Source organism: Schistocerca americana, chromosome 5 (genome assembly GCF_021461395.2).
Source record: "Schistocerca americana isolate TAMUIC-IGC-003095 chromosome 5, iqSchAmer2.1, whole genome shotgun sequence".
In the NCBI taxonomy this organism is placed as follows: Eukaryota; Metazoa; Arthropoda; class Insecta; order Orthoptera; family Acrididae; genus Schistocerca; species Schistocerca americana.
In genome coordinates, this window is record NC_060123.1 from 98,121,660 (window position 1) to 98,265,838 (window position 144,179).

The 144,179-nt window shown below is 40.5% G+C and overlaps 1 protein-coding gene across 2 annotated transcripts; it reads left to right on the top strand.

The window, feature by feature from the left end:
- Positions 1 to 2,197: 2,197 nt before the first annotated feature.
- On the top strand, positions 2,198 to 87,208 carry LOC124615608 (adenosine deaminase-like protein). 2 transcript variants are annotated; one of them, XM_047143603.1, is made up of 7 exons: positions 2,537 to 2,783; positions 2,863 to 3,008; positions 44,570 to 44,761; positions 59,787 to 60,027; positions 78,581 to 78,716; positions 82,675 to 82,775; positions 86,760 to 87,208. In XM_047143603.1, exons 1-7 carry the CDS (start codon positions 2,745 to 2,747, stop codon positions 86,952 to 86,954), a joined length of 1,050 nt encoding a protein of 349 aa, XP_046999559.1. In that variant the 5' UTR covers positions 2,537 to 2,744; the 3' UTR covers positions 86,955 to 87,208. The 2 variants fall into 2 exon arrangements, with proteins under 2 accessions (XP_046999560.1, XP_046999559.1); XM_047143604.1 differs by lacking the exons at positions 2,537 to 2,783; positions 2,863 to 3,008 and adding an exon at positions 2,198 to 2,313.
- Positions 87,209 to 144,179: the final 56,971 nt, after the last annotated feature.

The window sequence follows — 144,179 nt, forward strand, 5'->3', positions numbered from 1 at the left end:
GTGTAATAAAAATCGTTTGTGGTATCAATTCAAGAACATCATGTAGGAACCTGTTCAAGGAACTTTGTATTCTAACCACTGCTTCCTAGTATATTTATTCCTTAATGAAATTTGTTACAAGTATTTCCAACCAATAGCTTAATACATAATATCAGTACTAGAAATGGGAACAGCAATCTACATAAAGACCTAAAATTACTTACCTTGGTCCAAAAGGGGTTCAATATTGAGGAACATGCATTTTCAATAAGCTGCCAGCAAGTCAGCAACCATTAAAAACTTGGTTTCAGATAAGGCACGGTTTACAGTGTGTTTGAATGACTATTTGATACATAAGTGCCTGATTCCACCCATCATCAATATGCCGGAAATGTCTATTTTAATTGTGTCTATGACGTCACTACATACACATGGCAACAAACACGAAGATACATATAAATAATACAATAACATTTCCCACCAAAAATACAATCAAACCAATGAGACAGCTGCGGGAAGTTGGGGGTTTTAGGGTGAGGACAAGCTAGTAAAAAAAACCACACCATGATCCCAAAACACAAAATGAAGAACAAAAAGAAAAAAATACAGCATTCTGCTACACCAACAAAAATCTGCAGGAATCGGACACTTCCCTTGAACAATATAGGTCAACTATAGGTGACCATACCAAAACACCAATACCCACAACTAAAAGTACGAAAATTGGAATCAGACATTTCCCTTGATCTACATAGGTCAACCTCAGATGACGATACTAAAACATCAACACACACAATTATGAAAATGGGAATCGGTCATTATCCGGTGACCTATATAGGTCCACCACAGCTACTGATGCCAAAAAACCAACACCTGCAACTGCGAAAAATAAAACCACAATCCCAAAAGTCCACAAATCAATCATCCCTACATAAATTAAATCACATTCAATACTTCATAAATACACAAAACATCACAGCTAGAAAAAAAAAAAAAAATTAATTACCACCTGCAAATTCCGGCACTGCAACCTAGATCGACAGCCCCCCCCCCCCCACACACACACACACACAAAAACCAACTCATAAACACCGTGCCGTAATGACATTCACACACCACAACACCTTTACGTCGAAGCAGACGGGTGGAATCAGACGCTTCCAGTGACCCCTCCTTCTACTCTGTAGATGAATATCGTAACAGAGACTGATAGACCAGCTTAGGTAAAAATTCTGCTATATTTCAGTTTTGACAGCACTTGGTTGCAACAGTCAAGATCGGGTATTCTGTGTACGATAAATTTATTAAAAGTACGTAACTGTGTTTTATTCTGTCAGTGTACCAATTCTGTAAATATTAGCAGTTACTGTGATATATTCACGTATTTTGACAATCTCCTGACAAATGATGAGGATAATAATTATTATATTCCACTGTATTATGTTACACTTTCTGACATGTTATTTGTCATTCGTGATGGCCAGCGGCTATTTCCGTAGCAGTACGAAAATATTTGTTCGCTCCAGTTACTATCCTCTCTGGAAATATCACCTGGAACTACGACCTTTAACTGGAGTCACCGAGTCAGGAACGTCTAGACACACAGTTATTCCGTTACCAGCTTCCAGGTTATCTGTGGTGGTAGCCCGATAACTACCAGAGAGCTAGAACTACGAGCCAATAACGATAACTGCCAGAGGAGAATACCGGCTCTGACAGTTATTTCCATAGTCGCTCGAATTCCTTAGTAACTTTCCTTGTACTACCCGTCCAAGCTAAATTAACACGTAAGGCGGTGGCTTAAGGGAACGACCGTACTTGTTAATGCCTGTACTGCAGCTCCTATCAGCCACGGTTCGGACATTAACTTTATTTAATTGTTTATGCTAAAAATAACGAAGACCCACGAAATAGTACACAGTTCTTATCAACAGATGGCGCGCAGTCTCACAGTTATTCCCATGGTCTATAGAACGCCTCCAAATGCGCAGTACGATCTTCGGTCAACAGATGGCGCGAGGCACTGTTGACACTAAACAGTTATTGAAATAACTGCCAGAATCAGAGGAACGGTTATCGCAGTAACCGTTACTTCTCAATAACCGGTTATTTCTATCAGTTACGTTATTTTTTGCCACCTCTACTTGAAAGGATAACATATTTGCGGTTGAGGACGAATAGTGCCGTACTGTTTTCGTTATGAGGAATTCAATGAAAGTAAAGCGCTATGTTGTGCCCTGCCCTCGTGGAGTACCGATGAAATGGAAATGGCTGTAAACTATTTAAAAATCTGCCTCATCAGTTGATGTTTAGCGACGTACAAAACTTTTATCGTTACCATTACTTCGTTACGTTCTGTCTTAAACCTAAAATTTCCAGAAATTGAAGCATAAAATACTACATGACCTTTACAAAACACCAATAGAACTTCGGGCTTGTATTATGCTGATGGAATACTACTATTGTATGTTGGGTTTTGAGCAGGAAAACCTAGATTAAATTTTAAAGTTAGTATGGCTACCTTCACAATGCAGTTCATAGTAACCTCCCTCGCGTTCTGTTCCTTTCTTTCCGGTCTTGAAACATTCGTTTACAATAACTCAAGGAGCACCGGTATTTCATTATATCCGCCTTAACTTGTCTTAATGATATGTCTATGCTATCTTTTGCGTAAATTTGGCATAACTACTTGCATCCTGTACTAATGTTTACATTTTTGTGGCCGTTTGTGTTTCTGAGCGCGGGAATCGCTGCAACTCAAAGCAATGGATGTAGCAACGTTTTGCAGGGAACTTCCCAAATTGGTATTTCTTTCATCTGTAGCAGCCAATTTTAAATGACAGTTATATGTTTTGAAATTATACTCAAATATGTATTTCACAGGAACTTCATGCTCACTTAAATGGATCGTTAAGTAGTAGAACCCTGAATGCCCTTCGTCAACTACAGAACAGTTCAGACGCTAGCGGTGATTCATGGAAGAAATGTGAAGCTATCATCAGCCATGGGAAAGAACGAACTTTAGATGAGTAAGATTTCACGACGGCGGACTTTTGTTTTCCGTCACATGATCGATAAGTTTGATATCAAAGCAGTAATATAATGAAACCTTATCAAATATTGGGTAGTTTCTAGGACGAACAAATGCCCTTTCAGTTCTATAGAAGTAATTGAAGATATCAGTTCTTACATTTCAAATTCAATTTTGTTCTTCACTTTTAAATTGCACTATAGGGCCGTAACAACAGAGTATTATTTCGTTTAACCCTACATGTTGTAAAATTTAAGTAGGAACTGTTTGACGTTCAACGCAAAAATTGCGAACCCCAGTGTTGTACCATTCATTGTTCTTACATTATAAAACCTCTTCAAAATTATACATTTCTTATGCAGACACTAAGTATTTAGATTCAGGAAAGATTGTAATGTGGTAGCTTAAATGGAACGTAGAAGGTAAAGGCACTGATAGCGGACACCCTAAGGAATGAAACTACGTTTATTTGATGTTTAGGAATACAATATAAATGAATACTGGGTGCAGACTTAATCTTCAGGTTCTTTAGTCATTTGAGATCTATATAATAGTATACTTAACAGTGCTATGGAACATTAAATAGTAAATAGAAAGGATAGTAAATAGAAAGGTAAAAAAAAATTGTCAGTGCAGACATCAGCCGTTTACAATAGTGGAATTCAAAATTTTCAGTAGTAAAGATGCAAAATATTCCTTAGTTGATACTAAACAAAACCAGAGTTACTCGGAAAATAAGTGGAACTTTATGCATCATAGTGGTTTGGAATTCATATTTCAAAAGTTCATTAATGGTATTTGATAGTTGTAAAGGAGGCGTGTCAATAATCTGTGATGGTCTAATAATACTAAGATCGTGTTTATCAACCTGAAAAAGATTTTTTTTTTAATTTTACTGTTACAAGATTTTAGAACCATTGTGTCTATTTCACCATCCTCAAACATACATTGAGCAATACAGACATGTTTGAAATATTCTTTGCAGGAAAAGAAACTAGAAGAAATTTACCATTCTTATATAATTTCTTCATGTTATTTGTTTTTTATCGTTTTCAGTTATTGTTTTATCGACTTTTTCTTCTTCATCATTAGATGTGTGTGAATTACTATTGGGGACCATACTATTGCCACCCATACTACTGTGTGACTCAATCCATTCTTCCTCACCTTCGGGGTCTGAAATTCGACTTTTTCTTCTTCATCATTAGATGTCTGTGAATTATTATTGGGGACCATACTATTGCCACCCATACTACTGTGTGACTCAATCCATTCTTCCTCACCTTCGGGATCTGAAATTGTTCTTTTCTTGTGCACCTTTGGCTTTCTGTAATTCTCTATTTAGGTTGCTGTTTGAGTTTATTAGCAGTCTCAGACTGTTCTTTCTTTAATTTTCATGCTTGTGATCACTCAATTTTTAGTCATCCTCTTTATGATATTCCTGCCATTGATTGGACATCACAACACTTAGAATTTTTTCTATTGATTTTATTTCCCTTGGCTTTTCTGTATTCTGTGCCTAAAATAATGCACTTTTAAATGGTAAGGATTAGTATATTATCTGACTTGCTTGTGGTATTTCCACCTGATGCATACTGGGGAATATCAGATTTTTTCATTGAATTCTTGAGTGTAAAATGATATGTTGGTTCCCTTCTCTTTCTTTATTTCAATTTTGGTGTGCCATTCAAATTACATTTTCCAGTTTTCTATTTTCAGTTCCTTTATTTCCTTTGTTTTTCATTTGGAATGCCAATTCTTTCTTCCACTTCATTACTTATTTTCATCAGTGTGTTACATGTGACCAACAGATTGGGAAAAAATTGAGTTATCACAATCACTTTTAATTTTCGTCCAAAGCAAAACAAAGACTTTTGATTGGCATTTCCTTCCCACAGATCATTAGAAGATTCTAAGCTAGAAAGTTTATCTTTTCCAATCTATTTTTTCAAGAGCCTCTGATCTGGATTTTATCACTGAACTGGCTGGGTGCAACTGCACATAGAAGAATTGTGTGCCTGGGGGACTCACAGCACCCGTTTACTGAACATGCCGTACAGCTTGACCCATGGTTCCTGAGTGCTTGATATAACACACAGGCTGTTAGGAGTCTCCCACTTTATACGGTTTCTCACAACTCCAGAGATGGGAACTTGCCCTCAAACACATCCTTGTATTCAAACAAACTCTCGAACTTAATTCCCATTAACATATCCCCCCCCCCCCCTTTTTCTCTTTTTATACTGCAATCTATGAGGTTTGCCAAGAAAGGAATGCCCCATTTTTTTCCTCGGCTGACAACAATGTAGTGAATGAGAAACATTAGGTATGAATTCTTTGAAGTTTCCCAAGTGCACAGGCAAAAATTTCCATTTCCTCTGATAGTGCAGCTGCAGGTATGTTTCAAAATTTATTTTACTTTACAGGCAGTGTGTTGTCATCAAATATGTCAATGCAGGGAGAGAAACATTCACAAATATGTGTGTGAATCTGTGAAGCATGTGCAGTCAACAGGAGTACAATTGGTCATGACACAGAAGGGATGAGGTCATTAGAAGGCAGTTCAGTGGAGCTCCACGATTTTCAGCGGTAATGAGACCCACAGCTGTCATATTTCACACATAGCAGGGCGCCGATGTTCTTGTTCGCAAGGATCACACGTTACAACTCGGCAGTCAGCGGTGCAGCTACCAGTCGGCAAAGAAAGTGAGGTTGCAATTCACCCCACAAACGCTCAGCCTCACACAAATTTAAGTACTTCTGAATACATCATGAAACAGGATTGGTACCCCATTGACCTTACAGCCCTAACCTAGTTCCCTCAGACTTCTACTTGTTTGGCTCATTAAAGGACAGCATTTTGAGAACAATGAGGAGGTGATTCGTACAGTGAAGAAATGGATTCATTATCAGAATAAGGACTGGTACCGATAGGGCATTCACATCCTTGTCTGACTGGAGGAAGACTGTAGAACTGGAAAGAGATTATGTGAGAAAATAGGATTGTAAATATTGTGTGTAATTTTTGCAGTGTGGAATAAATAATTGTTAAAGATAAAGAAAGGGTCGTATTACATTCTGAGCAACCTTTGTATCTTCACTTCTCACTCACCCACAACATTTCATGATCTCTTTTGAGCCACGAAAGGAACCAGTAACAAATAATAACAGCCAGTATAATGCAAATACATTAGACCTAGAGCAAAAGTCACAGTACATGACATCGACAGGGATGTCAAATATTCCAGTCATAAAGATATTACAAAAAAATGTATGGTCCTATTCATTTACTCATTCATTCATCACATTTAGCAGGAGAGCCTTAAGGGATGTAGGCAAGTTAAGCTATACATTAACAGAGAGAAGTGAATGTCATAAATTGAGTGTAATCAGTCTGCTGTAAACTGTGTGCTTTCTCAGGTTATGTTTCACACATTACCGTTAGCAAGAGAGTTGCTACTTCGAAGCAGCTGAGTGCTTTTTTCAGTTTATTAAATAGCCACTGTTTGTCTCCTGCTGTTAACATCTGCATGGCCTCATTGATTCTTTGTTATAGAACCAAAGTTATATAGGCTACATTTTAAACAGTAGTATGCAGTTTGCAGTCAGTATTGTTATTTGTCATGCAACACCTTGAATGTAGATGATTTAGAGGAACAGTTAATCTAGAATCTTTTGAATTTTCTGTCAAGTTTTTTGGGTTTCCGTATTCCATCCTTTCGGTCTGATGTGAGTTTGTCAACATGTTGACAGCTGTGAGGCCACCAGTGGACACGACAGAGGTTTATGTCTGACCCACTGTGCCTACCAGTGGCCCCACACTCCACTCTGTTTAGTAATATTGTACCCGATTTCCAATACACTGGCGTCAACGTGTTAAAGACTTTTGCAGCAAATTACAAAACCCTGCTGTAAACCCTAGAAAAGGACACAAAATCTACATGAAAATAATTTTTGCATCTTTTATTGTGATTGTGTATATCACAATTGAATGAAACCCTCCATTTTTGCTAGAAAAAAAACACCCCAAAGGATCAAATACAGTGAAAAACAAGTAACAGAATTCCAAGCTCGTAGGAAAGGCCTGTGCTAGATTTGCAGTTATCTATTTGACACAATATTCTGTGTTAAAAAAATATACAAAAGCTTAATAAATTTATTAAATTCACGAAGAGACAGATGGTCGGGAAGGATATATCTTCAGGAGGTACAACTATTTAAAGAAGGTGTAGAGGTTCCTACTCCTTACTAACTAGCCAGTTAACTAGCAAATAAGGGCCAAAGAAGGAATCTTCCTTCCGTGACACATTATTGTGTCAGGCATGCTTACAGCAGAAGTTGTTCTTTGCTAATTGTTGCATCTGCAGGGCTACATTGACCAAATCGTAATGAAGAGATCCAGCAGTTTTCCCCTGTTTCTTCCCTAGCTTACCAGGTGAAGGTTTCCTTACCTCATATCTTCTAAAGCTGTCTCATTGTCCCCATTGGCTTTCTTCTCTGTTGGTCACATCTCCAAAAATGTATTCAATTAATGGTGAATATTGGAATGACTAGTGGGAAAATCTTAACATCACTACAATGAAAACCAAAACAAAGTGATGTCACCTGAGTTTTATTGCTCTCAATCTCAAAATCAGGAAAATAAACCTTCATAAAAAGAAACTATTTGAAAGCCAGTCTCTCAGCAATGTTTGCATCAAAGGTCACGGATTCTAATTATCACTTATCAAGCAACAGGAAAGTTCATGACACTTTCTTCACACAATTTTGGTGTCATTATGATATCGTACATAAAGATTTTCTGAGTCAAATTCAAACATTAATTCACTTTTACACTCGTGCATTGCAGACTCGTATTGCCTGTTGGAATACTTGTCGAAGACCGGCAAGTGAGCTAGCCTAACAGTCTCATGCCTGTCCATTCTGGGTGTGCTTATGATTTGTTGGTTCAGTCCCCCAATGGTTTAGAACATTTACTGAAATCTTTTAATTATTCTTTGAATATCAGTTAAGACTGACTGACATTTTGGTTAGAAAGCCATCAGTGTGGATAATATCTTCAGTACTATTAGATCACTGTACAGACAACTAAACAGTAAATACAGATAATCAAAGTTATGCATCTCGGCACCAAACCTAGTGAGTGAAGCACTGACCTTTCTGTACACTCCAGCACACTTGGAACATATTCACAGCGCAGATAGCACACTTTATGACTGTATATCACTTAGTGGGGTGGGTTGTTCCATCCTTCTTGCCTGCCCACTAACTTACAGGAGTGTTAGCCTTCATATACTATTTGATAGAATGTGGGTTGAAATGTGGCATTTTAAGTTAGGTGTCTGCAGCCAAACAATGGAAAATCCAGCTAGAAATATCAAGAATGCAGGAAAAGATGACTTCTTACTCACCACAAAGAAGACATGTCAAGTTGCAGGCAGGCCAGATTAAAAGACCCTCACATGTAGCTTTCGGCCACAGCCTACGTCAGTGGCTGGGATGCAAGCAGCAATCTGGAGGGGTGGGGAACAGGAAGGGATAGCAGTGTATGGGTGTGGAGATGGGAGGAGAGACGAATGCTGTCTGGTGGAGTCTTGAGGGACTAGACTGCCAACAGGCACAGCATCAGGTTGTTGTTGTGCAGGGAGGTGGGGAAAAAAGGAAATGCGTTGGCATAGGTCTGCAAAAAAACAGGGTGGGTTATGATAATGGGGAGGAGACAATAGGAGAGAGGTGGTGGAAACTATTGCTTGGAGGAAACGGAAACTCTTGGGTGGAGGGTGTGGGGACAGTATGTTACATAGGTTGAGGCCAGGATAATTATGGGAGCAGAGAATGTTTTGTAAGGATAATTCCCATCTGCACAGTTCAGAAAAGCTGGTAGTGAATGGGAGGATCCATGTGGCTCAGATAGTGAAGCAGCCATTGAAATGAAGTGTGTGATGTTCAGCTGCATGTTGTGCCACAGGAAGGTCACTTTGTTCTTGCTCACAGCTTGGTGGTGGCTGTTCATCCTGGTAGACAACTGGTTGGTAGCCATACCAATATAAAAAGCTGTGCAATGATTGCAGCAGAACTGGTAAATGACATGGCTGCTTTCACAGGTGGCCTGGACCCTGATGGGATAGGATAAACCTGTGACAAGACTGGAATAGGAAGCGCTGGGTGGGTGTATTGGGCAACTTAGGTCTTCCACAGGGATATGATCCTTGTAGCAAGGGGTAAGGATTGGGAGTGGCATAGGGATGGACAAGGATGTTGCAGATATTGTGTGGGTGATGGAACATTACTTTAGGACAGGTGGAAAGTATATCATGTAGCATGTCCCTCATTTCAGGGCATGATGATAGGTAATCAAAGAGCTAGTGAAGGATGTGGGTCAGTTGTTTCAGTCTGGGGGGGGGGGGGGGGGTAATTGGGTGACGAAGGGGCTCGTTTCTGGGGTTGGTGGGAGGATTGGGGTTGTGACGGGAAATGACATGGGAGACCTGTTTGCAGACTAGGTCTGGGGGTAATGCTTGTCTGTGAAGGCCTTGGTGAGACCCTGTCATTTACCAGCTCTGCTGCAATCAGTGCACAGCTTTTTATATTGGTATGACTACCAACCAGATGACCACCAGGATGAACGGCCACTGCCAAACTGTGGTAAAGAGCAAAGTAGATCGCACTGTGGCACAACATGCAGCTAAACATTACATCCTTAATTTCAATGCCTGCTTCACCACCTGAGCCATTTTGATCCTTCCCTCCACCACTAGCTTTTCTAAATTGCACAGATGGGAGTTATCCTTAAAACACATTCTCCACTCCTATAATTATCCCGGCTTCAGCCTTTGGTAACATACTATCCCCACACCCTCCACCCAACAGTTTCCACCCCCTCTGTCCTATCATCTCCTTCACATTCTTGTAACACACCCTGTTTATTTGCAGCCCTATGCCAATGCATCTGTTTACATTTTCCTGCACCTCTCCTTTCATGCTGTTTTTTTTTTTTTTTTTTTTTTTTTTTTCCCCACATCCTTGCCCCACAACCTCATGACACTGCACCTGTTGGCAGTCTAGTCCATGCACACACCACCAGACAGCATTAGTTTCCACCCCTACCCGTAAACTGCTATCCCTGCCCTTTCCCACCCCCTCCAGATTGTTGCTTGCATCCCATGTGATGCTGCATTCCGGTCCGAGAAGCTGGAGTTTGCAGTCATGTGTGCATGAGTTGTGCTTGCTTTGAGTGTGTGTGTGTGTGTGTGTGTGTGTGTGTGTGTGTGGAGAGAGTGAGAGTGAGTGAGTGTGAGAGTGAGAGTATCTCTGTTTACTGATGAAGGCTGTGGCCAAAAGCTATACGGTATGTGGGTGTCTTTTAATCAGGCCTGTCTGCAACTTGGCTGGTCTTCTTTAGGGTAAGTAACAATCGATCTTTTCCTACATGATCGGTGTCTTCTTTTATTTTTTGTGTGTTCGTCAGCTACATTGGCAGGTGCAACTCCTAGAGTAAATATTGGTCAGTCCATCTGTCTCTTTTGCATTAAGGAATCTTTTTGTTGGTCATTCTTGCTGAAAGCTATAAATAATTTATTTTACTCATATGGCTATCAGAAGACAATTCTATGACAACAGGAAGAGGAGGAATGCACAGTGAGCTAATATTCTGCCCTTGAAGTCAGAACAATGGGAAATATTTCTGAGTGGAAAACGGATACAAGCTAGAGTCACATTACTCTAGACAGAAAGAAGGAAAAGGGGTAGTGGCTATACACACAAGAAATTAAATAAAGTATCTGGCCATAGATCTAAACAAATGCTGTATCAAACAGCTCTTCATGTACTTTAGTATCAATAACAGACCTGAAAAATAAAAATAGCAGCTGTCGGCCTCCAATGGGAAATATTTTAAACTTCATCAGGCAATTAGAAAGAGAGGGAGGGGAGGGGGGGGGGGGGGGGGGGAGAGAGAGAGAGAGAGAGAGAGAGAGAGAGAGAGAGAGAGAGAGAGAGTACCAATAAAATGTAATAAAAATGGTTGTCAGGTCATTATATGTGATATGATGTAAACTTGGGCAGTATTGATCTAGGACTTGTAGAAATACTGAGGTCCAGCTTTGGTGTGTTCTCTACAATAACAGTAGCACCAAGAACAGATGGATATAATGCAACAGCAATTGATAATTTTTTTCTACATCCAACTCTCGTCTATGACATGAGCACCCTTTTAAATGGTTTATCTACCATAAGAATAAAATAGCAGCAACAGAATTAAGCAAAACTTGCTATTTTCTTTGCTCACTAAAATCCTCCTGTAGTTAGAAAACAGCAAAGAATGTGTATCAAGCCTGCTTGCCTTCTCACCGTAAATAAGAGCCCATGTATTGGAGAAACTCAAAATGAATTATTAGCATGTTTGGAGTGCAAAAACGGGGCATTAGAATTATGTTTGGACGCAAACAAATAAACTCACGAAAAACCACTGTTTGAGCTCTGTGGTATCTGGCCTTTAACATGTGTCTACATTATGGAAACTTAAATTTCTTAAAGTAAATGTAATGGGTAAGGATAGTAATTTTTTTTAAAAAAAAGTTGTGCTATTTATAATCACTAAACCAGTCACAAGTGTAATGTACATCTGACCTGTATCTACAGTTTCCTCCCACAGAAATGCAATATCCATATAGAAGTGAAACTTTGTAACAAGCTTCCTGAACACATAAAAGCAAATAGTGAGGTCAAAACATTTGGAAAATCTTTAAAAGTCATATATACAGCATCAATGCTTTTACTTGATTAAATAATATTTAAATATATGAAGTGTATTATGTAAAGTGGTACTATTTGTAAATTATTGTATATTGTATTTTATATTTGTCATTTAGGTTTAGTTAAGAAGGAAAATATGCAGCCGGCCGTGGTGGTCTAGTGGTTCTAGGCGCGCAGTCCGGAACCGCGGGACTGCTACGGTCGCAGGTTTGAATCCTGCCTCAGGCATGGATGTGTGTGATGTCCTTAGGTTAGTTAGGTTTAAGTAGTTCTAAGTTCTAGGGGACTGATGACCACAGAAGTTAAGTCCCATAGTGCTCAGAGCCATTTGAACCATTTTTTTTTTGAAAATATACAGTTTCACAGAATGATAAATGCCGACACTGACTCACTATTCATAGAGAATTTACAGTACAAATATTGACAAGAAATTTACCAGATAAGAATTTTAATTCTTTTCTGTAGCTCCACTTTTCATTCAAACAGATTTGGGACAGTTACAGTGGAACCTGAGAGAATGTTGGCTAAAATTTGGAATCAAAATATTTTATATCATAGAGAGAGGGTGTTACATAATAGAGAGAAATAGCTCCAGTGAAAACTTCAAAGTACATTTCAAGCAGTACTGAAAGTTCTTCACTGTTTCATAAACAATGAAACTCATTGTATGAAATTCCTTGGCCTCTAGATGAATAACAAATTGATTTGGCATGGACATAAGAATAAGTTAACTAAAACACATCTGTACACTTGTGCTTAGAAATGCCTCTCACCGTATTAATGTGCAGCAGGATTGCTAGTGTTCTTTGCTGATTTCCAGTCAATACTGCCCTCTAGCATAATCTCCTGGAGCAATGCAGCTGAGATTAAAGATGTGTATATTCTACAGAAGTGTCAAGTAAGAGATTGTGTAAGGGGGCAACTAAACTATTTGCAGAAGCCTCTTCATGGACTGGACCTTGGAATTCTTACACTCACATGCGCCAATGTATTCTCCAACAACCATGGTCTGTGCCATGGTAGGGTGGTGGCTTGTATGCCTCATTGACACAGACAGAAGTCCATCATGGCCTCCAGCAGCTCCTCAAGATCTTAGGTCCATCCAAAACCTCACACTTGAATCCACCTTCCTCCTCACACCAGCAACTCCCCCCCCCCCCCCCCCCCCCCTTAACCTTTTACCTATTTCTTAAACTTCACAAACCCAACCCAACCTCACTGACCTCTCTCCTGGTGACTCCTTTGTGGCTGCTCATAATACTCCCACAGAATGAACCTTTGCTTTTGTTGACCAACACTTCAAACTATTGTCCATAACCTCCCATCTTACATACAAGACACTGCTCACTTTCTTCACCAGCTTTTCACATTTCTTGTCCTGTTAACCATTACTAGCAACTCGCTGTGGATGTGACATCCCCATGGAACACTACATTTCCCATCATCGCCCTGATAACAGACCCACCACTCTTTCCTAATCCTAATTATCAATCACCTCCTGATCCACAATTATTTCACTTTTGAAGGCTGAATCCATAAACAGATCCAAGGTACTAAACAGATCCATGGTACTGCCATGGCACTAACCTATACCAACATATTTATGGACCATCTGGAGGAGCCGTTGCTGCCCAGCTAACACATAAAACCCTTTGTCTGTTTCACATTTATTAATGACATTTTCATGATCTGGAATCATGACAAGAACATCATGTGCTCTTTCCTCGTCAATCTCAACAGCTATGTCAAAATCCAATAATACTAAACTCATTGTGGCATATGTTAATCTCCACCTTTCAGATGGCTCCATAAATACATTTGTTTATTGCAAGTTGTGGTTTATTGGTGGAATACTGGGGAAGTGCATTCAACCTACAAAGGAGATTGCTTACAAATCACTCATGCAACCAGTTCTATAATACTGCTCAAGTTTGTGGAAGACATACCAGACAGGACTAACAGCAGATATTGAACCTATACAGAGATGGGCAGCATGAATGGTCACAGGTTTGTTTAGTCTGTGGGAGAGTGTCACAGAGATACTGAAGGAACTGAACTGGAAGACTCTTGAAGGCAGACATAAACTATCCTGAGAAAGTCTATTAACAAAGTTACAAGAACCGGCTTTAAATGATTACTCTAAGAATATACTACAACCCTTTAAGTATTGCTCACATAGGGATTATGGGGATAAGGTTAGAATAATTACTGCATGCACAGAGGCATTAAAACAATCAGTCTTCTCGAGCTCCATATGTAAATGTAACAAGAAGGAACCCTAATAACTGGTACAATGGGACATATCTTGTGCCATTCACCTCACGGTGCTTTACAGTGTGTAGATGTAGATATAGATGCAGAAGTGAACCAACCACCAATAGTACCTCCACTTTGACAGCTGTCACCCGTTCCTCGTCAAAAAGTCTTCTCCTTACAGTCTTACCATGAATGCTGCATTTGCAGTGGAAAGCATGAGCTGATGGAAGGGGTCTTGGGAAACTACTGGAAGGGTGTCAGTCTAAAACGGTGCAGGGCAAACAGAGGATGGTAGACCTAGCAACAATTGGTATTGCAATTGTAAATTGTAGTTGTGTTGGGAAAGAATCAGAGCTCCAAGCACTAATAGAAATCACTAAAACTCAAATCGTTATGGATATGGAAAGCTAGCTAAAGTTGGGAACGTGTTCAGCCACAATTTGTACAAAGGACCTAACCAATTTCAGGAAGGATAGATTAAATGCAGTTGGTAGTGAGTGTTTATTGCTGTCAGAAATGTTTTACCTTGTAGTGAGATTGTAGTAGATAGTTCCGGTGAGTTAGTATAGGTAGAGATTATACTTGACAACCAGAATAAATTGGTAATTGTTTCCTTTTACTGACCCCATACTCAGGTAATACAGTTGCTAAACAATTCAAAGAAAGCTTGAGTCTTTTTTTTTCAAATAGATAAGTCACTCATACAGATAAACTTGTTGGTGACTTTACAATGTTCCCTCAATATGTTGGCAAAAATACATGTTTAACGCTGGCGGTAAATGGTTTCTCAGAAAATTATTTTGAACAATTAGTTCAGAAGTCCACTTGAAGTGGAAATGAGACCAGTGATCACAAAACTGTTGTAGCGAGACAAAGTACTGTAATATCCAAACTCACCAAAAATAAACACAAAGTATATCTATTTAAAAAAAGCAGAGAAAAATTACTAAATGCCTCTGTAAGAGACCATCTCCACTCCTGATCTGACTACGTAAGCATAGATCAGATGTGGTTTGAACTCAAAGAAATAGTATTGAGCACAATTGAGAGATGCTTACCAAATAAATTAATAAGAGATGGCACTGATCCCCCCGTAGTACACAAAATGGGTCAAAAAACTGTTGCAGAAGCAATGAAAAAAGCACGCGAAATTTAAAAGGATGCAAAATGCAAGACTGGTGAAGTTTTACTAAAGCTCAGAATCTAGCATGAACTCCTGTGTGAGGTGCTTTTAATAGTTGCCACAACAAAACTGTCTTGAAATCTGGCAATAAGCTCAGAGAGGTTCTGGTCATATGTAAAGTACACCAGTGGCAAGGTGCAATCAATAACTTCAATGTGCAATAACAATGCTGATGACATTCGATGTAAAGAGTGATGTTGATAGGGGATGTCAAATTGATTCCATATTTTTAGATTTCCAGAAGGCTTTTGACACCGATCCTCACAAGCAACTTCTAATCAAATCGCATGCCAATGGAATATTGCCTCAGTTGTGCAACTTGATTCGTGAGTTTCTCTCAGGAAAGTCACAGTTTGTAGTAATTGATGGAAAGTCATCCAGTAAAACAGAGGTAATATATGGCATTCCCCAAGGAAGTGTTATAGGCCCTCTGCCATTCCTGATCTATGTGAACAACATAGGAGACAATCTGAGCAGCTCTTTTAGAATTTCTGCAGCTGATGCTGTCATTTACCATCTTGTAAAGTCATCAGATGATCAAAACCAGTTGTAAAATGATTTGTACAAGATGTCTGTATGATGTGAAAAATGGCAATTTAATTTCAATAATGAAGAGTGTGAAGTCATCCACATGAGTACTGAAAGAAATCTGCTAAATTTCAGTACATAATGAGTCACGTAAATATAAAGGCTGTAAATTCAAATAAATACATAGGGATTACAATTATGAATTACTTAACTTGGAACGATTACATAGATAATGTGTGATGAAAACAAATCAAAAACTGTGATTTTTTGACAGAACATTTAGAAAGTGCAACATATCCACTAAACAGAGAGCTTACACCACACCTGCCTACCCTCTTCTGGAGTATTGCTGTGTGGTGTGGGATCCGCATCAGATGGGACTGACAGAAGACATCAAAAAAGTTCAAAGGAGGGCAGCTTATTTTGTGTTATTGCAAAATAGGAGAGAGAGTGTCTTGAACTTGATACGTGAATTGATGTGGCATTAATTAAAACAGAGGCATTTTTTGTTGCATAAGGATCTTCTCGTGAAATTTCAATCACCAGCTTTTTCGTGAGAGTGCGAAAATATTTTGTTGGCACCCACCCACATAGGGAGAAATGATAATCATCATAAAATAAGAGAAACCAAAGCTCATTTTTCCCACACAGTGTTTTGAGGGCGGAATGGTAGACAAACAGCTTGAAGGTGGTTTGATAAACCTCTGCCAGGCACTTAATTGTAAATTGCAGATTGATCATGTAGATGTAAAACAATAACTTTACCAGAGCCTTTATTAACAGGCAATACCCTATCCTGCTAATACATGGCAAGATCTCCTGTGCCATCTCCTCCTCTGACACAAGTAAACCGGTTAACCAGCCACGGACTATCACTGCTTCAATGCACCCAGTATCACCGTGGGCTTCAAAAGCTCAACCACACTCTTCAACAGGGCTCTGACTACCTCTCGCCATGCCCAGAGATGAGGAACATCCTATCCAACGCCCTACTCACATCACCCAAAGCAGTGTTCTGCCATCCACCCAAGCTACAGAATATCCTTGCCCATCCCTTTCCAATCCTGCACCCATGGGTCATTCCATTGCCTAAACCCAGGTGCCAGACTGATTTCATAACCACTCATTACCTCTTATTATAGTCCATTCAAGCATTTCCTGTCCTATAAAAGGCAGGGCCGTGTTGAAAACAGCCATGTTATATATCAATTATGTTGCAATTACTGTGCAGCATTCTCTGTGCAGATGGCACATAACCAATATACCAGCTGTGCTAAAATTACTGTGCAGCATTCTGTGTGTGAATGATATGTAACCAACTATGTACTTGCACGAATGGCCAAACTGTAGCCAACGGAATACTTGACCATCCAGTTGCTGGACATGCTGTACACTACAACACAAATGACTTTAACAGCTTCTGCAGTACGTTTTCCACTTGGATACTCCCTTCGAGCACAAGTTTCTCTGAATTAACGGTTAGGAATTGTCTCTCCAACATATCCTGCATTCTCTCAGTCCCCTGGGCCTAAACCTCTACTATCCTGTTTCCTACTATCTTACCTTACCTTACCTTTCTCTTCTGCCAATATCCACACCACTCCTTCCCCAGCCAGATCATGTACTACCTATGGACATTATCTCTCTCTCTCTCTCTCTCTCTCTCTCTCTCTCTCTCTCTCTCTCACCCCCCTCTCTTCCCATTCCCTCTCCCTCCTCTCCCATCCCCCCTCTCTTCCCATTCCCTCTCCCTCCTCTCCCTTCCCCCCTCTCTTCTCTCTCTCTTTCTCTTTCTTTCGTCCCCTCCCCTCTTTCCACCCCTCTCCCCTTCTCATTACCCTCTCTTCCTCTGTCTCCAACTTTCTTTCGTTTCTCCCGTCTCCCTACCCCTCTCCCTCTTTCTACATATCTTATATGATCTGCCCTCTTAGACTTCCTTTCATCTTGTACAGCTGCTTATCATTTATCTTTCTGGCTTCGGCCTCAGACTTCAGTGCATTCCCATCTCGAAAGAAAGCCAATTTACACTCGGTATGCCTGCCAGGTAGCCTTGTCCAAGATGTGGAGTTGGCCTTGCCTGTGGCTATCAGGTGTGTAGGGTGTAGTCATCTGCAAATTGTGGCTCACATCAGCACCAACGACGCCTGTTGCATGGGTTCTGAGGTCCTCCTCAGTTCATACAGTTGACTGGCGGAGGTGGTGAAGGCTAATGGCCTTTTGCAAAAGGTGCAAGCAGAGCTCAAAATATGCAGCATTGTTCTCAGAGCTGATCAGAGTGCTTTGGTTTGGAGCTGAGTGGAGTGTTGCAACCAAAGGCTTCGTCGATGCTGTGAGTCTTGGCTGCAGATTTCTAGACCTGTGTTATCGGGGGGTAGGGATGGGGGGAGAAGAAGAGGAATTTGTGGGACTCCCTTTGAAAGGCGAGGGGGGCCAGGGCTGCAGCTACTCGGATAGCAGAGTACTTGTAGAGTGCACATGGGGTCTTTTTAGGATAGGTGATAGTTTGAGGTACTCTGATGAACACTCGCCAGTTGACACACAGAAAGGGAAGGCAGACCACATTCAGAGTAAAGGCACTGTGACTGTCAAAATTTTATTAGTAACCTGTCAAAGTGTTCGTAATGAAATTCCTGAATTTACTGTCTCCTGAAAGTTCTCATTCTCATATTATTCTTGGGGCCAAGAGCTGGCTGAAACCTGAAGCAGAAGGCTTTGAGATATTTAACATGTCATGGAACGTATATCGGAAAGACAGATTAGACACCATAGGAGGAGGAGTGTTCATTGCAGTCGACAAAAATATTGTCTGTTGAGGTTGAAGTTGAGGGGTGACAGTCAAGTTATCTGATTGTATATAACAAGTCTAGGTGGAACCAAGTTAATTGCTGGATGTTTTTACTGGCCAACAGATTCCACTGTGACAGTGTAGAGCCAGCTGAAGAAAGTCTAGGTCAGTAGCTCATAAATACCAAGATCATGTAATACTCATTGAAGGAGACTTTAACCTACTGAGTATAGATTGTGACATGTATGGATTGATTGTGGAGGTACAGACAGACAGTCTTGCGAAGTATTTCTGAACACAAGTTTTTGAAAACTGTCTTAAGCATCTAGTCTGGGAACTCATACATGATTGAAATATCTTAAATCTTGTAGCTACAAACAGTCTGGACCTTATTAACAGTATAAGTACATAGATGGTGATTAGTGATAACGGTATCATCATGGTGACTATGGTCATGAAAGTTAATGAATTAGTCAAGAAGGCCAGGAGATTGTTTCTGTAAAAAGAGCAGATAAGCTGTTGTTAAGACCTCACATAAACGGTGAACTGACATCACTTCCAGGTAGATGGACATAGAGAAATTATGGGCACAGCTTAAACAGGCTGTAAATCATGGTCTGGAGAACTAAGTGCCCAGTGGGTGGATTAAGGACAGAAAAGACCAAACACGGTTTAACAAATAAGTTTGGAAAATGCAAAGAAAGCAAAGGCTGTTGTTCTCTTGGTTCAAAAGAGGACGAGCAAATGACGACAGGCAAAGGTTAGTAGAGCTTCATGTGTATGTGGAAAGATCTATGTGTGAAGCATACAACAACTACCACTATCATACCGTAGCAAAAGATTTGGCTGAGAACCCAATAAAATTCTGATCCTGTGTATAATCGCTAAGCAGGTCTAAGGTTTCCATCTAATCGCTCATTGACCAGTTTCATGTGGCATGTGAAGACAGAAAAATGAAAACCGAACTTTTAAGTTTTGCTTTTAAGAAATCATTCATGCCAGAGAATCATACAAACATACCATCATTGGACTATCGCACAGACTCCCATATGGATGACACATTAAATAAGCATCCCAGGCATTAGAGAAATAACTGAAGAAGTTGAAAACAAATAAGTCGCCATGTCTAGATGGAATCACAGTTTGGTTTTTCGAAAAGTACTCTATGGCGCTGGCTTCTTACTTAGCTTGCATGTATCACGAATCTCTCACCCAGTGCAAAGTCCCAAGAGACTGGAAAAAAGTGCAGCTGACTCTTGATTATAAGAAGGGTAAAAGGATGAACCCGCAAAATTACAGACCAGTATCTCACACATCAGTTTGCTGCAGAATACTTGAACATATTCTCAGTTTAGTTACAATAAATTTTCTTGAGACCAAGAAGCTTATATTCACAAATCAGCATGCTTTTAGAAAGCATCACTTGTGCAAAATTCAGCTTTCCCTTTTCTCACATGATGTACTGCGTACTGTGGATGATGGGTGACAGGCAGATTCCATATTTCTAGAGGTCCAGAAAGCATCTGACTTGGTGCCCCACTGCAGACCATTTACAAAGGTATGAGCATATGGAATAGGTTCACATATATGTGAGTGGCTCGATGACTTTTAAGTAATAGAACCCAGTACATTTTCTTCATTGGCGAGTGTTCATCAGAGACAAGGGGATCATCAGGAGTGCCCCAGGGAAGTGTGATATGATTGATACTATTTTCTAAATATATCTGATATTTCAGATAGGATGGGCAGCAATCTGCAGTTGTTTGGTGATGATACTGTGGTGTATGAAAGGCCTCAAAGTTGAGTGACTGTTGGCAGATACAAGATGACAGACAAAATTTCTAGTTGGTGTGTTGAATGACAGCTAGCTGTAAATGTAGAAAAATGGAAGTGTATGCGAATGGGTAGGAATAAAAACCAGTAATGTTTGGATGCAGCATCAGTAATGCCCTGCTTGACATGGTCACATCATTTAAATACCTAAATGTAACGTTGAAAGTGATATGAAGTGGAATGAGTATGTGAGGATTGTGGTAGCGGAGGCAAATGGTAGACTTCATTATTGGGAGAATTTTGGAAAAGTGCAGTTCATCTGTAAAGGAGACTACATATAGCTGGTGTAACCTTATTCTTGAGTGCTGCTTGAGTGTTTGTGATCCATACTAGCTCAGATTAAAGGAAGACATAAAAGCAATTTAAAGGCAGGCTGCTAGATTTGTTACTGGTAGGTTCAAACAACACGTAGGTGTTACAGAGATGCTTCAGTAGCTCAAATGGGAATCCATGGAGAGAAGATAACTTTCTTTTTGAGGAACACCATTGAGAAAATTTAGGGAATCAGCATTTGAAGCTAAGTGTATAGCCGTACCACTACTATTGTAATTTAGTGTGCTTTTACCTAAATAACAGAAAACCCTGTCTCTTTGTTGCCACATATAACCCTCTTACTAAAATTTAGTTTAGTTTCCAAGTAAAGTATATTATATGGGGATAGTCCTGTTAATAGGAAAAGCTAATCACTAGAGTTACCCGTTTTACTGGATTTGTCCATGTGTTGTGTCTGTTTGATAAGTAAATCAAACAATGGAAAATCCAGGATGGAATGTAACAATACCAGAGTAGGAACGTTGCTACTCACCATATAGCGGAGATGCTGAGTCACGATAGATTCACACAATTATAGCTTTAAGCGATTAAGGCCTTTGTCAGCAGTAAATACACATAACACACACGTGCACACAGACACACTCACGCAAACGCAACTTGCACACATGTCTGTAGTCTGAGAGAGCTGAAACTACGAGCAGCAGCACCAGTGCACGATCGGAGTGGCGACTGGGTGGGGTAAAGAGGAGGCCCCAGGCCTCTTTAAACTAACTTGAACAAACAGATATTCATTTAAATAGAGTTTAGTAATTTTGCTTCACTCTGACTGAATTTTATGTAAGCAAACTTTTACTATAACACTTTGCAGTAGTTAAGAAAACTTTTTCATTGCTTACACAACAACAATTTAAATGGAATAGAGGGAAACATTCCACGTGGGAAAAATATATCTAAAAACAAAGATGATGTAACTTACCAAACGAAAGCGTTGGCATGTTGATAGACACACAAACAAACACAAACACACACACAAAATTCAAGCTTTCGCAACCAATGGTTGCTTCATCAGGAAAGAGGGAAGGGGAGGGAAAGATGAAAGGATGTGGGTTTTAAGGGAACGGGTAAGGAGTCATTCCAATCCCGGGAGCGGAAAGACTTACCTTAGGGGGAAAAAAGGACAGGTACACACACACACACACACACACACACACACACACACACACACACACATCCATCCGCACATATACAGACACTAGCAGACATTTGTAAAGGCAAAGAGTTTGGGCAGAGATATCAGTCGAGGCAGAAGTACAGAGGCAAAGATGTTGTTGAACGACAGGTGAGGTATGAGCGGCAGCAACTTGAAATTAGCGGAGGTTGAGGCCTGGTGGGTAACGGGAAGAGACGATACACTGAAGGGCAAGTTCCCATCTCCGGAGTTCTGACAGGTTGGTGTCAGTGGGAAATATCCAGATAACTCGGACGGTGTAACACTGTGCTAAGATATGCTGGCCGTGCACCAAGGCCTGGTTATCCACAGGGTGATCCGCATTACCAACAAACACTGTCTGCCAGTCCCATTCATGCGAATGGACAGTTTGTTGCTGGTCATTCCCACATAGAAAGCTTCACAGTGTAGGCAGGTCAGTTGGTAAATCACGTGGGTGCTTTCACACTTGGCTCTGCCTTTGATTGTGTACACCTTCTGGGTTACAGGACTGGAATAGGTGGTGGTGGGAGGGTGCATGGGACAGATTTTACACCGGGGGTGGTTACAAGGGTAGGAGCCAGAGGGTAGGGAAGGTGGTTTGGCGATTTCATAGGGATGAACCAAGAGGTTACCAAGGTTAGGTGGACGGCGGAAAGACACTCTTGGTGGAGTGGGGAGGATTTCATGAAGGATGGATCTCATTTCAGGGCAGGATTTGAGGAAGTCATATCCCTGCTGGAGAGCCACATTCAGAGTCTGATCCAATCCCGGAAAGTATCCTGTCACAAGTGGGGCACTTTTGGGGTTCTTCTGTGGGAGGTTCTGGGTTTGGGGGGGTGAGGAAGTGGCTCTGGTAATTTGCTTCTGTACCAGGTCGGGAGGGTAGTTGCGGGATGCGAAAGTTGTTTTCAGGTTGTTGGTGTAATGGTTCAGGGATTCCGGACTGGAGCAGATTTGTTTGCCACGAAGACCTAGGCTGTAGGGAAGGGACCGTTTGATGTGGAATGGGTGGCAGCTGTCATAATGGAGGTACTGTTGTTTGTTGGTGGTTTGATGTGGACGGATGTGTGAAGCTGCCCATTGGACAGATGGAGATCAACGTCAAGGAAAGTGGCATGGGATTTGGAGTAGGACCAGGTGAATCTGATGGAACCAAAGGAGTTGAGGTTGGAGAGGAAATTCTGGAGTTCTTCTTCACTGTGAGTCCAGATCATGAAGATGTCATAAATAAATCTGTACCAAACTTTGGGTTGGCAGGCCTGGGTAACCAAGAAGGCTTCCTCTAAGCGACCCATAAATAGGTTGGCGTACAAGGGGGCCATCCTGGTACCCATAGCTGTTCCCTTTAATTGTTGGTATGTCTGGCCTTCGAAAGTGAAGAAGTTGTGAGTCAGGATGAATCTGGCTAAGGTAATGAGGAAAGAGGTTTTAGGTAGGGTGGCAGGTGATCGGCGTGAAAGGAAGTGCTCCATCGCAGCGAGGCCCTGGACATGCGGAATATTTGTGTATAAGGAAGTGGCATCAATGGTTACAAGGATGGTACAAGGGGTACAAGGGGTAACAGATTGGGTAAGGATTCCAGATGTTCGAGAAAGTGGTTAGTGTCTTTGATGAAGGATGGGAGACTGCATGTAATGGGTTGAAGGTGTTGATCTGCGTAGGCAGAGATACATTCTGTGGGGGCTTGGTAACCAGCTACAATGGGGCGGCCGGGATGATTGGGTTTGTGAATTTTAGGAAGAAGGTAGAAGGTAGGGGTGCGGGGTGTCGGTGGGGTCAGGAGGTTGATGGAGTCAGGTGAAAGGTTTTGTAGGGGGCCTAAGGTTCTGAGGATTCCTTGAAGCTCCACCTGGACATTAGGAATGGGATTACCTTGGCAAACTTTGTATGTAGTGTTGTCTGAAAGCTGACGCAGTACCTCAGCCACATACTCCCAACGATCAAGTACCATGGTCGTGGAACCCTTGTCCGCCGGAAGAATGACGATGGATCTGTCAGCCTTCAGATCACGGATAGCCTGGGCTTCAGCAGTGGTGATGTTGGAGTAGGATTAAGGTTTTTTAAGAAGGATTGAGAGGCAAGGCTGGAAGTGGGAAATTCCTGGAAGGTTTGAAGAGGGTGATTTTGAGGAAGAAGAGGTGGAATCCTTACCCAATCTGTTACCCCCGAAAACCATCCTTGTAACCATTGATGCCACTTCCTTATACACAAATATTCCGCATGTCCAGGGCCTCGCTGCGATGGAGCACTTCCTTTCATGCCGATCACCTGCCACCCTACCTAAAACCTCTTTCCTCATTACCTTAGCCAACTTCATCCTGACTCACTTCTTCACTTTCGAAGGCCAGACATACCAACAATTAAAGGGGACAGCTATGGTTACCAGGATGGCCCCCTTGTACGCCAACCTATTTATAGGTCGCTTAGAGGAAGCCTTCTTGGTTACCCAGGCCTGCCAACCCAAAGTTTGGTACAGATTTATTGATGACATCTTCATGATCTGGACTCACAGTGAAGAACTCCAGAATTTCCTCTCCAACCTCAACTCCTTTGGTTCCAGCAGATTTACCTGGTCCTACTCCAAATCCCATGCCACTTTCCTTGATGTTGATCACCATCTGTCCAATGGCCAGCTTCACACATCTGTCCACATCAAACCCACCAACAAGCAACAGTGCCTCCATTATGACAGCTGCCACCCATTCCACATCAAACGGTCCCTTCCCTACAGCCTAGGTCTTCGTGGCAAATGAATCTGCTCCAGTCCGGAATCCCTGAACCATTACACCAACAACCTGAAAACAGCTTTCACATCCCGCAACTACCCTCCCGACCTGGTACAGAAGCAAATAACCAGAGCGACTTCCTCATCCCCTCAAACCCAGAACCTCCCACAGAAGAACTCCAAAAGTGCCCCGCTTGTGACAGGATACTTTCCGGGACTGGATCAGACTCTGAATGTGGCTCTCCAGCAGGGATACGACTTCCTCAAATCCTGCCCTGAAATGAGATCCATCCTTCATGAAATCCTCCCCACTCCACCAAGAGTGTCTTTCCGCCGTCCACCTAACCTTGGTAACCTCTTGGTTCATACCTATGAAATCCTCAAACCATCTTCCCTACCCTCTGGCTCCTACCCTTGTAACCGCCCCCAGTGTAAAACCTGTCCCATGCACCCTCCCACCACCACCTACTCCAGTCCTGTAACCCGGAAGGTGTACACGATGAAAGGTAGAGCCACGTATGAAAGCACCCACGTGATTTACCAACTTACCTGCCTACACTGTGAAGCTATGTGGGAATGACCAGCAACAAACTGTCCATTCGCATGAATGGACACAGGCAGACAGTGTTTGTTGGTAATGAGGATCACCCTGTGGCTAAACATGCCCTGGTGCACGGCCAGCACATCTTGGCACAGTGTTACACCGTCCGGGTTATCTGGATACTTCCCACTAACACCGACCTGTGAGGACTCCGGAGATGGGAACTTGCCCTTCAGTATATCGTCTCTTCCTGTTACCCACCAGGCCTCAACCTCCGCTAATTTCAAGTTGCCGCCGCTCATACCTCACCTGTCATTCAACAACATCTTTGCCTCTGTACTTCCGCCTTGACTGATATCTCTGCCCAAACTCTTTGCCTTTACAAATGTCTGCTTGTGTCTGTATATGTGCGGATGGATATGTGTGTATGTGCAAGTGTATACCTGTCCTTTTTCCTCCTTAAGGTAAGTCTTTCCGCTCCCGGGACTGGAATGACTTCTTACCCTCTCCCTTAAAACCCACATTCTTTCGTCTTTCCCTCTCCTTCCCTCTTTCCTGATGAAACAACTGTTGGTTGCGAAAGCTTGAATTTTGTGTGTGTGTTTGACACACACACACACACACACACACACAGGGTGTTACAAAAAGATACGGCCAAACTTTCAGGAAACAGTTCTCACACGCAAATAAAGAAAAGATGTTATGTGGACATGTGTCAGGAAACGCTTAATTTCCACGTTAGAGCTCATTTTAGTTTCGTCAGTATGTACTGTACTTCCTCGATTCACTGCCAGTTGGCCCAATTGAAGGAAGGTATGTTGACTTCGGTGCTTGTGTTGACATGCGACTCATTGCACTACAGTACTAGCATCAAGCACATCAGTACATAGCATCAACAGGTTAGTGTTCATCACGAACGTGGTTTTGCAGTCAGTGCAGTGTTTACAAATGCGGAGTTGGCAGACGCCCATTTGATGTATGGATTAGCACGGGCGCAGTATGTTTGTATCAAGACAGATTTCCAGAATGAATGTGTCCTGAGAGGAAGACGTTCGAAGCAATTGATTGGCGTCTTAGGGAGCGCGGAACATTCCAGCCTATGACTCGCGACTGGGGAAGACTTAGTACGACGAGGACACCTGCAATGGACGAGGCAATTCTTTGTGCAGTTGACGATAACCCTAATGTCAGCGTCAGAGAAGTTGCTGCTGTACAAGGTAATGTTGACCACGTCACTGTATGGAGAGTGCTACGGGAGAACCAGTTGTTTCCGTACCATGTACAGCGTGTGCAGGCACTATCAGCAGCTGATTGGCCTCCACGGGTACACTTCTGCGAATGGTTCATCCAACAATGTGTCAATCATTATTTCAGTGCAAATGTTCTCTTTACGGATGAGGCTTCATTCCAACGTGATCAAATTGTAAATTTTCACAATCACCATGTGTGGGCTGACGAGAATCTGCACGCAATTGTGCAATCACGTCATCAACACAGATTTTCTGTGAACATTTGGGCAGGCATTGTTGGTGATGTCTTGATTGGGCCCCATGTTCTTGCACTTACGCTCAATGGAGCACGTTATCATGATTTCATACGGCATACCCTACCTGTGCTGCTAGAACATGTGCCTTTACAAGTACGACACAACATGTGGTTCATGCACGATGGAGCTCCTGCACATTTCAGTCGAAGTGTTCGTACGCTTCTCAACAACAGATTCGGTGACCGTTGGATTGGTGGAGGCGGACCAATTCCATGGCCTCCAAGCTCTCCTGACCTCAACCCTCTTGACTTTCATTTATGGGGGCATTTGAAAGCTCTTGTCTACGCACCCTCGGTACCAAATGTAGAGACTCTTCGTGCTCGTATTGTGGATGGCTGTGATACAATACGCCATTCTCCAGGGCTGCATCAGTGCATCAGGAATTCCATGCGACAGAGGGTGGATGCATGTATCCTCGCTAACGGAGGACATTTTGAACATTTCCTGTAACAAAGTGTTTGAAGTCACACTGGTATGTTCTGTTGCTGTGTGTTTCCATTCCATGATTAATGTGATTTGAGGAGAAGTAATAGAATGAGCTCTAACGTGGAAAGTAAGCGTTTCCGGACACATGTCCACATAACATATTTTCTTTCTTTGTGTGTGAGGAGTGTTTCCTGAAAGTTTGGCCGTACCTTTTTGTAACACCCTGTATATGTTGGCTGTAGGATTGAGTGTGGCGAACAATTATGATGGCTACACCACTCACAGTATGGCCTGCAAATATCTTGCTGGGTGGGCTCAGTTTCTCTTCTTGGCATCGTTCAATTTTACATACAGTAGCCCAACAACTCGCAGCTATGCCGTAAGCCATTTGCAGTCCTCATCTGAGGTATTTTTGTGCAAATTTGCTGGCAAAGCTTCTCCTGCTCTACAAGGGTGTTGCCTCAATCACTGCTGCCTACAGACTGTGTGACTTACTTCCCCGTGCTTGTTCTAGTTAACATGTCAATTCGCCCTTGCCACCTTTTCCACTCCCCAGAGCCACTTCTGTTTCAAACAAAAGCACACTGGCTTTTACATAACACCTATTTCTTACATTGTTCCTAAGTGTGACCATTTCTTACAATTGTCAAATTTACATCACTATGAACAGTTTATACACACAAATATTTTTAAATACAAAATGTCATCAAAAAATTAAAGTGATAAGCAATTTACATAGTATTTTACAGACCTTACTCACATACAATGCAAAGAACTTCAAACTCCAGTAGAGCACACTTTACTTTACACATACAGAAAATATAGCACCAGTATGCGAAAATTTTAAAGCAAAAAATTATGAAACTTCCTGGCAGATTAAAACTATGTGCCGTACCGAGACTCAAACTCAGGATCTTTGCCTTTTGCTGGCAAGTGCTCTACCATGTGAGCTTCCCAAGAACGACTCAATTTTGTTTTCTACATCTACTCTCTGCAAGCCACCTTACAGTGTGTGGTGGAGTATGCTTTGTGTACCACTATCACTTCCTCCTTTTCCTGTTCCAGTCGCAAATAGTTTGCAGGAAGGACAATTTATGGAAAGCCTGCGTGTGAGCCAAATCTCTAATTCTATCTTCATGGTGTTTTCATGAGGCATACATAGGAGGAAGCGATATATTAGTTGACTCTTATAGGAACGTCCACTCTAAGAACTTTAACAGTGAACCACATCGTTATGCAGAATGCTTCTGTTGCAGCATTTCCATGATGTTTCATGTTAACTAAATGAGCTTGTAATGAAACATGCTCATTTTCTTTGGAACTTTTCTATTTAGTCTAACAGTTTTATCTGGTACCGAACCCATACTGATAAGCAATATTCAGGTATTGGTCGAATGAGGGTTTTGTAAGCTACCTCCTTTGATGATGGGCTACTTTTCTTGAGGATTCTTCCAAAGAATGTCAATCTGGCATCTGCCTTAACCTGTGATTAGTTCTATATGGTGGTTCCACTTAAAATCACTCTGTACCCATACACCTGCATATTTCAAGAAAGCAACTGCTTCTAGTGATTGTCCTGCAGTCATGTAATCAAACAATAATGGGTTTTTCTGTCTATGTACATGCAGTACATTACATTTGCTTATGTTGTGGGTCAACGTGGCAACATCCAGCACCAAAAGTCGATTCTCTGCAGGAGTTCCTTATTTCACTATGATTTTCTAGCATTGTGACTCTTCTGTGTATGTAGCATCATCCATGAAAAATGTTGTGGATCATCCAATGTTGTCTGCTAAGCCATTTACATATATTGTGGAAAGAGAGGAGGAGGGGGGGGGGGGGGTTGAAAAGAGAGAGAGAGAGAGAGAGAGAGAGAGAGAGAGAGAGAGAGAGTCCCTTGCAGAACGCCCAAGTTACTTTTATGCCTGAAGACTTTTCTCCATTGAGAATAACATGCTGTGTTCTGTAGGCTAGAAGTTCTTCAATCTAGTAACACAGTTGACCAGATATTCTGTACACTCACATTTTGCTCATTAGACAGCAGTACGGAACTGTATCGAGTGCCATCCAGAAATCAAAAAACCATGACATCTCCTGTTTGACTGTATCTATTAATTTCTTTGTCTTATTGAAAAGGCAGAGTGAGCTGCATATCACAGGATTGGAACTCACTTTAATTCCTCCAGAGAAAATTTGCAGTCTCCAGAAACATCAAATCAAATCCTTTTATTTGTCTGAAGACAACATTGCTATTGCATGAGACATTGTGTGGTACAAGTTATTTCTTTACAGAATATAATTTTACTGCAGAATATGGGGTTAAACAATGGGAACTCCAGGTTAAAATGTCAACAGTTTTAGGAGAACAGTAGATTGCTACTCATTGAAAAGATGACCCATTGAGTTGCAGACAGGCTCAATGAAAAGACTGTTACACGTTAATAGCTTCTGGCCAAAGCCTTCTTCAGCAAAGAAAAAAAAACACACACACATATATATTCATGCAAGTAAGCTTGCTGAAGGAAGCTTGCCCCTGTGTGCAGAATATAGTATTACATATTTAATTTACATAACTGCCAATTTACACTTCTATATTACACAGCTTGTAATACACACCATTTAGTTATACCTAAAAACAAAGATGATGTGACTTACCGAACGAAAGCGCTGGCAGGTCGATAGACACACAAACAAACACAAACATACACACAAAATTCTAGCTTTCGCAACAAACGGTTGCTTCGTCAGGAAAGAGGGAAGGAGCGGGAAAGACGAAAGGAAGTGGGTTTTAATGTTTTAATGTTATAATTAAATTGTTAAAACATTTACACTGCACCGGCTGGAGTGGCCGAGTGGTTCTAGGTGCTACAGTCTGGAACCACGCGACCGCTACGGTCCCAGGTTCGAATCCTGCCTCGGGCATAGGTGTGTGTGATGTCCTTAGGTTAGTTAGGTTTAAGTAGTTCTAAGTTATAGGGGACTGATGACCTCAGAAGTTAAGTCCCATAGTGCTCAGAGCCATTTGAACCACTGAACCATTTACACTGCCGTCTATGAATTTCTCCATAATTTGGAAGGCCTTTCTGTTAGCCAAGATTCCATAACCATTTTAAATTTATTGTGTGGCAGTTCCTTAACACTTTGTGGTATCTTGTTCAGAAAAACAATGCCAGTGGGTTCAAAATTATTTTGAATCTTGGATAGTCTAGTTCAGGGGATGTTTATCAGGTCTCTGTTCCTGGTTTTGTATGTATGGACATTAGACCTAGTGTGCATAAAACATCTTCCAATAGCCCATTGTCAAAGATACAGGCCTATAGTTTTGTGTGTCTGTTTGACAATCCTTATTGAAAACAAGAATTATCTGTGCTTTTCTCCAATTACTAGAAATTCTTCACTCCTCCAGAGACCCACAGTACACTGCTGCTAGAAGGGAGTACTTTCTTTCACATACTTCATGTATAATCATATTGGTACAGGTCCAGTAGCTGTTCCTCTGCTCAGTGACTTCAGTTGATTTTCTATCTCATGGTCACTTACTTTGATATGTCACTTTGTTGTTTGTCTGACAGTTTAAGGAGGTACTACAGTGCAGTCTTCCCTGTGAAACAGTTTTGGAAAAAGACATTTAGCATTTCAGCCTTTTCTGCGTAATCCTCCATTTCAGTGCCATTATGGTCACAAACTGTGTGGGCAGAGGGCCTCAGTCCATTTACTGATTTGGGGTAAGACTAAAACTTCTTAGGATTTTCTGTCACATCAGTGAAGAGAATTCTGCATCTGAAATGGCTTCATTTTAGTTTAGTTTGTAAGGCTTTGGCCAACAGGTTTCAAATGCTGCTATTGAACCATGATGGGTCTTTTCCATCCCTCGCAGCTTTTCTCAACATATACCTAACTAAGCATATTGAACAATTTTCTCGAATTTTGTCTATTGCTGCTCAACATTGTTAATGCTGGAGATGAAATTTTCATGCTGACTTCTGAGGTAATCTAAAATCTGTTTCTTGTCAATCTTGCTAAGGAGAAAGATCTTACTGGCTTTCTTTGTATTACTATTTACAGCCATATTCAGTAATGCTGTAATGACATTATCCTCACTGAGTCTACATCTACATCTACATCTTACGGCTTGGCTTAGGTAACCAGACACCACTACTGCTCATTTCCTTTCCCGTTCCACTTGCAAATAGAATGAGCAAAAAACAGCTGCCTCTATGACTCTGTATGAGCCCTAATTTCTGGTATCTTACATTCCTGATCCTTACACACAGTGTACAGTGGAGGCAACAAATAATTCAGCAGTCAGCTTCAAATGCCAGTTCTCTAAATTTTCTCAAAAGTGTTCCTCAAAAAGAATGTCACCGTGCCTCCAAGGGATTCCCATTTGAGTTCCCAAAGCATATCCATAACACTTTCTTGTTGTTCAGACCTACCAGTAAAAAATCTAATCATCCACGTCTGAATTGCTTCGATGCCTCCCTTTAATCCAATCTGGTATGCATTCCAAACACCCAAGCAGTACTCAAGAATAGGTCACATTGCCATATTGTATGCAATGTCCTTTACAGATGAATCACACTTAACTAGAGTTCTCCCAGTAAAGTAAAGTCAACCATTCATCTATCCTACTACAATCCTCACATGCTAGTTCCATTTCATATCGCTTTGCAATGTCACGGCCCGATATTTAACCAACATACTGCAGGGCACTACTAATGCTGTATCCAAGCGTTATGGGTTTGTTCTTCTTATTCATTCACATTAACTGACTTTTTCTACATTTAGAGCTAGCTGTCATTCATCACACCACCTAGAAAGTCATCTTGTATCCTAGTCACTCAACTATGACACCTTACCGTAGACCACAGCATCATCAGCAAACAACTGCAGATTGCTGCCCACCCTGTCCACCAAATCGTTCATGTATATAGGGAATAACAGTGGTCCTTCCACAATTTCCTAGAGCACTTCTGATGATATCTTCGTCTCTGATGAACATTCACCATTGAGGACAACATGCAAAGTCTTCGAACAATGTATATGTGAACCTGTTCCATACTCTCGTATCTTCTGTAACAGCTTGCAATGGGGCACCATGTCAAATGCTTTTGGAAATCTAGAAATATGGAATCTATCTGTTACCCTTCATCCATAGTTCGCGGTACATAATGAGAGGAAAGGGCAAGCTGGGTGTTGCACGAATAATGCTTTCTAAGACCATGCTGATTTGTGGACATAAGCTTCTCGGTCTCAGAAAATTTATCATATTGGAACTGAAAATTTGTTCAAGGATTCTGCAGTAAACTGATGTAAGGGATATTGGTCTGTAATTTTGTAGGTCCGTTGTTTTGCCCTTCTTATGCACAGGAGTCACTTGTGTGATTTTTTTCAGGCACTTGGGAGATATTCAGGATAAATGCAAGCTAAGCAAGGGGCCAGTGCCATAGAATACCCTTTGAAAAACAAAATTTGGAAGCCATCTGGGATGGGGTCTTACTTGTTTTCAACTTTCTCAGTTTCTCTATGCCTGGGATGCTTATTACTGCGTCATCTGTATGGGAGTCTGTTCAATGCTCAAAAAACAGTATTATTTTCTAGTCTCCTGTGTGAATGACTTCTTGAATGTGAAATTTAAAAATTTGCCTTTCATCTTTGCTATCTTCAAATACCACACTAGACTCATCAACAAGTTACTGGATGGAAGCCTTAGACCTGTTCAGCAAGTTTATATAGGACCAGAATTTTCTCGGGTTCTCTGTCAGATCATCTCCTAAGATATGATGGTGGCAGTAGTTGTATGATTCATGCATAGAAATTTTCACAGATGCATGAATCTATACTAACCTTTTCTGTTCGTCATTTGTCCATTCTCTTTTGAACCAAGTGTGCAACCGCCTCTGCTTCATCAGCAGTTTCGAAACTCGTTACTAAACCATGTTGGGTATTTTCTGTCCTTGACCCAATTTCTGGGCACATAATTCTCTAGACCTGTAGTAGCTGGTTCACCTCTTACTTTAGCAACAGACAGCAAAAGGTCATTATTCACAATGTTGAGAATGGCTGTGATGTGGGGTCTGAGTGTGGTACAGTCAAGTGGGGGGTGCCCCAGGGATCAGTGTTGGGGCCACTCCTGTTCCTTATTTATATAAATGCCCTCTAATATTATGGGTAACTCTAAAATATTTCTGTTTGCTGATGACATGAGCTTGGTAGTAAAGGATGTTGTGTACAACATTGACCCAGTTTCAAATATTGCACTTCATGACCTAAGTTCATGGCTTGTAGAAAATAAACTAACACTAAATCACAGTAAGACTCAGTTTTTACAGTTTCTAACACACAATTCAACAAAACATGACGTTTTAATTTCATTAGTGAAACTGAACAGTTCAAATTTCTAGGTGTTCAGATAGATAGTAAACTGTCATGCCAAGTCTACCTTTAGGATCTTGTTCAAAGACTATGTGAACAGTATCTGAAGTGAGTGATTGTTTGACATGAAAATTAGTCTACTTTGCTTATTTTCATTTGCTTATGTCATATGGTATTATATTTTGGGGTAACTCATCCCATTCTAAAAGGATATTTTTGGCTCAGAAACGGGCGGTTCAGGCAATAAGTCGACTCGTGTTCATGAATCTGGTTATTTTGATATCGGCCTCTCAATATATAGCTTATTTCCAAGAATAAGCAGCTTTCACTCAGTTGATACTCAGCAGAAATCAAACCTGCATTTGGATCAGGTTTCCTTAACTCTTGTGCAGAAAGGTGTGCAGTGTACTGCTGCATCCATTTTCAATAAGCTACTGCTCGAATTCAAAAATCTTTGCAGTAGTCCATGTGCTTTCAAATCGAAACTGAATAGTTTCTTCATGGGTCACTCCTCCTATTCTGTTGAGGAGTTCCTTGAAAAATGAAGTTGATTCTTGTTGTATTGTTGACTGTGTTTACTTAAACTTATGGATTGACTTTTTTTGGGTTCATAAACATTTTATTTTTATCTGTTATTACTTTTATGTTGTAATTTCATGTACTGACATGTTCCATGACCTAGGAGACTTGCTCCTCAATTTGGTCCTATGGAACTTGATGTGTAAATAAATAAAAAACCATTATTTACAGTCTCCTTAAACTTTACCCATAATTCCTCTATGTTCATCTTACTGGAACTAAGTGATGTCAGTTCACTGCCTAAGTGAGATGCTAACAACTGCTTATCTGCTCTTTCTGCCAGAAATATTCTCCTAGGCTTCTTGACAGATTTATTAACTTTTGTAATCATACTTGCTTTAATGATATCATAACTGCTAATCCCCATTTCTATACTGACATTGTTGATAAGGTCCAACCTATTTGTAGCTACAAGGTCCAAGATATTTCCATTGCAAGTAGGGTACCGGAGTAACTGCTCAAGACAGTTTTCAGAAAATGTATTCAAAAGCACTTCATACCCTCCAGTGAATCCATAGACATCCCTGCCTATATTCACTGGGTTAAAGTCACCTACAACTAGCAATACTTGATCTGTGTATTTAGGTGCTACTGACCGTAGACAGTCTTTGAATGACTCTAGGACCGTCACAGCAGAATCGGGTGGGTGATAAAAACATCCAACAATTAACTTGGTTTCATCTGGACCTGATATATGTCACAAGATAACTTCACTGTCACACTCAACTACGACCTCAGTAGAGACAATATTTTTGTCACCTTCAATGAACACTTTCCCTCCTGTGGCCTCTAATCTGTCTTCCCGATGTATGTTCCTTGACTCACTAAATATCTGAGAGCTTTCCACATTGGGTTTCAGCCAGCTGTTGGGCCCGAGACTAATTTGAGCACGAGAACTTTCCTGGAGGGCAGTAAATTCAGGACAGTATATAAGATTTTCTCTGGAATGCTGAATGAAAGAATTAAGAAGTGCGCCGAGAAGATACTCGGAGAATACCACTGTAGATTCCGACGAAACAGAGGTACATCTGACCATTTGTTTGTTGTTAGACAAATAATGGAAAAAGTTTATGAATATGGTATAAATCTCCACTTCCTGTTCATTGACTTCAAACAAGCTTTTGATAGTATTAATAGACCAGCGTTGTATAAAGAGCTGAAAGAATTGGGCATCTGTGATAAACTGAGAAGGTTAATTGAGTTAACAATGAAGGATACAAAAGCAAAAGTAAAAGTGAATAACAGAATGAGCAGGCAGTTTGACTTTGAGAATGGAGTGAAACAAGGTGATGGCCTCTCTGCAGTCCTGATTAACTTAACAGTGCTTAGTATCATACAAAAAGTAGATAAAAGAGGAACAATAATGATGAAGTCCAGCCAGATAAGCGCATATGCAGATGATATTGCCATCATGACAAAGGATGTAACATTGCTTAAAGAAATATGTGGACAAATGGAAACAGAAGGAACAAGAATTCGACTTAATGTAAATGAAAGCAAGACAAAATATGTGCTTATGTCCAATTCTGAAGCTAGACGAACACCACAGGACCTGAAGATTTCTGATAAATGCTTCAAAGCTGATAGAAGCTTCCATTATTTAAGTGTCCTCCTAACCAATGATAATAGTATGAGAAAATGTATTAAAGAAAGGATACAAGCAGGAAACAAAGCCTGTTATGCAAACCTAAAGATACTCAAGAACTCTCTAATTACAAGAACAGCTAAATTGAAAGTATACTATTCCCTTGTGTGACCTGTTGCTACATATGGGTCAGAAATGTGGACAGTGACAGAAGCAGATAGTAACAGCATAAGGACATTTGAAAGGAAAATCTTACAAAAAATGTATGGGCCTGTGAGAAAGGTGGAATGTCAGAGAGTGAGATACAACCATGAAATATAGGAGCTTATATAAGGAAAAGATATAGTGAAATTTATCAAATCTCAAAGAATACATTGGTTAGGGCATGTGGAGAGGATGACAGAAGACAGGATGCCCAAACGAATAATGAATGCCAGACTTTATTCCACCAGAAGGAAGGGCGACCAAGAGCTAGATGGATCGACAATGTGCTGGCTGACCTTGCCAAGATGGGGATCCGTGGATGGAAAAAAAAGATGAGAACAGAGAGATATGGAGGAAGATCGTTGAGGAGGCCAAGGCCCACGAAGGGCTGTAGTGCCGAAGAAGAAGAAGAAGAAGAAGAAGTAAATTCGGGAACTTCGTTATGAATACTTCAACAATTTACTGATAAAATTTTGACAGTCAAAGTGTCTTTACTCTGGATATGGTCTGACTTCCCTTTCTGCGTATCAACTGGCGAGTGTTCATCAGGGTACCTCAAACTACTGCCTAGCCTAAAAAGCCTTCATGTGCACTCCACAAGTACTGTGCCGCCTGGGTAGCTGCTTCTTTGTGTAATGCACATCTGACCTATCAGGGGGTGTCCTACCAATCCCCAACCCGTAAAACAGGTCTAGAAATCTGCAGCCAGCACCATCACAGAGTCAACGAATCCTTTGGTTGAGACCCTCCACTCGACTCCAAACTAAAGGACCCCGATTAACTCTGGGAACAATGCTGCAAATTATGAGCTCCGCTTGCACCTCATGTGGAAGGCCAGCAGTCTTCACCACTTCTGCCAGCCAACTGTATGAACTGAGGATGGCCTCAGAACTCGTGTAACAGACATCGTTGGTGCCGACGTGAGCCACAAGTTGCACCCTGCACACTCTACAGCTGCAGGCAAGGCTGCATCCACATCTCGAATGAGGCCCCCAGCAGATATACAGAGTGACCACTGGCCTTCTTTCCTGCTCTGAATGCTTTATGCCTAAGGGCTCAATAACTTGCCTAATGTGGGAGCTCCCAACAACAGTAACTAGTAAACCTCTCCCTCCATGTGCCTGTTCAGACCCTACTCTAGGAGCGGCCACCAGTCCACTCACAGGGTAAATATGTGAGGCCAGACAATCAGTTTCCACATTAGCCCTCTGCCTCAAGTGAGGCAAATGCGCTACCACTCACCACTCAGTCTGATATGAAGGTGGATCCACCACCTCGGGTACACTTGGGAGGTGCCTCAGTAGCAAAGCCCATGGCGAAACAAGCGACACCTGAGGTGTCCCAAGTGACATGCCAGATTCTCTGCCACTACTACACCCCGAGGCAGCACTCTGAAGATGACTGACCGTAGCAAAAACCGCATTCAACTGTTTGTAAACTGCGGCCAGCTCCTGCTGTACAGCATGCACACATCCCACTCATCCTAGCTAGACTGAAAATGTGAACTAACTGAAAATAAACTATAAACGCAGACAACTCCTAGATACACAACTTGCTATCCTCCTGATGAGTCACAAATGGATGCTGCTGCCTCAATGAGCTATGTAGCTGTCTGTTCAGAAGCAATGAAAACTGTGCTACAGACTACCCAAATTTACACTTACAATATGTGTGCTTACACCTCTTAAATGGAAACATGCATGAAATTTTAGAAATAGACTAGGAGGAAAATACAGGAAAAGATAAACACTTATCACTCTGTAGATATGTATCTCCCGAGAGCTGGACCTGACTGGCTTGCTAACTAAACGAATTCTGTGCGGAGTCAAAAAGTTCAGGTCTATTTGTCACAAGCAGATCTAAGACGTTACCTTCACAGTTTCTCCAATTCACCGCTCAAAGTAATTTTCAGAAAAGGCATTTAAAGCAATTCCCTATCACTGCTATCTGCCCCCGTCATTTGAATCTTTCAGCCTATAGCTATTAAGTTGTATTCTCCGTGTAATACTATAATACAACCAGGAAATTTACTTGAAATATTGTCCAAATTTCTCCTCAAGTGTTCCAGCACTATCGTTCCTGAGGCAAGGGACTGCACTTGTCTGCACCTAAATTATTTTGCACTTGGAATCTGTACTAATTTCAGTAGATATTGTTGTATTTTTTACAGCTATAAAGACACCTCCACCACCAGCATTCAACCTATGTTTGCGATATACATTTTAGTCAGAATTTAGAATTTCATTGCTGTTAACATCTGGTTTCAACTGGCATTTTGTCCCTAGCACTATGGGAGCATTGTTACCGTTAAAAGTGAGGCTAGATGCTGGACGTCTCTACAGATGCTCCTGCGGTTAACTAATACTGTATTGACAGTTTCTTTCTCTGATCTACTCTGATGAATGATTCCCTCTCTGGAATCAGAATCCATCTTATCTAGCCTGTGGCGGGATTCCTCTATCCTAAAAAACACAAATGTGCAAGGCACACATACTCAGCTACCCTAGTAGCCACTTCATCTGCATGGTGCATGCCTGATCTGTTAAGTGGGGTCCTACCATTCTCCACTTGATAATGGAGTTCGAGAAATACTCATACGACTTACACATTAAGACATGCTTATGTGTTCTTAGATAACTGCGTGAACAGTTTCTTTTAATACATCTACATCCACATCCACATCTATGCTCTGCAGATCACTGAAGATCATGGCAGAGGGTACGTCCCATTGTGTCAGTTATTAGTGCTTCTTCCTGTTCCATTCACACATGTCTATGTGGTATACTATAAACAAAATATAAGATGTGCCTTTCACAGCTTTTCATCGTCCTCTATAAGAGCAGCAACAGTGATGGAATACCTGGTTAAAATGATGAACAATAGTACATCTACATCTACATCTACATTGATACTCCGCAAGCCACCCAACGGTGTGTGGCAGAGGGCACTTTACGTGCCACTGTCATTACCTCCCTTTCCTGTTCCAGTCGCGTATGGTTCGCGGGAAGAACGACTGTCTGAAAGCCTCCATGCGCGCTCTAATCTCTCTAATTTTACATTCGTGATCTCCTCGGGAAGTATAAGTAGGGGGAAGCAATATATTCGATACCTCATCCAGAAACGCACCCTCTCGAAACCTGGCGAGCAAGCTACACCGCGATGCAGAGCGCCTCTCTTGCAGAGTCTGCCACTTGAGTTTATTAAACATCTCCGTAACGCTATCACGGTTACCAAATAACCCAGTGACGAAACGCGCCGCTCTTCTTTGGATCTTCTCTATCTCCTCCGTCAACCCGACCTGGTACGGATCCCACACTGATGAGCAATACTCAAGTATAGGTCGAACGAGTGTTTTGTAAGCCACCTCCTTTGTTGATGGACTACATTTTCTAAGCACTCTCCCAATGAATCTCAACCTGGTACCCCGCCTTACCAACAATTAGTTTTATATGATCATTCCACTTCAAATCGTTCCGTACGCATACTCCCAGATATTTTACAGAAGTAACTGCTACCAGTGTTTGTTCCACTATCATATAATCATACAATAAAGGATACTTCTTTCTATGTATTCGCAATACATTACATTTGTCTATGTTAAAGGTCAGTTGCCACTCCCTGCACCAAGTGCCTATCCGCTGCAGATCTTCCTGTATTTCGCTACAATTTTCTAATGCAGCAACTTCTCTGTATACTACAGCATCATCCGCGAAAAGCCGCATGGAACTTCCGACACTATCTACTAAGTCATTTATATATATTGTGAAAAGCAATGGTCCCATAACACTCCCCTGTGGCACGCCAGAGGTTACTTTAACGTCTGTAGATGTCTCTCCATTGATGACAACATGCTGTGTTCTGTTTGCTAAAAACTCTTCAATCCAGCCACACAGCTGGTCTGATATTCCGTAGGCTCTTACTTTGTTTATCAGGCGACAGTGCGGAACTGTATCGAACGCCTTCCGGAAGTCAAGAAAAATAGCATCTACCTGGGAGCCTGTATCTAATATTTTCTGGGTCTCATGAACAAATAAGGCGAGTTGGGTCTCACACGATCGCTGTTTCCGGAATCCATGTTGATTCCTACATAGTAGATTCTGGGTTTCCAGAAATGACATGACACGCGAGCAAAAAACATGTTCTAAAATTCTACAAGAGATCGACGTAAGAGATATAGGTCTATAGTTTTGCGCATCTGCTCGACGACCCTTCTTGAAGACTGGGACTATCTGTGCTCTTTTCCAATCATTTGGAACCCTCCGTTCCTCTAGAGACTTGCGGTACACGGCTGTTAGAAGGGGGGCAAGTTCTTTCGCGTACTCTGTGTAGAATCGAATTGGTATCCCGTCAGGTCCAGTGGGCTTTCCTCTATTGAGTGATTCCAGTTGCTTTTCTATTCCTTGGACACTTATTTCGATGTCAGCCATTTTTTCGTTTGTGCGAGGAACATGTGATAATATTTTCATGGCAATTTTTGTTTTACTTGGTAAGCTTTTATACATACAAGACAAGTTACACACAGTCTTCTATTTTCCTCTTCAACAAGAATGTCTATGAAAGAATCACCATATAAAAGTATGAATAGATAAAAAGTTGGGGGCCTATTTGTAACTGATTAATTTCTTCTTGGTGAGCATTACAGCCTTGATAAATTCAAAGGAAGGTGCCATGGTTTCCACCTGCCTATCTGGTTAAAATAAGTTCTCTATTCAGCACTGTTGGCCATAATTCTTGAAATGCTACATCCAGTTTCAAGGCAGAGACTTTTATATTTTTTGCTTTTGTTCTATTTTGATGTGTTGTTATGTTGTAGGCGTACTTGAAGCTGAGCTGAATGTTGAAACTGGCCAGTTGTGCTGAGTGAAATACTCATTTAACCAGACAGACTAGTGGAAATGATATTTTTAACTGAATTGATCAAGACTGTGGTGCACATCTAGAAATGGCAGCTATACCCAGTGTCAAGCTGCCCCCTCCCCCTCCACCCCACCCCCACAACCCCCTAGAAAAGGGAAAATATAGTTGGGTGTTTTTCTTTCAAGAAAATGATTTAAAAGTTGGTATTACACAGGCTTTTAACAGGATCAGAACTTTTTAATGGTTATAAGTTGCTATCCGTCTTCCAGAATATTAAAAATACTTCATATCCACAGGTTTAGTGCCCCCCCCCCCCCCCCCCCCCTCCCATCCAGTGAACAATCGTATGGGTGTCCTTGCCATCTGGAATGTTGTTGTTGTTGTGGTCTTCAGTCCTGAGACTGGTTTGATGCAGCTCTCCATGCTACTCTATCCTGTGCAAACTTCTTCATCTCCCAGTACCTACTGCAACCTACATCCTTCTGAATCTGTTAAGTGTATTCATCTCTTGGTCTCCCTCTACGATTTTTACTCTCCACGCTGCCCTCCAATACTAAATTGGTGATCCCTTGATGCCTCAGAACATGTCCTACCAACCGATCCCTTCTTCTAGTCAAGTTGTGCCACAAACTTCTCTTCTCCCCAATCCTATTCAATACCTCCTCATTAGTTATGTGATCTACCCATCTAATCTTCAGCATTCTTCTGTAGCACCACATTTCGAAAGCTTCTATTCTCTTCTTGTCCAAACTAGTTATCATCCATGTTTCATTCCATACATGGCTACACTCCATACAAATACTTTCAGAAACGACTTCCTGCCACTTAAATCAATACTCAATGTTAACAAATTTCTCTTCTTCAGAAAGCTTTCCTTGCTATTGCCAGTCTACATTTGATACCCTCTCTATTTCGACCATCATCAGTTATTTTGCTCCCCAAATAGCAAAACTCCTTTACTACTTTAAGTGTCTCATTTCCTAATCTAATTCCCTCAGCATCACCCGACTTAATTCGGCTACATTCCATTATCCTTGTTTTGATTTTGTTGATGTTCATCTTATACCCTCCTTTCATGACACTCCGTTCAACTGCTCTTCCAAGTCCTTTGGTGTCTCTGAGACAAATACAATGTCATCAGCGAACCTCAAAGTTTTTATTTCTTCTCCATGGACTTTAATACCTACTCCGAATTTTTCTTTTGTTTCCTTCACTGCTTGCTCAATATACAGATTGAATAACATCGGGGATAGGCTACAACCCTGTCTCACTCTCTTCCCAACCACTGCTTCTCTTTCATGCCCCTTGACTCTTATAACTGCCATCTGGTTTCTATACAAATGGTAAATAGCCTTTCCCTCCCTGTATTTTACCCCCGCCACCTTCAGAATTTGAAAGAGAGTATTCCAGTCAATGTTGTCAAAAGCTTTCTCTAAGTCTACAAATGCTAGAAACATAGGTTTGCCTTTCCTTAATCTAGCTTCTAAGATAAGTCGTAGGGTCAGTATTGCCTCATGTGTTCCAATATTTCTATGGAATCCAAACTGATCTTCCCCAAGGTCGGCTTCTACCAGTTTTTCCATTCGTCTGTAGAGAATTCGCATTAGTATTTTGCATCCGTGACTTATTAAACTGATTGTTCGGTAATTTTCACATCTGTCAGCATCTGCTTTCTTTGGGATTGGAATTATTTCATTCTTCTTGAAGTCTGAGGGTATTTCGCCTGTCTCATACAACTTGCTCACCAGATGGTAGAGTTTTGTCAGGACTGGCTCTCCCAAGGCCGTCAGTAGTTTTAATGGAACGTTGTCTACTCCCGGTGCCTTGTTTCGACGCAGGTCTTTCAGTGCTCTGTCAAACTCTTCATGTAGTATCGTATCTCCCATTTCATCTTCATCTACATCCTCTTCCATTTCCATAATATTGTCCTCAAGTACATTGCCCTTGTATAGACCCTCTATATACTCCCTCCACCTTTCTGCTTTCCCTTCTTTGCTTAGAACTGGGTTTCCATCTGAGCTCTTGATATTCATACAAGTGGTTCTCTTTTCTCCAAAGGTCTCTTTAATTTTCCTGTCGGCAGTATCTATCTTACCCCTAGTGAGATAAGCCTCTACATCCTTACATTTGTCCTCTAGCCATCCCTGCTTAGCCAGTTTGCACTTCCTGTCAATTTCATTTTGAATTGTTTGTATTCCTTTTTGCCTGCTTCATTTACTGCATTTTTATATTTTCTCCTTCCATCAATTAAATTCAATATTTCTTCTGTTACCCAAGGATTTCTACTAGCCCTCGTCTTTTTACCTACTAGGTCCTCTGCTGCCTTCACTACTTCATCTCTCAAAGCTACCCATTCTTCTTCTACTGTATTTCTTTCCCCCATTCTTGTCAATTGTTCCCTTATGCTCTCCCTGAAACTATGTCCAACCTCTGGTTCTTTCAGTTTATCCAGGTCCTATCTCATTAAATTCCCACCTTTTTTCAGTTTCTTCAGTTTTAATCTACAGTTCATAAACAGAAGATTGTGATCAGAGTCCACATCTGCCCCTGGAAATGTCTTACAATTTAAAACCTGGTTCCTAAATCTCTGTCTTACCGTTATGTAATCTATCTGAAACCTGTCAGTATCTCCAGGGTTCTTCCATGTATACAACCTTCTTTTATGATTCTTGAACCACGTTTTAGCTATGAGTAAATTGTGCTCTGTGCAAAATTCTATCAGGCGGCTTCCTCTTTCATTTCTTAGCATCCATATTCACCTACTACGTTTCCTTCTCTCCCTTTTCCTATTACCAAATTCCAGTCCCCCATGACTATTAAATTTTCGTCTCCCTTCACTATCTGAATAATTTCTTTTATTTCATCATACATTTCTTCAATTTCTTCGTCATCTGCAGAGCTAGTTGGCATATAAACATGTGCTACTGTAGTAGCCGTGGGCTTCGTGTCTATCTTGGCCACAATAATGCGTTCACTATGCTGTTTTTAGTAGCTTACCCACACTCCTATTTTTTTTATTCATTAATAAACCGACTCCTGCATTACCCCTATTTGATTTTGTATTTATAACCCTGTATTCACCTGACCAAAAGTCTTGTTCCTCCTGCCAGTGAGTTCCTACTATATCTAACTTTAACCTATCCATTTCCCTTTTTAATTTTTCTAACGTACGTGCTCGATAAGGGATCTGACATTCCACGCTCCGATCCGTAGAACGCCAGTTTTCTTTCTCCTGATAACGATGTCCTCTTGAGTAGTCCCTGCCCGGAGATCCGAATGGGGGACTATTTTACCTCTGGAATATTTTACCCGAGAGAACACCATCATCATTAAACCATACAGTAAAGCTGCATGCCCTCGGGAAAAATTACGGCTGTAGTTTCCCCTTGCTTTCAGCTGTTCGCAGTACCAGCACAGCAAGGCCGTTTTGGTTAGTGTTACAAGGTCAGATCAGTCAATCATCCAGACTGTTGCCCCTGCAACTACTGAAAAGGCTGCTGCTCCTCTTCAGGTTCCACATATTTGTCTGGCCTCTCAACAGATACCCCTCCACATATTTGTCTGGCCTCTCAACAGATACCCCTCCGTTGTGGTTGCACCTACGGTACGGCTATCTGTATCGCTGAGGCATGCAAACCTCCCCACCAATGGCAAGGTCCATGGTTCTGGAATAAATGTCCAAATTCTTCTGGAATGGATTAATGGATTACATCAGATATTTTCTGAAGTCTCTTTTTATGCCTGGTATTTTTGTAACTTTACTGCATTAAAAAGAATGGTAACACCACCTGCACAATTGTGTACATATTTTAATAGTGTTCCTCACCTATAAAAACCTCAAATATATCCTTATCAGCAATATGTGCACTTTATTCTAATGTCCACTTTTCTGTTTTGAGATGTTTTCAGCTGTTCTCTGTTGTGCATTCTCTCACTTCAACTCCCACTGCTGTGAGTAAAGCAACAGATGATGTAATTGAAGAATTTGAAGAGGATGGTGTTATATATCTGGAGCTGAGGAGTACTCCCAGATGTATTGATGGCATCATGACCAAAGAGCAGTATGTGGAAGCAATTGTAAAATCGATAAGGTAATCTTTATGAAGCAGTTTGAGGACTGTAGTAATAATATTATTTATTCTGATAGCAGCAGTAGTAAAAGTTCAGATGAGCTATGGGGTCCCTATTCAGTGATTTGTTGTCATATTTTATTTCCATTTAATATAAAAAGTTTATGTATAATAACATTTTATTTTACTAATTTAAGTGTCAACATTTGCCATATAGTTTGATTTTTGATCAGTTATCTGACAAACGTAATAAACATTAGTGAAGATACTAAAACTAACTGTCATGGTTGTTTTTATTAGCTCTGTTCATTTAGCAAGGAAAAACTACTGCTGAAACAAGTCAATAAGAAAATACTTGACATGCTTAAATGTTTAAACTCCAACATACCAAGACTGTCAGATTGTGGAGGCAAATACTGTCACCGTTCAACCCCAGTTCATTCTGAGTCAGTTTTGCAGGCAGTCTGCCAAAATGCAGTTACCTACACTCGAGTGCCTGGATGAGCAGTTCTACTTAAGTTATAGTGTATAAAAACAGGGAGACTGAAATAACAAATCTACATTAGCACACTAATAGTATCAGAAGGAAAATTCACTTGAGAAAACACTAAAATTACAAGGAGACCTTCAGAGAATGAGTTCCCAGTACTGCTGATAGACACATTAAAAATTAGCTTTTGTAACGGTTATGATTTGTATCAGGTAGGAAATAGGTATAGATTTGATAAGTTAGGGAAGAGGGGCAGGACACACAGACCACAGCTTGAGAGGGACTACCTGCTGCAGCTGAGAGCATGAGTGGACACAGAACAGTCTGCCTATGGGACACTAAGTACCCAGTTGCTGAGCATGCTCTACAGTACGATTCAAGGGACCTGAAGGTTGGCTATACCACATGGGCCATTTGAATCCTTCCATCCACACTCAGTTAATCTGAACTCCAGAGTTGGGAACTTGCTTTCTAACCTATTCACACGTGCATCTCACCCACTCTCCGGAACTTGAATGTTGTTAACAAACCTCCTACTCCAGTCATTTATTTATTTATAATTTATATAAATATGTATTTCCATTGAAGGTTGGCTATACCACATGGGCCATTTGAATCCTTCCATCCACACTCAGTTAATCTGAACTCCAGAGTTGGGAACTTGCTTTCTAACCTATTCACACGTGCATCTCACCCACTCTCCGGAACTTGAATGTTGTTAACAAACCTCCTACTCCAGTCATTTATTTATTTATAATTTATATAAATATGTATTTCCATTGGTAGTATTTCCTTACTTACTCAATTTTGTACTTTATTTCTCCCACTATTATCCCTTTTCCCCCTTTTCTTCTTTTTTTGCCTTTCTTGTTCTGATCTTCTCTGTTTTAGTTTTATATCTTCAGCCCCCCCTCCTACTCTCCCCCCCCCCCCCCCCCCACACTTCTCTCTCTCTCTCTCTCTCTCTCTCTCTCTCTCGAGTTCTGCATTTTCATTAAGGCTTTTGACTGCATCTGCTGTGACTTCTTGCTAGCCAAACTACAATAGTATGGAATAAATAATATGGCATTAGAAATAATTAATTCATATCTAAATAACAGAAGACAGTATTTGTGTCAGTTCAGAATAGGCATTCTTCCCTGCAGAAAGTCACTTCTGTTGTGCCCCAGGGCTCTGTCCTTGGACCTTTCTTCTTCATTGTTGCAATAAATGATTTGCCACATTGTATTGGCCCTAAGTTAGTTATTTGCTATGTGGATGACACACCTTTATTTATTTATTTTATTTATATATATACTTGTTCCATAGATCTGTACATGTGAGCAAGTCACTCAGATGTGGAACGTGTCAATGTACATAATAAAATACATAGAATAAAGACATTGTTATAGTATTAATAACAGTGCACAAAAGTCATACTTATTAGCTTAAAAACTAGTCAACATAAATGTGAAGATAGCAGTTTCATATTTAGGGCATTATTGCATCTATTTTAACCTTGAACAGTAATCAAAACTTCCCACTTTGGGTTTAAAAGTGACCCAAAAATGGAAATGAGAAAAACAGGAATTTTTACATTAGGGCATTATTACATTAGTTTCACAGTAAACAGTGTCAAAAAATTTAAAAACATCTTTCCAATCTGGGTTTTACTTATTTCTCTGGAAGAATTCCTCTAGTGAATAAAGTGAGTCTCAAGTAAATAATTTTTCAAGCTACGTTTAAATACTGATGTACTACTCCTTATACTTTTGATGCTGTTGGGTAGGGAATTGAAAATTTTCGTTCCAGCGTACTTTACCCCTTTCTGAATAAGTGTCAAGTTCTTTAACTCACAGTGGAAATCCTCTTTTCTTCTGGTGTTATGTTCATGATGTAGGCAATTCGTTTAATACAGAGTGGGGTTATTTATTATGAAGCACATCAGTGAATATATGTACTGAGATGTTGCTGTCAGTATTTCAAGTCGTTTAAAAAGATTTCGACATGAGGTTCGTGGGGGTACACCACAAATGATTCTTATTGCTCTTTTTTGTGCTGTGAGGATTTTCTTTGCGGCAGGTGTATTGCCCCAGAAGATGATGCCATAACACATGACTGAATGAAAATAGCCAAAGTAAGCTGACTTTGAGATGGTAATGTCATTGAAGCGTGACAAAAGTCGTAAAGCAAATGTTGCCGAAGTCAGCCGTTTTAGTGTTTGTAGAACGTGATGTTCCCAGTTCAGCCTACTGTCCACGTATACGCCTAGGAATTTTGATAAGTACACTTGCTTTATCATCTGATCATTCTGTGTGATAACTATTTCTTTTGGGTTTTTGTGGGTTGTCTGGAACTGGATAAAATTGGTTTTTTTCGGGTTTATTGAAAGGGAGTTAATACTAAACCAACCCAGAACTTCTTTAAGGATATCATTGACCTCGGATTCTAATCAGTAGTTGACACATTATCCACCACAATGCTCGTATCATCAGCGAACATTGTAAATTTACACTGCTTATTGATGTATAAAGGCAGGTCATTAACATATATGAGGAACAGCAAGGGCCCAAGCTCTGATCCCTGTGGCACTCCATGCTGCACAATTCCCCACTCAGAGTCCACTATATATTGTGATACACTATCTGAAACATCTAGAATAATCTTCTGCTTCCTATTTTCGAGGTACGATTTTAGCCAGTTCCCTACAGGTCCTGTAATTCCATAATCACAGGCCTTCTTGAAGAGTATCTGGTGATCTACACAGTCGAACGCCTTTGATAGGTTGCATAAGACATCAATTGGCAGCCTCTTGCTGTTTATAGACTCTAGAATATCATTTGTGAATGAGAAAATTGCGTTATCTATTGAAACTCCCTTTTGAAAACCAAACTGCTGACTGTTAATGATGTTCAGGTCACCAAGGTGTGCCACAATCCTGTTGTACAGAGCTTTTTCTAGGACTTTTGAAAATGTTGTTAATAGAGAGATAGGGCAATAGTTTGACACATTTGTAGCATCCCCTGCTTTGTACAGGGGCCTGACAACAGAGTATTCCATTCTGTCTGGAAACACTCCTTGTTGCATGGATGTGTTGCAGATGTGAGACAAAACTTTGGTCACTTCACTACAGCAAGCCTTCAACAGCTTGCTTGAAATATTGTCGATACCAGCAGAATGTTTATTTTTCAAAGACTGTATGATTTTTTTGATTTCATTGGCAGTAATGGGAACCACACTTATTTGACTGAAAGGTTCTGGAAAATTATTTTTCATTATACAGGCAGCTTTATCTACAGAACCATGGCAACCTATCTGTGTTGGGACAGTTAAAAAATGTTGGTTAAAGATTTCAGCAATTTCCTCACTATTAGTTATCTCTGAGTTGTCAACAGTTAAAACAATATTTTTGTCTTTGGTGTAGTTTACAGTCCCTGTTTCTCTCTTTATCACATTCCAGATTGTTTTAATTTTATTTTCAGAATTAGTAATTTCAGATGCTATACACATACTTTTAGAGTTTTTAATTACTTTGGCAAGAATTTTACAGTAGAGTTTATAATGTTTTAGCTGAGCAGGGTTGTTAGAAGTCTTTGATGCTATGTAGAGTTGTCTTTTTCTCTGACAGGAAGCTATGATGCCCTTAGTGAGCCATGGTTTTTTTGCAGACCTAGCAGGTTGGACTCTGTATGACTTTTTTAATTGCTACAGATTGAGATATGTTAAGGTTACACCAGAAATCAAAGGACTCTCTCTCCTTAATGCTAAACTGTTTCTCATCTCTCAAACCACTATGCAATCCAGAGAAAACTCGACATCTGCTGCTGGGACTAGCTAATGACATAGATGGAAAATCTGTAAAACTGCTTGGAGTACGTTTGATTCCAAACTAAACTGATATTAATCATGTCTGCAGAAAGAATCAACCACATCCTATTTCATATGGATATTATCTGATGTAGTGAGAAATCAGTATCTTGAGAGAGCTTACTTTGGACTTTTTCAGTCTTTCAAATCTTATGGGTTGTTATTATGGGGTCACTCATGTCATGTCAGTGATGTATTACTGATTCAGGAAAAGATGCTATGAATAATATGTAAGTAATTGGATAGATAAAAAATCTACTCACCAAGCAGCAGTAGGAGAACATGCGAAACAAAAGGTTTTTCATATGCAAGCTTTTGGATCCAGTGGATCCTTCTTCCGGCAGAAGGACTGAAGGGGAAGACAGAGGAATGAAAAAAAAAGGACTGTAGAGGTTAGAAAATGGGGTAAAGTCCAGAAAAGTTACCCAGAACCCCCTGTCAGGGGAGACTTACTGGACAGGATGAGAAGGAAAGACTGATTGTTAGGGACTGCCAATGCGTAAAGTCGGTCGAAGTGAATGCTGTCATCCTTTATTCACTAAGACCAAAATAATGACTGTGATAAATCTTTGTGTCTATGCATAATTGTACATGCTAAAAACAACATAACAGAGTTTGACACCAGAGAGAACACTGTGACTGGTAAATATATTGCAAGTACTTTGAATAATTAACGTACAAAAATACTACAGATCCACTAATGAATTGTTTTACTTATCAACACTTTCACCAAAATAGGAAGAGTAGAAACATTTCAGTAGCTCAGAAACGATGTCAGAAGTGATGTTCCACACTTCGGTGCAGAGGAAGCACTTGTTAATGGACCACTGGGCTGAATGTAGCAGATGGTGTGCTCCTCAGTCTTTGGATACAGGTGAACATTAATCTGAAAGCAAGCTCCAAAAGGGAGCTCCATTTTCGGGGTCTAAGGATGGTCAGCACTCAGCTACAGAGCGACTCCATATGAGATTCTGCTGTGCTCGGCACTGGGAGTTCCGTATGTGGGTACCAGATGATCGGTGCTTGGCCACAGAGTGACTACCAGTGTGCAATTGGCGTAGATCGACCAAGTGACGACCTATGTAGCCAAGCCATGGAAGAATATGAGGATCAGCTCTGGGGAGGCATAGTGTAGTGCCAGCGCTGGTAGCACTCCGTGTGGTGGGCCTCGTGCTTCCGGGAAACGCAGTGACTGCTGGAGACAGAGGGAAAACAATCACTCACATTTATTTGTACATTGGGTCTGTGTAGTGAGCAGCCACTTGCAACATGCAGCAGTAAGGAGGGTAGTTAGATCTTAGACATCTGCCATACAATACCAAACATTCGTGCCAAAACAAAAATCTTGCTTGTAGCTTTAATTTCTGTCTCAAGGGGTGTAAGTTTCTTGTCTGCTATGACAAGTACACTATATCCATTTCTCATTATCCTATACACTGAGACTTACCCCCAAAGTGTCATTGCTGTCAATTTCAAGTTTTAGCAAAGCTTCCTGTGCTAGGATTATGTGATCTCCACTACTTTTTAAGAATGCTTCAAACTCTGCCACTTTATTGCAAATGATTTGGCTATTGCTCACTAGGTTTTGAATATTCTCACGTGTGGGGGACATTTCTGTGGATCTTTCACTGCTACATCACTGAGTGTCCTGCATCTTTCACTATGTGGACTGGATACAGTCTCAACTGTATGGTGCAAGTCTAGGAAGTCACAGCATAGCTTTTCAGTCTGTTGTTTTAATTTGTGATATTAATAATCAGCTCTTTAACATGAGCTGCTTATTGATATTAGTTTATTTTACCAGACTAGCTTTGGGTGTTGACCGTCGTCAGTGGTACTTGCATTACCAAAGACATATATTTCTTATAAGACATTACTTACAGTGTGTAAGGATAGTAGTGTTTTATGTGTACATGATTATTGTAATGTGACTAACCTTATACCTTTCTAGCAAATGCCAATAATGATATTTTGTTATAATCTTGTAATTGGAGACACATTTTTTATTGAAACATATGTCTTCAATGTTTCTTGTTATCTTCGATCATATCTTCTGCTGTGAGACATAAAAGCTGTTGTTCTCTTATACTGAGACCTGGAGGCCACAATCAGTTCTAGGAAGAATGCTGTGGTTGTGAGCTTCACTTAAATTCTACGTGCAAGGCAGTTTTTCTCAACTTTCTCTGCCAGTCACTGGAATGATCCATCACTTGTTTGAATATAAACACAATCTGCAATTGGCTACGTCCTGTCCCCTTAATGGTTTCCAAAACAGTTCTTTGACACACTGAATGAGGCTGCTGGGCATACACGCTGAACGTATGAGGTGATCCTTCCCATCGCTTGCTGCTGTTTCCCGAAGGGATACCATTATTTCTCGTGTGTTTGAACTGCCAGTGATTAATAGACCCTATCATTTTATGTTTGACTCCTCTTGACACAGGACGAAGCGTGTTTGCCAATGAGTGAAGTGAGTCCAATTGGCTCTGTTTCAGTGAAAGATGGCACATCGAACTTGTCAGTTAGTGGCAGATCCAGAGCACTCCCTGTTCTGTGTTTCCCCTGTGCAGGGCCTCTTAGACCTACCACTAACATGCCACTCACAGCGAAGAGGAGGAGTGTTGGTAGACCATGTACTTTCTTTAGAGAAGACAGCTTCCTTAGGAAAGGACAGAACTTGAGGTACCTATGATATCTCTGGTACATGTAGAAAGCTAGCCCTCCTAAGCCCTGCACGTATCTGCAGCAGCTTCAAACTGCTTGGCAACAGTTATAAATATTCCCAGTAGCTTAAGATCCCTCAAGGACAACAGTCACAGTGTGGCTGCATTGTGTCTGGAGCAGTGTTTTTTCAGAACAAACAAAAAACTGGAGAGAGAACTTTCTTGAATCTCTGTAATTAATACACATCAAGTGCACTTGATCTTATTTCCTGTTACTTTTATGCCCAACATGTACAAAATCCTGTTGCTTCCTACTATTTTCTCTTTTTGTTGTTGCATGAAGAATCACAGGTTATAAAAATTATTGTGCCTGTCAACTTTCATATATATTGTGTCTCTTCAATTTTCTATTAAGTAGTCATTTTTTTCTATTTTTATTTCTGTGTATCTTCATTTTTAGTTTCCATCTCCTCCTACATATTCTTAGCACCTTGCCATTGGAGTGGGGTTCACCTTTTGGATCAATAACTCCATTTCTTATGGTCTAACCCTTCCTGTGGGTGTAGTCTCCTTGATCTTAGATCTGCGTTTGTAGTGTCCAGCCACCGTAATTTAGGTCTTCCATGTTGCTTCTGGCCTTTGAAAGTGAGACAATAAGCTGAGTGATGACTGGAGTAGGTGATGGCCGTATGATGTGTCCATACTACTGAACACTCTGTTCTTGCATCTTCTCATTGATTGGAACCACACCAGCTAGTTGTCAGGTCATTGTATTTTGATATGCTCAAGCAGGGAAATACCTAATGATCTTCTCAGTATCTGCATTTCCGTGACTTGTAGGAAGTGCTCAGCACTTCTGTGTGTGTGCCAACACTTGGCTCCATGTAATGCAACTGATCTACCGTATTTACCCGAATCTAAGCCGCACTTTTTTCCGGTTTTGTAATACAAAAAAACCGCCTGTGGCTTAGAATCGAGTGCAAAGTAAGCGGAAGTTGTGAAAAATGTTCGTAGATTCCGCCACAACTAACTTCTGCCGTCGAATATATGTAACGCTACACAGGCATGCTTTGCAGGCACAAAGATAAATACTGGCGCCAAAACTTCTGCGTCAGTAAATAAATTTTAAAATTAGTTAGAAGACGAGATTTTTTCTCCGCCCCGAGTTTCGACCACTGCATTTTCATACATTATCCAATGAAGTAAATACAGATTTCGTATTGTTCATCTTCGAATGTAGCAGCATTTCAATGTACTACGGAAATCCGATTGGCAAGACTTATGGATGTTTGTCAACATGGGAAACTCTACGTTCTGAATTTTTTCCTACCTGTGAGAAGAGTTGGCTGCTAATAGAAACTCTTATGAATTGTGAATCACATGCAGTATTCTCTTCACCATAAGAATATTACGAATATAAACATTTTGTCATGTATTCTTTCGTGTTTGCAGCTATCTCATTTAAATCCTGTCTGCCTAATAAACTACGAAACTAGAGTGAGACAGCAGCAAACGCGGAAGAATACGTGTCATGTTTATATTTGTATTATTCTTATGCCTAATAGTGATGTTCAGAAATGAAGCACGGCAATTGACTAGATTTTTAAATCTAAGATGACTCTAATTTCTGTGCAGAATGTAATGTACTAAAGAGGCGTCTGCAAAGATTTTCAAACGGAGAAAAATTTTCGCTAAACTCTCGTTCAGAACATCTTCTATCATACGCAGTCTATTATTGGGTTCTTGTTTATCATTATCAAAGAAAGCAGCAGTTTAAGTAACAACAACTAACAGTCTCTTGCCATTGCTTCACTAATGAGACGATTACTCTTTTTTTGTAAGCGGCGGTACCGTGCACAAAAGCAAGCCATGCGGCGAGCGGCGACAGGCTGTAAACACTCATTGTCAGCAAGCGACAAACAATGCATGACACAGTACAATAATGCATTTTCAGCTTAGAGTGACGTAAACACCTATAACAAAGAGAACGGCACGTATGAGATCAAAGAAAAATAAGGAATCAATTCAAACCAGACGAAGCACGTGAAAAAGGAAGGATACCCGTATAAATACGGACGGAGCGCCTGACGCATAGCAATGGCTACCTGGTAAAGCTTAACTGCTAAGCTTACGACTCAAACCAACCTACTGTAGCTGCATCGTCATTCATTCTACCTAAATTGTCTCATATTATAATGGAACAACTTTGTTTCGATTTGGAGGTGTGGCCTAAAACTTTTCTCTCCCATTGAATTTCGAGTCTCAAATTTCAGGTGTGGTTTAGATTCGGGTAATTTTTTTTTTTTTTTCTTTGATTTCGAGATTCATTTTTCAGATGCGGCTTAGATTCGAGTAAATACGGTAACCATTGTGCAGTATATCTTTAATTTTAGGTGGATAGGCAGCTTCTTATCACAAATAATACTAGTGACATCTCTAAATTGGATCCAGGTGTCTTTGATTCTTACTCAAACCTCCCTCATTTATGTAGCCATCTCACTGTAGTCGAAAACATATCGTAATGTGTCCACCCTGGTAAGAGGAGTTCCATTAATTTCTATAGTTCCAGGAGGTGGAATCATTTTGAGATCCTTAGTCTTATGGATGTTTAAATAGAGGCAAAATCTTTGTAGGCAGTCACACCATCTTTGGTCTTTAGTTTCAAGATTCCCCCTGGTTTTCATTTGATAATGTCCTTCCTCGGCTGTGTATTTTGTATTCATCTAACTTGTTCAACCTATTGCCTCCTTCACTTATCATGTTGATCTGATTTTTTTTCTTTCTGTGTCCTTTGTTTCCCCTCTCGAATTCTACAACACACATTCTCTAATTATCCCATCTGCTCTCATGCAAATCTGACCTCTTTAATTTTCTTCACCATCCTCTGTCAACACCTATGCACTTCAGATGTTAAACTATTCAGAACCAGAAGGCCACCAACATTACAGTGTCAAGAAATTCTCATCACAGTCCATTCTCCTAATTAATTATCCATACTAACCAAAAACTATATCTTAAAACCATACATAAATTTATTACTTTCATATTAAGGGTCGTCGTCTTCTTTTTCTTATGGTCTAAAACAGAAATTTTACTTTTCTCTTGTCAGTACCATCCTCATACTAAACGTCTCATTCAACCTAGTATGGAATACTTGTGTCTAGAATCTCACCTTGGTGAATTATCAGTTCCACATAATAATTTTGCATAGACATTGCCTTTTCCACCTGATTTCAGTTGATTCCACTGTATTTTCAACATGACCACTGATGACTGCAGGTCTTTTATTTGCTCAGAGCTGGTTGTTCCACCATGCTTAGAGCAGACTAGTTTACTACCAGTGCTTGATTGATCATTGAATGCAAAGGGAGGGATTAATACCTTCACTTACAATGTCTGCCATCTGGATCTCATCACCAATATTAAAACTAATTTGTCAAAGCTCTTGGAAACTTTAATTTTCATCATAAAACCTCATACATAAATATATTGTGGTTTCTGTTTCTCCTAAATCACACATCCAGAACTGACTGTATAATATTAGCTCTTTTGATAACTGTTTTGTTGGCAGCTTCAATTTTATCTTAAAGCTGTACTTTTGCTGATAAATATCATCAATCTTTCACTCAAAAGTATTACTAATTAATGTTAAGTGCACAAGCTAAACATCTGTAGCTTCTTACTTAGCAATCATATAAAACTGCTTACTCAGTGAAAGATCCATGCCTAAAGACTGGAAAGTGGCACAAGTCACACCATTATTCAAGAAAGGAAATAGAAGTAATCTGATGAATTACAGATCCATATCAATGATGTCAATTTGCAGTAAGATTTTATAATGTATACTGTTTTCGAGCATTATGAGTTACCTCGAACAAAACAACCTGTTGCCACATACTCAGCACAGGTTCAGAAAATATTGTTTTTGTGCAACAAAACTGGCTCTTTCTTCTCATGAAGTAATGAGTGCTTTTCACAGCTGATCTCAAATTGATCCCATGTTTCTAGATTTCCAGAAGGGCTTTAATTCTGTTCCTCACAACCAGCTTCTAATCAAGTTACATGCCTATGAGTATTGTCTCAGTTGTTCAAATGGATTCTTGATTACCTACCAGAAAGGTTACAGTTCATAGTAATTGATAGAAAACAGAAATGATATCTGGCTTTTGGCAAGGATGTGTTACTGGTCCTCTGCTGTTCCTAAACTGTATAAGTGATTTAGGAGACAATCTGAGCAGCCCAATTACATTGTTTGCAGATGATGTTGTTATTTACCATCTATAAAGTCATCACAAGACCAAAAACAATTAAAGACTGATTTAGATAAGATGTGTATATGGTGCAAAAGGTGCCAGTTGACCCTAAATAATGTAAACTGTGAGGTCATCCACATGAGCACTAAAAGGAATCTGTTAAGGTTTGGTTACATGATAAATTGCACAAATTTAAAGGCTGTCAATTCAGCTAAATACCTAGGTATTACAATTATGGACAGCTTAAATTGGAATAACCAGGTAGATAATGTTGTGAGTAAGGTGAACCAAAGGCTGTGTTTCATTGGTAGATCAATTATAAGATGCAATAAATCCACTAAAGAGACTGCCTGTAGTACACTTGTCAGTCCCTTGCCAGAATATTTCTCTGTGCTATGGGATCCTTAGCAGATAGGACTGACAGAATGTGACGATGCTCGCCTGCTTTATTTGTTCGTTGATTGTCCATGGTGTCGACGTACTGGGTGAAAAATTAGGGAGTGTAAGTGCAATTACAGTCTACTGTAAATGATGTAGCTGACAGAGGCACAGTTGCGTTTCACAGCAGTTTACTTTCACTTTTCACAACCCCCCATATACACATTTAATATGGCCAGTGCACTATTGTTCTAACTTCCCATAAGCCTCATTAATAATTAGCAGCCAAACATCCACATACTGCTACAGTAGTTTACTGTTGAACATCTATGAGCAATAAAAGACTAACCACACAGTTCACAGTCTTTCAAATAAACTGAACAGATGCTGTCATTGATTTAACACACAGCCTATTGGTTTAACACTTATTTCGCTGTTAAGTTGATGCATTGTTGTTGTTCTAACCAACATTGGTTCCTTGTCTGAAACTCGGCTGTGGACTGACGGTCTTGTGACCAAAAATAAGGCCCTTATATATCATCACAATAATAGGCCCTGAAACTACACATTGTTCGATGTTTAATTTACAGAAATTACAATTAAAACTTAACTCATTATATTAACTGAATACATCGAAAAATGGGTTGTTTTTAACAGTTTCTACAAACAATACATTGGACAAAACTGTCATTTACTTTGGAATTAATTATGGGCTAGTTTTGCTAACATTTTTTTTGAATAGATCCAAATAAACACTTTAAGATTACTAGTATTTTGTCTTCCAAATGATTATAATTAGTAAAGAATTTATATTTGTTTATACGTCAACAATAGAATTTAAGTGACGAAACAATTACTCATTTTGCTGTATAAAGATACTAACTAGAAATAGTCAAAATAAATTCAAAAATTAAATACATACATAAAACAAGCACAAAATTAGATCTGGTGCTAAAACTGAGGGCCAGCCTTTCTCTTTTATGAAAATGCAGATTACACTCATATATGTTAATGGTAATTAAAGGTGGAAACAAACTAAAGGAGGCAGAAGACAAAACAAGATGGGAAGTAAAAATTATCCCAGCTTGCTTCATCACAAGAGGACATGAAAAGGTTCGAAGAAGGTCGCCCATTTTGTGTTATCACGAAATGGGGAGAGAGTGTCACACATATGATAAATGATTTCAGGTGGCAGTCATTGAAACAAAGGCTTTTTGTTTGTGGCAAGGAGCTTTTTGTGAAATTTCAGTCCCCAGCTTTCTCCTTGGAATGCAAAAATATTCTGTTAACAGCCACCTATAGTGAGATAAATTATAATTGCAATAAAATAAGAGAAATTAGTGCTTGCACAAGAAGATTGAAGTTTTCATTTTTCCCTTGCATTGCTTGTGAGTGGAATGATGGAAAGAGAGTGTGAAAGTGGTATGGTGAACACACTGCCAGGAATTTAAGTGTGAATTGTAAATTTGCCATGTAGATGTAGACTGAGTAGAGTGATTCATTCATTCACACATTCATTCATTTGCTGATTATTCTATAGACTTCATCAGATGAACTGAGTGGAGTTTGGATTGATAAGTTTACTGCTTTATGAAAATAAAAACTAGAGAATAGGATTAGGTAGAAAACTATTTTGAAGCACAGCTAAAGAACTGTACTGTTGCAGTGCCTAATATGTGGGCGGGCACAATGTTGTGGTGCAAGATAACTTTTTGCATGGCCACCTCAGCTCACTATGTAAATGGTTTGATAACAATGAATAATAAGAATGTCTCCAAAATAATCAGTCATAATGGGAGCCTGTGAATCCCAAAAAAATTACCAGATTTTTTCTGCTTGCATCATTGTGTACTCATCTTCTTCATAAGCAGAACTCAACACAGCGTATTATGTGCTGCTGCTATGTGAAGCTGACCAGCTCAGCAATCTCACAAATCATACACTAACATGTTTCTGTTACAGTTATGTTAATTATATCGAACATTTTTTCAAAAGAAATCTCATTACTCATGGGGGGCAGCCATAAAGTTTTAATTGTCACATAAAAAAATTAACACAACTAATTTTTTGTTTGTCTGCAGTCATAGTACACTTTGAAAACCCTATGCAGCAGTACTGCAGCATGTTGCTTGAGAAGCCAAAACAAAAACAAAATGGCACAGCCTATGGGTAAAGTGGAGTACTGTGCTGCAATACATTTTCAGCTGCAATGGAAATGTTTGCAGCTGCGTCAGGCCAAACCAGATAGTGACAGAACTTATTTGGATTGAACTGCCGTGGTGTCCAACATTTCCACTGCAGCTAAAAATGAATTACTCCACAGTACTCCAGTTTACCCATGAGCTGTGCCATTTTGTTTTTGTTTTGGCATCTCTAGCAATGTGCTATGGTACTGCTTCATGGGGATTTCAATGTGTACTATGACTGCAAACATGTACCAAACAAACAAAAAATTAGTTGTGTGACTTTATTTTCAAACAATGGAAAATCCAGGATGGAATGTAACAATATTATGAAAAGGATAGTTATTACTTACCCTATGACGATACTGAGTCACAGATAGGCTCAACAAAAAGTCTGTCACAAAATAAGCTTTCTGTCAACAAGGATCTCGTCAAAAGTAGACAAAACAAACACACACACACACACACACACACACACACACACACACACACACATGACCAAAGTCTGTGCAACTGAAGCCACTTTTCAGTTGCCACAGACTGTAGTCATGTGCGTGTGGTTTGTGTGTGTGTGTGTGGGGGGGGGGGGGGGGGGGTGAGTGAGTGAGTGAGTGGGTGTGGTCTATTTTTGACAAAGGCTTTGTTGGCCAAAAGCTTATTTTGTGGCAGTCTTGTTGTGCCTATCAATGACTCAGCATCTCTGCTATATGGTGAATAGCAACTATCATTTCATAATATCGTAACTTTATTTGTATATGGTCTTGATTATGTACATTTGTCTGTGTGTGTGTGTGTGTGTGTGTGTGTGTGAGAGAGAGAGAGAGAGAGAGAGAGAGAGAGAGAGAGAGAGAGAGAGAGACCAACTTCATATTAGTACTAGAAAAAGAGCAAAAGCTTAAATGCTAATGTGATTGTCTAATCTTTTAAGTGTGTCTTTATGCCAACCACGATTTCATGTACAAATGAGTGGTTTCGTGCCCTCTTTCATTTCCATCATGATTGTCATATTTTTTCCCCCTATGTTTAGTTTGTTGAAGTTCATTCTGGACTATTTTTTCCTTTTATAAATACTTGATGTGATCATTAAGAATCTGTTCGTCCTCTCTGCTTCTCTTTCCATTTCATGCTAATTCTGGTTTTTCTTTACCTACAAATATTATCCTCTGTTGTTTATTGCTGTGGTCCTTTATGTGAGTAATGGTAAATTAGTACTGCTCACTGTATTATTTTCAGAAAGGCAAATATGTCAAGAAACATATTAACAAAGCTTATAGTGTCAGTAGATCGCCAGAGAGGATTAACAGAAGCAGAAGAAAATGTTCTGTTAGCAGTGGATATGCACTTTAAGTATCCAGACATTGTGGTGGGAATTGACCTCAGTGGCCATCCATGCAAAGGACGTATTGAAGACTTTTTGCCTCTGTTAGAGAAGGCTAGATCATCTGGGTTGAAGTTGTCCCTTCATTGTGCAGAGGTAATGATGCAGCAGTCAGACAGTATGTATCTTTTGTTATGTTCTGTTATTTTGTGATTGTTACTTGTTGCAAACCTCTTTCCAGATTACAACCAATTTTGAATTACACACACAGCAGAAAAAATAAAATTGTATGAATATTATGATGATGTAGTTTACATGATGGAAAGGCAACCAGTCACCTGCAGCTGATTGATGCATAGCGTGTGTACATATGTAAAAATTTTGAAAAGTTTCCTGTCTCTGTCTCTCTAGCTTTACACCTCAGCTTTGTGGTTCTTATGTTATTAAGTCCCTGTCATCTGCTGCCACTGACTGTCAACTATCTGCTCTTTTACCTCCCATTACCTCATCATTCTGCCCCTTGCTCCATATCTTTCCCACCCCCAGTTCCTGCAGTTCTTTCCCCTCCCTCCATAACCACTAGCCTGGGAAGATTCATTCATTCATTAAATTCTGTAGATCCCATAAAAAAGGAGAAATTTCATGGATGGTGAATGAGTTACAGAGTTCATTAACATAAGACAAAGACCTCAAAGAAACTTCATCTGTATACTGTAATAACAATAAACTATCACTGTACTTCTTAGTGCTGTTCACTCTTATGCCTTCTAAATTTAATTTTGAGTAGCTTAGTAAGAACGCTGCTATTCTGAGGAAAGATACTGCCTCCTCAGTTTTTCTGTGGAGCTGTTGCTTATCTGCTGTTAATAGTTAACTGGTAACCCCCTGATTGTTTAAAGAATCAGCCTCCCACGTAGAAACAGTTTCAGATGTCTGAGTACTTTACAAATGAGTTAATGTGTCAAATGTTTGCTTTTAAGCATGTAAGTGAGAAAAAGTTTAGGAAAGGTTTGAATTTATGCTTAAAGTTTGTTGCAAGTCACTAAGTGCTCTCATTATGAAAACTGAATGAATATAAACTGGTTAATTTGTGCTCCATTTCAAACAAAACCTAGTTTTTTATATCTAAAAGCAAAGATGATGTGACTTACCAAACGAAAGCGCTGGCAGGTCGATAGACACACAAACAAACACAAGTTTTTCACGCATATATATGTTTATGACAACATATCTTCTGACCTATGTGTCATAGAATGATATAATGTTGCAGATACATTCAGTGATATGCGTATATACTCTCTGCAAAGTGTGTTGAAAATTGAATAAGTAGTAAAGAAGTAATAAATTAAAATGCCAAGCCTGTTGTTGAAGCATTACTGCATGCCATTGTTAGTTTTTCACGCAGCAAAATGTTTATCACTTGATACCCTGTGAACTATGTGTCGTACGCTGATATAATACTGCAAGTACATTAATGGTATATGTGGATACTGTCTGCAAACTGTGTTGCATATACAATTAACAGTAAATAAGTAATAAATGAAAATGCCATACCTGATGCTGCCATGAACAGTGAACATGTAGGAAACAATGAATTATTTTTCTTTCCCGTTTAGTGGGAGGTGCCAGTGAGAAAATGGTTCAAAATAGTTTGAAACTGTGTGTGTAAAAAAAAAAAAAAAAAAAAAAAAAAAAAAAAAAAAAAAAAAAAGGTCAGTTGGACGTTGCTAAATGCTCTCGTTCTCAAATAACATCACACACACACACACACACACACACACAACACAGTTTCTAACTGTAATACCCACTTTATGGTGTTAACTATTTAATATAAGATTATACCTCTTAATGAGTGGATTATGACAGAATTTCAAGTATTTTAAATTCCATCAATAATTACGCAAAATATTGAAAATCATATTTTTGTTGCCCCCATGGAAGCTGTCAGATGGCAGCCTGCAAATTGGTCTGGGTGCTATGCTTCAGGTTCTGGGATGATCGTTCAGCATAAATAGTTACTTAATTTCAGTAGTGTTTTTCAAATGAATTACCTATAAATATTGAGTCCCACTTACAAAGGGTGGTGCAAAAGTCACTACACACTTACTTAACTTACGTTAATTTTTAATAATCTGAACGTGGTACAAGCCTACCAACAAATTACAGTATACATCTCCTCTTTTTATATTCAAATTGTCTTCCTTGTTGTTGATACACCACTGAAATGTGCCTGGCACACTCTGACCCACAAGCATACACAACTCAGTGTTGTTGTGTAGATTGTGGAAGGCATCCGTGAGCTCTTCAAGAGTTCATGGTTTTACATTCCAGTGGTGTTCCACACGCCCACCAGCACCTCCTGCTGCAGTCCAGTCACAGGGATTTCCCGCCCAATAAAAGGCAGAGACAAATGTGAAAGCAACCAAGTTATACATCAGCTATGCTGCAATTACTGTGCAATGTTCTGTGTGTGCATGACAAGAAACCAATTACATACTTGCATGGATGGCCACCACCAGACTGGCAAACCAGAAACTTGACTATCCAGTTGCCGAGTATGCTGCACACCAGAACATATATGACTTCAACATCTGGTCTGCAACTTGTGGTCTCGCGGTCGCGTTCTTGCTTCCCGAGCACGGGGTCCTGGGTTTGATACCCGGCGGGGTCAGGGATTTTCACCTGCTTCGAGATGACTGGGTGTTTGTGTTGTCCTCATCATTTCATCATCGTTCATAAAAAGTGGCAAGATTGGGCTGAGCAAAGGTTGGGAATCTGTATGGGCGCTGATAACTGCGCAGTTGAGTGCCCCACAAACCAAACATCATCATCATCTTCAACATCTGCTCCATCACATGAGCCATTCAGATACTCCCTTCCAGCACATGCTTATTTAAACTACACAGATGGTCATTGTGTCTCCAACATGTCCTGTGCTCTCGCATTCCCTCTGGCCTAAACTTGTGTTAAGCTGTTCCCGTTACCTCACCTTAGTTTTTCTCTTCTCTCTTTTGTTCACATCGCTTCCACTCCATGCACATTGTGCACTGCCTTGTCCTATTACAGGGTTTCCCTAAAGGAATGACCCAATTTTAAATAGAATTATTTATTAGGAAGAAGGGCTTAACACCAACAAATTGCATACTAAATTACTCAGAAAAGACAGAAGTTTATAAAAATCCATCATAAATGTTCAATATGTCCTCCATTGGCTGCACGGATGACATCTAGCCGATAGCCGAATTCATCCCAAACTGAGCGTAAGGTGTCTTCTGTCACTGAAGCTACAGCAGCTGATATTCTGGTTTTTAGTTCATCAATGTCATGAGATAAGGGAGGAATGTAAACACATTGTTTAACATATCCCCACAGGAAGAAATCACATGGTGTTAAGTCAGGGGACCTAGGAGGCCAAGAGTGTAAAGCCTGGTCATGCATTCCTGTACGCCCTATCCAACGTTGAGGCATATTGGCATTGAGGAAACTGCACACGTTGTGCCAGTGCGGTGGTACTCCATCTTGCTGATAGATGAAATTGTCAGAGTCAAGTTGTGGGAATAACCAGTTCCGTAGCATTGCAAGATATGATTCAAGTTACAGTTTCTTCCTAAAAAAAAGTAGGGTCAATAAATCTTGCTTTGCGAAACAGCACAAAAAACATTCACTTTTGGTGAATCACATTTGTGTTCAATTGTTTCATGAGGATTTTCGAGCCCCCATATATGCACATTATGACGGTGAACCTTACCGCTAGTATGGAAAGTTGCCTCATCGTTGAATATCAACCATAACATAAAAGTGTCATCTTCCATGTCTTCTAGAATAGCATTGCTAAAGTCCATGCATTTCACTTTGTCAGTATCTTGAAGAGCTTGTATCAGTTGTAATCAGTATGGTTTTAAGGGCTAAACGACACTGTAACATACGCCACACTGTCACGTGCGGTAACGCAAGTTCTCGGCTAGCATGACGTATAGACTTGCGGGGGCTCCACTCCAATGCTCATTGGATTTGTTCCACTGTTTGCTCAGGAATGCATGGCTGGCCAGGAGTTTTAGCTTTATAGAGGCACGCTGTTTCTTCAAACTGTTTATACCACCGTTGAATGTTCTTTGGTGATGGTGGTTCAGCACGAAATTGAATATGAAATGCACGCTGAACTGCAATCACTGATTGAGTACGACTAAATTCAATAACACAATACACCTTGTGTTGCGCAGATGCCATATTTCACGAGACTGGCTGCACTCTCCAGGTCAGCGCTCATAGTGACATCTAGCGGATTTTTTTCTGAAACTCTAGACCATGCCCATTACATCTAGTGCTGTTTCAGTTACCTAGTGACATTTGCCTCAATGTTATTACAAGTTAAAATCAGGTCATTCTTTTTGGGACACGCTGTACTTATCTCTCTCTCTCTCTCTCTCTCTCTCTCTCTCTCTCTCTCTCTCTCTCTCTCTCTCTCTCTCCCCCCCCACCCTCCCACCCAAGTGGCCATCCCCCCTCCCTCTTTCTCCCCCCCTCTCTCCATCCATCCCCCTACTGACTCTCCTCCTCCTCCTCCTCCTCCTCCCCCCCCCCCTCCCTTTCCCTTCCCCTCCCCTTTCAACCTTCTCCATCTTCATCTTTCTTTCCTTTTTCTCCCCTTTCTTTTTCTCCCTCCCTATCCCCCCATGTCTACCTCCCACTTCCTAAATCTCTTTTTGCTTTGTCCTCTGTACTCTTTCCATCTTGTTGTGCAGCTGTGGAGTCATCTGTCCAAAGACCTGCCTCTTTTCTGCTACACCCTCCTTTCGTCCTTCCCTGTTTCCTACCCGCCTCCATCAGCTCAAGCAAATGCTTTCAATAGTCAAGCATCAGTAATTAGTAAATTAGTATTGCTGTGGCCATGTGTGTGTGTGTGTGTGTGGGGGGGGGGGGAGGGGGGGGGTGTAGTGTAGTGTATTTCAGTGCACGATGCGCCAGCCTCACGGCAAACGGCGGACGAAGGCTGGCCGGTGCATTATGCAGGTGACACAGTTTTGCAACGAGCATAGGTATGTTTGTACATGCGCGGCAGCCATCAGAACGCAGCGTTAGCAGAATTACGCAGGTGCGGGCCGCATGTGGCGCGGTTGTGTTAGCCAACTCATCGAGAACCTTCTAATAAACACGCCGCCGCGTAACCGGCGGATTCAGCAGCGATCTGCACTATTTAAGGGCATGAGAGGTGGGCATCGGCATTCGGTTCGACCGACTGGGCATTCGGTCGCTGTCACGTCATCACCCGTGACGCTGTCTCCGAGGACCGGTCAGCGTGGGGCGTTGCCCGCTGCTGCATCGGCGACTCCCGGTGTCGTCACGAGCTGCCGCATCTGCAAGCTGGGCTGCGCCTCGTGCTGCTAACATCCTACCGCCTGCTCAGCCACTGACCGAGCGCGGCACCACGTTCCCCGGACAGCATGCATCAGCACGTCTCCACCATGACATGAGCAGTGGGGCTGAGCTACCAGAAAATGACTTGGGAGAACCAACAATAAAGAGGAAGATTGCTGAAAACAGCCACCTTCTTCTACCCAGCCACACCTTACAACCCCGACCACGTCACCCACTCCGGCCATCCTATTACAAGTGGTGTCAGTCGGGCAACCTGCGCATCACACACTCCTGTTACAATTGGTGACAATAGTGGTCTTCTCCCTGGATTTGGAGGAAATTGTGCCTGGTAATCGACGAGGATATGTGGCTTCCTTCCTGTTCTTCTTTCTGGGCTTACTGTAGTCTTGATTCGATAGTTGGTAGTGATGGAGCAGTCTGTGTCAGCCGAGGTGGCTATTCAGCAGCTACTTGAGCGAGTGTTGGAATTAGAGATAGAGCTTGCTCGGTCTAAAGAAGCAAGCAAAGAATGGTTTCCTGTTAATGCAGTAATTCTTGACACTAATGCTGCGTCTTTGGTCACCTCTTTCTTGGGAAAAGCTGGGGAGGATGTTATGATTTTTTTTTTTATTTTTTTATTTTTTTTAATTTTATTTATTTATTTATTTATTTTTTTTTTTTTTTTTTGAGAACCTTGGCACGGCCGCTAAATTGGGAAATTGGGGTGCAGAAACACTTTTGCATGTGGCTAAGTTGAAAGTAACTGATGATGCCAGAGCGTAAGTTACATACCATGAAGAATTAAGGGATGCTCGGACATTTGAAGTATTCAAAAGAGGGTTGCTGGAAAGATATCGGAGGAAAAATGCGTCTAGATATTAGCGGGAACAATTGAATAGAATGTATCAAAGGAATGGGCAATCAATAGAAGCTTTTGTAGATCGAATTCGAAAAATTAATGTTAATACCTATGAGCTAACGGATTCCGATAGGGTTAATGAAGCCATTCTGCAGGAAGCTGAGCAGAGGGCACTAGACGCATTTTTGTGGGGAATACAACCCGAAACCTCCCACTAGATTAGGATGGAATTCCATAAGACTCTCAATGAGGCAGTTGGAATCGCTGTGGCGTTAGAGGAAGTTGAAGCAGTAACAAAGACGCGGGACAGGAAAGCAGTATTTAATGCAGAAATAAAATGTTTCAGATGTGGTCGGATGGGACACATTAGACGTGATTGCAAGGAAGTGCAGTGCAGGAAATGCAGACGTTGGAGTCATATGGAGCTTAATTGCAATGGATCCTGGCAAAAACATGATAGGAACCTGCAAGGTGGGCCTCACCCCCCTCAGTTAAATGGGGCAGGGGGTGGTGTGTCCACTGTGCAACACCCCTGGTAAGGATTAATGCTAGTGCAGAATCAGTGGCAGACTATTTTCTGACCAGCTTGGTGAGGGGCAGACCGTGCAAATTTTTATTGGATACTGGGTCTCAGATATCTGTGGCGAGTAGAAATGTACACAGTAAAGTAGAATTAAAACCACCACGCTGGGCGTTAAGTGGCGTGGGTGGGGACAGGTGAAGTCACTTGGTTCAGCGGTGTTAAACTTCCGAGTGGAAATGAGGAACTTCCAGGTGAAGGTAGAAGTTCTTCCAGTTGTTGGCAGCAGCTATGATGTCATACTCGGACTGGATTTCTTGGTTGCGCATCACGCAAAAGTTAACCTGGAACGGCATACAGTAGAACTGGACGGAATACAATTTCACCTAGGTTCTGCGGCCAGAAAACCATTACTGTCGCAAGGAAATGCCCAGATGTCGGGTGGGCCACCTAAATTGCGTACAAGGTCCCTTAGGGCTCACTCGCAGGATACTATACTGAAGGGTACAGGGAAAATAATCTGGGCAGATGTTGGAGCTAGCGTGCCGGTAAATTCGTTGTGTGTCGTTGAACCTTTGTCTGAGAATGAGCCACTGGATTAAATGAAGTGTTTTACGTGCCATAGCATGTCCTACGTGTGGGAGATAGAAGGAAAAAAGTTTCTGCCTGTCAGTAATGATAATTTTGGCCTTGAAGAGGTGCAGTTAGCATGGGGTACCGTGATAGCAAATCTGGAGATAATAGGGGAAGATGAACTGGATAAGGATTTCACAGCAGATTACACAATGCCGGGAGAGTCTGTCAGCTGGTCTGCACTGAAGGGTAAAGTTGCACATTTAGAAGGGCAAGACAGAGAAGTCATGGAGAACCTTTTGACGGAATATAAAGAGTTATTTAATTCTCATGGTCCACTGCCCGCCACACCGTTAGTTCAGCATTACATCCCCACTGGGAATGAAGCACCGGTGTATAAACGTTCGTATCGTGTTCCAAAAATTTTACAGCCTGTCGTGGAAGAATTTATTAATCAACAGCTTAGGGATGGGATAACAGAAACCAGTAGTAGTCCCTGTTCCGCTCCTGTTGTAATAGTGGGTAGAAAATCACCTGATGGGGGCAAGACATATCGTTTTTGTTGTGATTATCGTTTCCTGAATTAAAAAACTGTATCGGATGCATACCCAATGCCTAATATCACTGAAACTCTGGATAATTTGGGTCAGTTTCGGTACTTCACGACGTTGGATCTTCGAAATGGGTACCACCAGTTGGAGATCCCCCCGGAAGACCGACTGAAGACAGCTTTTTCAACACCTACAGGTCATTTTCAGTATCAGCGAATGCCTTTTGTACTCAAAAATGCTCCGGCAACCTTCCAACGGTTACTAGATAGCATGTTACGAGGGCTGAAACCTAATCAGTGTATGGTATATTTGGACGACATAATTGTTTTCTCAAAGGACGTGCAAGGACATGTGCGTCGTTTGCACGAAGTTTTCGATAGTCTGAAAGCAGTGCGGTTAACTCTTCTTATGGAAAAATGTCATTTTATGTTGCAAGAAGTCCGTTATTTAGGTCATATTATAGGACAGGAGGGTGTCGTCACGGATCCAAAACTTGTAGAGGCGGTAATGAATTTTTCAACACCTACAAAAGTAAAAGAGTTGCAGTCTTATTTAGCTCTCGCCAATTTTTGCAGGAGGTATACTCCAAAATTTGCGGAAATTGCAAGGCCCATCACACAGTTGTTGAAGAAGGGAGCAAAATTTCACTGGTCAGCAGAATGCGAAGAGGCTTTTCAAAAGTTAAAAAATTTGTTAACATCTAGTCCGGTTTTGGCTTCTCCAGATTTTAGTAAGCAGTTTATATTATCTTGTGACTCTAGCAATTTTGCTTTGGGCAATGTATTATCTCAGGAAATAGATGGGCAGGAACACCCAATAGCATATGCTTCCAGACAGCTAAACAATGCAGAAAAAAATTACTCAGCAACCGAGGAGGATCTATTGGCATTAATTTTCGGAATAACCTCTTTCCGGTGTTATTTGTATGGATGACGTTTCAAGGTGATTACTGACCATGCAGCACTTAAGTGGTTGTTAGGGCTTAAAGACCCAATGAGTAGATTAAGTAAGTGGGCTTTGCGTCTTAGTGAGTACAATTTTGAAGTGATTCATTGACCAGGTAAATCGCACGGAAACGCGGATGATCTGAGTCGTAAAATATGCGCCATGGAATGCACAGGAATAAATGAGAATGAATGGGTGGAGGCACAAACAGCTGACACAGATTGTCAATGATTTACCTCGCAGCAAAAGTTTGTTATGGAAGACGGGATATTGTACCATAAAACTAGGAACAGTCCACGCATAGTCGTACCAGAAAAATTGCGAAGTGAAATTTTAAGGCAAGCACATGATTCAATGTTTTCTGGTCATTCAGATCGAAGAGCAATGGAAAGGAGGGTAGCACTGAGTTATTGGTGATCAACGCATAGGCAAGATGTCGATTAGTACGTAAAAAATTGCATTCTGTGTGCTCAACGGGCGGAATTGAATCATCAGAAAATTGTGTTGCAACAACTACCGGAAGTGGGTAGACCTCTCCAATTACTTGGCGTAGACGTCTTAGGACCGTTTGTGCAAACACCAGCAGGTAATCACTGTGTTTTAACAATAATAGATCATTTTTTGCGCTGTGTGTCTATGACAGCTATTCCAGACCAGCGAGCCAAAACAGTGGCTCACGCCATGGTACATCAATGGATATTGAAATTCGGAACACCTGAAACCATAATTACAGATCAAAGTTCAAACTTTATGTCCGATTTGATGAAACAGTAATGCAATTTGTTGCATGTAAAGAAATTGAGAACAAGTGCATTACACCCGCAGGCTAGTGGTCGTAAGGAGAGAGTTCATCATACAATAGCTAAGATGTTAAGTTATTATGTAAATTCTCAACACAGCAATAGGGGTACCCTATTGGCATTTGTAACCACGGCGTATAACTCAAAAGTGCATGAAAGTACAGGATTGTCTCCGTATGAAGTACTGTTCGGTCGTAAGATGCCATCTCCATTTGAATTGCTCAAGACCCCACCAGGAACCGATATTTTGGCTGTTAAGGATTTATCCACAAAGTTGAAAACAATCTGGCAGCAGGTGAAAAAAATGAACACTAAAGTGTTAGAGAGACAGGACAAAGTTCACAATAGAAAGGTGGCTTTACGCAAATATCATGTAGGACAATGGGTGATGATGACTAATCCGTATGTGCCAAAAGGCAAAATGAAAAAATTTGTATCCCATTATCAAGGTCCTTTCCAGGTGATCGAGATGACATCCCCAGTGAATGTAAAATTACAGCTTCCAACTTGCCCTACTATTGTGCGTGTAAGCTGAATTAGGCCTTTCAAGGGGAATTTTGAGGAACTTCCTTCATTTTCTGCAGTAACTTCTCGTGGAGAGAAAAATGAATCTAAGAAAAAGAATAAGAAAGGAGTAGATGAACAAGAGAACCAAGTTAATTGTGGAAGTGATCAGACATGATATTATGCTCTTAGGCCATGCGTAAAAAGGAAGAGCTAATGTGAGTTGTTTTTCTTTTGTTTCTGAGAAGGTGTGACGTTCTGGTAAGACCAGCAGTTCCAGCATCATGGGTTGCGCTGAAGAGGGAAGAGGGAAGGTGTACACTATCTCTCAGTATAGTTATTCTGTTTTGCTGTTGCAACTTAGCTGAAGCCTTGAAGGTACATCCTATATCAAGTGGTATTTTGTTCTCACGACAAGCGGACGTAATTATGTCCGGACATCAATGGACCTTAAGGGTGGACTGTAATATTTGGGCGGTTGAAGACGAAACCTGTAAATTAGAGGATACATTTAATGAACTTCATTCCATGGTGGCTAATCATTCAAGGTTTAATGACACACAGGGGTAATAGCGGCTACCACAATCAGCTTTTGCACGCAATGCGGGCACCTAACCCTGGTACTGTTACTTATGGAACAACTTCGGGAAGGATTACGGAAAGTTCAATCGGAATTGCCCACATCCTTGGAGCTACTGATGACATTAACAGACGAACACTTATCTCTGTACTACAAAATGGCCACTGTTACCAGTGTGCGGACAGGCACCCTGCTGAGAATTCATATCATAATACCATTAACATGTAAGGATTGTAAATTTGAATGTTACACCTTGCATACGTATCCAGTGAAGTGGGAAATTTTGCAGAAATTCGTACAATTAACCGTATGTGAAATACTGTTAGTGGCACGTAACAGACAAGCTCATGCGTTCCTCACTGCACAAGACTTGCTGCGTTGTCGAACAGGTCCAGTTACCATCTGCCCCGTGAAATTGTTACACACTGTTCCCAAATCTTGTGAGTATTTTCTATTCCGCTCTCAAGAACCAGTTGCGGAGTGCCCTAAGGAAATTATAGAAGGCACGGAGCAGTTCTTTCAGCAAGTGGGTCCACATTGGGTATATTCAGTAATGGAAAATACAGTTGTTATTTGCGTTTGTTACGAGGAGGGTAAGCAAGGGAGTATGCAAAGAATAGAACTGCAGGGGCAGGGACTGTTAATTAATGGCACACAGTGTGACATTTCAGGGCCAACTTTCCGTTTACCAGCCGTGATTACTGGAGCTACAATCATGAACATAACACGCTCATTGATCTATGTACCCGACCAACCGGTGCAATTCATCATGAAAGAAAATCTCACTGTTTTGAATAGCACATTAGACCCGACTTTGCTCGCCTCTTTGGACTGGATGCTATCAGCTCAGGATGGACGTGTAACTATGGAACATCTTTTTCAACGAGTGCATGAGTACCGTAATGAGCATAAGCAACGCTTACTAGTTACTGAATCATCAACCACCGCCACCTGTATTTTTATCTTTGTCGTAGGATTAGTGTACTATCGGCTCAAGAGGAAGGTAGCCCAAATCCCACCCCCTTCCAACCTTTAACGTAAGGGTCCAGACAAAATCACTGAACAGTTGTGAGGCACTGCAGCAGAACACTGAGTAATGTTTATGGGCAAAGATTAGACTGAGGATTGAAGTGAATGAACACAGTGTAAATAGTAAATCAATCACATTTTGTGGTGTTTGTGAAGTGAACTGTAGTTGTTTTGACTTTTTGGTTGAATTCAGGGATGAATTCTTTTCGTACAAGGGAGGAATTGTAGAGGACAAGGGGTTATCTTTAGGAAATACAGTGCGAAATTGAGATTTAGTGTGTTCCAGTGCATGATGCGCCAGCCTCACGGCAAACGGCGGACGAAGGCTGGCCAGCACGTTATGCAGGTGACACAGTTTTTCAACGAGCATCGGTATATGTGTACGTGCGCGGCAGCCATCAGAACGCAGCGTTAGCAGAATTACGCAGGTGCGGGCCACGTGTGGCGCGGTTGTGTTAGCCAACTCATCGAGAACTTTCTAATAAAAACACCGCTGCGTAACCGGCGGATTCAGCAGAGATCTGCACTATTTAAGGGCATGAGAGGTGGGCATCGGCATTCGGTTCAACAAACTGGGCGTTTGGTCGCTGTTACGTCGTCATCACCCGTGACGCATGTCTCCGAGGACCGGTCGGCGGGGGGCGTTGCCCTCTGCTGCATCGGCGACTCCCGGTGTCATCACGAGCTGCCGCGTCTGCAAGATGGGCCGCGCCTCGTGCTGCTAACATCCTACCGCCTGCGCAGCCACTGACCGAGTGCGGCACTGCGTTCCCCGGACAGCGTGCATCAGCACGTCTCCACCATGACACGAGCAGTGGGGCTGAGCTACCAGAAAATGCCTTGGGAGAATCAACAATAAAGAGGAAGATTGCTAAGAACAGCCACCTTCTTGTACCCAGCCATGCCCTACAACCCCGACCACGTCACCCACTCCGGCCATCCTACTACAGTGTGTGCTGTTTCCTGTCTTACGTCTGGGTTTCATGTGTTAATCTGCTATAGGTGAGAGGTTGTCTTTCCCTTATTTTAGGTAATGTGAGTATGTAGATGTGTAGGTCTTCCGTGCGGGAAGTGTACTGAATGAATTCTTAATACTGTAGGATACAGTTATATGTGCTTTGCTTTATTAGTATCATAACTAACTCCATGGGGAGTACACTTGCCCTTGGACCTTGTAGAAGAACAAAGATGTTGGTAGTGTCAGAGATTGTAGTTTATGACATATTCCACATCTCCTACAGGTTAAGTCACCATGTAGCATCCCCACTCATAGTGTCGAGCATCAGGGGGAGGAGGCATATCATTTTCTTATAGTCAAGGGTGTAATCGTCGAGGTGAGGTGCTGGTCGACAGGATTGCGAAGTGGCGTCCAGAGGGATGTGAGAAGAATGGGCCAAAGGTGTCATTGCAGCAACTTTGGTTGGTGCAGATGTCAATTTGCTGCCATGTGTCAGCAATAGATGATGAAGTGTGAGTGTCCTGAGCGTAGGTAGCATCGTGTAGGACCCGGGCGGGTTTGAGTATGTGCAATGTTGTGGGTTTTTTGCGAGGAAGTATGTCAAAGGTGGTTTCTCCTCTCCGCAGGACCTCGAGGGGCTGGTGGGATGCCCTTGCAGTGTCATTGTGAAGCACGATGAACTCAAAATTCACTAGGGCCTCACATGCGAAGATCTCGGCACGTCCGTGAGGCTGTCGCGATTGTATTCTAATGCGCAAGATGTGACTTTTCAGTCACTCAGTGTGGTGCCATCACTCTACCAGTTTGCTTCTCTGTGGGAGGTAGGCAGTGGTGTGGTAATGTTTAACACCACATAGGTTGTGAAGCTCCACGGATGAGGCCGACTAGCAACACTGGTCTAAGGTGATGGCAGCCTGACATGTGTATTGCGAAATCCGTATTGCACGAATATCCTTGCTGTGATCTTTAGAGTAATAGCCAGTGGGGACAGGGCCTTGACCTACTTGATAATGTGGTCAGTCGCATAAAACTAGTATCTGTCGCCAATGGCCACCGGCAGCAGACCGACTGTGTCCTTATTTTTGCAGCATTGGCATGCTTTGCAAGCCTGTGTCCACTGTCTGCAATTTTGTTTCACATCTGCCCAGACAAAACATTTGGTGACTAGCTCGGTAGAAGGTTGTACCGCCAGGAGTGACAAGCGGTGGAGGCTGTTGAAGGCACATTTCTGCACCAGAAGTGGAACTGTAGGGTGGATTCTACCTTACAACACATTGCACCAGATTTGTTTGTCAGAACCGGGAAGAGTGGGGCTTTCAAATTTCAGGCCAGCCAGTTCATCCCTCAGAAGCTTGCAGATTTGTGGATCTGCCAAGGCAAGCTCTTTGTAGTTAATGCTCATAGGTAGCATATTGATATGTTACAGGTAGTCCACCACTATGTTGTCAGTACTCTTGGTGTGTTGGACATTGGCAGTAAACTGACCGACATAGCCGATGTGGTGGAAACGTCTCAGAGGGCAATCTGTACCCAGGTTATGTATAGCTTTTGCGAGGTGTTGACGGTCAGTATAAATTGTGCCCTGCCTTCTACATGTGCTTTGAAATGCCACAACTGCCTTTTACATGCCTAGCAGGTTGCGGTTGAAGGTGGACTATTTGCATTATGAAAGAGTAATTCGTAAAAGGATACACAGTAGTTGCTGTTCCCCATTGTCAAGTTGTTGGGGAGTGCCCCAATTGCTATCTCACTGGCATCAACTGTGGCAGACAAGAGGGTGTTTGTGAAGGGGTGAGCCAGTGTGAAGGCCTGTTTGGGGAGAGTTTGATACTTTCAAACGCCTGTTGCATTTCCTTTGTCCATGTCAGAGGCTGCTTGTCACATTTGTTTTTACCTGCAAGCATATCTGTGAGCGGGACCTGCATTGCCACAGCTTGTGGCAGAGGACTTCTATAGAAATTTATTGCTCTGAGAAACCTCTGTAATTTCTTATAGTTGGTCAGTCAAGCAAGTGATTGTATTAGTTCAGTTCATTCTGGCATATGTCAAACCATGGATTGGCTGATGAAGTGGCTGAGGAATTAATTATGCTTGGCCAAGTTGACATTCCTCATCATTTGTCACTACACCATAGTGTTTGAGTGTTTCAAAAATGATGCAGAGGTGCTACTCATGTTTTTGTTGTGAAGGTGGAAAAACCAAAATGTCATCTAAATGTGAAAAACAGAAAGAGAATCTTAACATTATTTTGTCAGTAAAATGACTGCATTTTTAAGCTGTATGGCACAAATAAAAAATCACACGACCGGAACAGTGTTATTACTACAGTTTTTGGTACATTGTCACTCACCGTAGGGATCTGGAGATACACTTTTTGCAGTCTATGACGCTGAAAATAGAAAATCAGCTAAGCCACGCATAAAATACTGGATGTTTGGACTGGGGTATCGATCAGTTATTGCATGTGCATTTGAGGAATGGTAATCGCCACACAGTTTGTATGATCAGTCTTGTTTGGGCACCAAGTGATTGGTGGCCAAAAATTCTCTGATCATATTTCTCTCTGAGTATATCTGCCCGTAACAATTCTTCTGTGATATTTTTGGTTGCACGCAGTCCGTTGCATGCCAGGTGCCGCACTTTAAATTGGATCCATGGTCCTGGCATGGTTCTTATTTGGTTGCGTTTCACTCTCCACTGTGTAATTTGTGTGCAGTGAGGGTGGGGCTATGGGAGCATATGTGGGGGTAGTGTACACACTGTGAAGGTTGTTCACCATACTGACCTGTGAATATGGTGTGGTGTGTGTTGGTCAGTTGGTGCTTGTTGTCCCGTGTTGTTGTTCTTGTCATAGGGGTGCGAGGTAAGATTGCATGTTGTCCAGCTCCGTTTGTAACAAATGTAATTAAAGTTTCAGGTCAGAGTTTTCTTTCAGCATTCCTACCCTTTCCTGTTTAGTCTCTTCTTATATCTAGGTCATTGTGTGGAGGTCATGTTCCCTGGGTGTTCAAGGGTGACTGTCCTGAAGGGAGCACCCGGTTTTTGTTCTAGATGGAGCAGGGGTCGATGCCTTAGTTCTGACTCCCCTGTAATAGTCTGGCATGATAACCCTGCTGCTAGGTCTGACAGGGAGTGAGAAGTGGAATTTGCAGTGGGAGTCTGCCCCCAACATTGGTTCATACAAGTCAGTGATGACAAAGTGCCAAGTGCATATGCTTCTAGCCCGAGGTCCGCTGTCTACTCAGCTGTTATCAGTTGCCTGATGGGGCTGTCATTGATGGCAAACAGATGTGTCTCTGACATCTTGCCTGTTGTCGTAGATGACTGTCCAGGTATAGTGCCCACTGCAGAGCCAGTGACTACAAGAAAGCATCAGTTAGAGGCATAGTCCAAACAGTCTCGCATCCACTCCTGTAGGCATGGCCAAACTAGTTTTGACTGCTCGTCCCCTCTTCTGCAATTCAGGTGGTTGTATGATTGCAAGCAGTTGTGTGCTTTCTTGCCAAAGCAAGTGTGTGAGCAGCATGTTTGTGGTCATGCCTCCTTGCCGGTGCACGGACTGTCGTTTACCACAGGCACGGTTACTGCAGCAGGCTGCAGGTCAGCACACCCGGGTCATGTGCTGCTGGGTGTGTCTGTGAACGCTCGGGACTCGGCATCCTTGAACAGTTGCTGTGGCCCGAATATGGCGGTTGATTCGAAGTGGAGTGCATAGTTGTACCATGCTTCTGATCCCCGTTGTAGCTGAGGAACTACATACAGCTTGTCACCCAAACAAATAATTGAGCCTCCATCGAATTGTGCTCCTACAAAATCAAAGCAGACTGAATTAGAGGATGTAGTTTGAGCAACCAGATGGAACAAAGTGTACTGTCTGCAATAATGGTAGAACAAACAGCCTCTTAGATACTGCCATAGATGCAAAGGTATTCTGCTACCAGTCTGTTTTTCATAAATGACCTGACACTACTGCTGTTCTGATGTCTTGGCAGGGTGTTGTAGTAGTGCTGTCTTTGTGGTATCAAATTTTCCTGTAGTCTGTGGTACATGGATGATTTCACTCATTATGTAAGCGCAGTTAGCTGTGTTACACAGTAAAGCCGGAAAATTAGGTGTATCTTTCAAAGTGCTGTGATTTTGTAATATGAGCTCAGCAACCTGAAACCAGGTGGCTGGATATTCTGGTTAAAATGCCGACAGCTTGGATATGGAGCCGGGTCTTAACAGAACTCCACTTAAGTCTTGTTCGTACTATGATGGTGTAATCAGTCCGAGATTGGCAGGCAAGCACTCTAAGTACAATTACAATGTGGGTGGAAAACCAGAACACACCTTGCAAAGCCGAGCGGGCTGGACTGTATATTGCACAGCGAATGTATTTGACTGGCATGGTTGTACCACAAACACATACAAGTGGCCATTATACAGACTTGTTGTTTGAGTGAGATCCTGATGATATGTAGCTCTGTGTTCATTGAATGTGAAATCAGCAAGTAGGTCCTGTTGTTGTAAGTATTGTCCATGTCCACCATTACTGGCGTTGGCCGCATGATGTGTCGGAACACAAGTTTCACATTTCACTTCCATTGTATGTTGATTAGAGGATGTAAATATGTTGTGCAGTTCACTGTGGGAGTCACTGTTCTGAAGAATTTGCCTGAAAAAATCATGTTCTTGTAGATGTTCCATTGTTGGTATTAGTGCTGTGTTGCATAGTACACTTCTAAATTGGAGACAAAATTAGCTGCACTTTTTGGCGTCACCATTGTAGGTCTTTCATGCAGGAAGTGTACCGAATGTAACCCTAATGCTGCAGGATACAGGTATACATACTTCATTAATATCACAAGTACAATGGAAACATATTCACGCAACATGGAAGTCATCAACAGACTAACAAACTCCAGAGGGAATACACTTGCCCTCACACCATGCAGAACAGAGATGCTAGTCATGTCAAAGGTTGTAATTTATGGTGTATTCCATACCTCCAATGGGTGAAGTCCCCACAGATATTTTTCACAACAGTAGTATGCAGAAGAAATCAAAATTTCTTGAAAACTTACACCTTCAGAGTCACTACAAGAACTGTGAAAACGCTGTTGCAACTTCCTAGTATCAGAAATGTGACTCTATGAGGCATGTCTAGCTGCACTTGCCCACAAAAGGCAAAGATCCCATTTTCGAGTCCTGGTCCAGCACACAGTTTTAATCTACTGGGAAGTTTCAAATCAGTGCACACTCCGCTACAAAGGGAACATTCATTCTGGAAACAATCCGCAGGCAGTGGCTAAGCCATGTTTCCACTATGTCGATTCTTCCAGGAGTGCTAGTCCCAGTAGGTATCCAGCTGAACTTCTGTGAAGTTCCAAAGGTAGGAGGGGATGTATGTTGAAAAAGAGGCTGTGAAGACAGGTCATGAGTTGTGCTTGGATATCACAGCCAGCAGAGCACTTGCCCATGACAGACAAAGGTCCCAGGTTTCTAGTCATGATCCGGCACACAGTTTTAATCTGCCAGGAAGTTTCAAAGGTGTCTTGGTTGCCACAGTGAAATGATTTGAAAGTCAAGGTGTTGATGCAACAAAAATCCTAAAGAAATGTTCATTTACAGATATAAATATTTGACTTGAAGATAGGCAGTGTATGCTTTCCTATAAAACCGAGTTAGTGATACCACACTGAAAATGTAATATATAGCTATTCAAGCTCTATGATGACTTACATAAAAATTGCTCATGTTTTTGTTTATAGTTTCTTCATGTGAACTATGAGTGTTTTACTGCTGTTGCTGAATTAGCTGCTTATTATTTTCCCCCTGATTTTACGTAATCTGTTCTCCCTAGAGAGAGAGAGAGAGAGAGAGAGAGAGAGTGTGTGTGTGTGTGTGTGTGTGTGTGTGTGTGTGTGTGTGGGCGCGCGCGCGCATATGTGTGTGTGTGTGTGTGTGTGTGTGTGTGTGTGTGTGTGTGTGTGTGTCTGCATTTCCAAAGAATTTAGAAGTCGTTTCATTTATGTATTTATTTATTATGCAAGGTACCTAATGTGGATGAAGTTGAAAAAATTCTAAAATTTAAACCACATCGCATTGGCCATGGAACATGCATTCATCCAAATTTTGGTGGATCTGAGAAGTTATGGAATATGTTAAGCAAATCTGGTATCCCTGTTGGTAAGTATGAGTGCTTTAAGCAGTTTGGCTAGTACATTTCTGTTATGCTGCTGTTTCATCATTTAAAAATGTTCGTAATTTTAGGAGTATAACAAATCAAGAACAAAGAGGAGTTGGAATAAAAGAATTAAAGTGGTTCTAGTAATAATCATGTGATTGTGATATGAGCAGTAGAATCTCACAATAGGGGAAAATGCCTGAAAAAATAAAGGAACTACTTAACTGAAGCCTTTGGAGCTGTTAGATATAGGCAGAGGGTATGATGCCAAACTTACCAGTGTCTATTAGAACAATTGTGTACTTCAATAACTGATTAAGCTAGGTAAACACTATGAGTGACTCTTCCACTACTTCACTGAGTGAGGTACCACAGCCATAAGACATTGAACTTACATTCAGCTGAGTGAGGTACCACAGCCGTAAGACATTGGACTTGCATTCAGATTGGTTGCAGTTCATATGTCATCCACCATCCAGATTTAGTTTTTCCATGGTTCTCCTAAATTTCTTCAGGCAAATACAGGAGATGGTTTCTTTGAATTATCCAAAGCTGATTTCCCTGCTTATCCTTCCTTAATCTGAATTTGTGTTTTGTCTGTAATAACCTCATCATCAACAGGATGTTTCTTCCTTCTTCCCTCGCTTCCCCTGTGACTCTGCTACTTCATGGACTGGTGGATTAGTGTACTCGGTATCACAATTGTGTCTGAACCCAATCCACTAAGATACTTTGACGTGACTGGCCACTTAGAATTACCAACTCTAAATTCAGAAATGTCGTATAAAATTTAGTTGCTACTCACTATATAGTGGATATGCTGAGTCGTAGATAGGCACAACAAAAAGACTGTCACAAATAAGCTTTCAACCAACAAGGCTTTTGTTAAAAATTGATGCCTGTCTGCGACTTAGCATCTCCATTATTTTTTATATTAATGTAGCACTTGGTGTTTAATAATAATCTCAAACAACTTAACGTTTTTTTCTGCACTCACTTCCTCAGCACTTGTGTCCAGGGGATCTGATCTGTCTTGAAATCCTCACTTATCCAAATTCTCTTCTGTAATCGGAATCGGAACCAACATGAGAGTTCTCATGTTCATAATAATAAAAGATCATGAGTTACCTTCATCCAGCTGTGTCACAACAGGATGATCAACTTTTGGATATATTGTTTCTTCATAGATCTCCATCACATTGAGGTTTTCAAATAAATTATTACAGTCCCTAAGAAAATTTATCCAGTAAATAAACACACATAAATAAAGTACACAGTAAATCTGCATAACTAGTACCAGACAGTTAAGAGCAGAACACGCAGAAACATCATTGTTCATTCATTTAGGGACACTTAAAATATTATAATAAGAAAAACACAATACACAAAGTAGATTATTGGATAGAAATATTTAGTTCTGGCTAGTTGGATCATCACACAATCTGCAGTACTTTGATGCTGGCACTGACATAGTTTGAATATATCGTGCTTCAAATGTAATTTTCTCTTCTAGTGATCACAGTTTGTAATTTTGTGACTGACATTGTGTCCTAAAAATAAATATTGTACTTAAATATAATTTCCCATCTGCAGACATGCAGCAACAAATAATCAAATGACTGTCCATTGCAGTTATTTTCCATGTTAAAACCTCATTGCATTCACACATTCTCATGGCTAAACGAGGAATACCCATCCTTTCGTCAACAATTACACACTGAAGGTGGCAGTCTTGCCCATACAGAACTTAATTATACTTGGGTATTAAGCAACTTGTATGATACTTACTCATGATCATTTTACAAATAAACACCATTTAGTCTTCATAGTAAATATCATAATATATCATTATTATCCATACATGTTACTCTACTATAATCAATTAAGTTTTAAAATGCTTCTACAATCTCATTTAGTTACACCAACACCTGCTCTAGTCCACTACATACAGTGATAATTACTGATGTTATACCTGTATTGCCAAAATTGTTCTCTAGTGGAAGGAATCCACAGTTTCTGAAACTACTGTTTGAAAATGTAAGCCCTGATTATACTAAAAAAAGATAAGATTATTAGTTCCTCATAAAGTGCCTGGGACTTATCATTGTACAGAAGGAAAATTTGCTGACACAGGTGACAGTAATAAAACAAATAAATAAAAAATACATTATTAAGTAAAAAAGCCGGCCGGGGTGGCCGAGCGGTTCTAGGCACTACAGTCTGGAACTGCATGGCCGCTGCGGTCGCAGGTTCGAATCCTGCCTCGGGTATGGATGTGTGTGATGTCCTTAGGTTAGTTAGGTTTAAATAGTTCTCAGTTCTAGGAGACTGATGACCTCAGATGTTAAGTCCCATAGTGCTCAGAGCCATTTGAACCATTTTTAAGTAAAAAACGGAAAGAAATTCACTAAATTTTGCTGGCTTTTTTTCCCATAAAAATTCATCTCTGGCATCAAATTGTTGTAAATAATTAGTTTTTCTTGTTAATGGTTCCAGGTGTATGACTCAGTGACCCATGGTCCTATACCAGTAGTGAAAAGTCTTAAACATACTTACAGATGATGATTGACATAAAACCATCCAAAGCTTATGTTTTGTGCACTTTACACTGGTTGAATTTTGAATTGGCATCATAACAGCATTTTCCATTAGAGTTTCCTGTAAGGTACACATCCATTCATGTTGAGAAAAGCTTAATTTTTCTCCTCTTATCAGTTAGTAGTAGCAGTTGTACAGCAGTATTTCATTATTCAAGCGCAAGAAAAAACGTGAATTGACACTTAAGAATTTTTTCTCCTTGCTTGAATGTGCTTCTTTGATTAACGATGAATATAAAATTCATTTCAACTTTCTTTATCAGAAACATTTACAAATAAAAAAATAGTCTTAACTGAAATAAAGTTTTTTAATGAGAATATCTTTAGCAGGTGTGGATGTAAGGTTGGCAATTTTTATTTGTATGTATTATATCCATAAAAAATAATTATATTCCTGCTAGTAGAGATAAAAAAAACACTGTTCTTTGTGTTGATGAACAGTGGTTAAGTGAGATACAGCATCTCCATGTGACATTAGAATGTTCTGTAGTAGCAAGCATTTGTACATGTTCTAACACTTATAAAGGTTCCTCCATGTAAATCAGTAATAATTTTACAATAAAATCTACTGTCCTTGACATTAATAATTTATGCTATGAAAATTCATATTTGAAGTAGTTCCTACAATGTGCCAGGCTTCATACTCAGAGTTGCTTGTCTGCTATACAGTTACCAGAAGATTTGAATGTTTCAAGATACCAATATTACTATTATGCTTATGGAGGTAGCCGGAAAATGCTGGAAGGTTTGCAACATTTCTGCCTCACAGTGTTCAGTCGGAGTGCTCTCTGAGTTGTATTGATAGGAAATCTAAAGTCAAATTACAGAAATAAAACCACTATAGCTAAAGTATCTAGCACAACTAAAATTCATAGGTATAAAAGAAAATATTGCTTGAATGAGTCCACTTATGAATGAAATTTGATTCTGTTACACTTTAGTCTGTAATCAGAATTCCTAGTACACCAGTAAATGATGCAAGCTGGCACTTTTTATCAAAATTAACGTGGCGGATGTTGGCTTCGAGTTTGTGACATCGTGACAACTCCCCTTATTATTCCTCCATGATTAGGCTTGCATCGACAAAGTATGTAAATAATAAGCCAATGGAACAGTTATCATCTCTAGACAAGGTTATAAATAATGTAGAAAGAAATTTGTATGAAATCGGGTTATAATTTTAAATATCTTTCAGATCATGAAAGAAAATGTTCAGATTAATAAAAGTAATAAAATCCTACAGACAAACATGAATGAGACATATGTGCTTATTTACTTACTGTGAATGTATTGTGCATGTATAAATTTAAAGTATTCATTATGAATCATCTGTATCTTAGGAGCTCTTTTACTTATTTCACAGAAGTTTGTCTTACTTCAAACCTGAAAACTAAAACCATTGAAGGTTATGAGAAAAGTCATTTGGGACCCTTGTTGGAACAGAATATTCCAGTTGTTCTGTCGGTAGGTATTGTGAAATTTAACAAAATTTATTACAATCTTGGAAATTCCTGGCTCTAGCAATATGTAAAATGAGGGAAAGGTTACCACTCATGTACAGCAGATTGATGTGTGGAGCATAGAAACACACAACAGAAAACATCATTCAGGATAGCTTTCATGCACTTGGTCCCATGAATGTGTGTGCTGTTGTTACCAGAAGAGCTAGTGCTAGGAAGCTAGCATTAATGCTGTTTTCTGTTATGTTTTTCTGTGCTCCATGCATTGATCTGCTGTAGGCAAGTAATTGATTTTCCCTTATTTTACATATACAAATTAATTACACTGATTGAAGTATTATTATCATTGTCATCATCATCATCATCATCATCATCTGATATGCTTGTAGGTAGATTCAGAGTGTAATTGTCATAATGCCATCATTTCAGAAGATTTTGAAGTCAATGCAAGAGAAAGGTAATCACTCATGTACAGCTGATCAAAGCTTATCACACAGGCACATTTTTAGTACAGTTTCACTAGTTCTTAAACTACTTTTTTTTTTCAACAAAAGTAATAAGTTTTTGAAAAGGTAATATAATTGGAGAGATAAAAATTCTACGGAAGGCAGGACAACACACCCATGAAGGTATTAGAGTTTGCAAGCTTTTGGAGCCAGTGGCTCCTTCTTCTGGCAGAAGGGATGAAGAGGAAGGAAGAGGGGCAAAGGAATAGGACTGGTGAGGTTTAGGAAAAGGGTTAGCGTTCAGAAAAGTTGTCCAGAACCTCAGGTCAGGGGAAACTTACCGGACGGGATGAGAATGAAAGACTGATTGTTAAAGGACTGCAGCGAATGAGATTTGAAAACCTGAGAGCTTAGAGATGGAAGATAGTGTAATATGCTTGACAGGGATTACTGCCAAAACATTGTGCCTGCCTTCAATGGATCTGATCATGATCCTAACTTGATTCACCACCACCACTCCATAATTATCCCTTACAAGGCTTCCAATAATGCCTCACATCCAGCATTGCTTTAGAACCCTTCCTCAGATCCCTACAAGATGACTCTAGCTGTCCTCTGCAAAACTCCATGCTCTTTGTTCCCTAAAAGCTGATTACTTCATCATTATCCTCCCAGCGGACAAGGGGTCTACCACTGCCGTACTTGACCAACGAGAGTATGTAAGCGAAGGTCTATGTCAGCTGTCTGACACTTCTGTGTTTGGCATCTGCCATAAGGTCCCATCCCTGTAATTTGAACTGACCTACAGTCCTTCTCTAAAACATCAGGCTCCTCAAAAGGACTAACGCTTCAATCTATGGGACTTCTTACCTCAGCCAAACTACGCACCACCACCTTTTACTTTCTTCCTAAGGTCCACAGATCCAATCACCCTGGCTGTCCAATATTTGCTGGCTTCAAGGCACCCACCGAACGTATATCTACTTGGTTGATCAACACCTGCAAGCCATAGTACAAAGACTTCCTTCCTATATTAAAGACGCCAACCATTTCCTCAATTGTATGAAACCTGTGTCCGTCCCACTCCCACCACATACCTTGCTTGTCACCATTGATGCCACCTCCCTCTGTACCAACTTTTCCCATGCACATGGTCAGTCTGCTGCTGAACATTTCATCAGTTAGCACCCACCTGATTCCAAACCTGTGACATTCTTCCTGCTTGTCTTAATGAGGGACAGACAGACAGACAGATCAGGTGCATGGTCATGGGAACATGGATGGCTCCTTCCTATGCCAAGCTTTTCATGGGTTGCTTGGAGGAGGCTTTTCTGGCATCCACAAGCCTGCAGCCCCTGCTTTGATTTAGATACATTGATGACATCTTTGCCCTGTGTGGACTCATGGTGAGGCTGCCCAGTTAAAATTCTCGGAATCTGCAAATAGATTCTTGGAATTTGTAAATACATTCTCCCAATAAATTTCACATGGTCCTGTTCTGAATTCCATGCCACTTTCCTTGACATTGGTCTCATCCTCACTGAAGGTCAGCTACACACTGCCATTGATATTAAATTTACTAACAAACAACATAGTTACTTTTTGACAGTTGCTCTTCTTTTCACATCAGAGGATCCCTCGCACACAGCCTTGGCATTTGAGGCAAGCATATTTGTTCAGATGCAGACTCTTTACAGCAGTACACCACCATTCTCATCTCACCATTCACAGGACATAATTACTTCGCCAGCCTAGTTATAAAGCAGATTTCCTAGGCCATCACATCCAATCCTAGTACTGATCCCTCCAAAACACAACTTAGAAGTGCATCACTTGTCACTCAGTATTACACTGGTCTTGAATGTATTAATCAGCTACTTTCAACATGGCTATGACTTCTTAAAATCCATTCTGTCTCAGATTTTGCCCCCCGCACCTAGATTAGCTACTCATTGCCCTCCCAATCTCCACAATATCCTTGTCAGACCGTAAGCTCCTTCTGCACCCATCTCCCTACACTATGGCTCCTACCCTTGTGATTGTCCCTGCTGTAAGACTTGCTCTATGCACCCTCTTACCACCATCAATACCAGCCCTGTAACTGGCAAAACATATACTGTCAAAGGGAGAACCACCTGTGAAATGGCACATGTCGTATACTACCTATTATGTAAACACTTTTCGACCTTTTACATTGTCATGACTGCCACCGAGTTATCAGTTAAGGTGAATGGACATAGCAGAAGGTGTATAATGCCAACACTCAATATCCTGTTGCAGAGCATGCTCTATAACATGACAGTTGTGACCTCGGTGCCTGTTTTACCATATGTGCCCTCTGTATTCTTCTATCAGACACCAGTTGCTCAGATCTCCGCAGGTGGGAACTGCTGCTATAAAATGCCCTTGATCCTTGCCACCCACCTGGCCTTAATTTAATTTCTCCGGTCTCAGTGTTTCTTCACAGTAATTATTCCTTTCTTCACTCGCATTTAGTTTTCTGTATCTTTCATTTTCAGCTTATCTATGTTTTGCTGCCCCTCCCCCCCCCCCCCCCCTCACTCCTCTGTCACATAAATGCACTTAGTTTAGCCACCCAAGATCCTTCCTTCATCATCCAAAGTAGTACTTTGTTTCTAGTATACTGTTGTCCACCCAACTTGTACAATATATTAGTCCTTCCCTGCTCCCAATCCTACTCATATGTGTATGATGAAGGTGCAAGACTTGTCTTGTATATGTAATGACAACCTCTTACTGCAATCCATTCATAAGTATTTCTTGTTCTGTCAAAGACAGGGCTATGTGTGAAAGCAGCCTCATTGATATATCACTCTACAGTATGTGGGTTTGACAAATAATCAACTGTCTTTCCACATCCTACATGAATGACCTACTTCAACAGCTCAGCATAATTCATCTGGTCTAAATTCTACCCACAGGTATTGTACTCCTTTTACCCCTATGTCCTTCCCTCTATTCTCCCTCTTGTCCCTTGTAAACAGACTGCTGACATATGTCATTGTTATATGAAATGAGTGATGATTTTCAATGACTTCCACTGCAGAATGCAGAACATGATCTCTCTCTGAACACCCCCCCCCCCCCCCCCCCCACACACACACACAAAATTCACCTTGCATACTGCACAGCTGAGAACTTTTCCTTGTGAGATAGGAGAGCGAGACAGAGTCAGAAAGGGCTTGCCAGCTAGATTAACAACATTTTTTGTTACCTGATAAACAATGAAAAAGAACAACAATTGAATTGAATTGAATTTTCATTAGTGTTGGCATTATTATTTTCTGTAATGCCCTTGATACCGATAAGATGCATATTATATCCTTAAAATTATGACCAAAGGTAAACAAGTACATAAGTAAAATGATTGAACAGTCATGCATGCTTTAGTTGTGTAAAGAAGAAGGGCTTGATTAATAAATTAATATTGTGGTCTACAATACTACAATACCACTGCATGTACAGTCAGTTTCTTAAGCATTTTGTATAACTGGTATGATGCGTTTGCTTTTATTTTATAGACTGATGACAAAGGAGTATTTGCAACAACTCTGTCTGAAGAATGTAGAATCGCAGCTGAAACTTTCTCCCTAACAAGAATGTGGATGTGTGAGGCCATGCTCCGGAGTGTGTCATACACTTTTACTACTGAAGATGAGAAAAACAAATTAGCGCATTCAATTCATAAATTTATGAATAGTTCAGAATGCAGTTAGTCATGTCTAGTTCTTCATGTATTTTTAGTCATCATCTTTTGCAGCTGTTCTGTGCAACATTGTCATTCTAAGAGCTAATCATGGCAACAGTGAATAAGAAAATAGAAGTAGGATGTTGTAAATCAGTCATATTCTTCTTTATATGTAGATGTATTTGCATATCCTCTGATTTTACTAGCGATCTGTATGCAAACTTAATTCTATCTTTTTTCTTCTGAAAACTGTGAATTAGAAGTAAATCTTTATCCCTTTTTATAAAATAATGAAATTAATTTTAACCTGTGTGTTTTTTTATCACAAAACACTCTGAAATTTGTTACTTGTATGTTTTTGTGAACATTTGTTATTAATCTCAGCTTAAAAGTGCTGTTGTGACCACATTTTCCCCTAAGCTTCACAACTGTTCCATTATAAGTAATGAATCATCTTTCAGCAAGTTTCAATCATGTAATCAATGAAATGTGAGAGCCTAGATCCTATGAATAGTCTACATCTACATCTATATTCCACTAGCCATCAAGCAGTGTGTGGCGGAGGGCACAATTCGCGCCAAAGTCATGTTTCCCCCCCTCTGTTCCACTCGTGGATCGCACGAGGGAAAAACGACTGTCCGAACGTCTCAGTATGAGCTCATATTTTCCTTATCTTTGAATGATGATCATTATGCGATTTGAAAGATGGTGGTAATAATATATGCTCTACATCCTTGGTGAAGATTGGATTTCAGAATTTAGTGAGCAACCCCTTCTGTTTAGTGCGTCATCTATCTGCAAGTATGCCCACTTCAAACTTTCTGTGAGGTTTGTAACGCTCTCACGATCGCTAAAACTACCAGTCACGAATCTTGCCGCTCTTCTTTGGACCTTCACAATCTCTTGAAACGGACCCAACTGGTAAGGGTCCCACGCAGACAAACAATATTCTAAGACTGGCTAAACTAACGTATTGTATGCTATTTCCTTTGTTGAAGGACTGCATCGCTTCAGGATTCTACCAATAAACCACAATCTAGAGTTTGCCTTACCTGTTATTTGTGTAATCTGATCATTCCATTTGAGATCATTTCGAATAGTCACACCCAGATACTTGACTGATGTTACCGCTTCCAAAGACTGATCATTTGTTTTCTACTCATACATTAATGGGGATTTTCACCTTGTTATACTCAGTAGGTTACACTTACTAATATTGAGAGATAATTGCCAGTCATTACACCACACATTTATTTTCTGTAAATCCTCATTGATTTGTTCACAACTTTCGTGTGATACTACTTTCCTGTAGACTACACCATTGTCGGCAAACAGTCTAAGGTCGCTGTCGATACCATCAACCAGATCGTTTATGTAAATTGTAAAAAGCAGAGGACCTATTACGCTGCCCTGGGGCAAACCTGAAGTTTCTCTTGTTTCTTTTTGAAGTTACCCTGTTCAGGACGACATACTGCTCCCAGTCTGTTAGAAAACTTTCTATCCAACTGCATATGTCATTGGATAGACTGTAAGCGCGCACTTTTTGTGGCAACCGACAGTGCGGAACTGAGTCGAACGCCTTTTGAAAGTCGAGAAATATGGCATCAACCTGGGAGCCAGTATCTAGAGCCTGTTGTATATCATGCACAAAGAGGGCCAGCTGTGTCTCGCATGACCACTGTTTCCTAAAACCGTGCTGGTTTGTGCAGATGAGCTTCTCAGAGTCTAGAAAGGTCATTATGTCTGAACACAAAGTACGTTCCATGATTCTACAACAAATTGACATCAGTGAAATTGGCCAGTAATTATGTGCATCTGATTTTCTACCCTTTTTATAGATTGCTACGACCTGGGCCTTCTTCCAGTCCCGTGGAACTTTCCACCTTTCCATTGACCTCTGATAGATGATGGATAAGAATGGTGCTATATTTGTAGCATAGTCAACATAAAATCTTACAGGGATATTATCTGGGCCAGATGCCTTTCTGGCATCTAAGGATCTTAACTGTTGCAGAAGGGTGGAAGGTTGTAGGACACCCCTCGATAGATCAGGCGTGCACTACACACAGGAAGCAGCTATATGGGTAGCACATTACTTGTGGCATGCACATGGTTTTTTTTTTAGATTAGGTTCCTCCCCATGGGAAATAAACCGCTGGCCCAAAAAATTAGAAGTTCATGACACTGATGTGGGTGTGCCAACTGTAAAAATTGTTAGTTCGCCTAAACAGGTCATTCCAAAGGATTTAAATATGCTTAATCTCATGTTAGTAAATTGTCGAAGTGTCTGTAGCAAGATCCCCGAGTTAATCTCCAAAATAAACAGTAGCAATGCCAATATTGTGTTAGGTACTGAAAGCTGATTGAAACCAGACATAAAAGGCAGTGAAATTTTGAACTCTGATTGTACAATGTTTAGGAAGGATAGGACTGATGCTATGGGAGGTGGTGTGTTCATTGCAGTTAAAAGCTCTGCATTATTACACTGTCATAAAAAAAGATGGTACACCCTTTTAGAAGTTTCCAATTCACTCAAGATTCATTGTTGCAACATTCATATGGAGTATATGAAATGATTATATTTGCAGAGCAATGGCGCAAGCAGTTCTGAGGTACCAGGTAGTGACCCATACTGAAACACCTATATTAGCATGCGGTGTAGCCTTCCCAGGCAGCACTGCAGGCACTGACTCTGGCATCCAGTTGATCATACAAGGGTGAATACTATCCTGGGATACACTATGCCGTGCCTGCTCGACCTGTTCACTTAGTTCTGTAAGAGTTGGTGGTTGTCATGTTGCACGGGTCACTTTTTGTTCCATCATTTCCTACATGTGTTTGATTGGAGACCAGTCCAGAGATTATGTTGAACAGAGAAACATCTTCCTGTTGCAAGAATGGCAAAAGAACGGATCTAACAACATTCTGCGTGTACCGATTGCTCGTTAACGTACTTTCAGAAACACGAAAGGTGAACGAGAGTTATAGCTTATCACAGCCCAGACCATAAGGCCTGGGTTGTGGCCAGTGTGTCTCGGACAGATGCACTCTACAAGACATTGCTCACCAGGTCTATGTTATACGTGCAGACAACTGTCACTTGCATGCAGGCATAATTTGCTTTCATTTCTGAAGACTATGCCATGTCATTCCATCTTCCGAGTGATCCTCTGACAATACCAGTCAAGCTGTGCATGTTGATGCTGTGGCATGACTGAAATACAGGCTAGAGGTGTGCGTGCTTATAGTCCTACTGCCAATAACTGATTCACAACAGTTTTTGTTGACACGCCTGAGCTCACAGGCCCTCATACCTGTGCTTTGGTAGCTGGATGATCTGCCACTGTTGCCCTTACAATACGATGATTATGGCGGACATCTGTGCAGTGTGGACATCCAGAACCTCATCTACGAGTGTAAGAATGGTCATGTGACTACTGATACTAGCACCATTGCGCAACTTGACCTCTTTCAAGCTCTCTCAGTTGGCTGTAGAAAGCACTAGTGTGTCTCTGTGGCACGGTTGCCTGCTTGCTTGGTACATTTGCACCACACTGAGCCTTCTGGCTGTGAGAATTACCTATTAAAGGGTTGACACAGATGGCGCTCAGGTAGCTATGACACTATGCTATCTGCTGACAGACGATGTTGAAACCCTTATGAGTACATGTTCTATCACCCAGGTGGCATATGCTGTGATCAGATCAAAATTAACATTGTCTTTTCAAGTGTAATATTTTTTCTGGCAGTGTATTTTCAGAATTTTGAGTACAGTCATCATATTAAATAGTTTTCTGTAAACTGCAGCCACATGAACAGTAGAAAACAGACATGTAGGAACAGCCTCTGCTAATTCTTTTCAGAATTTTGAGTACAACAGTGACATGTACAAACCCAATTTATTTTCTTGTATTTTTTTACTGTATCTTGCAAGCTCGTCTTGTGAACTCAGGGATGGTGACCTCCTAACTATTTTCACTCGCTCTATGATATCTGTGGCTGGGATAATCACCTAATACTTTTCAAGTACATGCTGAAATAAAGAAAAATATTTTTTTCTATTTCCATTGGCCCAGAATCCTGAGTGAATATACTATTTATTTTAAGAATCATGCCATTTATTCCAAACTTTTCCTCTTTGTACATATTTCTTTTGCAGATTGAATTGGATTTTTAAAAATGTGTGTGTGTGTGGGGGGGATACTAGTTACTTTGGCATGACTGATGGGATGCCGTCAGTTGGATTTCCTGAGAAGGCCCACAGCCTGTGTGCTGTAGCACTGTCTTTAGAACTGACCACAGCATATTGGCTTTTAGCTAATTTAAAGATATGAAGAAGAGAGTGATGAATTTCTGGATTAACTTTTTTGACTTCTTAAATAGACATAAGAGCTCCAGAAGCACTCTAAAACATTGTATATGTGACTACTAACATAGATTACTTTGTGTGAAATGCATTCAGAGATATTTTAGTCTTGTCATCTTTGACATAGTGACTCTCCATTCAATCTAGGCAAAAGTAGTGAGGTATGTTAAAGAACATTTTGAAGTCTTCCACCTCAGCTGTTTTTGACAAGTATTCACTTACTGCATCTTGCACAATTGGCTAGTTTAATCCTTTAAAAACCACTTCTCAAGTGCAATATGTGTCAATACATACCACAGTTATCTGATTGTAATACGGCAGAATAGAGGATCACACGCACATGCATATGTCAGAATTAATACAAGAAAGCTTGCTCCACACAGTAATAGTAAGCTTCATAACTGGTGCCACGTTATAGGACACTACACGTTCTCTCTTTTGTTGTTGAACAGTTGGTGAAGATGATTGTTATAGCACACAGTAAGCTTTCTTGTTTTAATTCTGATGCTTGCACATGAAGTGCTCACTTTCTGGTCGGCTATTCCACCATTTTATAATTGGATAACTCATCTATATATTTACGCCTATTGCAATTGAAAATAGCCCATAATGACATATTTGACCAGTCATGCAATACGTAATAAGTGAACACTTCTCAAAAAAGCCAAGGTAGAAAACTTCAAAATTTCCTTTGACAAATATACAGCTTTGGTACTCCACAAGAAAAAAGTAGCAAGATATGGTTCCAAAAATTATCATACATATATCAGTGTTTTTGGCCAAATCATCTACGTCTACATACATAGTCCACAACCATCATACGGTGAATGGTGGAGCGTCCCGGTGAATGATGGATGGTGCCGTGTACCACCACTAGTTATTTCCATTCCTACTCCACTCACAAATAGAGCAAGGAAGAAACGATTGTCTATATACCTCTACACGAGTCCCTACTTATTTTATCTCATCTTCACGACTCTTACACAAAATGTACATTGGTGACAGCAAAACTGTACTGCAGGGCAGCTGCAAGTGCCTGTTCTATGAATTTTCTCAACAGTGTTCCATGAAAAGAACATCATCCTCCCACCAGGAATTCCCATTTGGTTTCACAAAGCATCTCCGTAACACTTTTGGGTTGACTGAATCTACCTGTAACAAATCTAGCTGCACACTTCTGAATTGTTTTGACGTCTTCCTTTAATCCAATCTGGTGGGGATATAAACACTCGAGCAGTATTTGAGAATGGGTCATTCAAGTTTAGTGCATGCAGTCTTTTATGTAGATGAACTACACTTTCCTGAAACTATCCTAGTAAATTGCTGTCAACCATTTGGCTTCCCTAGCACCGTATGTTGTTCTTCAATTTCATATTGCTTTGCAACGTTATACGTAGATATTTAATCCACTTGACGTTCTCAAGCAACACACTACTAATGCTGTATTCGAACATTACAGGATTGTTTTTCCTACTTACATGTGTTACTTTACATTTTTCTACATTTACAGCAAGCTGCCATTCGTCATGCTGAATAGAAATTTTGTGTAAGTCATCTTGTATCCTCCTACAGTTACATGATACTTTGATACTTTCCTGTGTACATAACAACATCAGCAAACTGTCACAGATTGCTGCTCACCCACTCCATCAGATCATTTATGTAAAGTCAAACAATGGAAAGTCCAGATTGGAATTCCAACAGTATTATAAGGAGGACAGATCACTACTCACTGTAAAAATGACTTGTTGAGTAGCAGACAGGCACAATGGAAAGACTGTTACATACTGAGTTTTCAGCCGGAGCCTTCTTCAGAAAAGAAAGGAAAACATGTATACATTCAGACAAGTAGGCACACCTAACACGCACATGATCACCATCTCTGGCCACTCTGGCCCGATCGCAGTTGTCACATTGAATGAAAGCAGCAATCCGGAGTGAGGCAGGGATGGGGGAGGGCTAACAGGATACAACAGGGGGGAGAAAAAGGCACTGTCTGGTAGTGTGTGCAGAGGCTACATGGAGGCATGACTGGACTGCCAGACACAGTGTCAGGGGGCTACAGGGGAGGGAGGGAGGGAGGATACAGGGATTTCATTTGATTTGATTTATTGCTCATTTAGAGACCTGTTGTCTTACGTTTTATAACACGTTGTTCATTTTACTGCTTTTCATTTAAGTTACAAAACATATTCCACATTACAAACAGCAATTATTGTTTTCAGCAATAATAAATAAAAAATACAGTAGAAATTATGAAATAAAGAAAAAAACACACACACAAAAATATTCAAATTTTAAGAAGATATAATGACAGACGATAGGAAAGACTTGGATAAAAAGAGAGAGAGATGTTATCCTATCTGAGCCAGCATGATCTGAAAGCCTAGAAACTACTTCAAGCCTTGCAGTCCCAGTCTGCTAAAGTTTCATTTATGGATTAATATTTCTAAACACTATTTACAAAAACACAATAATTATTATCTACATTGTGAAAAGTGCAGTGGTGTGTGAGTGTAAAGTATGTTATTTCTTGGGCTTATTAATTAACCTTCAGTTCCTATATTATGTGTCTTCAATTTTACCTACCATGTTGCTTACACACTAAGTATTCAGTTACAATGTTACATCGCAACAGTGGTATAATGGTTGCTTGATGGATAGGCCTGCTGTTTACATTTAAGCTAGAACAGATTTACAAGGCTGATTGCCTTACGCTGTTTATTCTAATTAAGTTTAATTATTCTAGATGTTGTGTAAGGTTGTCTTCAGTACGTGTTGGTGAAAATCTTTGCCGTTTGAGTGAGTGTGTATTTCGGTACAGCTGCCTGTGTTGGTGTACGAATTGGAACTGCTGTCTTAGGTGCTTCATGTGTGTTACAGTGTTCTGTTATATGGATGTGTCTGTCTGAACTCGTTGTGTGATGTCCTTGAGACATCATCAGCATTTTTATTTATTATCTCCCACTCGTCTTTGTCTCTTATTGCCCATATCGTGTCATTGTCGTACTGCATTGGTGTCTGGTGTGCTGCTCTGTATCAGTGACAGTGAAAAAGTATGTGTTCTGAGGATCCATGTTCCCCACACCTACAAGAAGCACTCTGGCTGCTGCATACGCAATGTAAGTCCACAGGGTAATGGGTGTAACCTGTCAGAAAGTGAACCGTACCCTGGCTGGAATTGATATGGCTCAGCCTCAGACATTCCCTGATGTCCAGGAAGAAATGATATAACCTATAGCCCTTATTGCTTACGGTAACTCCCATTCCCTTTGGCAGGTATCCACCCACAATTTAATGAGCTAGCACTTCCCGGTGATGTCATGTCCATTAATCTTGATCACCTTATTCTGTTCCTCCTCCACAGCCAGTACATTGCAACGCGGAATTGAATGTTTATGTTGATAGAGAAGGTTCCAAGCACCACACAGAGTAATTCCGCTGATGTGCTGTTGAAAGCTTCTGGCAGCCTTACGAGGACACTCCTCTGCTCTCGCCATTCAATGTTCCAATTCGTCACTTGACATACTTTGTGGGCTCGTGCACTGGCTGCAAAACAGACCACAGACTCAAAAGAGAGCACAATGGTGAGTTCTCAGTGTGTGTAATGGTATCTTGAAGTGTATTACATTGAGTCTGGCCAGATTGTGCATGATCTCGGCAGCCCTATCAGTCATTGTTCTGATGTTTTCGTCAAAGGACTGTCATTCGTTGAGTTGCACACCAAGATATCGTATTTTCTGTTGACTGCATATCCTGATGTCTATTGTTTTATGGTTGGATTACTTTTTAGTGTTCCTTTGAGTAATAAATAAATTGTTTTCTGTAGAACCATCTTAAGTTCATTATGTTTGCACCACTAACTGATGCTTGTGAGTAGCTATGTTGACCGGTGTTCGAGATGCACTCTTGATTCTGCGGAGGCCACCACCAGGAGGTCATCTGCATATGCTATCGTCCCGTTCACAACCTTGTGGGCAACCTTTGGTGACTCTTTTAATCACCTTCTGACTTCCCGCGTGCCATTCAACTACCCTGTTTCTACAGTAGTCTGAGAGGCCATCTTAGAGAACCTTAGGTACCTGCATCTGTCTGAGGCTTGGAAAAATTGTGAGCCACCAGATATTATCAAAGGCACCCGAAATGTCTATAAGAGTAGCAAATGCATATTTACTTTCTGTGTTATTCACAGTGGTTAGTACCTTATTTAGTGCATCATCTGTAGATTTCCCCACACTGAAACCAAATTGTGTGGACCAAGGCCAAGGAGCTCCCTGTACAGTTGCAAGTGATTGCACAGAAGTTATTCCTGGACCATGGCCAAGTTGTCAATTAAGCATATAGGCCAGTGAAAGCTGGAAAATGGATAAAAAGATAGCATCCCAGTTACAAAGCTTCATAAATAGATGTCTTCGACGCATCATGAATATCTGGTGGCCAGAAAAAGTATGTAATGAGGAGCTCTGGCGAATAACAAACCAGATACCTACAGAAGACCAGATAAGAGAGAGAAAGTGGGGCTGGTTGGGGCACACCTTAAGAAAACCAGATGGAGCCATCGAGAAAAAAGCATTGGAATGGAATCCCCAGGGAACAAGGAAGAGAGGAAGACCAAGGGGCACATGGAAGAGGACAGTGGAAGGGGAAGCAAAAAGAGTTGGCAAAACCTGGGCAGAATTGAGGCAAATGGCCACAGACAGAGATAGATGGCGAGTTCTCCTGGATGCCCTATGCCTCCATAGGGGCCAAAGGAATTAAGTCAAGTAGGCCTATACGTTTTTGGATCTGAGGGATCTTTATCCTCTGATTTTTAAATTATGATGGCATTTGCTGTTTTCCAGACTGCAGGTGTCCATCCCAGCCGTAGCGCTTCACTGAGTAGATCTGTCAGGTGTGGAACAATCCGTGGAATGACAATTTTCAATGTCTCGGAATGGGTACCATTTGGCCCGGGGGCTTTTTGTTATTTAGTTTGGCAGTCACAAGCATGACCTACCCACATGCAAAGGGAATAATGACAGTACCATTTTCATAGCAAGAGTTAATTTTCATTAATTTTCACTGTCCAGTATGACTCTGTTCATCTGATTGTTGCTCGTCATAGGGAAGGAGTTTGTTTAGGACAAATTTTGCAGAACTTCTCCATCCTTCTGTTATGGTACTGTCATCTCATCTCAGTGTTGTGAAGACTGGTTTTGTAACTCTTATTTGTAGCATTGTTTTGCTTCCCTGAACTGTATGAGTCTGACACCCTTGTCCATTGCTGCTTTCACTCTTTGATACCATTTATGTTTAATTCTTGCTTCTTTGTGGAACCCTGTTAGTCTTATAGTCCACTGTATGTTTAGCTTTTGCCCTGTCTCAGCAGTTGGAATTGCAGCCCTCTGTGCTTTTTGTAGTAATTCAGTCAAAATGTGTGCTTTATAATCAACTGACCCTCAACTGTATGTAAGGGGAAAGCCTCAGCCATCTGTCTTAGTTTTTTTTTTCCCAGTCTGCCTTATGAAATAACAATCGCTGATATCTGTTGTGTGTGGTTGTGTTTATCTGTGTGTCTATGTTAAGGATGATAGCAGTTTTGTTACTGTGAGTAGTGGCATCCATGACCTCCCATCCCATTATAAGTGGCAGTACATTTGAATTTGCAATTGTTATGTCAATCCTGCTGTTGGCCCCTGATGGCATCATGTAGGTGGATGTCTGATTCGGACTGTTGACGATGTAGAGGTTGTGTTCAGTTAGTACCTCATGGATTTGGTGCCCCCAGTCATCCGTTTTGTCAGAGTGCTAATAGTCGACCTAGCATTTATGTCTGCATCTATTAGTAAATTCCTGTTATTGGCATATTCGACAATTTCTCTGATGTAACTGAGATACGGTCAAATGTCTTGCGAATACTGCACGTATAACAATGCAATAATACACTTCTTGCCTTTGTGCACTATTTCCATTGTTGCAGAGTATCCAGTACATAGATGAGCTCTCTGTGTAACTGTAAAGTTTTGATTTGTGACAACGATTACAGCCTTCGTATTGGACGTACCGGTTACAGTGATTTGTTTGTGGTCGAAACCTACTAGTTTGCCGTTTCTGGTGTAGGGTTCCTGCAAGCAGAACACGTCCGCTTGCACTTCATCCATTAATTTAGATGGCCCCATACTAACTAGCCCCATACTAACTAGTGTTTGGTTGTTTGGATTCAGCTGTAAGAGTCTCATGGATATCAGGTATACACAAAACATTTAGATCCCTCTTCATTGTAATCGAATTATACTAGTCCTTGGGCCCTTGCAGACTCTTTGTATACATTTTCTACAATTAGCTTTTGCCCCTTCTAGTGCAGGCTTTGTGTAGTAGTACAGTCAATTCTTTAATGTCTGTCGATATATTAGTGGTTTCAGCAAAAGTCTGTTTGTGTCTGCTCGGTTGTCAGAGAGCAAATTGTGTCATCTTTTGAGTTGACAATTCTAGTCACAAGTCGCAATGCTGTTTGGAAGGTGTCTCTGTTTCCTAGCCTCAAAAGGTAAATATTTCCTTCCAGATTTAAAATATCATCTGTTCCCCAAGTTCTGTAGTCTTGCCTGGGTCTGATCATTTTCTCATTGTCTGTTCAGGCAGCAAGTGTGCTGTGGATGTCTGTCTTTCCTGTTTTGTGTTGTACTCTTGTTTATGTTTGAGCTTATGTGGTTGAAGTTGTATTAGGGTGCTGTTCATCTGTTGTTGTTGTTGTTGTGGTATTCAGTCCTGAGACTGGTTTGATGCAGCTCTCCATGCTACTCTATCCTGTGCAAGCTTCTTCATCTCCCAGTACGTACTGCAGCCTACATCTCTGTGAATCTGCTTAGTGTATTCATCTCTTGGTCTCCCTCTACGATTTTTACCCTCCACACTGCCCTCCAATACTAAATTGGTGATCCCTTGATGCCTCAGAACATCTCCTACCAACTGATCCCTTCTTCTAGTCAAGTTGTGCCATAAACTCCGCTTCTCCCCAATCCTATTCATTACCTCCTCATTAGTTATGTGATCTACCCATCTAATCTTCAGCATTCTTCTGTAGCACCACATTTCGAAAGCTTCTATTCTCTTCTTGTCCAAACTATTTATTGTCCATGTTTCACTTCCATACATGGCTACACTCCTACAAATACTTACAGAAACGACTTCCTGACACTTAAATCTATACTCGATGTTAACAAATTTCTCTTCTTCAGAAACAGTTTCCTTGCCATTGCCAGTCTACATTTTATATCCTTTCTACTTCGACCATCATCAGTTATTTTGCTCCCCAAATAGCAAAACTCCTTTACTACTTTAAGTGTCTCATTTCCTAGTCTAACTCCCTCAGCATCACCTGACTTAATTCGACTACATTCCATTATCCTCGTTTTGCTTTTGTTGATGTTCATCTTATATCCTCCTTTCAAGACACTGTCCATTCCTTTCAACTGCCCTTCCAAGTCCTTTGCTGTCTCTGATAGAATTACATTGTCATCGGCGAACCTCAAAGTTTTTATTTCTTCTCCATGGATTTTAATACCTACTCCGAATTTTTCTTTTGTTTCCTTTACTGCTTGCTCAATATACAGATTGAACAACATCAATATACAGATTGAACAACATCAGGGAGAGGCTACAACCCTGTCTCACTTCCTTCCCAACCACTGCTTCCCTTTCATGTCCCTCGACTGCCATCTGGTTCTGTACAAATTGTAAATAGCCTTTTGCTCCCTGTATTTTACCCCTGCCACCATCAGAATTAGAAAGAGAGTATTTCAGTCAACATTCTGAAAAGCTTTCTCTAAATCTACAAAAGCTAGAAACGTAGGTTTGCCTTTTCTTAATCTAGCTTCTAAAATAAGTCGTAGGGTCAGTATTGCCTCACGTGTTCCCATATTTCTACGGAATCCAAACTGATCTTCCCCAAGGTCGACTTCTACCAGTTTTTCCATTCTTATTAAACTGATAGTTGGGTAATTTTCACATCTGTCAATGCCTGCTTTCTTTGGGATTAGAATTATTATATTCTTCTTGAAGTCTGAGGGTATTTCGCCTATCTCATACATTTTGCTCACCAGATGGTAGAGTTTTGTCAGGACTGGCTCTCCCGAGGCTGTCAGTAGTTCTGATGGAATGTTGTCTACTCCCGGGGCCTTGTTTCAACTTAGGTCTTTCAGTGCTCTATCAAATTCTTCACGCAGTATCATATCTCCCATTTCATCTTCATCTACATCCTCTTCCATTTCTATAACATTGCCCTCATCATTGACTTGTACATCACCCTTGTATAGATCCTCTATATACTCCTTCCACCTTTCTGCTTTCCCTTCTTTGCTTAGAAATGGGTTCCCATCTGAGCTCTTGATATTCATACAAGTCGTTCTCTTTTCTCCAAAGGTCTCTTTAATTTTCCTGTAGGCAGTATCTATCTTACCCCTAGTGAGATAAGCCTCTACATCCTTGCATTTGTCCTCTAGCCATCCCTGCTTAGCCATTTTGCACTTCCTGTCGATCTCATTTTTGAGACGTTTCTATTCCTTTTTGCCTGCTTCATTTACTGCATTTTTATATTTTCTCCTTTCGTCAATTAAATTCAATATTTCTTTTGTCACCCAAGGATTTCTACTAGCCCTCGTCTTTTTACCTCCTTGATCCTCTGCTGCCTTCACTACTTCATCCCTCACAGCTACTCATTCTTCTTCTACTGTATTTCTTTCCCCCATTCTTGTCAATTGTTCCCTTATGCTCTCCCTGAAACTCTGTACAACCTCTGGTTTAGTCAGTTTATCCAGCTCCCATCTCCTTAAATTCCCACCTTTTTGCAGTTTCTTCAGTTTTAATCTACAGTTCATAACCAATAGATTGTGGTCAGAGTCCACATCTGCCCCTGGAAATGCCTTACAATTTAAAACCTGGTTCCTAAATCTCTGTCTTACCATTATATAATCTATCTGATACCTGTCAGTATCTCCAGGCTTCATCCATGTATACAACCTTCTTTTATGATTCTTGAACCAAGTGTTAGCTATGATTAAGTTGTGCTCTGTGCAAAATTCCACCAGGCGGCTTATTCTTTCATTTCTTACCCCCAATCCATATTCACCTACTATGTTTCCTTCTCTCCCTTTTCCTACTGCCGAATTCCAGTCACCCATGACTATTAAATTTTCATCACCCTTCACTATCTGAATAATTTCTTTTATTTCATCATACATTTCTTCAATTTCTTCGTCATCTGCAGAGCTAGTTGGCATATAGACTTGTAATACTGTCGTAGGCCTGGGTTTCGTGTCTATCTTGGCCACAACAATGCGTTCGCTGTGCTGTTTGTAGTAGCTTACCCGCATTCCTATTGTTTTATGCATTATTAAACCCACTCCTGCATTACCCCTATTTGATTTTGTATTTATAACCCTGTATTCACCTGACCAAAAGTCTTGTTCCTCCTGCCACTGAACTTCACTAATTCCCACTATATCTAACTTTAACCTATCCATTTCCCTTTTTAAATTTTTTAACCTACCTGCCCGATTAAGGGATCTGACATTCCACGCTCCGATCCGTAGAACGCCAGTTTTCTTTCTCCTGATAACGAAGTCTTCCTGAGTAGTCCCCGCCCGGAGATCCGAATGGGGGACTGTTCATCTGTATTCTTTTGGAATCATCAAGTGTTCACTATTTTTCATTCCATGCTATTCATCATCATGTGTTGTGATATTGTGTGCTGTGTTGTTTGTGTTTGTGAACCCTGTGAGATCAGTGTCACTGGTTGATGTAGGTTTTGCACGTTTTGGTGTTGCATACCCTGTTGTGTTTCAGTGTGTCATGTTTGTGTCCTGTCACACTGCATTTTCCTACTGTAATAAAACTGATTACGTCGAGATAAATGTACTAACCGATCTTGGATCATATGAAATGACCAATTCCAAATTGAAGACTCAAGACCCAGAAATTAACTACCACACAGCTATATGAAAATGTTTAAACATCAATAGATACACAAACAAACACAAACATACACACAAAATTCAAGCTTTCGCAACAAACTGTTGCCTTATCAGGAAAGAGGGAAGGAGAGGGGAAGACGGAAGGAAGTGGGTTTTAAGGAAGAGGGTAAGGAGTCATTCCAATCCCGGGAGCGGAAAGACTTACCTTAGGGGGAAAAAAGGACAGGTATACACTAGCACACACGCACATATCCATCCACACATACAGACACAAGCAGCATGTCTGCTTGTGTCTGTATGTGTGGATGGATATGTGCGTGTGTGCTAGTGTATACCTGTCCTTTTTTCCCCCTAAGGTAAGTCTTTCCGCTCCCGGGATTGGAATGACTCCTTACCCTCTCCCTTAAAACCCACTTCCTTCCGTCTTCCCCTCTCCTTCCCTCTTTCCTGCTGAGGCAACAGTTTGTTGCGAAAGCTTGAATTTTGTGTGTATGTTTGTGTTTGTTTGTGTATCTATCGACCTGCCAGCGCTTTTGTTCGGTAAGTCACCTCATCTTTGTTTTTATATATAATTTTTCCCACGTGGAATGTTTCCTTCCATTATATTGATATGTTTAAACATCAACTAATATAAACACTTAATTTAATTACTATGATGATTATGGACTTTTGTTAGAGGTAAATCTTCATCTTTGAGTACTCAGTAGTACAAGTTAGAAGTGTGAGGACAGAGTACAAATTATGTTTGTTGCTTTAGCATCTTGGATGACATTGATTTGTATTGTGAAGTGAAATGACCGAAAATATAAATGTTAATCACCAGACAGTCCAACAGTGTCCGTATTGTTTATTAGAAGGAATCCAAATATCCTCTAGACCATTATAAAAAGTCATACTTAAAAATGGATTATGAGCCTTCAATTTACAATAAAGAAGAGGAATAAAAGATGAGTATTATGAAAACTAGTTATTCAAAGTCTACTGTTGCTAGCTCTCATTGCAGTAAGTTACTGTCTAAGCATGACAAGTGCTGTGAAATTTGACCAGCTGCCAAATTTAGCAACTTACTTCAAAATATAAATCAACTTTGGGCTACTAGAAGGTGGTAATGGTCAGAATACGGTGGCATCGACCGGGATTGCCTGGAAGTGAAAGGTGAATACTGTGTTGCACTATTTTTCTTGTTGCAGATTAAAAGTAGATGTACTGTGAAAATTTTATACGAATAATCAACCAAGTAAGAACCACAGCTATGAAACAGCAACAAGAGTAGTTCTCAACCAAGAAGAAGAAAAGGATGAAAAATAAAAAGTGAGATTAACAATTAACGACACGGACATCCAACACTAAAGTTAAGCACTGGAAATATTTTCTTTATTTTTTTTCTTTTTTTGGTGACGTGTTTAGCTGAATAATCATTAATAATGACAGTCACTGAACAGGAATCTGAAGTAATGGGGGTAATACAGACATAGGAGACTTAAGTAGTGTTGTGAAACAAGAACAGCAAAACTCTACTGATGAAGCAGTAGATCAGAAAAAAGTTACCGACAAATCAAGTAAATTAGTAGAACAATATGATGATAATGACATGAGTACCAAGTTGGCATTGTTAATAAAAATGAGCAATGATAATGAGGGTCAGTTAATAAAAGTGAGTAATGACCAGTTTCCAAAAATTAATGACCAACTTGAAAATCATAAACAAGAAAGTAAGAACCAGTTCACAGAAATTGGTCATTCAATAGGAGTGTTATTTGACTGTATCAGTAAAAATACAGCTCAACTAAATGATATCAATCAAAAAATTAAGAGGTTAGATGGCTGAGTTGAATCTGTTGAATCCAAAATGAAAGGAATTGAACCTAAATTCAATACTGAAATTAAAAGTGTCAAAGATGAGATCACTGGAGTTAAAAAAAAAAAAAAAAAAAAAAAAAAAAAAAAAAAAAAAAAAAAAAAAAAAAATGCTTTCGAAAAAGTGCACGAGGAAATAAGTACTGTGGACAAAAATGTAAATGGTAGAATTTCAACTTCGCAAACTAATGTCAATACCAAACTGGCACTTGTTGAAAACAATTTTTTTGAACAGGTGAATACAGTAGATAATACCTAAATAGAAAATTAAGTAGTAACAAAACCAGCACCAGCAAAAAAGGTGAAGAACTGTCCAATGATGTAGTTAATAGAAATCTTGTTAACAATGTTGGTGCCATGTTTTGCCTCATTTATGTGAAAAACTTTTCAGATGAAGGTAGTTTACATCCTGTGGATTTTCTGCAGCATTGCAGAGATAATTTTGTGTCTAATGTGACTGATATTATGAAAATGAAATTTGTTAAGAAGTTTCTGGAAGATGAAGCATTAATTTGGGCTAATCAGCACACTAATGATGACACAACTATGCAGATTTTGAGAAAGCTTTTAGACATATTTTGGTCAGAGACTGAACAAGCTAGAATAAAACGTGAATTTCTGAAGGGACCAAATTACAGGGAAGGGTATATTAGCATGAAACATTTTTGCAAAAATCAACTTAAAAAATTAGCTCATTTGAGCAAACCTTTTGATGAACTTGCACAGATTGAGGGCCTTAAAAAGGAGGTTACCAGCTGGGGTATGGTGGGACCTAGTCTATGGGCCAGATGGCACAATAGACCAGTTTTTGAAATATGTAAATAAATTAGATACAGTTTTGGAAAAAAAAGACAAGGAAATACAACCACAATAGGCACAGACATTTTGAAAGTGGTAGTAATCAGAATTGGCACAGTAATAATCACAACAGGAGGGAACATAGTAATCACAATGGTAACAATTATCACCAGAAGGAAGATAATAGAGTAAATGGTAATAGTTTTCATTCTGGAAAGCAACATGGCAGTAAGTGGAACAGTGATGGTAATAGGAACACAAGGAAACAGGATGTGGTATTAATTCAGGAACCAAAAAAAATATCTTGGCCTCCCTTGTCGGTCCGCAAGTTTGGGGCCCATGAAACAAATAACAAATGGACCAGAAATTGCACAAATACTGACACACAAGAAAAACTCTCTAGTGAAGTGATCAGTAGCTATCTTAAAGACATATACTATCCTGTTAATCTTACACCTGTTGAGAAAGAAGTATGTTCACAGGCAATGCAAAATATGCAGACAAGGTAAGTAAGCAAACAGAAATTGGAAAAGAGGATACAGAAGAAATTAATTTTTCAGATTTCTATACCTGTTATTGAATCTAATAAATCAAAAGCGATGGTGAGTATAGTAATGAAGAAGAAAAGTATTTTGTTTGTTTTAAAGAAGAATTGGAGGCAAGAGGTAAGAGTAATGAATGTTTAGTAGTGGCTTTATGATGCTGTACAGGTACCCAAGGACAGTGTTAAATGATTGAGGGATGTAATGGTGATATCACAGCAAACAAAACTTTTGATTTAATTACTAGTAAGGAGGCATGTGTAGATGATCATATTAATCAGTTACGAGTTATGACAGTGACAGTAAGCTGTTAAATGTTATGAATGAGAATGACTCTTTTTTTTGTATAATATGTATATGCTATTGAGAGTCATGATCAAAAATCTGTGTGTAATTTTATATCCAGACTGGTGGTATAAAATTAAACATGTTATTGTAAAATGGCTTAAGATAAGTACCACTCTGCTGATCATGTAGAAACAAGTAAGTGTACAGGGATTCATGAAATGATAATGATGTCTGTGTTACCAGAATGAGATTTTCACTCTGCAGCGGAGTGTGCGTAGATATGAAACTTCCTGGCAGATTAAAACTGTGTGCCCGACCGAGACTCTAACTCGGGATCTTTGCCTTTTGCAGCAAGTGCTCTACCATCTGAGCTACCGAAGCACGACTCATGCCCGGTACTCTCAACTTTACTTCTGCCAGTATCTCATCTCCTACCTCCCAAACTTTACAGAAGCTCTCCTGCGAACCTTGCAGAACTAGCACTCCTGAAAGAAAGCTGCAGAGTGAACATCTCATTCTGGAAACATCCCCCAGGCTGTGGCTAAGCCATGTCTCCGCAGTATCCTTTCTTTCAGGAGTGCTAGTTCTGCAAGGTTCGCAGGAGAGCTTCTGTAAAGTTTGGAAGGTAGGAGACTAGATACTGGCAGAAGTAAAGCTGTGAGTACCGGGCGTGAGTCGTGCTTCGGTAGCTCAGATGGTAGAGTACTTGCCCGGCAAAGGCAAAGATCCCGAGTTCGAGTCTCGGTCCGCCACACAGTTTTAATCTGCCAGGAAGTCTCATATCAGCGCACACTCCACTGCAGAGTGAAAATCTCATTTTGGAAACATCCCCCAGGCTGTGGCTAAGCCATGTCTCCGCAGTATCCTTTCTTTCAGTAGTGCTAGTTCTGCAAGGTTCGCAGGAGAGCTTCTGTAAAGTTTGGAAGGTAGGAGGCGAGATACTGGCAGAAGTAAAGCTGTGAGTACCGGGCGTGAGTCGTGCTTCAGTAGCTCAGATGGTGGAGCACTTGCCCGCGAAAGGCAAAGATCCCGAGTTCAAGTCTCGGTCGGGCATCTGTGTTAATTTAATGAAAGTGCACCACGGCAATGCAAATGGTAAGAACAACAATGATTTTAGAGGCTTTAGTGTTGACGAGATAGAAGATGACCTGTCATATGAGGATGTTAAGACAGATATATGTACTGCTATTTGTTGTCCGTTCATTAAAGTCAGAATAGGACATGGAAAGGCACATGTCTTGTTGACAGACAGCCAAGTTTCAGGAGTGTCTGATTCCTTAAGTAAAAACTTAAAATGTAATAAGGACTATGTAGAATTATCTGAAATAGGGATACGGATTAAAGGTGTAACTGGGAGACATAGTACAGTGATTAAAAGCTAGGCGTTAATAACTTTTACAATTGAGGGAGTAACTTTTTCGGATGGATCTTTAATAATTCAAGATCTCAGTGAAGATCTTAGCTGGTCCATGTGGCCAAGCGGTTCTAGGCACTTCAGTCTGGAACCGCGGGACAGCTATGGTCGCAAGTTCGAATCCTGCCTCGGGCTTGGATGTGTGCGATGTCCTTAGGTTAGTTAGGTTTAAGTAGTTCTAAGTTCTAGGGGACTGATGAGATCAGAGCAATTTGAACCATTTGAAGATCTTATTCTTGGCATGACATGAATAGTTAGTTGAATGCAGGTTTTGATTGGGGAGGGCAGAAGTTGATTATCAGTGCACCTGATGGAGATTGTATTTGTACTAATTTTATAAGTCAGCTGTATCTTATAAGGAGGATAAAATAAATAGTATACAATCTTTAGTGGATTTGTAGCCAAAGATACACCAGAATTAGATACAGATGAAGCATAATTTAAAGAACTAGTAGACACTAAGATTTCAAAAGCAATTTTTCACAGAGCCATATTGTGTACCTGTAACTAAGAGAGCTGCAGTTGAAAAAGGGTTGCACAAGATGGAAGTGTGTGATATCATTGAGAGAAGTGTTAGCCTATATAACAACCCATTGTCATTGTTTAAAAAAGTAATGGAGGAGTGAGATTGGTTCTGGATTCTGGGCAATTGAACAAGTTATGTACAGAGAAACAGATCATCCTGAAAACGTTGATCAACTTTTACACAAATTTAAAAATATTCAGATTATGTCTAGTTTGGATTTAACTTCTGAATTTCATCAGGTACCTTTAGCTCACGAATCTCGTAAATTTATGGCCGTTCTTTACAGTGGTAGATGTTACGAATACTGTGTAGTACCTTTTAGTTTGAACTAATCTGTAGCTGAATTTATAAGAGCATTAGATTATGTACTTGGCCAGGATTTGATAGGAAAACTCGCTGTTTATGTGGATGACATTTTGGTAACTGGACAGAGTTGGGAAGAGCATTCTGAATTGGTGAAGCAGGCATGTGAAAAATTTAGATGAGCTATGACTCTGAAACTCGAGAAATGTAAATTTGCTGTCCCTGAAGTAAAATTCTTAAGTTGTGTAATTTTTATGGAAGGAATTTTGGCAGATACTGATAAAAATAAAGCAGTATCAGGTTTTCCAGAACCACATAGTAAATAACAATTGAAGTCATTCTATGATTTACATGGATTTTATCAAAGGTTTGTGAGTGGATGCAAGTTTGAATGCATCCTGCTGAAGCAGTTTGCTTAAGAACAACACTAATTGAGTTTGGACCCAAGAAAGTCAGGAAGCATTTGAACATTTTAAGAAAAAATTGAATAATCAAATTTTGTTACACAGACCATATTTTAGTCTGCCATTTTGTTTACACACAGATAGTAGTGATTATCGTTTGGAGCAGACCAATTTTAGGAAAAGGAAGTAAATGGCGAAATCATACATGACACAATTGCCTTTGCAAGTAGAATGCTGTTAAAACATGAGAAATCTTAGAAAGTTACGGGAAAAGAAATATTAGCTGTTTACTGGCCATTTACTAAAATTTAAAACCTGTTTGTTGGGACGTAAGTAATTGTATATTCTGGCCACAAAGCATTAAGTTACCTACAGGAATCTAGACTATATAATAATAGACTTAACAGATGAGGAATGTATTTGGAGCGTTTTGATTATGGGATTAAATATATTAAAGGTACAGATGACATTGTTGCAGATGCTTTGTCAAGGATGCTATTGGGTGGAAGCAATGAAAATTTTAATCAAAATGAGGGAAAAGAGTTTAAAACATATACATGAAGGGTGCACATGCGAGAAAATTATCAGGGCAATGGGTAACAAAATTAGATGGACCAAAACCATGATTCAAACTGGAAGTTAGTAAAGAGTTGTTTAGGTAAAAGAGTTTATGAAAAATTGGACAGGTATTATAAAGTATATAAAGAAACACTCTTTAGGAGAACAGAAGTGGATTCTGATGACTGGAAGTAATGTTGGCCTGAGAAAGAAGCTAGAAAGTTGATTAAGTATACACGTGAGAGTTATGGACACTGTGATATTCAAAAATGTATACAAATGGTACAAGAAAATGTTTATTTCTATGTTATGGATAAAAAGGTTAGAAAAGAACTGTCTACTTGTGACAGGTATCAGAGTGTCAAGGTAAGTAACAGAACTTGTCAAGGTGAGATGTAAAATATAATACCTGGGAAACCTAGTGATTTAGTTGCTGTGAATTTTTATGGACGTTTACCAAAAGGTAAAAATAGTTATTGTTATATTTTTGTTATGGTTGATGTTTTCTCCAAATATATAAAATTATATCCTGTCAGAAAAGCTACAAGTAAGATGATTCTTGCTGAAATTGAAAAAGATTACTTCAAAAATGTAGGAAAAACTAAAGTAATACTGTCAGTCAATGGATCGTTGAATTCATTCATAGAAAAATCTGGTATTAGACACATTTTAATTTCAGTTTATAATCCTTCATCCAATCCAGCAGAGAGAAATATGCATGAAATAATCATCTATGTCACATATACTGCAGCCAAAAACACCCTATGTGCTATGAATTCATCAGTGACTTTGAAGATGTAATGAATAGCTTGCAACCAGCTCCACAGTATTTTCACCTTTTGAAATTATGTTTCATAATAACCAGAAAATATTATCTACCATGTACTGTCATGTATTCTCAAGAACATGAAGCAGTTGTGAGAGAAACCATGAAAAAGCAGGGAGAGATACGAAAGAAAAGACCTGATAATAAATAAGGTCGAAATAACTAATTTCAACATTGATAGCTATAGGGGTATACATTTTCACCTCTCCCACTGACTGAGAACTCAATTTATTGCCGGAATCATGGTTCAAAAAATGGTTCAAATGGCTCTGAGCACTATGGGACTCAACTGCTGTGGTCATTGGTCCCCTAGAACTTGTTGTTGTTGTTGTTGTTGTGGTCTTCAGTCCTGAGACTGGTTTGATGCAGCTCTCCATGCTACTCTATCCTGTGCAAGCTTCTTCATCTCCCAGTACCTACTGCAACCTACATCCTTCTGAATCTGCTTAGTGTATTCATCTCTTGGTCTCGCTCTACGATTTTTACCCTCCACGCTGCCCTCCAATGCTAAATTTGTGATCCCTTGATGCCTCAAAACATGTCCTACCAACCGATCCCTTCTTCTAGTCAAGTTGTGCCACAAACTTCTCTTCTCCCCAATCCTACTCAATACTTCCTCATTAGTTACGTGATCTACCCACCTTATCTTCAGCATTCTTCTGTAGCACCACATTTCGAAAGCTTCTATTCTCTTCTTGTCCAAACTAGTTATCGTCCATGTTTCACTTCCATACATGGCTACACTCCATACAAATACTTTCAGAAACGACTTCCTGACACTTAAATCTATACTCGATGTTAACAAATTTCTCTTCTTGAGAAACGCTTTCCCTGCCATTGCCAGTCTACATTTTATATTCTCTCTACTTCGACCATCATCAGTTATCAGTTATAGAACTTAGAACTAATTAAACCTAACTAACCTAAGGACATCACACACATCCATGCCCGAGGCAGGATTCGAACCTGCGACCGGAGCAGCAGCACGGCTCCGGACTGGAGCGCCTAGAACCGCACGACCACCGCAGCTGGCGCCGGAATCATGTAGTGTGTTCACAGCAGAGCTGCTAGCCATTAACAGGACCATCAATTTTGTTACTAGACCTCCCTCCACAGTGTTTTACATATACCGACTCGGTGAGAAGCCTGCAGGCAACTGACCGATGGTACTCTCGTCACCCTTTGGTGTCTGCTATCCATGCCTTTTTGTATGCCCTTGGCCCCTGGCTGCTCAGTTGTCTTTCCTTGGGTCCCAAGTCGTGGGTATCCCAGGGAATGAACCTGGGAGGGATCCCAGACAGATGAACAGTACTCAAGAATCCCTCAAACAAGTGTCTTATAGCCCATGAGTTACATTTCCTGAAGATTCTTCCTATGAATCTGAGTCTGGCATCTGCTTCTAATTGTTTTATGTGGTTATTCCACTTAAGGTCACTCTGGATAGTTACTCCTAGCTATTTTACAGAAAATACTGTTTCCAGTAGTTTGTCATCAATGGTGTAGCTATACAGTAGTGGATTTATTTATTTATTTATTTAGTCCTTCAGATCCTACATGTATAGAATATGTACAAGGATATTTGACATGGTTAGGTCTTTACAAGACAAAATATAGTTTGTATTGCATTCCTAAGAACTAGATATTGATGTAATTTAGCAAAGAATCATATATACAACAAACATTAGAGGCAACATACAAAGTAGAATATTCATAATGCATCTTTATTTTTGTTGTTTGGTTTCTAGGTACTCTGTCAGACTGTGAAAGCAATGATCAATTAAATATGCCTTTAGTTCAGCCTTAAAACTACTGAGTTTACTTACTGATTTAATATGGTTAGGCAGATTATTGTAAATTTTTATCCCAGTATGTAGAGTGCCTTTTTGGCCCAATGATGTTCTCACCTGTTTCATATGAAGGTCAGATTTTTGCCTTGTATTTTATGCATGTATATCTTCATTTTTTAATAAGATATCTGGGTGTCTATCAATATATTGTTTGATGAAAACTGATGTTTCGTAGATAAAAATGCAACGAAGAGGAAGAACTGACAGTTTTTTGAATATGGGTCTGCATGATTTGGTATTGTTTACCCCTTCTATAATTCTTGATATTCTCTTTTGCATCTTGAAAGTTTAATATTTGTTGTTGCACTGCACCAGAAGATTATGCCGTATTTAATTACATAATGCACATAGGAGTACTATACATTTAACAGGCTGGCTTTGCTACAACAAGTTTTTAAGATCCTTGTCATGTAGCAAGTTTTGCTTAGTTTTCTTTGCAAATTTTCAATGTGTACCTCCCATTTTGTGTTATTCTGGAGCCAGAGTCCCAGAAATTTTGTGCTGTCAACACTTTCAGGAACTCTTTTTCTTAGTTCTATTTGTATGTTTGGGTGGTGTCTTCCTTTTAGATTATAGACATTCAGTGCTACTGTCTTTTCTTTGTTTATAATTAGCTTGTTATAGCTGAATCACTGTTCTACTCTGTTCATTGTTTAGATAGTGGAGTCTTTTAGTTTCTCTTCTGTTTTACCACTAATAAGAAAGCATGTATCGTCTGCAAATTGGAGGGTACTTCGGCAATACTTGTTGTACATAAGATCATTGACATAGAGGAGAAACAGAATGGGTCGTAATACTGTTCTTTGAGGGACACCATATTTCACATTCTGAATAGTAGTAGCTCATTTTGTTATGGTCAGTATATTGCACTTCAACCACCTGTTTGCGACCACATAGGTATGTCCTGAGCCACTCATTGGATATACCTCTAATTCCTAATTGTTCACGCTTCTGCAGTAGGGGATTATGGTCAATGATGTCAAAAGCTTTGGATAAATCAAGACATACGCCTGTCACAAACTCACTCGCATCCAGTTTAGTATAGATTTCATTAAGAAATACAAATATTGCACTTTCAGTTGGATAGCCTTTCCTGAAACCATACTGTAAGGGAGAGAGAATTTTATTTTTATTTAGGAAATCAGACAATCTCTTATAAAAAAAATTATAAAATTTTTGAAAATACAGGCAGTAGGGCTATTGTTCTATAACTTGAAACACCTTCGGGATTTCCTTTTTTGAGCAGTGGTTTCAGTTTTGCTGTTTTTAAGCATGAAGGGAAGGTTCCTGATGCTAGTGAGCTGTTGCACAATTGTGTCAAGGGTTCAGCTAAGGCAAGACAGCATTTTTTAATAATTGCATCTGGTATTCCATCAATTCCACATAAGTACCCTGTTTTCAAGGTTTTTATAACTGATAAAATTTCTTCAGTGTTTGTGGGTGAAAGGCACAATGACGTAGACACATTTCTCATGCTATTGGATGATGGAGGTGATATTTTGTTGTGTTCTTCCAGTCCACTCATCAACTGTTCACTTTTTTTTGCAAAATATTTGTTGAAGGTCCCTGCGATTTTTGTTGGGCAAGAAATCATTTGTCCTTCATAACATAAGTTTATATTTTTATATTGTTTGGTTTCACTTGTTTGATTTTTTTATAACTTCCCATATAGCTTTAGATTTGTTTTTTGAATTTTCAATGTATTTGTCATTTTCCATTGTTTTAGCTTTTCTTACAACATTTTTGAGGGCCCTCTTGTAATTCTTCAGGTACAAATTAAATTCATGAGGCTTGTTTTGTGTCTTTGCTATATTGTGTAATCTTCTTTTCTCTGCACAAGAGAGTCTAATATCTGTTGTAATCCATTTGTTCTTTTTGAAGTTAGGTTGACATTTTTGTTTTTTTAATGGAAATGCAACTTCAAAGTATGACATGAAGATTTCCATGAATTTTTCAAACTTTTTGTTGGTATTTTCACAAGTATACACTTCATACCAGGTTTCTTCACTTAGTCTCTGTATAAAAATGTTTATTTGTTTGTTAGTGAAATTTCTTGTTTCTTTTACAAGTTCCTCTTTCTCATTTGATTCACTTGGGGTGCGTAAATCTATAAACTGTGCATAGTGATTAATAAAGCCAGTATTAAGATTTCTGACACAGAAATTGTGATTTACTTGTGTGTTTATTAATATCTGATCAATTGTTGAGCTAGTTGTTGGTGTAACTCTTGTAGGAGAATCTATGGTGGCTTTTATGTCTACATATACATCTACATACATACTCCGCAATCCACCATACGGTGCGTGGCGGAGGGTACCTCGTACCACAACTAGCATCTTTTCTCCCTGTTCCACTCCCAAACAGAGCGAGGGAAAAATGACTGCCTATATGCCTCTGTACGAGCCCTAATCTCTCTTATCTTATCTTTGTGGTCTTTCCACGAAATGTAAGTTGGCGGCAGTAAAATTGTACTGCAGTGAGCCTCAAATGCTGGTTCTCTAAATTTTCTCAGTAGCGATTCACGAAAATGATGCCTCCTTTCCTCTAGAGACTCCCACCCGAGTTCCTGAAGCATTTCTGTAACACTCGCGTGATGATAAAACCTACCAGTAACAAATCTAGCAGCCTGCCTCTAAATTGCTTCTATGTCCTCCCTCAATCCGACCTGATAGTGATCCCAAATGCTTGAGCAGTACTCAAGAATAGGTCGTATTAGTATTTTATAAGCGGTCTCCTTTACAGATGAACCACATCTTCCCAAAATCCTACCAATGAACCGAAGATGACTCTCCGCCTTCCCCACAACTGCCATTACATGCTTGTCCCACTTCATATCGCTCTGCAGTGTTACGCCCAAATATTTAATCGACGTGACTGTGTCAAGCGCTACAATACTAATTGAGTATTCAAACGTTACAGGATTCTTTGTCCTATTCATCTGCATTAATTTACATTTATTTATATTTAGAGTTAGCTGCCATTCTCTATACCAATCACAAATCCTGTCCAAGTCATCTTGTATCCTCCTACAGTCACTCAACGACGACACCTTCCCGTACACCACAGCATCATCAGCAAACAACCTCATATCGCTATCCACCCTATCCAAAAGATCATTTATGTAGATAGAAAACAACAGCGGACCTACCAGACTTCCCTGGGGCACTCCAGATGATACCCTCACCTCCGATGAACACTCACCATCGAGGAGAACGTACTGGATTCTATTACTTAAGAAGTCTTCGAGCCACTCACATACTTGGGCACCAATCCTATATGCTCATACCTTAGTTAGGAGTCTGCAGTGGGGCACCGAGTCAAACGCTTTCCGGAAGTCAAAGAATACAGCATCCATCTGATACCCTTCATCAATGGTTTGCAAGATATCGTGCGAAAAAGGGTGAGTTGCGTTTCACAGGAGCGATTCTTTCTAAAGCCATGCTGTTGCATGGACAGCAACTTCTCTGTCTCAAGGAAATTCATTATAATCGAACTGAGAATATCAAACTGATGTTAAGGGTATTTGTCTGTAATTTTGAGGATCCGTCCTTCTACCCTTCTTATATACAGGCATCACCTGCACTTTTTTCCAGTCGCTCGGGACTTTACGTTGGGCAAGAGATTCACGACAAATGCAAGCTAAGTAAGGAGCCAATGAAGTAGAGTACTCTCTGTAAAACCGAATTGGAATCCCATCAGGACCTGGCAATTTATTTATTTTCAACCCATTCAGCTGCTTCACAGCCCCAGGGATGTCTATCACTATGTCCTCCATATGGGAATCTGTACGAGACTCAAACGGCGGTATGTTTGTACAATCCTCCTGTGTGAAAGATTTCTCAAATGCTAAATTTAAAATTTCTGCTTTTGTTTTGCTGTCTTCTGTTGCCAGGCCAGACTGATCAGTGAGTGACTGGATGGAAGCCTTCGACCTGCTTATTGATTTTATGTAAGACCAGAATTTCCTTGGGTTTTCAACAAGATCTTTTGCTATGGTATGACGGTGGTAGTGGTCTTTTTACAGCAGCACGAATCTCTACTAACTTTTGCCTGTCCTCATTCTCCCGATCTTTCTTGTACCACGGGTGCAACTGCCTTTGCTTCCTGAGCATTCTCCAAATTGCGCTGTTAAACCACGGTGGGTCTTTTCCACCCGTAACCCACTTTTTCGGCACATACTTGTCCAATGCGTGATTTACAATGTGTTTAAAATTTGCCCATAATTCTTCCACGTCCATCGTACCGGAAGTAAATGAAGTCGATTCATTTACTAAGTGGGATGCTAACAACTGTTTATCTACTCTTTCTAGTAAGAATACTCTCCTATCCTCCTTGACCGACTTTTTAACTTTCGTAACCATAGTCGTAATGACAACATCGTGATCACTAATCCTTGTCTCAACACTGATGATGAGGTCTGGTCTGTTCATGGCTACCAGATCTGTAATATTTCCATTCCGTGTTGGCTGTCAATTTAGCTGCTCGAGACAGTTTTCGGATAACGTGTTCAAAAGTAATTCACATGACGGCATGTCTGTACCACCTGTAATGAATCCAGACATCCCAGTCTATACTAGGTAGGTTGACATCGCTTCCGACTAATATAGCATGATCCGGGTACTTCTGCAATACAGAATGTAGACTCCCTTTGAATGATTCTAGAACTGTCACAGTGGAACCTGGTGGCCGGTAATAACACCCCACAATTAACTTTATTTCTCCTAGCCCTGTTAAACGTGTCCAGATAACTTCACTATCACACTCTACTTCGACCTCAGTAGACACAATATTTTTGACAACTGCAATGAAGACACCACCTCCTATGGTGTCTAATCTGTCTTTCCGAGACACATTCCAACCCTCACTAAATATTTCAGAACTTCCTATCTCAGGGTTCAGCCAGGTCTCAGTTCCGAGAATAATTTGCCCGCCACACGCTTCCTGGAGGGCAGTAAATTCAGGAACTTTATTCCGAACACTCTGAAAATTTACTGCTAATATCTTGATAGCTGAAGTGTCTTTACACTGAAAGCATCCTGATTTCCCTGCCTGCATGTCGACTGGTGAGTGTTCATCAGGACACCTCGCACTACTGCCTAGCGTAAAAAACCCCCATGTGCACGCCACAACTACTCTGCTACCCGAGTAACCGCTTCCTTTGTGTAGTGCACCCCTGACCATCTAGGTTTCCAGTAGGGCCATTAACTTTGCTGGTCTTTTGAGATTTCTTGAAAATCAATATTACAAACTCCACTTATGATCACTGTTTTGTTGAAGTTTTTTTATAGTATTTAAAGCTGCTTCTTGTTGATGACAGAAATCATTTAAGTTCCCATCAGGGCTCCTATATGCACAGATGATTATTAATTTTAATGCAGAGAGTTCAACTGTGGATACTTCAAAAACTTTCTCTTCAGCTATTAGTTCAATGGGTTTTATGTTACAATAATCAATACCAATTTTAACAAATATACATGACCCTCCATGACAATGTAATTCTAGAGAATGATGATGAAAGATTGAAGTCTGCAAGTTTTGTAACTGACATTGCATCTCTAGGCAGCCAGTGTTCAGTTATACATGTTACAGAAGCATTTTTTAGCTCATCAGTACAAAAAATTTCAAGTTCACTTAATTTGTTTAGCAATAATTGGACATTTTGATGAATCAGCATGAAATTAAATGATTTGTTAGACTTTGGCATATTTAATTGATCACTTACCTTTATCTTGTCAATAAAAAATCATTCAGGTGTACTGGAAGTACTGCTTTTCTGTTACCGACTGCACTTATTCTTCAATTATCATCTGCAGCAGAATTTTCTTCTGTGTCTAGCTCCGCTGTAAGTTGTTCAGCCACTCTGGTAGTTGATTCTGCTGCTGATCCTACTCTTGATGATATTACTGCTGGTGTTAGAGCAGTGTCTGCAATTGGTGGAGCTGTTACTACATTCGTTGTTGTTGCTGTGCATGAATATTGGAGGCACCTTGTTTCTTCTTTTGTTGGTGTTGATGTTGGTGAGTAAGGTTTCGCTGGCGTTGTTTCCTTTGAATATTTTCCTATGTATGTGCAAGATGTTACATTTATTTATGTTCAGAGTCAACTGCCAGGGCTGGCACCATTCATCAGTTCCCTGGAGGTCATTCTGCAAGTTCTTAGTATCTTCTGGCATTGCTACTTTGTTACAGATAATGACATCACTTGTGAACAGCCCTAGAGAGCATCTGATGCTTTCTACTAGGTCATTTACATATATATTGTAAACTGCAACATTCCTATGAAACTTCCCTGGGGTACTCTGGAAATTGTCTTTATATCTATCTATTTTGTTCCATTAAGTGTGGCGTGTTGAGTTCTGTCTGCAAGGTAGTCTTGAATCCAGTCACAAATCTGCTCCGATACTTGATAAGCTCACTTCCCCCCCCCCCCCCCCCCCCCCACACTAAACAGCAGTGCGTGATGGTGTCAAATGCCTTCCTGAATTCAAGGAACACAGCATCAACGTGAGCGCCATTGACTGAGGTGCTGTGCATCTCATGGAGGAACAGAGCAGGCAGAGTTTTACAGGAGCTCTGTTTGCAGAATCCATGTTGATTTTTATAGAGGAAATTTTCCTTCTCTAAGAATGAGCATAAAACATGTTTCATAATTCTACAATAAATTGACATCAACAATATAGGTCAGTAATTGTGTGCCTCTGTCCTACAGCCCTTCCTAAAAACTGGAATGACGTGCACTTTCTACCAGTCACTAGGTACCTTCATTGCTCAAGCGATCTATGATAAATTACTGCTAAAAGGAGAGAAAATTCTTTCACATAATCTTTGTAGAATCTTGTAGGTATCTCATATGGTCCTCATGCCTTTCCACTGCTAAGGGATTGTAATTGTTTTTCTATTCCATGATCAGGTATCACAATATCTACAATTTTGATGTTTGTACGATGATTGAAAGTAGGGAGCATTTAATGACTTTCCGCAGTGAAAAAATTTCGAAAGATCAAAGGACTTCTGTCTGTTATCTTCCATTTTGTTGCCAGTAGGGTCACTGAGCGAATGAATAAATGATTTTGACCCACTTACTGATTTTTAATACGACCAAAACCTCTTAGTGTTTTTATTCAGATCAGTTGACAAAGGTTTACTTCCAGAGCCACTGAACGCTTTTCTCATTGCTCCTTATACTCGCTCAGCTTTTGTTTGTCAGCTAGATTTTTAGTTTTCTTGAATCTGAGCTGAAGTTCTCTTTGTTTACGTAGCAGTTTTCCAACAGGGCTGTTAAACCAGGGTAGGTCTTCCCCATCCCTTAAGACCTTCCTCGGAACATACTTGTCTAAGGCATATTACATGAGTCTTTTGAATTTTTTCCGTTTGTTTTCCACGTCTTCATCCTCATCAATGAATATTTGATACTGACTAGTCAGGTACTCCGAAATTTGTATCCTGTCAGTCTTGCTACGCAAAAATATCTCCCTACCTTTCTTAACATTCTTTGTAAGACCCGTTCTCATAGATGCTGGCGCAGCCTTATGATTACTGATACCTTCCTCTACATTAACTGATTCGATAAGTTCAGGTTTGTTTGTTGCCAGGAGGTCTAAAATGTTACCCTCACGAGTTGGTTCTGGAACTATCTGCTCAAAGTAAGTTTTGAACAGGACATCCAGAATAATGTCACACGAATACCTACCTCTGGCACCAGTTTTGATAGCATGACATTCACAATCTATACCTGGCAAGTTGAAGCCACCCCCTGTTACAGTGGCATGATCAGGAAAATTATTAATGATATTCTGTGAGTTCTGTCTGAAGCACTCTACCACTAGAGCTCATGACCCAGACAGATTATAAAAGCATTCGATTGCTATTTTTGACCGATCTTTGATACTTAACTTCCCCCAGTTTAATTCAAAATCGGAACCCGTAATAACTGTGCTATAATCTGATGGACTCCTTGAAACAGATACTTCATGCCTATGATGTAAGATTGTGAGGCAGGTGCTGAATAATGTTGCTCTGGAGTGCAGTATCAATCTACCTACTAGTTCTCAATAGGCATCGTAGGAGCCTGTAATGCTGTTTGCTTTGTAGACACACAAAACTGACTCAGCATTGGTATCATGATGTTTCATGCACCTTTTTGATAACATTTGGCAAGCTGTTAAGTTCTGATAATCAAATAACTTGAACATAAATTTAACACCAAAGGAATATTAAATTGCTGCACACATTGTGTGGACAGTTCAGCCTCAGTGTGGGAAGTTCCAGGAGTTGGTAAGTTTCCTGTAGCTTTAGAGACAACCCTACATACTGTGGCAGTGAGGTATGTGGCAGAGAAAAACTCTTGTCCTTGAATGCTTACAGTTCATTACGCAGTTTTTTGCTGAGCTATACGTCCTGTGCTACGGTACGAGATTGTCTGCTTGAGCAGGCTGTTGGTGGGCACGAACACACAGCAGTGTGTTGCTACACAGCTAATCTGTTTTCAGATGTAGCTGATATTCTCTTTCCAAGTAAGATGTTCATCAGTCTTAATGCCTAAAAACTTATGTTTATCAGAACTTCAACTGCAAAGACTGATTCAGTACGAATTGGTTATAATTTAACAAGAACGTCATTACAACAGTCTTATCCCTACTCAATATAAGTTTTTTTCTTCTTTTTTTGTGCCCTTGTCCTAAATAGCTGTAGGGTCAGCATGGTTAGTTAAAGGGGTGGCCTGATGCTCTCCCTGTTACAATCCCATTAGCCCCTTAGACAGAATATGCATACCCTTCAACTGTCTGCATAAAGTGTTTATTCATATGAAAGTGAACAAAAATTTTCTAAGTGCTTGTGAATAGGTTAACTAGTTGGGATTTGGATACGAGCCCAGTATTCACCTAGTGGGATGTGGGAAACCATCTAAAAACCACAACCAGGTTGGCTGACATACCGACTCTCATTGTTAATCAGCTGGGCAAATTTGATCTGGAGCCATTGCACCTCCACATCCCAGAAGTGACACTTAAGCCCACACACCTATCTGGATGGGTCAGTGTAAGTTTATTCATTGCTAGGTATTCTGTGATCACTTCAAAGTTCTCCTCATTGCTTTTGAATGCTAGCTTTTCAGTGTGGCCCAGCTAATAAATAATGTATCACCAGCACATTTCACTAACTTCGAGTTCTGCAGCTTTGTTATGTAATTAATATATACAAGAAACAAAAAATAGCCCATTAATACTTCCCTGGGAGTCTCCATAGTTGATAGTTTTATATGCTGACTTTATTAATAGGATCTTACTTTCATTCTTATAACATAATTCTGAACATTCTTGTCTATCTCAGAGATAAGAACTTCAGAATTTTAGTGCTGCTCCTCTTGTGCCATAAGTTTTTATGTGGCTCCGTAAACTTTCCCAGTGTAGTAATTGATGATATTCATACTGACTCTCCAGCCAGAACATAACATCATCTTGAAACAAAAGTTTTGCGGTCCCCCTGGCTGCCATCTTTGGGGGAGTAAGCCGTTGCACTAACTCACCAGAACTGAAACCGAACAGCAGCAGCGACTCATTTATACAAACCCTGCATGTCCACCACGCATGCACAAACATAACTGCCCTCTAGTGCAAAGCATGACAGCACACTGATGGTGAAAACTTGCAGAAACAATAAATCAATATCAAACACCGTTGACATCTTTTGATGACCGAAACAAAGACCATCGTTTTTTAATGTCAAACATAACAAGGCTACAACTCTTACTTAAAGGATACCCCTTATCTCTGTTTATAATATTGTCAGATAGCAGGATTTCAATAACTTCTTTGTCTACACAGTCCCAATAATGCGACACAGGGGTAACCCCTAGTGTCTCATCGTACAACATACACCAGCTTACTCACCTGAACGTGGTGGCCAGGAGGATCACCGAAATATTGTGTCAAGATGATGTTATGTTTCTGCTGGAGACCTGATATGAATATTACCATAAGTTTCTGATTTGGATAACAGTACTGCGTGATTGCCAGAATCAAAGGAATCAAAGGCTTTAGACAAACCTAGAGGAGTCCCAGTGACTGTTTCCATCATCCAGTCTCTTTAGACGGTTATGGAAAACAGTTGCTTCAGCTGTTATTGTGGGTTGTACTTTTCAGAACCCTTGCTGTGAGATGTTTAATTCATTGTATTTACAAGGAAAAGGTTCAAATTGGTGTGTAATTACTCTATCAAGCAACTTGCCCGGTGCTTAGATCAATGAAATTGGTCTATAATTATTTATATCAGTGGTTGCTCATTTTTTATGTGCTGCTCATATCTCAGTAATTTTTTTAAGTTCAAGAAAGGTACATTGGCCACTGAACTGTTTATTAAATGTGTCACTGATTTTACAATCTTAAAGTAATGCAGATGACATGTCATCCCAGCCACTAAATGTTTTTTATTTTGAGATAATTTTCATGACCTCATATTCTGTTACACTTCTTTGGAAAATTAATTACTCATTTTAACTAAGTTTATTTGTTGTGTTGCTTCATTAATTTCTTCTCTGCAAGCCTTACTAAAATGTTTTATGAAGGCTTCACATAATGACGTTGGCTCACTTACCAATATTCAATTTTCTTCTAGTGCTTTATTGCTGCAACCTGGATACACTCTATTTTTCACAATCTTTGTTTATTATATTCCAGGCTCTTTTACTAATGTTACTGGATTCAGTTATCTGTTCAGCATAACAGTGTGTTTTTAAAGCCTTCAGAGATTCTTTGTATGTTTTCTGCTGCTTTTGTATCTTGTTAAAAACATCTGCAATTTTTTGTCTCTTTACAGTACATATTATGGAGAACCCATGAGCAACTGACTTACATTCTCCACTAGGGTTTTGGCTACCTAAAGTTGTGCCCTGAAATGAGAAATGTCCCACCCACCACCCTTCCCACCCTCCCACAGTGATATTCTGCCGCCCACTGCACCTGCACAGTATTGTTACCCATCCCTACACAACCCCTGCTCCCAACCCTTGCCTCATAGCTCATATTTTTGTAATAGACCTAGGTGCAAGACATGTCCCATTCATCCTCCCACCACTACCTTCTCCAGTTCGGTCACAAACATCACCTGTCCCATCACAGGCAGGGCTACCTGTCAAACAAGTCATGTGATCTACAAGCTAAGCTGCAACCACTTTGCTGCATTCTGTGTGAGCATAATAACCAACAAGCTGTCTACCTGTATGAATTGCCAGCGACTGTGGCCAAGAAACAATTGGACCACCCTGTTGCACGCTGCCCAACATGACATCCTTTATTTCAATGACTGCTTCACAGCCTGTGCCGTATGGAACATTCCCAGCAACACCAGCTTTTTTGAACTGTACAGATGGGAACTTTCCCAGCAATGTATCGTACATTCCCATAACTCTCCTGGCCTCAGTCTTCGTTAGTCATTGTCCTCACCCGTCGAACCCCTTTCCATTCCCATTCCAGCACTACACAGCCCTCTATTTCATCAACAAACCCATCTTTTTCACTTAACACCCTCCCCCACCTCTCCCCCGCCCTTCATCTAACCTCCTGACTGTACCTAGCTGCTCTACCCTCTCTCCACCTTGTCCCTGAACACTCTCCGGAAGCACTTCACTGTCCCCCACACCTACCCTGCTATCCATCCCCTTCCCCGCTTCCTCCTTACCTCCACCCAGTTGCCTCGCCCATCAAGTGCTGCTGCTGCTGCTGCTGCTCATAGTCTGGCTTCAGCTGCCAGAGACTGTGGTCATGTGTGTGGGAGATGCATGTGTGTTGTCTATTTCTGACATAGGCCTTGTTGGCCGAAAACTAATTTTGCGACAGTCTTTTTGTTGAGCCTTTCTATAACTCAGCATCTCTGCTATATGATGAGTAGCAACTACCCTGTTCATTATATTGTAAAAGTACGTATAGATCTTTCATATTTTCCTTTAATTTGTGATTTATGGAGGAATTTTAAGGTTCTTTGTGTACTCAGATATTCTTAGTTTTTTTACTATTGGATATGGTCGATTGAACGAGGGTTGCCCAGAAAGTAAGGCACAGCATTTTTGTCTTCAACAGTTCTTTATTGAACAGAATAAAATCACACACATGAAAGAATAGTGTTTTATCCACACACCTTATTTCTCCATGTAATCTCCATCCCGTTCTATGGCCTTCCTCCAGCGCGAAACAAGGCCGTGTATGCCCTGTCAGTACCAATCCTTGTGCTGGTCACAGAGCTAGTGCTTCACTGTGTGAATCACCTCCTCATTGTCCTCAAAATGTCTTCCACGAATGCAATCCTTAAATAGCCCAAATAAGTGGAAGTCTGAGGGGGCTAGGTCAGGGCTGTCAGGTGTGACAGCCATGGATGATCTCCCTGACCGTTGCAAATCGTGGAACTCCGCCAAACTGCCTTCTGATGACCTCACCCTCTGTGCCCAGCAACTAACTGTACTTCTGTCGGCAGCAGATGCTCCATAGACTCTGCACAAGTGTTTGTGAATATTCCCCACAGTTGCCATTTTGAAACTGTCCTGCAGCAACGCTATCTGTCGGAAGTGACAGAAACTTGGCGTGCTCATTCAGGAGACTTAACAATTCACATTTGTAGCATTGTTTTTGGCTGAGAAAAAAATTCAGTGCATTACTTTCTGGGCAACCCTCGTAGTTGAACATTTCATAGAAAGGGCATCACTTTTCACTATCATCATACAATTTGTATATCTTCGGAAGTCTCTCTGTGCAAGGTCCTCCATAAGTTTATTATGGTCAATTTTTCTTTAATGAGTGAGTAATTCACTACATGGAACTGTTTTGTGGTCTGTACTAACCTGTATGGAAAGAGCTCTGTAGTTCAAGAGAGAGCTTTCAATAGTTTTAACCATTATTTCTTCCCTATTTAAATTCATAACAACACAAGTCAATGGAAGGTTGTGAGTCGGGTTGGTGATGTATTGTTGTGGATATGGTTACAGCAATTTAATAAGTCAGAATGTGGAAGATAATTTACATTATAGCTTAAAGTGTCAATGTTCATGTCTCCTGTTGTTATAATCTGTTTTTGCTAGTTTTTCCTGAAGTTGTTCTAAATGCCAGAAGAATTCATCTATGTCACTACTTGTTAAGCTGTGTTTGCCTAGCTTCATTTTTACAGCTGCTCATTCAAATCTCATATGCATAGCAAGTTCATCACCCAATCGTAGTTTTCACACCGAATATTATTTCTAACATAAATGCCTACACCACAGCCTTTGTCTTCCTTCACCACAGCCTTTGTCTTCCTTCCTACAATATGCACTCACAATTATTTGGATCTTGCATCCAAGTTCATTCATGATATATACATGTGGTATACTCTCTCCTAGAAATTCACCAACTTGCTCTATTTTGTTAGTGATGTTCTGGACATTTTGGAACATTATTTTACATTTTTCCATCTTCTTTGGTGCTGCCAGTGGGTGTTTTGTGTTCACACTGAAGGCTGAGTTACACTAAACAGGGGTCCTTAAGTTCACTCACAAATGAACTGTTTCCATATACAGGGTTATTACAAATGATTGAAGCTATTTCACAGCTCTACAATAACTTTATTATTTGAGATATTTTCACAATGCTTTGCACACACATACAAAAACTCAAAAAGTTTTTTTAGGCATTCACAAATGTTCGATATGTGGCCCTTTAGTGGTTCGGCAGACATCAAGCCGATAATCAAGTTCCTCCCACACTCGGCGCAGCATGTCCCCATCAATGAGTTCGAAAGCATCGTTGATGCGGGCTCACAGTTCTGGCACATTTCTTGGTAGAGGAGGTTTAAACACTGAATCTTTCACATAACCCCTAGAAAGAAATCGCATGGGGTTAAGTCGGGAGAGCGTGGATGCCATGACATGAATTGCTGATCATGATCTCCACCACGACCGATCCATCGGTTTTCCAATCTCCTGTTTAAGAAATGCCGAACATCATGATGGAAGTGCGGTGGAGCACCATCCTGTTGAAAGATGAAGTCGGCGCTGTCAGTCTCCAGTTGTAGGATGAGCCAATTTTCCAGCATGTCCAGATACACGTGTCCTGTAATGTTTTTTTCGCAGAAGAAAAAGGAGCCATAAACTTTAAACCGTGAGATTGCACAAAACACGTTATCTTTTGGTGAATTGCGAATTTGCTGCACGAATGTGTGAGGATTCTCTACCGCCCAGATTCGCACATTGTGTCTTTTCACTTCACCATTAAGAAAAAATGTTGCTTCATCACTGAAAACAAGTTTCGCACTGAACGCATCCTCTTCCATGAGCTGTTGCAACCGCGCCAAAAATTCAAAGCGTTTGACTTTGTCATCAGGTGTCAAGGCTTGTAGCAATTGTAAACGGTAAGGCTTCTGCTTTAGCCTTTTCCGTAAGATTTTCCAAACCGTTGGCTGTGGTACGTTTAGCTCCCTGCTTGCTTTATTCGTCGACTTCCGCGGGCTACGCGTGAAACTTGCCCGCACGCGTTCAACCGTTTCTTCGCTCACTGCAGGCCGACCCGTTGATTTCCCCCTACAGAGGCATCCAGAAGCTTTAAACTGCGCATACCATCACCGAATGGAGTTAGCAGTTGGTGGATCTTTGTTGAACTTCGTCCTGAAGTGTCATTGCACTGTTATGACTGACTGATGTGAGTGCATTTCAAGCATGACATACGCTTTCTCGGCTCCTGTCGCCATTTTGTCTCACTGCGCTCTCGAGCGCTCTGGCGGCAGAAACCTGAAGTGCGGCTTCAGCCAAACAAAACTTTATGAGTTTTTCTACGTATCTGTAGTGTGTCGTGACCATATGTCAATGAATGGAGCTACAGTGAATTTATGAAATTGCTTCAATCATTTGTAATAGCCCTGTATTTAGCTACTCAGTTGATCTTTTCTATAATCAATTTGCTTAATTTTCCACACAACAAATGTTCAGACGTAATCCATGTTTAGTGTGCATACTTTTTTTATCTAGTGTGCCTCTATCTTGAATCGAACATTTTTCATTTCTTGGATGTAATTATTTAGTTCTTGCATTTGTTTTTATCTCTTTGTTAACACACAAGTTGTATATTAAATCAATGCAATTTGGAATGGTAGCAACAATAATGTTTTTCAATTTGTTTTGTTCTAGAAACATATGCTCTTTCATCAGCATTTAAGTTTTCTGTATCACAAATGGTGTCCATATCGAGCACTTGTGCTATGAGTTAAAAACTTAGAGAAACGCTCTATCCACTGATGTGTGTGTATTTTTCCATATATCGTGCCATTTTCATGCAGCTGTCTTTGAAACCTTTGAGGTATTTATAAATAATCATGAATTGCCCGCCCGGTTGGCCGTGTGGTCTAACGCACGGCTTTCCAGGCGGGAAGGAGCACCTGGTACCCGGCACGAATCCACCCAGTGGATCTGTGTTGAGGTCCAGTGAACCTGCCAGTCTGTGGATAGTTTTTAGGCGGTTTTCCATCTGCCTCAGCAAATGCAGGCTGGTTCCCCTTATTCTGCCTCAGTTACTCGGCGATTGCTGCACAAACAAGTTCTCCACGTACGTGTACACAACCATTACTCTACCATGCAAACATGGGGGTTACACTTGTCTGGTGTGAGACATTCCCCGGGGGGTCCACTGGGGGCTGAATCGCACAATAACCCTGGGTTCGGTGTGGGGTGGTGGAGGGGTGAAGTGGGCTGTGGTAGTCCTCGTGGGTTTGTGGACCACTGCGGCTGTGGCGGGGTTGGAGCCTCTCTGTCATTTCTAGGTCCCTGGTTAACATACAATACAATAACCATGCATAATCTGTTGGAATAATCGATGGTGCAAAGTTCACAGAGTGACCCTAGAACACTGTACAAGATGGCAGCTAATCAGGAATATTTTAGAGAATTAGTTTCCAAAAAAAATTATTTCAAAGACCCCAGTCAAGTCTTTACATGTGTTCCCTGAGAGTAACCTTGACTGTACCTATGTGATACGAGCTGCCTGCCTTTCAGAACCGACACTGGTTAAAGCTGCAGATGAAAGACACTTTCAGCCATCTACTGAAATTGCTAGTGAATTCGTGCCATCAATACCTCCGGTAGTAACTGTGAGAAGCATATCACTATGGAGACTGGAGGGTTCTGGCGAGAGAACTGAGATACTTCACTTTTTTGTGATCCAGACCTCAAACAGAACAGACATCTTTCTTGGGAGGCAGAGCCTCTGATTATGTGCCCCATGACTGGCCACCAAGAGAATTTAACACGAATGACCACCTCCCCAGCTGTCCCACTTTCTTTAGCTTGTTTGATCCCCTAGACTGGCCTATACACCTGGCAATTTCCTACCCTACACATGCCCTCTTGTATCCCATACACTGCAATATATTTTCTTTGTTTGATCTAATTTCCTGTTCTGTCATTTAACATCAGCCCTGGATGCCCACTCCCAAGTCCTGACCTCTCTACCACCTGTAAACAGCGATAAGCTTCAGAATAAATAATTTTGATAAATGATAAACCTTAACTTAAGTCCCAAAGTAGAAATATCTGAAGTTTAGAGAAATGGAATTTTGAAGTCGGTTTACTCAGAGTTGGTGAACTCTGCTGTTGTTGTCATTGTCGTCATCGTCGTTGGCACCGCCGTCTTCAGTCCAAAGACTGGGGTGAGGCAGCCCTCCATGTTACTTCATCCTGTGCAAGCCTCTTCTTACAAGGCTTAATTCGATACAGTGCCTATAGAATAGAACAGGCAATAGGGAAAACCAACAAACCGTAATACTTTTAAACTAACATGAGTAAAGTTAGTTTGTATGAATACAGTATCGAGCTCAGTTTTCAGCATAGTTTATTATGTAAGCCTACTACTACTACTACTAATAATAATAATAATAACCAGTTTTTAGTAAGAGATTTGGGTAATGTCGATTCAGTGTACTCACCAAAAATTGAGTCTAAAGTGCAAAAGGTGGCTTTTATGTGTACATGAAAAAAAAATAAAGAAGATGGACTCTGAGGAAATGAATTATATTGCACTATGTGGAGCCAATGGCAGGCTGAAGTACATATTGCGAGTGGATGCTCGACAAACTTCTCTGCAAGTTACTATAAGTGTGATGGCAGGACTTGGCCAACTGTCTGCAGAATATACCTAATTGCACAAATTAAAAATCAAACAATGGAAAATCCAGGATGGAATGTAACAATACCAGAGAAAGAAAGTTGCTACTCACCATATAGTGGAGATGCTGAGTCGCGATAGGCACAACAAAGAGATTCACACAATTATAGCTTTTGGCCATTAAGGCCTTTGTCAGCAGTAGACACACATACTCATACTCACACTCTCACAAACACAACTTGCACACGTCTGCAGTCTGAGAACTGAAACCACACTGCAGTTCTCTGAGACTGCAGACGTACGTACGTGTGTGTGTGTGTGTGTCTACTGGTGACAAAGGCCTTAATGGCTGAAAGCTACAATTGTACGAATCTTTTTGTTGTGCCTATTGCGACTCAGCGTCTCCGCTATGTGGTGAGTTGCAGCTATCCTTCTCTGGTATCATTGCACAGATTATATTTTAGGACATTGTAAAATCTGCTATTTTGTTATGTAGCAAATTTTCAGTCAGTATCAAATTGCTGTAATGTATACATCACTAACCTCAGTGGAATGCAGTTTTATTTTCTAAACAAAATAAACAAATTATCTGCAAATTCAAATATTTACATTAACACTTTGAGTCATGAGACTGCCTGTGAATACAGCCGAGGTTTGTGTCTGATGATGTGTGCCTACCAGTAGCAACATACTCCACTATTTTTAGTACAGTTTATAGTGCAGTACTGTGCAGTAACTTGTATTTCTCGATTGTGTTGATGTCAATATACAGAAAAGCGGGTACAATATCTTGATGAGTGTTTTGAACTTTCTTTTTTGCAACTTTACACACCATCCAAAGATATACTATACTAAGCAGAGTGGAATGATGGCTGCTGGAAATCCACACAATGTAAATTGTTACATGGATTAATAAAGAAATCAATCAATCAATCAAGGCAGCCTCACAGCAGGCACCATGTTAAATGGCTGAGAGTCGAACAATTAAAATACACATCAATGAAAATAATCAATTGTTGACAACATAAATGGATGGATAAAAAATCTACTCGCAAAGCGGCAGCAGGGGGGGGGGGGGGGGGGAGGGGGACAACCACACACACACACACACACACACATACACACACACACACACACACACACACACACACACACACACACACACAGGTTTAACTGTTACAAGCTTTTGGAGCCAGTGGCTCCTTCTTCTGGCAGAAGTGTTGAAGGGAAAGGAAGAGGGATGAAGGAAAACGACTGAAGAGGTCTAGGATAATGGGTAAATTGCAGGAAAGTCACCCAGAACCCCAGGTCAGGGGAGACTTACTGGACAGGAAGAGAAGGGAAGACTGATTGTTGGTGACTGCACCAGATGAGATTTGAAAACCTGAGAGCTTAAAGGTGGAAGACAGGGTGATATGCAAGACAGAGATTACTACTAAAACATTGTGCACGAGTTAATAAGAGTGAAAAGCTAATTGTATTGTATGTAACAGAGGTGGGATGGGAAAAATACACAGGTCAGCAACTGACATGGAGTGAAGAAAGGGGTAGTTACTGTGAAGAAATGCTGAGATGGAAGGAATTAATGTAAATTAAGGCCAGCTGTGTGGCAAGAACCAATGGCATGTTGTAGTGCTAGTTCCCACTTGCGTAGTTCTGAGAAACTGGTGGTGTCTGGGGGAAGATTCCAGATGGCAGATGTGGTGAAACAGGCACTGAGGTTATGACTGTCATGTTGTACAGCATGCTCTGCAACAGGATATTGTGTGTTGCCTGTGTACACCTTCTGCCTGTACCCACTCATTCTCACTGGTATTTGGGTGTTAGTCACGCCAATGTAAAAGGCCGAACAGTGTTTATGTAACAGCCAGTATATGACTTGTTGTTACACAGGTGGCTCTACCTTTGATAGTATATGTTTTGCCAGTTACAGGGCTGGAATAGGTGGTGGTAGGAGGGTACGTAGGGTAAGTCTTGCAGGGGTGATAGTCACAGTGGTAGGAGCCATAGGGTAGGGAGACGGGTACAGAAGGAGCATAGGGTCCAACAAGGATGTTGTGGAGACTGGGAGGGTGACAAAAAGGTATTCTAGGTGTGCTGTGCAAAATCTCAGACAGAATGGATCTCACTTTGCCCTGAAATGAAGCAAAAGTTAAACCTTTGTGTGTGTGTGTTTTCTTCGGCTGCTGCTTGGTGAGTAAAATTTTTATCTATCCATGTACATTGAATAAAATATACAGGATGATGTGCCCAAATCTTACCTCACATAACTTTTGAGCCAAACCTGTTTGGAATCTGTTTTCACCTAGACAAATAGCAGACTACCAAATACCAGCATGTTTTCATAACTTTGTTAATCTCCAAGGGACAAGCAATAACTCTCCTTTTTTTAAAAAAAATGAACTACATTTTTTATTGCACCAGAATAGCAGGTCCATGCGAAACAAATCAATGATATAACTTCTGTGGACCTCATAAAATATAGAGTGAAAATAAATTGAATACAGGGATTTTCATGCTGTTGTTGTAGCTGTTTGCATGGATTGCTGCTCTAAGTTTCTGTCACTCTCCACAAAACACTAGTGCCACCAAGACAGATGATACATGATATGTGCTCTATATGGACACTGGAGAATGAATAAACTTCTGGGCTGTGCACCATTCAAACAGCTGCAACAGTAGCAAAAATTCTCCATATTCAATACAAATGGTTCAAATGGCTCTGAGCACTATGGGACTTAACATCTGAGATCATCAGTCCCCTAGAACTTAGAACTACTTAAACCTAACTAACCTAAGTACATCACACACATCCATGCCCGAGGGAGGATTCGAACCTGCAACCGTAACGGTCGCATGGTTCCAGACTGAAGTGCCTAGAACCACTTGGCCACACCGACCGGCTTATTCTATACATTTTTATTCTGTAATTTCTTATAAGATCCATAAAAAAGTCACATCAATGAATCTGTCTCACACTAATCTGCTATTTTACACATGAAAACTTAAATGCATCACCTGGTATATATTATCTGATAATATGAGAGAAAAAAATAACTGTGCAGTGTAGTGCTTGTAGTAGGACAACCTACCGTTTTTGACAACCAGCTGGTCGGTCAACCTCCCTCCCCTCCCCTCCCCTCCTCTCCCCTCCCCTCCCCTCCCCCCTCCCCCCTCCCCCCCCCCTCCCCACCCCCCTATTCAGTTGGTTTTTTCAGTCAAATGAAACTAGTCTCTGCAGCCATGTCAGCGAGTGAATGTTTTCACTCACTCACCTGCTTTGAGAAGTTTCACTCAATACGAGATAACCAACTGATGGTTTCGGTTATTTTATGAATGTTTTCACTCAGTCTCTGGGTTTGAGTGGTTTTATTTACATACTTTTTCAGCCTTTTTGATTATACATTAACCAGGACTAGGACTGACAACTTTTTTACAAACAAATTAAGTATCTTATTTCAAATAAATGTGAATAAAATGTATATATTTACTTAAATACGTATTTTCATACTTGTGCCATTAGATGTAAACTGTGTCTGAAAGTGTAATATCTGGTGCTGCAGTTTAAATTTATGTATACATAAATGATCAGTGTTTTTATTAGGTTGGTTTCTTGTCTGTCTGTTTGGTACAAATTTTTCAGTTGATTTAAAATTAATTTACCGATCAGGTAGACACCTGAAACTTTCAACATAGCTCAGAACTGAATGACATTGCAATATTAACTCGCTTGTGAGTTTGGTCTGTGGCAGGGAGTACTTGGTGTACCACTGCTGTTTCCCTGTGTTCCACCTCCACCACAAATATTTCACAGATGAGGATTATTGCTGGTAAGCTCCCATGTGAGCTTGATTGTCTCTAATTTTTATATTAAAGGTCTTTTTGCAAGGTTTACATAGGAGGAAGCAATGTATTAGTTGTCAGTTGAAGAGAATTTGAAATGAATCTGCCATTTACCACTGTGTCTTTGTAATCTCATCAAACTGTTTTAAATCCTTTGAAAAAATTCACATTCCAAGACTAATAAGATGAAAATAACTATCTAAATAATTTTTTTAATGGAATGTAACGTGTTTTTAAGAGGGACAAAAAATATTAAATAATCATTCCTATCACTCCTAGTCCCATGCAGATTCCTAACACCATACAGATACTCCTGAAAATTTGTGCTTGGAAATTTTTAAAAACAATCACAATATTTTTAAAACTGTAAACAAACACCAAGAGGTGCATGCAATAGATAACAGTCAGGAGTGTAAAGAGTACTGTTGTAGAGAAAAATCACAGAACTGTTCGTATCATTTGAAGCGCAATAAAATTGTTAGCGACTTAGGGGAACTATTCATGCATCAATTATATATTACATGCGTCCTAGGTTTTTCATTTTAAATTTTACAGGTATTGTCATAGGTATTAAAAATACACAATCACAAATTTTTAGGACTAATTGTGTGGCATTAGGAATCTGTATGGGGCTAGGAGAAATTATTTAAAACATTTCAGTCCATTTAAAAGACATAATATATTGAAAAAATTTTTGCTTAAATAATTACTTTTAATTTTTATTGAATCTCTCTCTCTGTCCTCACCTGTTAGCACCCAAAATTGATAACTCTTTTTTTGTAAATGCTGAGGTGACGAGAACATGAGCCACACATGTGGCTTGATCAGTTGTATTTCATGCCTGTACTGCCACTTGTGGGAAATATTTTTTTACAAAAAATATTTGTCGTCGTTCAGTAATTTCCTTTGAATTTCTTTGCTTAATATAATTTCATAAAATGAATCATCCTTTCAGATATTGCTTATCACATTGTATTTATCTTGAGGCTCCTATCTAACTCAGTCATACGATTTTTCCAATTCATATACACTGAAGTGCCAAATAAACTAGTATAGCCATGCCTATTCAAATACAGAGATATGCAAACAGGCAGAACATGGCACTGTGGTCGGCAATGCCTATATAAGACAACAAGTGTCTGGCACAGTTGTTAGATCGGTTACTGCTGCTACAATGGCAGGTTACCAAGATTTAAGTGAATTTGAATGTGATGTTATAGTTGGCACATGGGCGATGGGACACAGCATCTCCGAAGTACTGATGACGTGGGGATTTTCCTGTATGACCATTACACGAGTGTACCATGAACATCAGAAATCTGGTAAAACATCAAATTTCTGACATCGCTGCAGCCTGCAAGAACAGGATCAATGATGACTGAAAAGAATTGTTCAACATGACAGAAATGCAACCCTGCCGCAAACTGCTGCAGATTTCAACGCTGGGCCATCAACAAGTTTCAGCATGAGAACCATTCAACGAAACATCATTGATATGGGCTTTCGGAGCCGAAGGCCCACTCATGTGCCATTGATAACTGCACGACACAAAGCTTTATGCCTTGCCTAGGCCTGTCAACACCAGCATTGGACTGTTGATGACTTGGAAATACGTTGTCTGGTCTGATGAGTCTCGTTTCAAGTTGTATTGAGTGGATGGACATGTACGAGTATGGAGACAACCTCATGAATCCATAGACCCTGCGTGTCAGCAGCAGACTGTTTAAGCTGGTGGATACTCTGCAATTGAGTGAGGCATGTGCAGTTGGAGTGATATGGGACCCATGGTACGTCTAGATATGACTCTTGACAAGTGACATGTACTTAAGCATCCTGTATGATCACCTGTATCCATTCATGTCCATTGTGCATTCTGATGGACATTGACAATTCCAGCTGAAAAATGTGACACCTGACACATCAAGAATTGCTACAGAGTGGCTACAGGAACATTCTTCTGAGTTTAAACATTTCCGATGGCCACCAAACTCCCCAGATATGATAATTATTGAGCATATCTGGGATGCCTTGCAATGTGTTGTTTAAAAGAGATCTCCACCCCCTCATACTCCTAAGGATTTATGGACAGCCCTGCAGGATTCATGGTATCAGTTCCCTCCAGGACTACTTCAGACATTAGTAGAGTCGATGCCACATCATGTTGCGGCACTTCTGCATGCTCACAGGGGCCCTACGCGATATTGGGCTGGTGTACCAGTTTCTTTGGCTCTTCAGTGTATTACTCTGATTCATATAAAAATATATTTATGTAACAGTTAAAGCTTCTTTGTTTTCATCAGAATTTTTGGGTATCAGAATCATTGCACTATTATTTGTCTCCATATAAGTGGTACAAATGTCAAACTTTACAGATTCTTAAAACAATCAAAATGCAATAATCTTGGTGATGCAACCAAAGCTTACCTCTGAAGGTATTCTTATGAGTGATGAAATGTGTCTGTGTAACAGTATTAGTATGTAGATATGTTTTTCATCTTGTAAGCATTTGTGTATTGTGTAAATGAGCAGAAATTGTTAACCAACTTAGTATTCTCCTAGATGACTGTGAAGAAACCGCGTAAAATACCGTGCTCAGGCTGACTGGTAAATGTGATTTGAAGTGACAGGGAATCAAACCGAGATGGCTCTTGGTTTCCCCAGCTGGCAAACAGTGAGCAGGTACATTTTTAAAACAATACCTTAAATTTGCTCAGTTGAATTTCTTCATAACAAACTTATACCCATGTTTCTATAAGCTGGGAGTATACTCACTCAATGTTACTATGAGTACAAATATACTTCAGTTACTTAGCTTAGAGGAAAGTTACAATTTTGCAACATTGGATGTCCATGGATTGGTCCTAGTTTTGACGGTGTCCAGAGGAGCACTGGAGGGAAATTTATACAACTGTCCAGGGTAAACCTGGGCCTATTTTGTGTCTGAGCAAATTTTATTGATTGGAAATAAACAGATTGTAATAAACTTTAGTTAAAATGAGGACCATCCTGTAGGTAATTTCTTTGTTTTATTCTATGAAAAACCCAGAGGCTCAGATACCCTGTGTGCTACATTTGTTCCTGGTATTTTCCAGATCCCGTTGTAGATTTTTTTTTTTCTGGAAAAAAGGTACTTACTGCCTTCAATTTATTCACAGAAGAAAGGAAAACTGGACTACCCTCATACCATTATAATTAGTTCCATCGTACATTCTTTCTGGACCTAACATGGTTCTGAAAGCCTGTTCTTTGCTGAGTTTGGCATTATAGGCACCAATGACTGTTCTGGTGTCATATCTAGGTATTCTATCACAAATGTCTAGTAGCTGTGTATACATTCATGAAGGTCACACTGTGAAATTTGCCTTTGACACACACAGTACATATTCTATCATTACATAGAGTGAAAGCAATGGCAGTGCATATCTTTGGAGACTATAAAGTCAACTCTATTCTCCCCTTGTCTTTCATCTTATTTAGGGAGAGTTATGCTTATAAATCTCACCCCTTGCCTTCCACCTGGCCCGCATCTCGTGGTCGTGCGGTAGCGTACTTGCTTCCCACGCCCGGGTTCCCGGGTTCGATTCCCGGCGGGGTCAGGGATTTTCTCTGCCTCGTGATGGCTGGGTGTTGTGTGCTGTCCTTAGGTTAGTTAGGTTTAAGTAGTTCTAAGTTCTAGGGGACTGATGACCATAGATGTTAAGTCCCATAGTGCTCAGAGCCATTTGAACCATTTTTGAACCTTCCACCTGAAGTGAAAGAACTTCCATCCCATACCTTGGTGTCTCTTCTGCAATATTATTCATAGCTCCTATCTGCAACAATGTATGCAAGTTCCGTGTTCCAAATTTAAGCACTGATATACCCATATTCCTGTTTCTTGGCACAATTCATCTTCTTAAGGGTAGTTTGACATTCCTTGTTAAATTATTTGCAATAGTAGGCTTTTTACAATGCAAAGGACCAGGATTTCATTTCGGGGTTAGCTCCCTAGAGGCGTTGACAACCTAGTCTAGAGAGCCCCTCCCTCCTCCTCCCCCCGTCTCCCCCTCCATCCTGTGGTGCGGGACATGCCTCATCTGGCTCCACTGCAAACTTATGTCTCAATCAGTTTTGACACTCTTGAACAGAAGACCTACCTTTCAGTTGTTCTATATTCCATTTCTTTTCTCTCGTACTATTTCTTTTGGCAGCCATAGCGAGTTGCTGCCACATTTTGGCTCCTACTATATAATGGTCAGAATCTGAATTAGCTCGTCAGAAAGTGCACATATTTTCCATATCAGATGCCCACCTCTTTGACACCGGTATATGGTCTATTTGGTTTGCGTCCAGAAATAGAACAACTCACATTAGAGGATGTACAGAAAACAATGCAATGTCTGAAAAATACAAAGCACCAGGGACTGATGGAGTAACAGTAAACTGTTGAAATATGGGGAAATTGGTCTCCATAAGTGAATCCACAAATTTATCAAGTTGATATGGAATCTGGAAAGAATCCCAGAGCAGTGGACCTTAGGGGGAATCCTAGCAATCCATAAAGACATATTCAAATAACCGAGGAATTATCCTGCTAAATGTCACCATAAGATTCTCTCTACTATTATTTACAACAGACTAGTTCCTTATGCAGAAGAGATTCTGGGAGAAGATCAGTGTGGATTTTGCCCTAAAAGGTCAACAACAGATCAGATATCTGTGCTGAGGCAAATACATGAAAAACCATACAAGTATGATATTGAGCTCAATAAGCTCTACATAGACTTCAGGCAGGCTTTTGATAGTCTTGATAGGACAGAAATGCTAAATGATTTGTTACTGCTTAATATACCATCTAAGTATGTGTCGCTTATCCAAGCAACATTTGTTGTTTCCAATGCTGTACAATGTGAATAGATGGAGACCTTAGTAAATGGTTTGTCGTTGGTGGAGTCAGACAAGGGGATGCCCTTTCTGTGGTGCTTTTTAATCTGACTCTTAAAGCAGCCATTCAAAAACTTCAAATACCTGGTTACATAGGTACAAAGTCAACCCAGATATGTGCATATGCTGATGATGTAGCAGTTATTTAGTAGAAGAAGAGTTTCACTAGAAAGGACAATAGGTGAGCTGAAAGAAGCCACACTTTCTAGAGGCCTTGCTATTAATGAGCAGAAAACTAAATGCATTAATTTCACCAGGAAGGGAAATAATAACTTTGATAATTTATGAGAAGCTGGTTTAAATTTTGAAAATGTGCAGAACTTTGGTTATTTAGGATCTAATATTAATAGGACAAAATCTATGTCAACTGAAATAAAACAGGACATCCTCAGTGGTAACAGATGCTTCCATGCATTTAAGAAATTGTTGGCCTCTAAGTAATTAAATAGACAACTGAAACTTCAAATTTGTAAGGTCATGATCAAGCCAGTTGTAATCTATGGATGTGAAACATAGACACTTAAGTGCTGATGAGCAGCAGTTCACGATATTTGAAAGCAGAGTTCTGCCAAAGAATGCAGGGTTCTGCCCAAGATCTAAGGGGCAATTCAGGATAAATATGGGTTCTGGAGATTAAAATGAACACTGAGGAGGATGAGGAGATTAGTGTTCAACATCCCGTCAACAATGATGTCATTAGGGTCGGATGAGAAAAGAAATCGGCCGTGCCCTTTCAATTAATCCCAACTTACATGTTAATTTCACCTGTATGAGTACGCTGGTACTGAAAGCATATCTTCCAAAATACGGAATGTATGGAGCATTGAGAAAACAGGGTTTGCTGTAGAAACTACAAAACTGATGTTTGTTAGTGACTAGAGTGACTTATGATGAAACTTAGGAGATTTTCATTTGCTGTTGATGAAAATTTATAACACTGTCATATATTGTATGTCTGCATGCAGTCCATCATAGAAGGTATAAATTAATGTATTTTCGTGACAAATTAGAGTGATAATTTGCATTTATTGTGATAAATTAAGACTATTTTTCTTCATAGTATCAAAATTTTTAATGTGACTTGAATTTTGGTCTATAAAATATGGTCACCTTAACACAAGGAACTCTGGTAAGCAGCTACAAGAACCTTAGGTATGTGTGAAGTTTGTGCTGGAAACCACGTTTCTACCTCTCCCCATTTCTCAAATGTATGTGATCAAAGTTGTAAAGATAGTTTTGGAACACCCTGTATTTTCCATACTTCTTTACTGAGATAATGATAAGCTACCAACAATCGGTGATTGCATGCAGCATGCTGCCATCCCATCTGCCAGACAAATGAATATTTTAAATGGCAACAATGTATGTAAAGATAGAATGCTACTTACCATAAAGAAGACACATTAAGTTACAGAAAGGCATGGTTAAAAGACACTCACATAGAACTTTTGAGGGAGAGGGGGAGGGAGGGAGTGGGGGAGGGAGTGAGTGAGTGGGGGGGGGGGGGGAGGGAGGAAGGGAGAGAGAGAGAGAGAGAGAGAGAGAGAGAGAGAGAGACACAAACAAAAAGAGCAGGCACACCTCATGCACACCTGACTGCCAACTCCAGCATCTCGGGCCACAATGCCAGAGTTGGTGGCCATGTGTGTGTGAATGTTGTGTGTGTCTCTCTTTTTACTGACAATGGTATGGCCAAAAGCTATATGTGAGTGTCTTTTAATTGTGACTGACTGCAACTTGAAGTGTCTTCCCTATGGTAAGTAGCAATCTATTTTTTCCTACATTGTTGATGTTCCTACCTGCAGTTTCCATTGTTTTATTTTAAATGCCATTTATCTTCTACTCACTGAGCTGTATTAAAACTGACTTAATTTATGTTCATATACCTTACTGCAAATGAGTGCTATATTTGAACTGAATACCTCTATAATGCACTTTTACATATCCTTGTTACTCTCGTGTAATTTATTTATGCTGATCGGTAGGAGGTGCACCTCCACTTGTGCTGTCAGCCCAGACAGCCAAGAGAGGTAACATTCCCCTTCTCATGTCGCCGCTCCCCACAGTGCATCATGGCCATCAGCTAACTTGCTGTATACAGACTGTGTGTCTGGGAAAATAATCCAGTTAGACTCAGATGTCCAGTGTTTTTGAAGTTTTTGTCTGGGGTTGGCACTTTAAAGTGGAGGCAGGCCTATCACAGTGATATGTCAGCTTAATTAGTTGTGTGTTAATGGCACATGGAACAATTTAATCCACAGTAACATATGAATCAGTTGTAAATGACGAAAAGAAAAAGTATCCCATTCAGTACATAATTAAATCTGCTTATTTTAGCTCTGGCATACCCCCTGAGGAATGTCATCGCTTACCCTTGGTGTAGGGCTATCCTCTGCTAGTGTAATGTAACACGGCTTTCATTCATCTAATGAAAATACTGCAGAAGAACGAATGGATAGCTCAGACAGCTAATACATTAAAGAGTGATTTCAGTTGAAAGAATTAATACATGGTTCAACAACAGAAAAACAATGTTTTCACTTGCAACAAAATAATCAATAATTCAGTCAAAATGCAGAGCTACAATGGAGTCAACTTCTTTGTGCAGTTGCTCCCACAGACTGCTTCCACACAAAAAATATAAATAAATAATAATCCAGCTGACACACAAAATTACAACCAACTGGCTCAGTTGTTTTCCATTCAGTTGCTCCCACAGACTGGTTTGATTCAAAAGAATGAACGAGTAGTCCAACCAGCTGAATGACTGTTTTCGTTTGATTGCTTCCACAGACTGGTTTCACTAAAAAGACTGAATGGTTCAACCGATTGAATCAATTGTTTTCATTCGATTGTTCCCACAGATACAGATCAGTTGTACTCAAAAGAATGAATGAATAATTCAACCAATGCATAAAACAACAATCAAATGAGTTGATTGTTTTCCAACAACCAAATTAATCAATTGTTTACATTAGGTTGTTCCCATCATTATGTGCTGCCACTACCTAGTCTTAGGTAAAATTTGTAAGTAGCTCATGTGAAGTGTTGCATTAGCTACTACAGAGCAATAATCACAGTGTGATGACACATAGGTTATAGCAATATGTGCACAAAAGGATTGGGAGATGAGCTAGCTGCAGCCTGCAGTATGGTGGTTATAGCTAGAGCCGGTATCATCACACCATGGCTAGATCTATTTTATAAGCTATGAGACTGGGAGCCAGGCAATAGTGCAACAAATGTGTCCCAGAGCAGTATAAATAAACACAAATTTTGAGATAGAAGCATTCCGCGCTCAGCAGCACTACCACGATGCCAGGGCTACACCAGACGATGAGGTGACGAAGTGCTACCAACTTCAGCCTCGCGTTCGAGACTGGGACAAGGCAGCAGCCTATCACACTGAGTCTGCCCTGGGGACCACCAGCTGCTGCCAGACTCCTATTGGGATGCAGCGGATCGAGCCCCCCATACAGCAGTCATCCCTCATCACTGCAGAAGATGTGAGCCATGCCTAGCTCGCCTGGACACAGGTATTTGATGTCAGGCTGACACCAAAGAAGAGGGAGTATATCACTAGTGTCAGGGCCTCGGCCTCCATACAGGCCTCCAGTTCGTTCTCAGGTATGAAGTCGGCACCTCCAGATGCTGACAAGAGTACCGTCCACCTGTGGCAGTGGCCAGCCGCCTATTGACCGTCACAGGTTCGCTGTACTGGAGTGAGGTGTGTTCATGTCTTATTGATGACACAGATATGTTGTGATTAAAAGCAATAAAGTGTCTTCTCAGCCAGCAGTCTGTCACTGGGCCCCACCCTCAGCCAGCAGTCCCCTACAGAGTGGTGTCAGGAGGACTGACATTGCCACCAGTGAACAGTGGAGGACGTGTTTTTGGTGTGTCTGTCCCAGAAATGTGTAAGACTTCCTTTCTGTTACAGATTTCTCCTCATGTCTATCACCTTTTGTGTCAGCTCGCTCCTCTTGGGGAACCTGCCAGTCTCTCTTTTGGTGAAATGTGTCAGTTGCTCTCTAACTACCACTGTGAACGTACTCGTATTATAGCTGCTCACATTGATTTCTACAGTTGTCAAAATTGGCTGCAACGGTCGTACAGAGAGTGGGCAGTGGAATTTCGTGGGCTTAGCCATTATTGCCAGTCAGTTACTGACAATTACAAGGACTCGTATGCTAATTTGATGGTTTGTGATGCTGTAATAAGCTTGACCTGTGATAAAGACGTTTGTGAATGCACCTTACAATGTGAAAATCCCCCTCTCACAGAGGTTTTGAACAATGCCCAGTTTTTTGAAGTATCTAGGGAAGCATGAAGTGATGTAAGTAGCCCCCGCTGCTTCCCCTACTCATCTGCTTTCAGTTAGCTTACGAGAGGAAGATGATATGACGACTGTGGTACCGCAGCCACAGGGAACAGTGCTCTGCTAAACAGCAACAGCAGTCAGTGTCACACCAGTGGCTGTGTGCATCTCTCCCGTTGTGCCTTTACTGCTTTGTTCGACATGAGCGGGCTGCGTGCAACCATTGTAAAAAAACAAAGAAGATGGGACATATTGCATCTGTGTGCAACTCTCAATTTTCAGGCATGTACATGGAAGTGAACAGTGTTTCCCAAGTGGTGGAACCTCCAAACAAACTTCGTATTGAAATACGTGTTATGGACAAAATGTTAAAAATTCAAGTGGACATGGGTACGGTAGTAACTTCGTTAAACTCTCAAACCTATATGGATCTTGGATCACCAGCATTGTCACATGTCTCTTGTCATTTGGCAAGTTACAACAAACAACAAATATCCATATTGGGATAATTTTCTACTCCCATAGTGTATAAAGCAGTGGTTTGCCCTTTGACCTTGAGGAAGTGCATTTAGTATTGGACCGAGTTCCATACTGATAACTGGGTGTGCTACCAATTTCAAGGATCACCTCACAATGAAACTGACAATGCATCCAGTTTTTCACGTGCCAGCCCAATCCCGATCGGTTTATGGAGCAAGTCAAAGCTGAACTCCTTTGGTGCTGTCACACCTGTCTCCTCTATTGAATGGTCTACTCTGTTGGTAATTGTCATGAAGCCTAAGGGTGACCTTCGGCTATGTGGTGATTATAAAAAGTCTGTAATCTGCAGTTTATTATGGATACCTACACTTTGCCCTGTCAGGATGAACTTTTAGCTCGGTTTTATGGGATCCAAATTTCTCCAAAATAGGCTTGTTGGAAGCCTACTTGCAATTGCCTCTGGATGATGATACCAAAACTATCATCATCATGAATACCCACTTCAGGTTATGACATTACCAACATCAACCATTCAGCCCTGCTATTTTCCGACAATTCTTGGAGCAACTCATGGCTTCCGTGCCAGGCTGCATTAACTACCGGGACAAAATTTATGTCTGGTTCCTCAACAGATGAACATTTGTGGAATCTTCGTGCCTTCTTCGTAGTACTGTAGGCTGCTGCTTTGAAATGTAAATTGGACAAATCACAATTTTTTTTCAGATGTCTTATCATCTATCTCAGTTTTTGAAGTCTTATGTACTGGCGTCAAGCCTTTATGCCAGCAGTTGATGCCATTACAGCTTTTCCTACACACGTCAAAGAGTTGCATCCCTTTCTCAGAAAGACTGCATACTGCCATAAATTTCTTCCTCACACAGCCACAGTGGCTCTCTTATGATGTGTTCATTTTTGCTGGTCACCCACTTGCGAGGGTGCTTTTACCCTGTTGAAGTCAAAATTACACTCAGCACCTTGCTTGGTTACCTTCCAACCATGCCAACATCTTGCTTTGGCCACAGATGCCTCCCAATACAGCCTCAGAGTCATTCTCACACACAAATGTGTGGATGGGTCTGGACACCATGTTGTGTATTGCTACTCACATATAGATAAGGATGCTCTTGCTATTGTGTATGTACTCAAATTTTTTTTGTTTTCCTCTACGATTCTAAATTTCATTTGATCACAAATCATAAACCTAGGGTTTCCCTTGTCCATCCTTTGGCACCATTACTGGACAAACCAGGCCATCACCTGCAATGCTGGGCTCTACTTTAGTCATGAGATCCATTTCTGATCAACAGCACAACAATGCTAATGCGGATGCTCTTTTGTGATTACCAATTGTCCCTAATCCAGCATTTAATCAGGATGAACTGTTGTGTTTTCATTTACATTTTGAAGTCCAAAACATTGTGGATGATTTTCCATTACCAGTTCTCCGATTTCGGCGACTGTTGTGGCCAATCCTGTCTTGTGTCAAGATTATTCAATTTGACCAATGTGGCTGGCCAGATAAACAGTCGGGCTGGGTGTTGGATCTCTTGTGTGATTATTTTTGGATCTCTTGCGTAATTATTTTGCTCTCCATCACTGTCTCCCTAGTCCTGATTGTGTCTTACTGTTGGTTACCGAAGAGTTGGACTCAGGGTTGTCATCCCATCCACAATGCAGTGGGACATCATCTGCCTTCTCTGCTTGAACCATTAAGGGTATTTCTCATAAAAAACTGCTGGCCCACTGCCAAGTGTTTTGGCAGGGTATTGACAGTGACACCACGTGTGTTGTGTCAGCTTACCTGTAGTATGCCACCCATCAGGTGATACTGTGGGCCTCTTTTTGCCTGTGGCCCACCACCCTGCGCCAGTAGAAGCTTATTCATGATGATTTTGTTGGTCCCTTCCTTAACACGTTTTGGCTTGTGGTTCTTGACACATTCTCAAAATTTCCTTATGTAGTTCACTGCCTGTCCACACCCACAGTGGCTATGGTTGAGACCCTCACAAAAATCTTCTCCTCGGAAGGATTGCCGTATACGTTTGTGACAATTTGTCCCTCAGACTTTTGAAAATTTTTGCACAAAGAGTGGCATCTGATGTGCTATGGTCCTTCTGTTTCATCCACAGTCCAACAGTGAAGTAGAGTGGCTGGTCCATATGTTCAAAACTCAGATGAAAAAATACATCACACAGTCTTCTCCGAAGGAAGCCCTCGATAGGTTCTCAAGTCATATAGGTTCACTCCTGTTGATGACTGTTGCCTGATGGAGCTGCTTCACAGCCATCAGCCTTATATGCTGCTTCATCTTCTCTGACCAACACTTGGCCACCTGCCAGCACCTGCCTTGCAGCAGTTCTGTCTGGGCTCGGCCATCTAGGCCCACGGGATTGGCTGGCATCCTAAGAGGATACCTGCAGTTGTCGATCACTGTTGAGGCTGCCGCCTGTGCATTGTACATAGCTCCGATGGCTCAGTGTTGTGACACTGTCACCAGCTCTGCCCTCTGGTGACAAAGTGAAGAACTGAGTGCCGGACACACTGCACCCCTGCACAGCCCCTTCTGCCTCCTGTGCCACCCTTGTTCTGTGTGTTGCTGCCTCCGGGTGGGGTGCTCCAGCAGTCGTCCCCTTCTGGAGATGAAATGAACATCTCATGAGGGGGAAGGAGTACTGTAACCCTATATAGTGAGTGTGCATAATTAAACAGTGCATGTCTCCACAATCAGCCTAAAGAAGCCATCTCACGTCAGCACAGATGGTGCACCGAGTGCTGCACCTTGTTCCAAGCAGTAGTATGAAGTCAGCATGCTGGGCCCCTTGGCCACTCTAATGTTTATGGGCCTTATGGATTATTGCATGTCAGACTGTGTCTCTGTGTTGTGTGTTTGTACATTCACTGTA

Bases quoted from the DNA above. Each gene is read 5' to 3' on its own strand.
- LOC124615608 (XM_047143603.1), top strand. From the start codon at position 2,745: ATGGATGTAGCAACGTTTTGCAGGGAACTTCCCAAATTG. The intron at 3,009-44,569 runs GTAAGATTTCAC...TTCTGTTTTGAG, and splicing joins AAAGAACGAACTTTAGATGA to ATGTTTTCAGCTGTTCTCTG. The intron at 82,776-86,759 runs GTAGGTATTGTG...TTTATTTTATAG, and splicing joins ATATTCCAGTTGTTCTGTCG to ACTGATGACAAAGGAGTATT.